The sequence below is a fragment of the Choloepus didactylus genome, chromosome 17 (assembly GCF_015220235.1).
Source record: "Choloepus didactylus isolate mChoDid1 chromosome 17, mChoDid1.pri, whole genome shotgun sequence".
NCBI lineage: Eukaryota > Metazoa > Chordata > Mammalia > Pilosa > Megalonychidae > Choloepus > Choloepus didactylus.
The window spans coordinates 1,100,606-1,244,784 of NC_051323.1; the positions used below are offsets into that span (position 1 = coordinate 1,100,606).

Genomic DNA, 144,179 nt, shown 5'->3' on the forward strand with positions numbered 1-144,179 from the left:
AGCTCTCTCCCAGCAAGCGGATATAGCTCAGCTGAGCTCCAACTGGGGTTTTAAGTAGTGAGTGTGAACTGCTCACTACAGGTACGCAGCCCCAAAAAACAGACAGAGGCTTTGGGTGACAACTGACCTGGGAGAGCCGGAGGGTCGCCTTGGACTGGGTCTGAAGGGGACTATCTGTTTCTTTTTTGGCTCAGTGGAGAAAGCCCCAGTCATTTTCAGTTTCCAGGGCTGTGACTTCCGGAAGGGTGGAGACAGCACAAGCAGAGAGCGAGACCATTGAAATGCTAATGACCTCCACCTGAGGGGTCTGTCTTCTCTAGGAGGAAAGGGGTGGGGCCCTTTCCATTCAGAACCAGACCCCAGAGCCTGGGGGAACAGGGCCATACCTCCTCATATCAGTCAAGAATTATAGGCTAACAGGCGTCACCTGCTGGGCACAAAAGCACAGTGACCCGAGGCATCAAAGGGTAGAGCAATTTTCTAAGACACACCCATAGGGAAACCAGATACTGAATATTTCTTCCCTCTGGGACCTGAGCCTGTTCTGGTCTGGCAAAACCTGATTTGGATAACCAAGGAAACCATGCCTAGACAACAGAAAATTACAACCTACACTAAGAAAAACAAAGTTATGGCCCAGTCAAAGGAACAAACGTACACTTCAACTGAGATACAGGAATTTAAACAACTAATGCTAAATCAATTCAAAAAGTTTAGAGAAGATATTGCAAAAGAGATAGAGGCTGTAAAGGAAGCACTGGACATGTATACAGCAGAAATCAAAAGTTCAAAAAACCTACTAGCAGAATCTATGGAAATGAAAGGCACAACACAAGAGATGAAAGACACAATGGAAACATACAACAGCAGATCTCAAGAGGCAGAAGAAAACACTCAGAAACTGGAGAACAAAACACCTGAAAGCCTACACGCAAAGGAGCAGATGGAGAAAAGAATGAAAAAATATGAGCAACGTCTCCGGGAACTCAAGGATGAAACAAAGTACAATAATGTACGTATCATTGGTGTCCCAGAAGGAGAAGAGAAGGGAAAGGGGGCAGAAGCAATAAAAGAGGAAATAATTAATGAAAATTTCCCATCTCTTATGAAAGACATAAAATTACAGATCCAAGAAGCGCAGTGTACTCCAAACAGAAGAGATATGAATAGGCCTACGCCAAGACACTTAATAATCAGGTTATCAAATGTCAAAGACAAAGAGAGAATCCTGAAAGCAGCGAGAGAAAAGCGATCCATTACATACAAAGGAAGCTTGATAAGACTATGTGCGGATCTCTCAGCAGAAACCATGGAGGCAAGAAGAAACCACCAACCAAGAATCCTGTATCCAGCAAAGCTGTCCTTAAATATGAGGGAGAGCTCAAAATATTTTCTGACAGACAGACAATGAGAGACTTTGTGAACAAGACACCTGCCCTACAGGAAATACTAAAGGGAGCACTACAGGGTGATAGAAGACAGGAGTGTGTGGTTTGGAACACAATTTTGGGAGATGGTAGCACAACAATGTAAGTACACTGAACAAAGGTAACTATGAATATGGTTGAGAGAGGAAGATGGGGAGCATGTGAGACACCACAAGAAAGGAGGAAAGATAACGACTGGGACTGTGTAACTTGGTGAAATCTGGAGTATTCAACAATTGTGATAAAATGTACAAATATGTTCTTTTACGAGGGAGAGCAAGCAAATGTCAACCTTGCAAGGTGTTAAAAATGGGGAGGCATTGGTGGAGGGATGCAATCAGCATAAACTAGAGACTGTAACTAATAGAATCATTGTATTATGCTTCCTTTAATGTAACAAAGGTGATATACCAAGGTGAATGCAGATAAGAGGGGGGGATAGGGGAGGCATGTTAGACACTTGACATTGGTGGTATTGTCTGATTCTTTATTCTACTTTGATTTAAGGTTATTTTTCCTTTTGCTGCTTCCTAGCTGTCATTTTTTTGTTTCCTCTTTCTTTTGCCTCTCTACCTTCTTTGACTCTCCCTCCTGCCTTGTGGAAGAAATGTAGATGCTCTTGCTTAGTATGAGCAGAATGTTCAATTAGGATGAACTTAAATGTTTGGAAATGAACAGGTGTGTTGGTACCAAGATGTGAGAATAACTAACAGCGCCGAATGGTGTGTGAATGAGGTGGAAAAGGGAAGCTCAGAGTCATATATGTCACCAGAAGGAAAGTTGGAGGTCAAAAGATGGAAATGTATAAAACTGAATCCTATGGTGGGCAATGTCCATGATCAACTGTACAAATACTAGAAATCACTTCATGAACCAGAACAAATGTATGACAATACAATTAGAAGTTAATAATAGAGGGGCATATAGGGAAGAACTATATACCTATTACAAACTATATACTACAGTTAGTAGTATTTCAACATTTTTTCATAAACAGTAACAAACATACTATATCAATACTAGGAGTCAACAATTGAGGGGGGTTGGTTAGAGATAGGGGAGGTTTAGAGTTTCCTTTTCTTTTTTTCTTTTTTCATCTTTCACTTTATTTCTTGTCTCGAGTAATGAAAAGTTTCTAAAAATTGAACAAAAATTAAGTGTGATGGATGCACAGCTGTATGAGGGTACCCAGGGGCAAGTGATTGTACACTTTGGAACTTTGGATAATTGTATGGTATCTGAACAATCTCAATAAAAATGAAAAAACAAAAAAAACAAAACAAACAAACAACAAAAAAAAACAGGTTGATGAAGAAACCTTGAGGGCATTATATTGAGTGAAAGAAGTGAAATGTCAGACACAAAAGGGCAAATATTGTATAAAATATAGGTTCCCAGTATATGAAGGAGGCTAAAGAATGGGGAGTGGTTGCTTATTATGAGCAGAATGTTTGACTAGGTTGAACTTCAGTGTTTGGAGATGGAAAGAGGTGACAGTAGCATGTTATTGTAAGAATAACTAACAGTGCTGAATGGTGTGTGAATGTGTTGGAATGGGGAAGCTTACAGTCACATATGTCACCAGAAGGGAAGTTGGAGGTTAAAATATGGAAATGTATAAAACAGTGAATCTTGTAGTGGGCAATGTCCATGATTAACTGTACAAATATTAGAAATCTCTTTCATGAACTAGAACAAATGTATGAAACTATAAAATTAATAATAGAGGGGTATATAGGGAAAAAATATACCTATTGCAAACTACATACTACAGTTAGTAGTATCTTAACATTCTTTCATCAAAAGTAACAAATGTACTTTACCAATATTACCAGTCAATAATGGTGGGGGGGGTAGGGGTATGGGAAAATTTGAGTTTTCTTTTTTATTTTTATTTGTTTTCTAGAGTAATGAAAATGTTCTAAAAATTGAAAAAAATAATTGTGATGAATGCACAACTATGTAATGGTACCATGAACAACTGATTGTACACTTTGGATGATTGTATGGTATTTGAACAATCTCAATAAAATTGAATTTAAAAAAAAAAAAAAAAGAGGAATTACAGTGAAAAAAAAACACTGGGTGCCTTTGTTTGTTTGTTTCCTTCCCCCATTTTTCTACTCATCCATCCATAAACTAGACAAAGAGGAGTGTGGTCCATATGGCTTTCCCAATCACACTGTCACCCTTCATAAGCTACATTTTCATACAATTGTCTTCAAGATTCTTGGGTTTTGGATTGTAGTTTGGTAGTTTCAGGTATTTACTGCTAGCTACTCCAAATCACTAGAACCTAAAAAGTGTTGTCTATATTGTGCATAAGAGTGCTCACCAGAGTGAGCTCTCGGCTCCTTTTGGAATCTCTCTGCCACTGTAGCATATTTCATTTCCCCTCACATCCCACTTTTGGTCAAGAAGTTGTTCTCCATCCCATGATGCCAGGTCTACATTCCTCCCTGGGAGGCATATTCAATGTTGCCAGGGAGATTCTCTCCCCTGGGTGTCTGATCCCATGTAGGGGGAGGGCAGTGATTTTATGTGCCATTTTGGCTTAGCTAGAGAGAGGGACACATCTGAGCAACAAAGAGGTATTCGGGAGGAAGGCTCTTAGGTACAATTATAGGGAGGCCTAGCCTCTCCTTCACAGCAACAGTCTTCCCAAAGGAAGTCCTTTGGTAGAGGGCTCAACACATCAAACCACCAGTCCCCTATGTCTGTGGTCATGTTAGCAACCATCAAGGTGAGGCAGATCAATACCCGTGCATTCTCCACCAGCTCCTCAGTGGGGCTCTGTATATTTTTTCCTAGTTTTTTTATTTAACTCTTTTTTTAATCAACTATATAAAAATAAAATTAATAAAATTAAAAAAAAACATTTCAAACATACCACAACAAGGGAGTAAGAAAAGACAACCAACCTAAGATAACTACTTTACTTCCAACGTGTTCCTACTCTACTCCAAGAAAGTAACCTAATATAGCAACATTTCTGTGAATTTGTTCCTACTATACCTATCAGAAGTTAACAGACCATAGTCATTCCTGGGCATCCCTAGAATGTTAAATTTACCCATGATGGCTTATCTGTTCTTATTGGATTATCATTCCCCCTTCCTTAATTGCTCTTTATCACTAGTTCCCCTACATTATACATTATAAACCATTTGTTTTACATTTTTCAATGTTCACATTAGTGGTAGCATATAATATTTCTCTTTTTGTGCCTGGTTTATTTCACTCAACATTATGTCTTCAAGGTTCATCCATGTTGTCATTGTTCCTTCTTACTGCCATGTAGTATTCCACTGTGTGTATATACCACATTTTATTTATCCACTCATCTGTTGAAGGACATTTGGGTTGTTTCCATCTCTCAGCAATTGTGAGTAATTCTGCTATGAACATTGGCATGTGGATATCTGTTCATGTCACTGCTTTCAGATCTTCTGGGTATATACTGAGAAGTGCAATCGCTGGATTGAAGGATAACTCTATATCTAGTTTTCTAAGGAACTGCCAGACTGATTCCCAGAATGGCTGAATCATTATACAGTCCCACAAACAATGAATAAGAGTTCTAATTTCTCCACATCCTCTCCAGCATTTGTGGTTTCCTGTTTAATGGCAGCCATTCTAATTGGTATGAGATGGTATCTCATTGTAGTCTTAAGTTGCATTGCTCTAATAGCTAGTGAAGCTGAACATTTTTTCATGTGTTTCTTGGCCATTTGTATTGCTTCTTCAGAGACCTGTCTTTTCATATCTTTTGCCCATTTTATAATTGGGCTGTCTGTACTCTTGTCATTGAGTTGTAGGATTTTTTATATATGCAAGACATCAGTCTTTTGTCAGATACATGGTTTCCAAATTTTTTTCACATTGAGTTGGCTGCCTTTTTACCTTTTTGAGAAATTCCTTTGAGGTACAGAAACTTCTAAACTTGAGGAGTTCCCATTTATCTCTTTTTTCTTTTGTTGCTTGTGCATTGGGTGTAAAGTCTAGGAAGTGGCCACCTCATGCAAGGTCTTGAAGATGTTTCCCTACATTATCTTCTAGGAGTTTTATGGTACTGTCTTTTATATTGAGAACTTTGATCCACTTTGAGTTAATTTTTGTGTAGGGTGTGAGGTAGGGTTCCTCTTCCATTCTTTTGGATATGGATGTCAAACTCTCCCAGCCTCATTTGTTGAAAAGACTATGTCCCAGTTCATTGGCTTTGGGGATCTTATCAAAGATCAGTCAGCCATAGATCTGGGGGTCTATCTCCAAATTCTCAATTCCATTCCATTGATCAATATGTCTGTCTTTGTGCCAGTACCATGCTGTTTTGACAACTGTGGCTTTATAATAAGCTTCAAAGTCAAGAAGTGTAAGTCCTCCCACTTTGTTTTCCTTTTTTAGAGTGTCTTTAACAATTCAAGACAACTTCCCTTTCCAAATAAATTTGAATACTAGCTTTTCCAAGTCTACAAAGTAGGTTGTTGGAATTTTGATTGGGATTGCATTGAATCTATAGATGAGTTTGGGTAGAATTGACATCTTACTGACATTTAGCCTTCCTATCCATGAACATGGAATATTTTTCCATCTTTTAAGGTCCCCTTCTATTTCTTTTAGTAAAGTTATGCAGTATTCTTTGTATAGGTCTTTTACATCTTTGGTTAAGTTTATTCCTAGTACTTGTTTTTTAGTTGCTATTGAAAATGGTATCTTTTTCTTGAGGGTCTCTTCAGTTTGTTCATTTCTAGCATATAGAAACATTACTGACTACGTGCATTAATCTTGTATCCTGCTACTTTGCTAAATTTATTAGCTCTAGTAGATATATCATCAATTTCTCAGGGTTTTCCAGATATAAGATCATATCATCTGAAAACAATGACAGTTTTACTTCTCCCTTTCCAATTTGTATGCCTTTTCTTTCTTTGCCTTGGTGGATTGCCCTGGCTAGCACTTCCAGCACAATGTTGAATAACAGTGGTGACAGCGGGCATCCTCATCTTGTTCATGATCTTAGAGGGAAGGATTTCAGTCTCTCGCCATTGAGTACTATACTGGCTGTGGGTTTTTCATATATGCTTTTTATCATATTAAGGAAGTTTACTTCAATTCCTACCTTTTGAAGTGTTTTTATCAAAAAAGGGGTGTTGTATTTTGTCAAATGCTTTTTCAGCATCTATTGAGATGATCATTTGATTTTTCTCTTTTGATCTGTTAATGTGTTGTAATATATTGATTGATTTTCTTATGTTGAACCATCCTTGCATGCCTAGAATGAATCCCACTTGGCCATGGTATATAATATTTTAAGGTGTTTTTGGATTCGAGTTGCAAGTATTTTTGTTGAGAATTTTTGAATCTGTATTCATTAGGGAGATAGGCCTGTAGTTTTCCTTTTTTGTAGCATCTTTGTCTGGTTTTCATGTTAGATTGATGTTAGCTTCATAAAATGAGTTAGGTAATGTTCCATTTTCTTTGATGTTTTGAAAGAATTTAAGATTGGTATCAGTTCTTTTTGGAAAGTTTGATAGAATTCCCTTGTGAAGCCATCTGGCCCTGTGCATTTATTTGTGGGAAGCTTTTTGATGACTGATTGGATATCTTTGCTTGTGATTGGTTGGTTGAGGTCTTCTATTTCTTCTCTGGTCAGTCTAGGTTGTTTATATGTTTCCAGGAAATTTTACATTTCCTCTACATTATCCAGTTTGTTGGCATACAGTTGTTCATAGTATCATCTCATAATATTTTTAATTTCTTCAGGATCCACAGTAATGTCTCCTTTCTGATTCATTATTTTGTTTATATGGGTCTTCTCTCCTTTTAATTTTGTCAGTCTAGCTACAGGCTTGTCAATCTTGTTGATCTTCTCAAAGAATCAACTTTTGGTGTTATTTATTCTCTCTATTGTTTTTTTGTTCTCTATGTCATTTATTTCTGCTTTTATCCTTCTTGTTTCTTTCTTCTACTTGGTTTAGGATTGGTTTGCTGTTCAGTTTCTAGCTTCCTCAGTTGATCCATTACTTCTTTGATTTTACCTCTTTTTTTCCTTTTTAATAGGTGTGTTTAGTGCTATAAATTTCCCCCTCAGTACCACTTTTGCTGCTTCCCATTGGTTTTGGTATATTGTGTTCTCATTTTCATTCATCTCTATATATTTAGCAATTTCACTTGATATTTCTTCTTTAACCCACTGATTGTTTAGGAGCATGTTGTTTAACCTCCAGGTGTTTGTGAATTTCCTAAGTCTCTGATGGTTATTGACTTTTAATTGTATTCCAGTGTGGTCAGAGAATGTGCTTTGAATAATTACAATTTTTTAAAAATTTATTGAGGCTTGTTTTATGTCCCAGCACATGATCTATTCTGGAGAAAGTTCTGTGATCACTAGAGAAGAATGTGTATCCTGTGAATTTGGGATGTAATGTTCTATACATGACTGTTAAATCCAATTAATTTATCAGATTGTTCAGGTTTTCAATTTCCTTTTTGGTCTCCTGTCTGATTGATCTATCTATAGGAGAGAATGATGTGTTGAAGTCTCCAACCATTACTGTGGAAACATCAATTGCTTCCTTTACTTTTGCCAGTGTTTCTCTCATGTATTTTGTGGCACCTTGATTGGGGGTATAAACATTTATGATTGTTAATTCTTCTTGTTGAAATGCCCCTTTTATTAGTATGTAGTGGCCTTCTTTGTCTCTCATAACATCCTTGCATTTAAAGTCTGCTTTATCTGAGATTAATATTGCTAACCCTGCTTTCTTTTGTCTGTACCTTGCATGAAATATTTTTTCCATCTTTCTCCTTCAATTTCTTTGTATTCCTGTGTATAAGATAAGTCTCTTGTATGCAACATATTGATGGTTCATTTTTTTTTTTGTTCCATTCTGTGAATCTACATCTTTTAATGGGGGAGTTTAATCCATTTACATTCAACATTATTACTTGAAGGCATTTCTTGAATCAGCTATCTTATCCTTTGGTTTATGTTTGTCATATATATTTTTTCCCTCTCTCTATTAATGTCTTTTAATGTACCCATACTGACTCTGTTTAGTACTGAACCTTTCTCCATCTCTCTCTCTCCTTTCTTTGTTTCTCTGTCGGTAGGGCTCTCTTTAGTATCTGAAGTAGGGAAGGTCTCTTGTTAGCAAATTCTCTCAGCATTTGTTTGTCTGTGAAAACTTTAAGCTCTCCCTCAAAGTTGAAGGAGAGCTTTGCTGGATAAAGAATTCTTGGTTGGCAATTTTTCTCACTCAGAATGTGAAATACGTCATGCCACTGCCTTCTCTCCTCCATGGTGGCTGCTGATTAGTCACTACTTAATCTTATGCTGTTTCCTTTGTAGGTGATGAATTGCTTTTCTCTTGTTGCTTTCAGAACTTGCTCCTTCTCTTCCATATTTGACAGTGTGATCTGAATATGTCTCAGAGTGGGTTTATTTGAATTTATTCTATTTGGAGTTTGCTGGCCATTTATGATTTGTGTATTTATGTTGTTTAGAAGATTTGGGAAGTTTTCCCCAACAATTTCTTTGAATACTGTTTCTAGACCTTTATGCTTCTCTTCCCCTTCTGGAACACCAATGAGTCTTATATTTTGACATTTTATATTATCTATCATATCCCTGAGGTCCATTTCAATTTTTTTATTTTTCCCCATTCTTTCTTTTGTTGTTTCATTTTCTGTTCTGTCATCTTCCAGATCACTGATTCACTGTTCAATTTCCTCTAGTATTGTACTATGAGTATCCAGAATCTTTTTAATTTAGTCAACAGTTTCTTTAATTTCCATAAGATCATCTGTTTTTATTTACTCTTGCAATTTCTTCTTTATGCTCTTCTAGGGTCTTCTTGACAGCCTTTATATCCTGTGCCATGCTCTTCTTCATGTCCTTTATATCCTGTGCCAAGATCTCATTGTTTGTCTTTAGTTCTTTTATTAATTGCTCCACTTACTGTGTCTCCTCTGATCTTTTGATTTGGGTGCTTGGGCTTGGGTTATCCATATCATCTCGTTTTTCATATGCTTTAAATTTTTCTGTTGTTTTTGGCCTCTTGGCATTTGCTTAACTTGATAGGGTCCTTTTAGGATTTGTAGACCAATTAAAACACTTATCTCTAATTTATCAGATCTACAGCTTTGTGAAGTACACTTTAACTAGCCAGCAGGTGGCATCTGCAAGCCACCTATTCCCCTCCAGCAAGTTGTCTCCCACTTTGTCTTTGTGATGAGTGGGGGTGTGAGTCTTGTGGGGTCCAGTTGGTGTACCAAGCTTGCAAGTGTAGTTGGTATTGTCTGCTGTGTATATGGGGTGTATGTCTGGGTGGTCAGGGAGGGGGCAACTCCAAAAATCAAATCTCCCTAGTGTTCCTGGAGATTTAAAGTTGCTGAAATAGTCTAATCCTTCAGTTCAATCCTGCCACAGTTTGTCTCTGCTGCTGACCCACAAGTTCTTAGTATTGGCATATGGCCCCTGAGACTTGCGAGTGGGTCCCTCTTCCAGGCCGTGCACCCCCTGGTCCTCTGTTGAGGGATGACTGTGCTATGTCACAGGGGAGTGCCATCCCCCAAGGTTGGTTCTGGGCTGCAGGGCTGTGTAGGGATGCTCCCAGTCTGCTGAAAAGATGGCTGAATGGGGCATGTTAATTCACACTGCTCCCCCTTCCCAACTCTGGGACAACCAGCTGAGGGTGTAGGGAAGGCTAATGTCCAAGCTTGATTTTGTGGTGTGTGCATGTTGTTGGAAGCACTTCCCATCACACTGGGTTGTCTGGGGCAGCTCTGGGCTGTGGGGCTGGAGATGGGGAGGAGTGTTCCTTTCCCACCATGAAGATGGCTGTGAGGGAATGCCCCCCTTTTCTTGGGAAGTTGTTATGTTTAGTGAATTTTCTCAGCCACTGGACTTATTACCTTGTGTCTCAGAGCTCTCTTAGTTCTGCTCTTGTCTTGACTTGTCCAAATTGCAAGTCTTTGAGGCTTTCTGTATTGGGCTTCTTAGAGTAATTTTTTTAGGAAAAGAGAAAAATATTTTTAAAAAAGTAGAAGGGAAAGGCCCTTCTTGCAGATCTAAAGGGTTATTGAACTACTAAGAGATAAGACAACTAGGGCCATTAAGGAATGGCCCAGGGAACAGAGAAACCAGTTTTTCTGACAAAGAAACTTGTCTTCTGGATTTGCATATGAGCCTGACTCTGCCTGAGCTCTGCTCTTCCCCATTCTATGTTCACCAGAATTCCAAAAAGCCTCCACTTTTATTTTGGGGTTTTTCTTGCTGTTTTTGCTATCCCTATCTCCCCTCCACTGGGCTGGCTGCTCCCTGATTCTCCGGTGTCTGGTCTCAGTCTATCTATGCTAGGAGTTTTGATCAGTAAATGTGTTTCCAATAAGGGCCACAACTGCAGTTCTCCCTCCTCATTCCCAGCACTGATGGCCCCTCCTCCCACAGAGCTGAGCCTGGCAGGGAGGGGCACAGGGTGCCTGGCCACAAAAAGTTACAGACTTCACTGATCTCAGCTGTTCCACATGTTCATGAGTGTTGTAAGAAGTATGCCCAAAGTCAAATTGCTCTGTGGTGTCCAGTCCATGCAGTGCCTGTAGGAGTAACTAAAATGTACACCTCACCACTCTGCCATCTTGCCCTGCTCCTCCTATGATTGTTTATATTCTCTCCCTCACTCAGTGCCCTGATTCCCACATAATTTTTAGTTCTGGGACCCATCTGTCTTTCATAAGTACATTTTACCCACCCCATCCCCTTTTTTTCCTTTCTGTGAGGCTTTTCTGTCTCTGGTTTCTTCCCCATTAAGGTATCCCATCCAAGGGAACCAGGTGGGACCCATCCAGGAAGGTGGGTCACTCCAGAAAAGTCCATTTCATGTTTGTGTGTTTAGTTGATACAGCCAACTGAAACTGGATTGAGCAAGTGCACCACTTGCCAGCATCATTTCTACTACAGTCTTCCCATTCCCCTCCCCCACTGGAACCTTATGTATGCAGCAGCTTGTGTTCCACCCTGGATCTCTGAGGATTTGAGTCCCTGTGCCTGGATATGTGTGGGGTTCTAACTCGCTGCTGTGAGTGGCTCTACAGTGTGTGTCCCTGGTGGGAGGGAGCCAGGTCAGTGCCTGTTAGCAACTCTCAAGATGCAGGAGACTGAGTGGGGTGGAGAGTAGTGGACTGCTGAGTCCTGGACAGAAATTTCCCATCTGACATTTTTTTCTCTGATTCAGCATTTGTGGGGTCCTTCTCCAGTCTCTACCTTCCTCCAGATTTCTAAGCAAGTGAAATTTGTCCTTTTATTTGCTGAGTCTCTGGGAGGTTTTTCAGGGGTTGTCTTGTATCACCATGTTGATGATGTCATCTGACCCCAGTAAACCTTTCATTTCCATCCCCCCACACAATTCATGTGACTCCTCCAACTTGTCTAGGGATCCAAGGACTCCATACTTTCCCTATCACAACTGTCCAGCTTCTGCTTTTGTTTCTCCACACTGTGTTGCCTCAATGGGCAATGTCCTGATTCCTTTATTCCCAAAAGTGCCACCAACTCAAGGCTATGTGCAGAGAAGCCTTTATCAAAGGTGGTGCAATAGAAAGGGAGACATCAGAGAGAAGTACACTAAACAATTTAAACTTGAATACTACATGCCCCCATTCTTAAAACAAACATTTCAATCACTGAGGAAACTTTTTTGGTTGTCTCTTCATTGGGTGAAATTTCATTGTTTTTTCCCAAGCCCAGTCTTCCACCATACTGATAGCCTAACCCCACAACCTGCCTCCTAAGATCTCCTTCCTTTGTGTCTATTTTTGGGTTTCCTTTGACTCCAAAGAGTAGGAAATTTGGTCTAAGCTCTCTATCTGGGGCCATGTTTAAAGGAACCCATCCAGGTATTCCATGCCATTCTCCACAATAGGAAACTCTATTTATTTCTTTGTTAAGGTTTGCCTCCCAGACAAGGCTATGAACCTTATCAGGACTGGAATTTTTATAATCTTTGCTGCTTTAAAATCAGCATCTTGCTCAATACTCAGCATAGAGAATAGTTCAATAAATATTTATGGTGCCAGTGAACAAATGGCTAGTGACTCTCATTTTCAAAATCAATTACATCCACCCAAAATATATTTCTAAATAAGGCACTCTGTCCCTGGAAAAATGTTGTTTACTATTAAAAGACATTTTTCTTACCATGTTTATATGGTTGAAGCTTACAGCACATGTATATTATCAACTGAGAATTATGGATTTCTGCAATATCAATAAGAAACTTTCTTTAGTTGATTAAACAGCATTGATTCAAAGAAGTAACCACTTCTACTTGATTCATCATGCACCAATGTGGGTTAACAGAAAGAGAACTGATTTACCTTTGGAGATGGACCTGGAATAAAGACTAGAATTCAGATGCTACCTTGGCCATCCTTAACTCAGTGTTTTGCCAATATTTTAGATTAAAGTAAATAGTTTACTCCAGAATCATAATGTCTTTTTTTTGGGGTGGATAGTGTGTGTTTTGTTGTAATTTTAGAACATGTTTATGCTTAAGTAAATTGTTTAGTAATTAGTAAGCAACTCATTCCAAAGCATATGCTTTTTCTTTTTTGTATGAGCTACGTGGTTCTGATCATGAAATTAGAAAATTTTAGAAAAACAGGAAGTAGCAAAGAATAATATAAAAATCTGTATTCATTTTATGCAGGAAAGAGAAAACTGGCAAATATAACTGTGTTTTTTGTTGGTACCTATGCTGGTATGAACCTATTATGTCCTCCACAAAAACCATGTTCTTTAATGCAATCTTGTCAGGGGCAGATTTACTAGTCTTTTGATTAGGGTAGAACCTTTTGATTGAATGTTTCCATGGAGATGTGAATCACCCAACTGTGGGGGAGATCTTTGATTAAATTATGTCCATGGAGATGTGACCCTGCCCATTCTGGGCAGGTCTTAATCAGATCACTGAAATCATTTAAGAGAGCTCACAGACAGAAGGAGTTCAAAGAAGCTGAGAGAGACAATTGGGGAGAAGCTAAGTTATGTAATCCAGAGTTTGCTTCTGGGAGAAGCTAAGAGCCAACACTGACCCTGATGCTTGGGGACACTTGGAGATGCAGACCAAAAAAAAAAAAAAAAAAAAAAAAATTTGGAGATACTAAGCTAAGAGAGGAAGTCCAGAATCTGACCAGGAGAAGCTAAGAGAGGACCCCTGGATGCTTAGAAAGAAATGGCCTGGGAAAACAAGCAAAGATGCACAGGAGCTGAGAAAGAGAAGCTAAGAGAGATGGAAGCCCAAGCAAAGATGCTGAGGCTGAGAGGGAAAAGCTAAGAGAGACAGAAGCCCAGAGACATTTTGAAGAAAGCCATTTTGGAATACATCCCAGGAGATTAGGACCAGGAGACACCAGTCATTTGCCTTCCCAGCCGAGTTCTGGACACCATTGGCTGTACTTCAGTGAAGGCATCCTCTTGTCAATGCCTTAGTTTGGACACTTTTCTTGCCTTAGAACTTATGCTGTTTGTAACTTAATAAATCCCCTGTATAAAAGTCAATCCATTTCTGGTGTTTGGCATACCAACAGCTTTAGAAAACCATAAGAGAACATATTCTGTAGGCTATTTTATACCCTACTGTGTCTAACACTTGATCTTATATTGAGGACATGATGTTTAAGCACTGTTTAATATTCATGCATACAGATATGGCATAATTAACTACTATTTACATTTAAAATGACACACTTTTACTATTACAGATTATATGGTAAAGAATACCCTTACACATAAATCTCTGTTGCAATAATCATCTTCCTTATGACTAATTGAAGTTAAAAGAACTCTTTGGTTATTTGTAATGCAAGGAACTTAGATCTCCTGGATATAATTATTGTCTGCAATTACTTGTTGTTACTCAGCTGAGTGAGATTTCCTGGGCTGTTTCTTAATTAAGGAGTATTCCTGTTTGCCTCCTCAAATGGTACAGACATGGTTTTCATGGACAAGTTCTGACAGAGTTATCTAGTTGATGTCATATGCTGAGGTGTTTTGCTCCTGAACACCACCTGCAATGCACAAAGTATGGGAAAACAAACAAGCAGCAAATTGACTTTCATAAAATACATTTATTAAGGGCTTATTCTAAAGTGTTGATCACCCTGTCACACATGGGTAACAGAGTCAGACAGTTCTATGTTCCTTTACCAGCTCTGCAGCTCACCAACTATTTGACCCATAGAATTAACTGCAGTTTATATTTTGGTACAACTGTTAAACCTCAAATCCTGGAAAGGACAGAGTGAGTTTAAGTCCTGGATCTTCCCATGACTGACTGTGTATTCATGGGGATTTAGTTCCCTCATATTTATATAGGTTATTTAAAGAGTACCTACTTCATAGAGCTTTATATGCCTTAAATGAGATAACCTACACAAAGTAGTTAACTGAGTTCCAGACATGTAGAAGGACTTCATAAATATTTGCAGTCTTTATTATTTTCATCAACCACTAAAACCCTCAGTTTCCCTATCTCTAAATTAAAGATAATAATATGGCAGTTCATCAGAAAACTAGGTATTGAGTCACCCTATGATCCAGCAATTTCACCTCTCTGTATTTATCCATAGGACCTGAAAGCAGTGATGCAAACAGATATTTGCAAAAGATGTTCATAGCAGTATTGTTCACAATTGCCAAGAGATGGAAGCAACCTGTGTCCTACATCAAATGGGTGGATAATAAACTGTACACAGATACGATGGAATACTGTGCAACAGTGAGAAAGAATGAGGTTATGAAGCATATATCAATATAGTTGAACCTTGAGAATATAATGTTGAGTGAAATAAGGAGAGATATTGTATGATAGCACTAATGAGAACTCTGTAAAAAAATGTAAAATGAGTGTCTTATATTATAGAATATAGTGGATCTAGAGATAGACAGCCACTAGTGAGGGGGAACATAATCTAGTAAGAACAGATAAGATATTCAGGGTAATCTTAATGATATGGGAATGCTCAGGAATGACTATGGTTCATTAATTTTCTTAGGGTATGGTAGGAGCATATTGGAAGCAATTTACTTATTTTAGGATTTTTTTTTCATATTCCTTTGTTTTGTTTCATTTGAATTTTTTTTTTTTTAATTTTGATATTTTTTAAAAAAATAAGAGTGCATGGCTGTTTTCGTTTCCTAGACTGCTTAAGCAAAATACCATGAAATGGGTCAGATTAAACAATGGGAATTCATTTGCTCAGGGTCTTGAGGCTGGAAAAATGTCCAAATGAAGGCATCATCAAGGTGTTGCTTTCTTGGTGAAGAACATGGCATTCTGGGCTGGTGATCCTTGGTTTCTCTGTCCCATGACAAGGCACCTGGCTGCATCTCCTGCCTCTTCCCAATTTCATTGATTTCAGCCTCTTGTTTCCTGTGACTTTCTCCTTCTGTGCCTGAATTTCATTCTCTGATAAAGGACTCCAGTAATAGGATTAAGACCCATCCTGGTTGAGGTGAGCCCCACCTTAACTGAAGTAGCCTCACCAAAGGGTTCACACCCACTGGAATGTATTAGGTTTAAGAACTGGTTTTTCTGGGGTATGTACAGCTTCAAACCATCATACTAGCTCACAGCACTGTGAGGTGTTTTGGTTTTCTATTCCTGTGTAACAAGCATACCCCAAAGTTATTGGCATGAAACAGACCCCTTTTATTATGTTCTCAGAATATGTGAGCAAGTGGACAATGATGGTCTCATCTAGGGTGACCCAGATGGGTAGGAGTGACTCAAGGAACTGGGGGCTTCTTTATTCAAATGACTGGCTCCTGCACTTTGATTCACTTAAACAATGGACTTTGTTGCAACTCTCTACCCGAGTGCCTACATGTGGTGTCTATGTGAGACCTGGGATTTCCACTGAATAATGCTGGATTCCAAGAGGGAACATCCCAAGGAGGAGTATCCCAAAAAAAAAACAAGAAAAATTTCAGGACTTCATTGGAAGCAGACTCAGTAGTCTTGCAATGTTGATTCTGTTGCATTCTATTGCTTACAAATGAGTCATTAAGGCCAGTCCTGACTCGAGGAGGGAAAGTAGATTACACTACTTGATGGAGTAGTAGCAAGAGCATATTGCAAAATTCAGTTGGGATTAGAGACAATCTTATGACCCTCTTTGGAAAGCACAACATAGCACACAGGCTCCATGAGAAAATGCTTGTAATGCACTTAACACAGATATGTAGAAAAACCAATAAATATAAGCATCATTATTGTTATTATTATTATAGACAGACTAATAGAACACATATCCATGTTTTTGAGAGGATTTTCTTCCAGTGTAGGGAAAACTATATAAGGAAATGTGTGAAATCACATGTTAGGATGGAATCCAATAATGGTTGTAACATGGTCTCTGAGGAAGGGGATGTTAATCTTCCCCGTGAGTGTAAGCAGAGCCTTTCTAAAGTAGATAAACCTTGAGTTGACTTCATCCATATCAGAGGATATTCCTTACACTGAGCCTTGGTGGGCTAGAGAATCCCAGAGCAGTTCTGTTCCCTGCTGTTGAACCTCAGCTTCTTCACACCATTTGAGAGCCACAAATCTGGTACTTGGCAGTTTGTAACAATGTCACTAAGTTACCCAATATTTCCTTATGCAGTGATATTTATAAATGGAAATTATTGCTTCTTTGGCCAGAGACAGAGGCTCTTCTAAGCCCAAAGAAACAACACAAAACATTGGTCCTTATTTACCCAGAGATGAAGCAAGGGGGTGGAAAGCCACCTTTGGAGGGCCCACCTGGTTACTGGGGGAAGTGTCTAGCATGAGGGTGCTAGGGGCCAGGTGTAGAATGGACAGTGGCAAAAGACTAAACAAAGAATCTGACAAAAAATTTCATGTACTGTAACCTTTAGTTCCACTGAAATGACAAGTTTTTATAGGAAAACATGCCTTTAAATTTAACATTGTCAGATACATACCACAATAAATGTTCAACAAATAAAGGAATATTCTCTATTCTCTTATACAAGGACAAGTCACAGCTTCTCTTCTACATTGTAATGTTTCATCCCAGTTTCAAAATCCCTATATCACATCATTCAGTTTTTGGGAAAACCAACCAATACACTATAATACCATATTTCATGTTTAATCTGGATATAAATATGAATGAACACATATGTGTGCATGTGTTTGTGTGTGTGTGTGAGAGAGAGAGAGGGGGAGAGAGAGAAAGAGAGAGAGAGAGTTAGGGAAGTAGGTTGGTAGCCAAATTTATGGGAGCAGAGCTTCATCTTGATTGTCCTAATAGAACAGAACTCAGGAAATATTTTTCATAAAGCTAAAGTTTTCAGGAGCGAACTGGAGAGAAGGCACTCTGCTTGAAATGCTCCCTTCTTGTCATAGGAGATTGTAATTGTTTTCCTCTTTTTTTCCCCTACAAGAAGCCCCAGTGGGAGTCTTGGGTGAATAAGATGATGTACAAAGATGTATGAACATTTTCCTTTTGACCCAATGGGAGATAACCTGGACCATTTCCATATTTCTTTGATTGAGTTTGGCTGGAGGAGTTCTAACCTAGAGTTGGAGTAGTACATTAAATTGTCTGCAGAATGTGGAGTGGGGAGTGGTAGCGTCAACATTAATGTAGTATTCAAGAAGTACAAGTCAGTTGCCCAGTGGTTTTGGTGTTCCTGAACGTCATTTTTCCAAAACCCTTGCATCTAAGTTTACCAATATACAGAATTATTTATGCTATTGCATAAACAGAAACATAAGGTATAAATTGCTTTCTGGATAATTTCATTTTTATACTATTTACAGGCTTGCCAATGTCTAATTTGAAATCAATCTGTTCTGAAAAAATGTCTCTTGCACCATAAATTTTAATTGCCACTAGTAATCCATGAGGGATGTAGAAAGGGAAAGCCAAGGCTTGTAGTGTGAAGGCCAGAAATAGTACATCAGCATGTACCATTATTGGAGCCAAGGCAGAGATGCCAAGGCAGTTTAACCATATTCCATTTTCTTCTGACTCTCCACATAATGGGTGACTATTTTAACATTTCATGTCCCTCTTTTATGAGGCATTGACAGAATAAAGGATGGACTAGAGAAAGAACAAATTTTCCTTGCAGAGAAAGCTATAAAGCAGCCATGTACAGCTATTGCCTTGTGCATATAACTTCTCAGATGTTCCAAAAGCCTGTTCACCAGGAGGTCTCACTCTACCCAACTAAATATCATTCCAAATCTTGATAACAGTCAGTGGCTAATCAAACTGCAAATTATCCTGAATTTGAATATATTATTTTTGTGAAATTTCTCTCCTGCATTTAATCTATGTTTCTTGGTAAGGTTATTTTCCTTGCCTCTTTCATATCATGATTTCCACATTTAAAAATTCCTGTTTAATTCAGTTTAATTTTTATTACAGCTGTTAATTAACTAATTAAAAATAACCTGAATTCCTATTATAGATCAGCAACATCTCTCTTATAAAAAGCCTGTTGAAGCTTCAGCTTTCTGAATGGTTGAGTAAGGATCTAAGTCTACTTGCTCTCCCTTCAAAGTAAAAAAAATGGGAAAAATAACTAAAATTAACCATTTCATAACACTGGCAGGTAACCAAAGCCATAGAGAAAATTGGAAATCATCTATGTAATAGAAAGAAATGAACACAAGTAAGACAGCAAGATCACAACTGAAACTGGGTAAACAGTGGGGTCTGTGATGCTTTAATGTGGATTATTCAAATTCCCCTCTTTATCCTGATTAATGACCTGGGAGCCAAAAACAATCAATGATGCAGAAAAGAGAGAGAGAGATCTGACAGCATTTGGGTCGTCATTAAAAGAACCTTTCCAGAGAATGGCCAATATTTTGTTGCCTTGGAAATATGTATATTCAGTTTGTGAGACTAATTGACTGGACTAAGAGCTCTGCTCAGAAAGCTGGAGTCAAGCTTTCCTCCAGGGCCCTAATGCAACAATAGAAAATGGCTGGCAACCACTCAGCTACCCAAGGCTTTGCTTTCATTTGGGATAAATTAGATCCTGTATGGAAATTTAAAAGGAAATCCTGCTACCACAAGGTAAAAGGATATTTTCATTGGTATATAGAAGACTGTGCACATACATAACTCTATGTGCATGCCCAGGAAAGATCAATGACATGAAAAGGTAACAGGAACCCACTTTGACTGATATTTAACCCATTGGTAAGCAAGAAGTGAAAGCTAAGTCTGTCTTATAAGTTTCCTGATGTTTAAAGGCATACCTTCTCCCACAGATCCCCTTTGCACAGGGTAGAAGAAACACATCAAGGCTTTTAAAGGAAATCTCTAACCAAACATTGACTGACCATAAAATTACACTGAACCAGGTGCAATCTCTAGGAAGCCAAGTTTAAAAATAAAAACAAGAATTTAAAAAAAATAACAATACTCAATGGCTACAAAATGCAGGGAATAGAGAATGTACAGAATTAGTGCAGTAAAATAAAAAACAAATAAATATACATCAACAAGGGAAGGAACAATAAAAGTAGCTACTGACAACAACAAATGTTAGCCAGCATGAAATATTCTGATATCTGGTTTCTTACAGTATATTACCACTAATGTCTAGATTTTATCAAAAAATTACAAGACATACAAAGAAGGAGGAAAGTATGTCAAAACATAGTTAGAAAGGCAGCCAGCAGGAATTATCCCTAAGAGGATCAAGATTTTGGACTTAGTATTAAAAGACTTGAAATCAACTACAGTAAATATGTTCAAATAATTAAAGGAAAATGTGTTTGAAGAATTAAAGAAAATATGACAATACTGTTTTATAAAATAGAGAATATTAATAAAGATATAGACAGTTTTAAAAAGAGCCAAATAAATACTCTGGAATTATAAAGCTCTATAACAGAAATGAAAAATTCACTAGTAGGGCACAACAGCAAATTTGAGCTGGTAAAAGAAAGACTCTGTGAATTAGAAGAACAATTAATAAGGCTTACACAGTCTGAGGAGTGGAAAGAAAAAAGAATGAAGAAAAATGAACAGCCTCAGAGACTTTGGGAAACCATCAAGAGCAACTATATATGCATAATGGGAGTGTCAGAATAGAAAGAGAAAAGTGCACAAAATTTTGATGAAATAATTTCCCCAAACTCATGAAATTTGATCAATAATATCAATCTCCCCATTAAAGAACCTCAACAACTCTGAGTAGAAAAATTAAGAGACACATGCCTTGACACCCCATAGCCAAGTTAATAAAAGTTAAAAACAAAGAGAAAACCTAAAAAGCACCAGAAAAGTACAAAGGATCCTCTATAAGGATCATGTACAAGGATTCTTCAATAAGATTTACAGCTGATTCTCATCCAAAAACATGGAGGCCAGAAGACAGAGGATGGAATCTTCAAAATATTGAAAGCAAAAGACTTCAGGTGGGAACTCTATATCTTCTAAATACTCCTTCAGCAACAAAGGAGAACTGAAGACATTTCCCAATAAAGAAAAACTGAGAATTTGTTGTATGGGCCTGACTTACAAGAAATACTAAAGGGAGTCTTTCAGGCTGGAATGAATGGAAACTAGATGATAACTTGGGTCCACCTGAGAACTGGAAAAGATAACAACATAGGTATTATAAAAGAAAGAGTAAATGTGTTTCTGTTTGGAACTAGTTTCTTCTATCATTTTTAAAAGACAACTACACTAAAAATAAGTATAAACTGTGTTGATGAGCATATAATGTACATAGATGTAATTTGTATAACAATAATGGCATAAAAGAAGGGAAAGAATTGAAGTTTTGTGGAGCAGTTTCTGCATAAATTTTAAATTAAATATTATTAATCAGAATAAGATTTTTATAAATTAAGATGGTAATCTTAATTGTCAGGGCAACAACTAAGAATAAACTAAAACAATAGTAAAACAAATGATAAGGGAATGCAAACACACACTAGAAAATATCTATTTAACAAAAAATAAGAGTAATGAAGGAATAAAAACAGACATACAGAAAACAAATAACAAAATGGCAGGCACAAGCCTGCTTTATGTAATTTACATTAAATGTATGTAGGGTAAAAACTATGATGACAAGACAGAGTTTAGAGGAATGGATAAAATACCTGATCTAGATATATGCTGTTTTCAAGAGACACACTTCAAAATCAAAGACACGAATAGGTGGGAAAAAAAGGATAGAAAAAGATACACCATACAATGAGTAACCAAAAGAAAAATGGAATGACTATATTAACATCATACAAACTAGATTTTAAGGCAAAATTGATACTAAAGGCACTATCTCTGGCTTATGAATCGATAATCAAAATATGGTATATACATAAATTAAATTTTATTTCACAATAAAAGAATGAAATGCTGATGCATGCTACAACATAGTTGAACCTCAAAAACATTATGCTAAGTGATAGAAGTCAGCTGCAAAAAATGACATATTGTATGGTTCCATTTACATGAAATGTCCATAATCTAAATCCATAGAAACAGAAAGTAGATTATATAGTTCTCTGGGCCTGGGGTTGTAGAGGGAGGAGATGAAGGGGGGAATTTCAAGTATGGGGAAGTGCTGCTGATATGTATGGAGTACTTTTGGAGAATTGAAAAGGTTCTAAAATTAGATGGTGGTGAAGGTTGCACACCTCCATGAATCTGCTAAAAACATTGAATTTTATCCTTTAAATAGGTGCATTTTATGGCATATGAAACAAATTGAAAAAAGTAAAAATTTTTCAAAAAGTAATCCAAATATAAAATCTAAAATAAAGCAGACTGGTCATAGAAGGTACAAGTTATGTCTTTATTGTTGCCAGTTTTCAAAAGTAATTCCTGGAGTTGAAAATTTTTTTGTGTGACTGATTTCTACTAGTTTTCCTGATAATTATTGTCTCCTTTGGATTCTTCAGGCTTTTGGAAATCTGAGACTCACAGAAAGGTACAGCTTAAGTACACAAAAATGATAGAATAATTTATTTCACCTGTGAAATTGATCTTGTTTGTGACCTTTTGGAACAGAGGAGGAGATTATAAATTTGATTAGACAATTTTGGAAAAGCCCCAGTGCTAATCCAGATGACCTGGCAAAACCTCACAGAAGAAGCAGAAGAAATGACTAATTCAGTAATCTGAGTCCTAGCACAACTTTTCTGGAGAAAGATTATATAAGAAGGCCAAGAGCCAATCAGATAAGTAACACAAAAACACTTTGTTCCAGTTCACTATTGCTGCATAACAACCCACCTCAAATTTAGGGGCATGAACAGCAACAAACTTATTAAGGTTCTCAGATTCTGTGGCTCAGGAATTAAGAGAGGGCACAGTGGGAGTGGCTAATTGCTGCTCCACAATGTCTAGGGCTTCAGGTGCTAAATTCAGAATGTAAGGAGTGACTTGAAGAGCTGCAAGCTATAATCATCCAGATGCTTCTTCCATGATACATCTGGTTCTGAGCTGGGATAACATGAAAGCTGGACTCCACTAGGACTCTCCACCAGATACCTCATGTGGTTGGGCTTCCTCACAGAATGGTGGTCCACGGTAGTAGATTCCTTACTGGGACTTTGGGTTACAAGACTGAATATCCATCATACATTTGTTCTAATTCATGAAAGAGATTTCTAATATTTGTGCAGTTAATCATAGGCATTGTCCACCACAAGATTCACTGTTTTATACATTCCCATCTTTTAACCTTTAACTTTCCTTCTGGTGACATACATGACTCTAAGCTTCCCCTTTCCACCACATTCACACACCATCAGGCACTGTTAGTTATTCTCACAATAACATTCTACCACCACCTCTGTCCATTTCCAAATGCTTAAGTTCAACCTAGTTGAACATTCTGCTCATAATAAGCAACTGCTCCCCATTCTTTAGCCTGATTCTATATCCTGGTAACTTATATTTCATGTCTATGAGTATACATATTATAATTAGTTCATATCAGTGAGACCATGCAATATTTGTCCTTATATGTCTGACTTATTTCACTCAATTTAGTGCCCTCATGGTTTCATCAACCCAATTTTTTAAAGATGGTTTTGTTGAACGCCATACACTCCATCATAAGTAAACAATCTACAGTTTCCTGTTTACTCACATATTTATGTATTCACCACCATCACCACTATCTATATAAGTACATCTCCATTTCTTCCACAAAGAAGGAAGAAGAGTCAAAGAAGGTAGAGATTCAAAAGAAAAAGAAAGAAAATAAAAATATGACAGCTAAAAAGCAATGAAAGGAAAGATAGAATTAAACTAAAGTAGAATAGAAGAGTCAGACAACATCATCAATGCCAAGAATCCCATATCTCTCCCTTATGTCCCCTTCTTATAAGTATTTAGCTTTGGTATATTGCCTTTGTTACATTAAAGGAAGCATAATACTATGTTTCTGACAACTATAGTCTCTAGTTTGCATTGATTGTATTTTCCCCCCAATCCCAACCTATTTTTAACATCTTGCAAGATTGACATTCATTGTTCTCCCTCATGTAAAAACAAGTTTGTAAATTTTATCACAATTGTTGAGTACTCTAGGTCTCAGTGAGTTATACAGTCTCAGTCTCTATCTTTCCTCTTTCTTTCTGGTGTCCCACATGCTCCTAACCTTCCTCTTTTAACCATACTGACAGTCATCTTTGTTCAGTGTACTTTCATTGCTGTGCTACTATCACCCAAAATTGTGTTCCAAACTTCTCACTCCTATCTTTTCCTATCTGTCTGTAGAGCTTCCTTTAGTATTTCCTGTGGTGCAGGTATCTTGTTCACAAACTCTCTCATTGTTCATCAGAGAATATTTTAAACTCTCCCTCATATTTGAAGGTCAGTTTTCCCAGATGTAGAATTCTTGGTTAGTGGTTTTTCTCTTTCAGTATCTTAAATATATCACATGACTTCCTTCTTGCCTCCATGGTTTCCACTGAGAAATCTGCACATAGTCTTATCAAGCTTCCTTTGTATGTGATGGTTTGCTTTTCTCTTGCTGCTTTCAGGATTCTCTCTTTGTCTTTGACATTTGATCATCTGATTATTAAGAGTCTTGGAGTAGATCTATTCAGATCTATTCTGTTTGGGGTATGCTATACTTCTTGGATCTGTAATTTTATGTCTTTCATAAGAGGTGGGAAATTTTCATTAATTCCTCTATTGTTGCTTCTGCCCCTTTTTCCTTCTTTTTCCCTTCTGGGACACCCATGACATGTACATTCATGTGCTTCATGCTGTCATTTGATTCTCTGAGACATTGCTCATATTTTTCCATTCCTTTCCCTATCTGTTCTTTTCTGTGTAGGATTTCAGGTGTCTTGTTCTCCAGTTCCTGAGTGTTTTCTTCTGCCTCTTGAGATCTGCTGTTGTATGTCTCCATTGTGCTTTTCATCTCTTGTGTTGTGCCTTTCCTTTCCATAGATTCTGCCAGTTGTTTTTTCAAACTTTCAATTTCTACCTTATTTTCATCCATTGTTTTCTTTATAGCCTTCACCTCTTTTGCCATTTCTTCCCTGAACTCATTGATTTGGTTTTTTATTTTATTTAGCATATTTCTTTGAAAGTCTTTAAAAGATTGCTTCATTAAAGTGAAACTATCTCAATTGTGTCTTGATTGAGGTGTAAATTTGTTGTTTTGACTGGGCTATATCTTCATTTTTCCTAGTGTAGATTATCATTTTCCATTTTCTAGGCATCTGGTTTCCTTGGTTACCCCAGGTCTTCCCAGACCAGAACAGTTTCAGATCTCAGAATGGGTTTATATTCTGTTTCATGTCTTCCTGCAGGTGTGTCTTAGATATTGACAGCCTTTCCTATGAAGTCTCTAGCCACTGTACTTTTCATAACCTGCCCAGCAGGTGGCACCTGTCAGCCTATAGCTCTGACTGGTGTAAGGAGGTGTGCCCCCTTTAGTTTCTGTTTTGGCTGTTTTCCCCCAGGCTCTGGGGTCTGGTTCTGAGGGGAAGGTGGGTAGTAGAACTCTGCCCCACCTCCTTCCTCTTAGGTAAGATACACCCCCTAGGGAGTTATCATCTGCATTTGAATAGCTCCTTTTGCCTCTGTCACTCTGGTATCTCCACCCCTGTCTGGGTCAGAGTGCTGTGAACTGAAAATGGCTGAGGCTTTCTCCGCTGAGCTGCCCAGGTTGAGAGAAAGAAAAAGGGACAGAAAGCCCCCTTTTGGAGCCAGTCTACAGCACCCCCAGTTTCATCCATTGGCCAAAGGTAACACCTGGGCTTCTGGGTGCCCCAATCTGGGATGGAGGAGTCTTCTGGCTCTTTAAGGTCAGTCACCATCAAAAGCTTCTGTCTGCTTGTTGGAGTTTGTAGCTTGTATTCAGCAGTCCACATTTGTTAATTAAAACCCCAGTTGGAGCTGGGCTGATCTATATTCACTTGCTCAGAGAGTGCTGCTTTCTACCACAGGGAGGTTTTGCAGCTCAGCCTACTGTGGGGGGAGGGGGCTCCCAGGAAGTTTCTGCAGGTTTTACTTACAGATTCTATGCTGTGATCTCAGGTTGGTATATGATGTGTGGAGAGTTATGGTTGTACCCCAGCAATTATTCCAGATTATTTACTAGTTGTTCCTGGTTGTTCACTAGTTACTCCAGGGAACTAACTAGATTCCACTCCTCTCTAGGCTGCCATCTTGCCCCCTCCTCTCTCCCTCACTTTTTATTTCACTTTCCAATTCTGGGGCCCATTCTACATGACACCATTTTAGTTTCCTCCACCCCCTTTATTTCATATGAGACCTTTCTGCCTGTGATTACTTCCCCATTATGATATCATACCTCATGGAGCCAGATTGGGCCAATCCAAAAAGGTCCTTTTTTTCATTTCAGTTATCCAGCATAGTCTCAGCTGAGTATGCTCACTTCTTGCTAATAGTTCTACTTAGCTCTCACTTTTCTCTGGGGCACTTTTGTATGCAGCACTCCTCAGTAGCTTGTGTTCTACCCTGGGTCTCTGAGGACCTGAGTCTTTATGCTTGGGTATGTGTGGGGTTCTAAGTCACTGCTGTGAGTGGCTCTATGGTCTTCATCTGCAGCAGGAGGTTCCCAGTCTATGTTGCCTCTATTTGGCTCTTTGTATGGGAGTGAGTGAGAGGGAAGATTCTGAAATGGCAGGTCTGAGACATAGATTTCCTATCTTTTTGGTGTTTTCGTTTTAGTAGATTCAGCATTTGTGGAGTATTTCTCCAGTTTCTATCATCCTCCAGAGTTCTAAGCAAGTGGGATTTGTCCTTTTATTACTTGTTTCTGAGAGGAGACTTTTCCAGGAGATGTCTTACATCATTGTGTTGATGACCCACACAGTTTTGACTAGTGTACCTTTGTACCAAGTTTCTCACATATTTTTATGTTTATGGTAATGATGATGTTTTGTCATTTGCTTGTTTTTCTTCAGTTTTCAGTACTTTTTCTTAGAATAGACAGGTAAATTTTTATAAAAACACAATCTAGCCTTAAATATGCTCATGCAGTCTGAATTTTTAATTTCAAAACATTTCATGAACAGCTCTCTATATGAAGTAGTATACCTCTACATTATCACTCTTAATAGTTACACAGTCTTACATTGTATGGACTGCCTCAAATTACTTTACTTACACAAACTTGAAGGATGTTTTGCTTCCAATATTTTCTTTGATAAACTAAATTATTAGGACCACTGCTCATTATTTATCTATTATCTCTTAGCATCAAATCCAACTTTCTTATTGATATAGTGCAATATTAGTGCCAGGACTATGTAAACTACATTTCATGTCTGTCCCCTAGCTGGCAGTTAGGTTTTGCCTTAAGATGTCCTACAGGAAGTTTGGGGGTGGTGGTGGATGGCAAGATAAGGGGCTTTCTTTCCTTTTTGCAGGATGTTCTTGCCAGCACCACCCCAACAGTGGCCGTTCACCTCAGCCATTAATTCTATTCTCCAGTGCTTTCCTCTTTTAAATAATCTTAATAGCGTTATAATGCACATATCATAACATTCATTCCTTTAATGTGGACAGTTCAGTGGTCTGAAGTATAATCTCACAGTTGGGCAACCATCACCACTATCCAATTCCAGAACATATTCATTGACTTCTAGCTTCATCTAGCTGTCCCAGATCCAGCCACATTGCTCCCTTTTTTAGTACCAGCACAAGCTGAGCAGCAAGCCCATCAGAGATGTGAGTCCAAGAGGTTTTATCCCCAACATGCCCTCTTGAAGGGCCAGCAGCAACTGGGCAGCACCCAGGTCTTTTTCTGAGTACCTGAGGTACTAGCCTGATCCAGACATTGCCTCTTCCTCCTATTTCTAATCATAGCTCTATTAGGCCCTCTTCTGAGCTGCTAGTTTTTGATAATCTTAACCACTTCCTTTTTGTTTCTCAGCCCCAAGCTGGTATCTGCTTTTATCAGTTGTTATCCCTGTCTTAGGTCAGTGTTCACTTTTTGCTTTTTAGTACTTCAACACCTGTTTTAACTAATTCCTCATATTAAATTCTCTCTGTTCTAATACTTGAGTGGTCTTTCTTTTCCCAACTGGACCCTGATTGATGAACATATACTTGTACATACATCAATGAAATTTTATTATTATAAAGTCATATATAGTTATGAAAATGGAACTGCTAGTTTAAAAGTCCTTTTAAAGTTTGATAAAAATCAAGCCTCCAGAGGTTTATGTGAATTACATTCTCAATAAAAGTGAACAGGAATGCCCCTAACATAACTGTATATTACACTTCTTTTTATCTTTTCAACTGTTATATTTCAAAATGGTGTATTATTTCTTCATAAAATTTCCCAAATTTTAAACAACTGTAATGTCCCTAAATGAGGGAATGGATAAGTAAACTGTGGTAGATACATACCACGGAATATGACTCAGTAAAAAAAAATAAAAGGGAATCATGACATTTGTACATGAGACAGGATGAAGACTCTCAGATAAAATGTGCTAAGTAAATGACACCAGATTCAAATGATTACAAACTATATGATTCCCCTTACATGATATTCTGGAAATGGCAAAACTACAGGCATGGAAAACTGATCTGTAGTTGCCAGAGTTTAAGAGCATTGAGTTTGACCTCAAAATGGTGAAGAAATTTCGGGGGCAGTTATGAAACTATTCTCTATCTTCAGTATGGTAGTGGTTACAAAAGTCTATGCATTTGTCAAAACTCATAAAACTGTGTACTGAAAAGAGTGAACTTTACCATATATACATTAAAAATAAATTTTAAATCTCAATAAATAGTATGATACTTGTTTTTCTTAACCTCTGCATTTCCTTAAATTCTCATAATGGACATTTTCCAAACAGTTATTACTCCTTTTTGTTTTCCTTTTTATTAAATTACTGTTTAGTTCTTCAGTTGATTTTAAGAGTTCCTTATATATTAAGTCAAATCTTTTCTTTCAATTAGTAAAAATATAATTTCCTGGTTTCTTTTAATCTTTCTTTTACTGTAACTTTTTCTATAATAAAATGTATCAGATATTAAATTTATGGTTCCTATATTTGGTGTCACAGGTTCTTTACATATTATCTACCTCTCTCTATGTATTACTAACTTAGGGGTTTAGTTTAAAAGTTGCACATCCTGAATCCATGTGAAATTTATACAATGCTAATGTGTAATCTAGAAATATAACTTTATCTTTGAGATTCTTTGGAATGACTTGCTGTTTGGAATGTTCCAGGCTTTCACCCACTGCTTTAAAATGCAACATTTCAAAATACTCTTAATCATGGCTCTATACTTCTGTGACACAGTTGCCAATCTATTTTGAATACCCAAATAATATTATTCATATTGCTATTTCTTAGGCATTACTCTGCTTTAAAAATGTTTCCTGCATGTTAATTTAGGTTTTCATTTATTGCAGATTAAGTTGACAATAATTTTGTAAAGTATATATATAAAAGTCAAAGAGGAAAAAATACATAAAAAAATTTGTTGGGATTCTTATTGGAATTTTGTCAAAGATATCCAATTTCCTATCTATGAAAGTGTCTATCTGTTTAATATTTTTAACATCACAGGGGAGAGAATAGGTGTGATCATTTACTTTCTTCTTTTGGATTGCGTGTACTTTCTCATTTATCTATACTTTCAGTTTATTGCTTTTGTTATTTTGATAAAATAGCTTTCTTGTCCCCCTCGCCCACTCCCCCCGAGAGAATTGTTGATACTCTTAGTATTTAAAAGTGAAATTGACATGCAGCTTTCCTTTCCTTGCAGCTCTGTGTCTAAACCGTACATTGGCCGCACATAGAGCCCAAATGTAATCTATGACTTTTGAGGAACCCCTGATGGAACCAGGGCTCCAGGCTGCTTGGGTGATACCATCCCAGATCCCCAAACCCGCAACGTGCTAAGGAAGCACCCCTCAGGCAATCCCAAAAGGTTGTTCGCGGAGACTTGTGGGAAATGTAGTTTTGACGTTTGGCGATGCCGACTCTGCGTGCGGATCTTCTGCGCATGCCTTGGACATTTTGCCTCAGAACACTTCCGCCTTTTCCTTCTGGGTTTTCCTACGTTCCCGGGTGGGAGGCGGTCCCGGGGTCGCCGAGTCCTGGCGCTCTTCGGGGTTCAGTGCAACACGACGTGGGAGCGGCGGGTGAGTCCTGGAGGGGTGGGCAGGGGCCGAGTGGGGCTCCCCGAGCCTTGACGGGGTGGGCGGGAGGCGACTACAGCCCAGCGGTTCGGAGGGGCCCTGCGCATCCTGCAGGAGACCCTAAGCACTTGCGGCGCCGGCGCGACTCTGGCGGTGTCGGGTGCAGAAACGCTAGGGCGCTGAGTTGTCGCGTGCCCATCCCCTGCGCTGAGAGGGCGGCGCCGTCCGCGACACCCAGTCTGTTGGGCCGCGGGGGATAAGGCTTGTGCGCATGTGTGATGAGTGCGCGTGCGTAACGTGTGCTTGTCCGGCGGGGCCCGTCTGCCACAGCTGATTCGGTTGTCACTTTTCACTGGATCGACTCCATTCTCTTGGTTTTCCGTTCATCCTTTCTAGATTCTGAAGTGCTCTGCAATCACGTCCATTACTGCATCTTGACACATGTTAATGTTCCTTTATCTTGACTTACTCGCATTCAGGAAGGATCAGCTATTTCTGTTTGAAAAGACAAGAAGAAAAAATCTTAATTCTGACGGTTAATGACTTGTTCAGTATTGCAGTTTGTTAGTCGCAAAGACGACAGTAAAAGATAGGTGCCCTCACGCCCCAGCCAGTACTGTCTGCTTTCCCACACATGCGAAAGCAAGAGCCTTTGAGTAATGGCAACAAATTTAGATAAAGAAATTGACACATTGGCCTTTATTTAAAGCACTGCTTTTCATAACTTTTCATATATATATATATATTTATGTTATGTATATATATGTTTTTTATATATATATATGTTATATATATATATATGTTATATATATATATTTTATTTTTTTCTTAAGCCTTTTATTTAGAAATAACTTCACACTTATAGGACAGTTGGAAAAATAATACAAAACCCATACTGGGAATGTCCCCCTCCACCCCCCACTCCCCCACATTTGCCCTTCCTTCCTCCCTTCCTTCCTATGTGTTTCACAATTCTGTAATTTTTTTTTTTTGTCAACACCAAAGGAGATTTAAACTGTTAAAAAGTCCTAAGTAAGCAAATGCTTACATTTGCCCAGTGAAAAATGTTATTCCCAAGAGCTGCATGAGTATATTAGAGTCATATTAGGTGGGTGGTTTTTCACCATTTTCCTGCCCCTTCTCAAGGGTCAAAGGGACATTATCCCACAGGGGGGCAGTTTATCTAGTGGGTGTGTGTAGCTTTTCAGGGCAGGAGAATCCAGGAGCTCAGGGCAGGCCAGGTCTTTCATGACTCCATTCTTCTTCTCCTAACCCAGCCATATCTTCGGAGTTGTCTACATTTTCCAAAGAGCAGCAGAAAATGAACAGATTCCAGGTAAGTTGTTTGTGTATTCATTCCTCACTGTATTTTACAGTGGACTTTGTAAGGTTTTTAAGAGTCCGTTTTTTGAGATGGTAAAAAAAATCAAACTTCATGAAAATATAGAATAACAGATCAGTAGAAGGCCAAGTTGGCATGTAGATATTCACTGATCGTAGAATCTTAGAGTTACTAAGTTGAGCTGCAAATATGTCTCTGATGTTCCAACATCCATGACAGAAAGGCAGACACCCTATTTTGCAAGATTTGCATTTATTTTAAGAATAAATCATAGTGATGGATCAGAGGACAGAAAGATGTCCTGGAAAGTTATCTGTTTTGGTCTTAACATAGAGATTCATGGTGAGTATCCTTCCAGTGAGCCCTGAAATGAATGTAACCTGTTGCCTCAAACTTCCTTAATGGGAATAAAAGGGTTTAAGACCTGGTTCAATTTCCTGACGGTTTTGCTGGATGCTGGGATAAAATCTCAAATGTTTAGAGGGATGAATGATTTGCAGGCCTGTAATAAAACATCTCCATAACAGTTTTATCTCAGGCAGGTCATTTGTACAGGTTGTGCAGTAGGCAATTTAAAGTTCAATTTTGTATGTGTTTCTGAGCATCTTAATCAAGTTCACCTCATAAAAAAGTGTCTTGGTTTTTCCCCTCCGCTTTTCAGAATCTGTCAGGTAAAAGGTCACCAATGGCAACTGTAGTTGCCTTCCTTGAGCAACTGCTGTTACCTTACTGACTGCTCTCTTCTGGAAAGTCTCCTCTGTTAGCTTCTGATACCACTCTTCTGAAGTCTCTTAGAGCCTTCTTTATCATGCCCCATAGTTCAGTTCCAAGTTTTCATCCTTTGTCTGCTAACTAGTCTTCTCATTTTACATGTACATTGAAAAAATACATAGACATTTAAACAGTACTGTGTATTATTTTGGATGCTTTTAAAAAATATATAATACATCCTTATTTATGATACACTTGTACACAATTCACCAATAATTTGAGATCTCTCCATATGTAGTTTATTTGTATTAATGTTATATAGTATTCCATTGTGTGGCTACATTATATTCTATTTACTATATTCTTTTGTTGATAAACATTTCAGTAATTTCTATTTTTCAGTAATATAAATAATGCTGCTATGAACATCCTTGTCATTCTCTTTGTGCAGAGGTACGGATGTATCTGTAGGCTCTAGAGCATTGCTTCCCAAAATGAGGTCCCTTCACCAGCAGCAGAAAGTCATCACCTGGGGATCTGTTTGAAATGCATATTCTCAGGCCCCACCCCAAATCTACTAGAAAAGAATCTCTGCGGGTGGGGTGCAGCAGTCTTTTTAACATGGCTTCCTTGATGCCTGTTAAGTTTAAGAATCATTGCTTTATGGTATGTACCTGTGATTAATAGTTTTGGTTAATGAAATATGAGGTTCTCAGTTATTTTAGCTACATCATTATTCGTTAGAAGATTATATTTCCTCCATCTTTGCCAGATCTAAAAATCATTTCCACACTAATGGATAAAAAACGTTAGTTTTAGTGAGATTAGTGAGGTTGTGCAACTTTCATAAATTTATGGCTTTTCAAGTTGCTTTCTTATACTGACTTTTGTAAGAATTTCTTACGTGTTTTGGATAGTAATTCTTTGTTTTAGCTATTGTTAATTTTCTTCTCCCAGCATGCCCTTTGTCTTTTAACTTAAAATTATTCTTTCTGAAAGTTTTACATTGTGATATAACCCTTTGTATTTTCTGTTTTTTTAGTCTTGTTTTAAAAACTGTTTCTTACCCCAGGAGCCTAATGGAATATTTTGTCTAAAAATGTTTAAATTTCCCTTTATATTTAGCACCTTAGTCTATTTGGAATGTATTTTTTATATAATGTGATGAAGAGATCTAATTTTATTTTTTTCCATCTGTAAAAAATAAGCAGCACAATAAAAGGATAACACTTCCTGACCAAAGTCTGTCAGGATAGACCTGAGTGGGAATGCCTGCCAGTTTTCTTCATTATTCATGCTACTGTCTTTGGACTGAGATAGATTATCAAGTTCACAAAGTATCCGTTGAGGCTTATTTTACTAAAAATGAGAGTTTAATTTTTTCAAATGTCTCCTTAACATTTTATGGGGATGGTGAAGTAATTTTTCTCTCTAGGTTTATTGGATTATATTTGTACATTTCCAAATATCTAACCTTTGTGTTCTGGAAAACAGCCCCACTTGATCAAAAAATGTTATTCTTATGCTCTGCATAATTCTGTTTAATATTTCTTCCATAAAATTATCCATAGTATTCTCTTATCATTTGTAAAATGTTTAATCCATCTGTAGGTGTCGCTTTTTATTCCTAGCAGTTTTTATTCCTAACAGTGCCTTCCTTATTCCCACCTACCCACCCTACCCCCCACACACATATCCATTTTATTAAAGCCTTTTCAATGAACCAATTTTTGGTTTCATTGCTCTTCTCTATAATCAAGTTTTATTAATTTCTACTTTTATCTTTATTCCTTCCTTCAACTCTCTTTAGTTATAGGCTGTTTTTTTCTAACTTTTTTTGTTGTTGAATATAAGTTCATTAATTTTAAAGCTTTTTAGTAGATGCATTTAAATTTATAAATTTCTCTCTAAATACCACCTTAGCTACAAACCCCAAGTATTACTATTTAGTGCTTTTTTCCTAAATAGCTTGTAATTTTCTTGATGATGTTTTCTTCCGTAAATTAAAATGTACTTTAATTTTTAATAAGTCTGATATCTATTGTTATAGCAGACATATAGAAAAGTGCACAAATGTTACATATAGAGCCCAGTGAATTATTACAAAACCAGCACCCATATACCTACTACCCAGGTCAAAATAGAACATTACCATGGTTCCCAAAGCTTCTCTAATGTCTCTTAACAATCCTTTGTATCCCCCTACTCCTGAAAGGCTAAGAACTTATTTTTTAATTAATTTTTATTAGAGAAGTTCTAATTTTACAATAAAATCATGCACAAAGCGTGGAGTTCCCATATACACCCTCTTCCCAAATGCAGTTTTCCCAGTTAATTAACAGTTTGCATTAGTGTGGTACTTTTGTTTATGATTGATAAAACAATATTATTATAATTGCTCTATTAACTGTAGTATATAGTTTACATTAGGGGGTCACTGTTTATGTAGTACAGTTTTCTTTTTTTTTAATTTTGAAGAACCCTTATTTTAAACACTGTAGATTAGTATTTTTTTTTTTTTTGATAAATTTTTCTTTGGAAATAATTTCAAACTTACAAGACAGTTGAAAAAATAATACAAAACCCATGCAGAGAACTCCAACACACCCCTACTCTGGTATTCAGAACCACCAACTTTAAACATTTTACTGCATATACCCCATAATTTGTTCATTTTGTCTTTCTGTCTATCCATCTATCTACCTTTCCATTTCTCCATCCATCCCTCCATTCCTCCCTCCATCTAGCCATCCATCCATTTATCTATTGATCCATTGATCTGTCTAGCTATCTATCTTTTTAAACATTTGAGAGTAGGTTTATGCATCATGCTCCTGGGACACTTAATACTCCCATGAACATTTCCTAAAAACAAGGATATTCACTAGTGTAACCACCTTATATACAGTTATCAAGTTAAATAAATTTAGTAATTGATTGAAAGCTTACAGTCTATATGCCAAGTTTTTTATATGCCCCAATAATGTCCTATTAGGTATTTTCTCCTCAATTATTAGATCCAGTCCAGTATCATGTATTGTATTTAGTTGTTATTTTCTCTTTAGTCTCTGTTTTTTTAATTGTGAAAACATATATACAACATGAACTCTTCCATCTCAAAGACTCCCAAGCATACGAATCAGTGGGATTAATCACATTATCATTGATGTGCTACCGTCATTGTTAACAGAATTTTCTTATCATTTCAAACAGAAACCCTGCACTTATTATGCATTAACTCCTAATTCTCACTACCCCCACCCCACCCCACTCCATCCTTCTACTTTCTGACTATGACTTTGTATAATTAGCTGTTTTGTGTAAATAGAATTAAGTAAATCTGTCACGTTGTGTCTAACTTATTTCACTCAGCATGGTTTCTTTAAGGTTCATCCATGTTTGTAGGATGTAACAGAAATTCATTCCTTTTAAGGCTGAGTAATATTCCATTTTATGTATATGCCACATTCTGTTGATCCATTTGTCTGCTAATGGACATTTGAGTTGCTTCATCTTTGGAAATTGTGAATAATGCTGCCATGAACATTGATGTACAAATACCCTTCTGAGTATCTGCTTTCAGTTCTTCTGGGTGGTATATATATCTAGAAGTGGGATTGCCAGGTCATAGGCTAGTTCTGTGTTTAACATTTTGAAGCAATGCCAAACTTTCATAGGGCACCATTTTACATTCCTGCCAGTGATGCATGATGTTTCCTATTTCCCCATGTTTTTTTCCATTTTTTAAATAATAGCAACTCTAGTGGGTGTGAGGTAATATCATTGCATTTCTCCAGTGACTTATATGTTGAGCATCTTGTGCCTTTTGGCCATTTGTATATTTTTGGAGAAACGTCTGTTGATGTCTTATGCCCATTTTTTAATTGAGTTTGTCATTTTGATACTGAGTTGTAGGAGTTCTTCATATATTCTGGATTTTATCAGATATATGGTTTCAAATATTTTCTCCCATTCTGCAGGTTGTACTTGTTAATGTCTTTTGAGGCACAAAAATTTTTAATTTTGATGAACTACCATTTATCTTTTGCTTTTGATGCTCTTGATTTTGGGCCATATTTAAGAATCCAATGCCTCTTACAATGTCCTGAAGGTATTTCCCTAGGTTTTCTTCTAATAGTTTTGTATCTTTAGCTCTTATATTTATATCATTGATCCATTTTGAGTTAATTTTTATATATATATATTGAGAGGAAGGGGGTCTAGTACATTCCTTTGCATGTGGATATCCAGTTCTCACAGCACCATTTGTTGAAGAGACTATTCTTTCCTCATTGATTGGGCTTGGAATCGTTGCCAAAATCAGTTGGCCATAGATATGCAAGTTTATTTCTGCACTCTCATTTCTATTCCCTTGATCTATATTTATGTCCTTGGGCCAGTAATACACTGTTTTTATTACTGTAGCTTGGTAGTAAATACTGAAAAGTGTGAATTCTCCAGCTTCGTTCTTTTTCAAGATGTTTTTGGCTGAGGTCCCTTGGACTTCCTCATAAGTCTGATGTGGAAGCTTTTCCATATGTGATTGGGATTGCATTAAATCTGTAAATCACTTTGAAAAATGATATTTTTTTTACTTTTTTTGAGAATTAAAATTTTTTTTTCTTTATTAGAGAAGTTGTGGGTTGACACAATAGTTATGCATAAAATACAGGATTCCCATACATCACCCCACCACCGACAATTTGCATCCATGTGGAACATGTGCTACAATTGATGATAGCAATTTTAAAATTGTAGTTAATAAAGTCCATGGTTTAACTTAGGGTTCACACTGTGTAGTATAGTTCCATGGGTTTTTTTGTTAATTTCTATTCTGTTACCATATATACTACCTAATATTTTCCATTTTAATAACTTCAGATATATATTTCAGTGCTGTTAATTACATTCACAGTGTTACCATCAACACCATCCATTACCAAAACATTTCCAGCTTTTCAGATAGGAACCCTGTACATTTTAAGGTTTAACTTCCCATTACCTACCTGCCCCCTCTCCCCACACCCTTCTCCTGGTAACCTATATTCTAGATTCTGACTCTATGAGTTTGCTTATTCTAATTGTTTCAAATCAGTGAGATCATACAATATTTGTCCTTTTGTGTCTGGCTTATTTCACTCAACATGATGTCTTTAAGGTTCATCCATGTTGTCACAAGTATCAGGATATCAGTCCTTTTTATGGCTGAATAATATTCTGTTGTACATATATACCACATTTTGTTTATTCATTCATCTGTTGATGGACACTTGGGTAATACCCATCTTTTAGCAATTGTGAATAATGCTGCTATGAACATTGGTGTGAAAATATCTGTTCAAGTACCTGCTTTTGACTCTTTTGGGTATATACTGAGTAGTGGGATTGCCGAGTATATGGTACTTCTATACTAGCTTTCTGAGGAACCACCAGACTGTCTTCCACAATGGCCGCACTATTTTACAGTGCCACTGGCAATGAATGAATGTTCCTATTTCTCCACATCCTCTTCAACACTTGTTATTTCTTTTATTATTATTATTTTTTAATAGCAGCAATTCTGGGTGTGAAATGATATCTCATGGTTTTGAATTCTATTCCCTCTGGCTGATGATGTTGAGCATCTTTTCATGTGCTTTCTGGACATATGTCTATCTTCTTTGGAGAGATGTCTATTCAAGTCTTTAGCCTATTTTTTAATTGAGTTGTTTGTCTTGTTTGTTAAGTTGAAAGATTTCTTTATATATTCGGTATATAAACTTTTACCAGACATGTGGTCTCCACAAATATTTTCACCCATTGTGTAGGTTGTCATGTTACTTTCATGATAAAGTCCTTTGAGGTGTAAAAGTTTTTAATTTTGATGAGGTTCCATTTATCTATTTTTCTTTTGTTGCTTGTACTCTGGGTATAATCTCTAAGAAACCATTGTCTAACACAAGGTCCTGAAGATGCTTCCCTACATTTTCTTCTAGGAGTTTTATTGTCCTAGTTCTTATATTTAGGTATTTCATCCATTTTTAGTTGGTTTTATATATGGTGTGAGGTAAAAGTCTTCCTTTTCTTTTGCAAATAGAGATCCAGTTTTCCCAGAATCATTTGTTGAAGAGTCTGTTCTTTCCTAATTGAGTACTTTGCCACCTTGTCAAAAATCAGCTGGCCATAAATGTGTGGGTTGATTTCTGAACTCTCGATTCTGTTCCATTGGTATATGTATCCTTGTGCCAGTACATTCTTGTGTGGCTACTGTGGCTTTGTAATATTTTTTAAGATTAGGAAGTATGAGTCCTCCAACATCATTCTTCTTTTTTCAACATGGCCTTAGCTATTCAGGGCCTCTTACTCTTCCATATAAATTTGATGATTGGCTTTTCAATTTCTACTACTATTTTGTTTTTATTAATGAAGAATATTTTTAGTATTCTTTCTTAACAATTTTATTAAAAATTAGATCTGCCATCAGGAAACTTTCAAATTGATTATGTCTTGATTTGTGAGAGTTCTAACTATGATCCTGGTACTGTTAACTACATTTTTGGATTAGCTAATATAGCCCTAAAGCAGCTTTATGTTGTAGTCTGTGATAAGGGTTTATATTTGGAATCTATATGAAATAATTGATTTAAGGAATATGTTGTGTGACACTTGAAAATTTTGAGTCTGAGTCTACTGGAAGTTGCCTATTCTTCTGGATGAGGTAGATAATCTAACAAGTTGTTGCCTAAAATGTGAGAACTACTTGGTAGAAAGGGTGTTTGAAGTTCCTTTAGCTGGTCATTAGGGGCCAATTGCTGAAAACAAGTCACTCTGAAGATCTTGGCATTCTGTTGCTAGTTTTATCAGTTCACTTCACCTTCCCTCTTGAAAAATGTATCTTACTTTATTCTCAATCAGTGTACTCTTTCCACATTAAATATTTAAGGAACCTCAGCCTTGGTACCCATGATATGTAGCTGCATCAAAATATGTAAAAATTTTATTTACATGTTCTTTATTAGCAACTTAAGAAAAGGTCACAATTTCAAACCTCTTTCCTTTCAGAAACTATTCATATGCAGATTCCTACAGCTGCCAGCTATGGATTTACCAGGAACTAGTTATTACTAGTCTCATATTAATTCATTATTTCATTTATGCCATTTTTCTCCTTTTTTGGATTCTGTTTTTTTGTTTTTTTTTTAGGTATAATATATACATGTGTGTGTGTATATGTATCTATCTATCTGTATATATTCATACATACATATGCATATAATAAGGTATGTAAAGTGAATTCACCATAATTATGTAATGCTCATTTTTAAAATCTTGTAACCATGACCCAGAACAAGATATTCAATGTTTCCAGCACCTTTCCAGGTTCAACCTATCCACTCCCCCTCCCCACAAAGGTAGGTACTGTTTTGAACTGTCATCGTTGCCTGTTTTTGAAACTCATACACAGCATTAGCATGTACACTTTCATATCAGGATTCTTTTATTCAGTGTATGTTCAATTTATCCATGTTGATGAGTGTGCTAGTAGTTCATTCTTTTTATTGCTACATAGTGTTCCACTGCATGAAAATACTATAACTTATTTACCCATTCTCCTCTTGACAGTCATTTTATTATTCTATTTTGTCTTTGTTCATTATACTATTCTGTGTTTTTTTAGTGGTTTAGTAAATATCACTACAGTAAATATCTTAACTTATTTTTGTCTACCTGAAATTTTCCATTTCAAAGAGAATGCAAGAACCTTAAAACAGTTTACTTCATTTACCCCCTTCTGGTGCTTTTTGCCACTGTTATATTTTGGGTTTATATGTATGTAATAAATTCCAAAAGACATTACTATTGTTGCTTTAAATTTCCTTTTCAGTTTTTTTATTAGTTCCTGAAGTTTTGTGCTTACCTCAGATATCATTTTCCTTCAGTCTGAAGAGTTGTAGTATTTCTTATTGTGCGTTTGTGCTGTTGATAATTCTTTTTCAACCTTTATTTGTCTGGAAAATATATTCACTTTAGAAAACTTATTTGTGCTAGATATAGAATTCTTTGGGAGCATTTTTCTCAGTTATTTAAAAATGTATTCCATTTAGATTTTTTCATTTACAAACAGCCTTTTCAAATTCTGCTCACTGTCTTCTGACTTCCTTTGTTTCTTTTGAACTTTGCTGCCAGTTTTGTTATTGAGCTATTTTGTTTTTTCCCTCATTAATTTATAGAATTTCTTTCAATATTAAATGTAGAACGCCTTTGTCAGATTATGTATTTGGAAATCTTCTACTCTGAGTTAGATTTTTATTCCCTTGCTGCTCTTTGATACAGATGTATTCTTAATTTTAATATAGTATGATTAATATAATTTGTTCCCTGTTTAAGGTATCTTTCAGAAAATAAAAATTTTCTGAAATTTTTAATGTTTTCTTTTCAAATTTAGATTTATGTATTGTCTCAAATGGATTTCTATGTACATTTTATGGAGCATTAAATATTCATCTTAATTTAACAAGCACTGTTATTGAAATGACTGTCATTTTTTCACCCTTTGTCATGTGTAGGTCAGTTTTTGGACTCTATTCTGTTCACTGATACATTTGAAATCCTTATGCCTGTATCACGCCATTCATAATAATTCTTGATTTATAATGACATTTCATCTGGTTTCATTTTTCTTCAAGATTGTCTTGTCTTGTCTTAACTCTTTGCATTTCCACATATTTTAGCATTAGCTTAATATCCAACAAAGTTTCCCTTAGGATTTTGATTGAGATTGCTGTGACTATACATCAAAGTGGGGAATATTGCCAGTTTTATAATATTGAGCCTTCTGAGTCTGGGAATCTGTTACATATCTCCATTTATTTGGATCTTAGTTTCCTTAATTAAATTTTATAATTATCTCTGTAGAGAGATTTTCATATTTTTTGTGCTATTAATTGCATCTGTTATAAATTTAGTCTTCTAATTTTGCTAATAGAAATACCTAAGATTTTTAGATTAAACTTGCATCTAAATTCTAAAACTATAACTTTATTTGGCTTTTTTGTATATGTGATTCCTTTTGCCTTATTACTCTAAGAACTCTAGAAAAATGTTGAGTACAGTTGAACATAGTAGGCATCCTTTTCTTAGTCCTAGTTTTGTCAAACACTTTCCATATTTCACCAAATGTGATTCTTTTCTGTAGGAGTCTGTAGAAATCCTTTATGACTGAAGAAATTTCTTTCTCTTAGCTTGATAAGAGTTTTTGTCATGTTTTTCTGCATGTAATAAAATAATTATATAACCACTTTGTAGTTTTTAAGACTTATTAACTCTTATTTTTCTTTCAGAAAATTCCTCCTGGTGATCATGGCCTATTCTTTCTCTTAGATTTTCCCCTTACATTCTATTCTTGACTTTTTTTTTTTTCCTCCTCGGACTCTTAAGTTTTCTGAGAGCCTTCTCATTCATTCTTCTTTTTAAAATTCAGTTTTATGGAGATATATTCACATACCATACAGTCATCCTCAGTATAAAATCAGTTGTTCACAGTATCATCACAGTGTGCATTCATCACCACAATGAATTTTTGAACATTTTCATTACCACAAACAAAAAATGAATAAGAATAAAAGTTAAAGTAAAAAAGAACATCTAAAACATCCCATGCTCCCCATCCTTCCCTATTATTCATTTACTTTTTGCCCTTATTTTTCTATTCATCTGTCCATACACTGGATAAAGGGAACGAGGGCAGCAAAGTTTTCACAATCACACAGTCACACAGTATAAGCTATATAGTTATACAGTCATCTTCAAGAATAAAGGCTACTAGGTTATAGTTCAACAGTTTCAGGTTTTTTCTTCTAACTTTTCCAATACACTGAAAACTAGAAAGGGATATCTATGTAATGCATAAGAATAACCTCCAGAATGACCTCTCAACTCTATTTGAGATCTCTCAGCCACTGAAACTTTATTTTGTTTCATTTCTCTTCCCCCTAATAGTCAAAGAAGGCATTCTCAATCCCACAATGCTAGGGCCAAGCTCATCGCTGGGAGCCATATCCTGTGTTGTCAGGGAGATTACACCCTTCGGAGTCATATCCCACTTAGGAGGGCAGGGCAGTGAGTTTGTCTGCAGATTTGGCTTAGAGAGGCCACATCTGAGCAACAAAAGAGGTTCTCTGGGGGTGACTTTTAGGCACAATTACAAGTAGGCTTAGCCTCTCCTTTGCAGTAACCAGCTTTATAAGGGCAAGCCCCAAGATCAAGGGGTTGGCCTATTACAATGGTAGTTCCCAATGCTTGCGAGAATATCAGGAATTCCCCAAGTGGGGAAGTTTAATATTTCCAATTTTTCCCCAATCCCTCAAGGGGACTTTGCAAATACTTTTTTATTCTCTGCCCAAATTACTCAGGGATGTATTGGGGCATCAAACTAACCTATACTAACCAACCAAATCTCACTTCCTATTCAAGTTTCCATGTAATTATGTTGTTTGAATAAACTGACCGTACAAGTTAAATTATATAGTGTGTTACAAAAAATATAGGTTTTGCACCTAATAAACAACTCTTCCTTTGGTCTCACACAGAAGTTGAAGTTTTACAAATACTGTCAATATCATCCTTTACCTTTTAGTCTTATTTACCTTAACCCTAACCAAGTCCATTTTGTTAATAACTCTAATTGAGGTCTGATCTTTTTTTTCAGACTCTTTAACATTTGCTTTATGGGTAAAGCTGGCATTCATAGCTGCTGGACTCTATCTCTTAGTCTCAGGTATCACACAGATACCCAAAGTTCCAGGGACTCACCAGATAATACACAAAGAGCTCAGCATGTCAGAATTTAGAAATAACCATTACAACTCAGGAATAGTTGTAGCTTCTGTAAGAGCTTACAATCTAGGAACCTTTTCCATAAGCCTTCCCCTGATAACCTGTGCTGTCAGATTCAATTATCAGAGTTTGTACATTACAGTTAGTCCATATCAGAGAGGCATTATCATGTTTTTCTTTTCATTTCTGGTTCATTACATGCAACATTATTGTCCTCAGTGTCCATTCACCTCACAACTTCAGTCCTTCCTGTAGCAGCTCAATATTTCATTGTATGTGTACACCACAGTTCACCATTCCATTCATCAGTCGATGTAACCTTAGCCTACCTCCATCCATTGCAAATTGTGATACTGACACCATAAACCCCACTGTGCATATGTCCATTTATGTCCCTCTTTTCAGTTCTTCCAAGTATATACCCAGTAACTGAGTTGCAGGACCATATGGCATCCCCATGCTTCACTTCCTGTGGAACCATCACACTGCCCTCCAGATGGACTGCACCATTCTATTCCCCATCAACAATTAGGTGCATCCCTTTCTCCACATTTTCTCCAGCACTTGTAAGTCTCTGTTTGGTTTTTTAGACAGTTTTATTCACACATCATACATTCCATCCTAAGTAAACAATCAATGATTCCCAGTATAATCACATAGTTTTGTATTCACCACTACTCTCTATATAAGGACATTTCCATTTCCTTCACAAAGAAAGAAGAAGAGGTAAAAAGAGAAAAAAAAAGAGAAAGGAAGGAAAAAAGGACAACCAAAAACCAACAAAAGAAAAAATACGGTACAGTACAATAAAGAAAGTCAGACAACACCACCAAAGCCATGAATCCCATACCCTTCCCTTATATTCCTCTCTTATAGCTTTGTTATATTGCCTATGTTACAATTAATGGAAGCATATTACAATGTTACTGTTACAGTAACTATAGACTCTAGTTTGCATTGATTGTATTTTTCCCCAATACAGGCCCATTTTTAACACCTTGCAAAGATGACATTCATTTGTTCTCCCTCATGTAAAAACTTTCTTATATTTGTACCTTTAATCACAGTCATTGACCACTTCAGGTTTCATTAAATTATGTAGTCCCAGTCTTTATCTCTTTCTTTCTTTCTCATGTCCTACATGCCCCTAACCTTCCTCTTTCAGCCATACTCCCAGTCATCTTTGTTAAGTGTACGTACAATATTGTGCTCCAAATCTCTCTCTCCTGTCTTTTCCTATTTGCCTTTAGTGCTCCCTTCAGTATTTCCTTTAGCACAGGTATCTTTTCACAAACTCTCTGTATCTCTTTGTCTGGGAATATTTTAAACTCTCCCTCTTTATTTTTTTTATTAAGATTTATTCACACACCATACAGTCATCCAAAATATACAATCAATTGATCACCCCGATCTATTTTTTTTAACATTTTCCTTGTACCAGAAAAAGTGATAAGAATAAAAAAAAATAGTGAAAAAAGAACACCCAAATTGCTCCCCCTGCCCTATTTTTCCTTTAGTTTTTTGCCCCCATTTTTCTACTCATCCATCCATACACTGGATAAAAGGAGTGTGATTCACAAGGTTTTTAAAATCACCCTGTCACCCCTTGTAAGCTGCATTGTCATACAGTCGTCTTTAAGAATCAAGGCCACTGGGTTGGGGTTTGATAGTTTCAGGTATTTGCTTCTAGCTATTCCCATACATTCAAACCTAAAAAGTGTCATCTATATAGTGTGTAAGAATGTCCACCAGAGTGACCTCTCAACTCCATTTGAATTCTCTGAGCCACCGAAGCTTTATTTTGTTTCATTTTGCATTCCCCTTTTGGTCAAGAAGATATTCTCAGTCCCATGATGCTGGGACCAGAGTCATCCCTGGGAGTCATATTCTCCATTGCCAAGGAGATTTACACCCCTAGGAGTTAGGTCCCACATAGCGGGGAGGGCAGTGAGATGACTTGCCAAGGTGGCTTAGAGAGAGAGGGACACATCTGAGCAACATAGAGGGACATGGGGAGACTCCTAGGCACAATTATAAGTAGGCCCAGCTTCTCCTTTGCAGTAACAGGCCTCCTAAAGGCAAGTGCCATGATAGAGGGCTCAGCACATCAACCCACCAGTCCTCAATGTTCATGAGAACATCAGCCACCATCCAGGTGAGGAAGCCCATCACCTCTGTGTTTTCCCCCAGCTCCTCAGGGGGGCTTTGCATATTTTTTTCATTGTTTCCTTTTTTAAATTAACTTTTTCAAAAAAAAAACAGACAATAAAAAACCTTTTCAAACAAAACCAAAACAAAGGAATGAAAAAAAAATCATAGAATAACAAATAACCTAGAATTACAAAACCAAAGCAAAGGAATAAGAAAAAACAAATATTCTAGAATAACAGATATCCTAGAATTACTTCCAACATGTTCCTATTCTACCCCAGGAAAATATACCAACTATAACCCAGGAAAGGAATAAGAAAAACAGATAACCTAAGATAACTACATTTCTATGAACTTGTTCCTATCATACCCACCAGAAATTAACAAACCATAGTCATTCCTGAGCATTCCCAAAACATTAAATTTACCCACAATAACTTATCTGTTCTTACTAGATTATCATTTCCCCTTCACGAATTGCTATCTATTGCTAGGTCCCCTACATTCTACATAATAAACCATTTATTTTACATTTTTCAGTGTTCACATTATTGGTAACATATAGTATTTCTCTTTTTGTGCCTGGCTTATTTCACTCAGCATTATGTCTTCAAGGTTCATCCATGTTGTCATGTTTCATGATATCGTGCCTTCTTATAGCCGTGTAGTATTCCATCGTGTGAATATACCACATTTTATTTGTCTACTCATTTGTTGAAGGACATTGGGGTTTTCATCTCTTGGCAATTGTGAATGTTGCTGCTATGAACATTGGTGTGCAGATATCTGTTCATGTCACTGCTTTCACATCTTCTGGATATATACCAAGAAGTGTGATTGATGGATCAAAGAGTAACTCTATATCTAGGGTTCTAAGGAACTGCGAAACTGTCTTCCAGAGTGTCTGTACCATTATACAGTCCCACCAACAATGATTAAGAGTTTCAGATTCTCCACATCCTCTCCAGCATTTGTAGTTTCCTGTTTCTTTAATGGCAGCCATTCTAATTGGTGTGAGATGGTATCTCATTGTGGTCTTAATTTGCATCTCCCTAATAGCTAGTGCAGCTGAACATTTTTTCATGTGTTTTTTGGCTGTTGGTATTTCCTCTTCAGAGAATTTTCTTTTCATATCCTTTGCTCATTTTATAATTGGGTTGTCTGTACTATTGTCGTTGAGTTGTAGGATTTCTTCATATATGCAAGATACCAGTCTTTTGTCAGATACATGTTGTATTAGTTAAGGTTGTCTAGGGAAACAGAATCAATGAGAGGTGTCTATGACTATAAAATTCATAAAAGTGACTCACACAACTGTGGGTATGCACGAGTCCAAATTTGTAGAGAAGTCAGCAAACTGTCAACTCCAAGGAAGATGTCTGATGAACTCCTCAGGAAACAAACCGGCAACTTCAACGGACTCCTCAGGAAATGAACTGGGATCTTCGACGAACGTGTTCGATGAACTCCTTGGGAAATGAACTGGCAACTTTGACGAACTCCTCAGGAAATGCTTTGCTGGGCAGCTGAAGAAGAAATGAAGGTCCTCCATCTGTCTCACTTATAAGTCTTCAACTGACTAATTGGATTAAATCCAGCCAATTGCATTCTCTCATTGTGGAAGACGTCCTTTGGTAAGTCATCAGTCACAGCTGCAGTCAGTTGACTGATGATTTAATAAACCAGCCTGTTGGTTTATTAACCAGCCACAAACATCCTCGCAGCAATTGTTATGCCAGTGTTTGCTTGACCAGACAGCTGGGTACTATCACCTGGCCAAGTGGACACATGAACTTACCCATCGCACATGGTTTCCAAATATTTTTTCCCATTGAGTTGGCTGCCTCTTCACGTTTTTGACAAATTCCTTTGAGGTACAGAAGCTTTTAAGTTTCAGGAGTTTCCATTTATCTATTTTTTCTTTTGTTACTTGTGCTTTGGGCGTAAGGTTTAGGAAGTGACCTTCAAATGCAAGGTCCTGAAGATGTTTCCCTACATTATCTTCTAGGAGTTTTGTGGTATTGTCTCTTATGTTGAGGCCTTTAATCCATTTCGAGTTAATTTTTATGTAGGGTGTGAGGTGTAGGGATTGTCTTTCATTCTTTTGGATATGGATATCCAGCTCTCCAAGCACCATTTGTTGAAAAGACTCATATCCCAGTTCAGTGGTTTTGGGGCCTTATCAAAGATCAGTCAACTGTAGATCTGGGGGTTATCTCCAAATTCTCAATTCAATTCCATTGATCAATATATCTATCTTTGTCCAGTACCATGCTGTTTTGACTACTGTGGCTTTATAATAAGCTTCAAAGTCAGGGAGTGTAAGTTCTCCCATTTCGTTTTTCTTTTTCAGAATGTTTTTAGCAATTCGAGGCATCTCCCCCTCCCCCGATAAATTTGATAACTAACTTTTCCAAGTCTGTGAAGTAGGATGTTAGAATTTTGATTGAGATTGCATTGAATCTGTAGATGAGTTTGGGTAGAATTGACATCTTAATGACATTTAGCCTTCCTATCCATGAACATGGAATGTTTTTCCATCTTTTTAGGTCCCTTTCTATTTCTTTTAGAAGAGTTATGTAGTTTTTTGTATAGGTCTTTTACATCTTTTGTTAAGTTTATTCCCAGCTACTTGATTTTTTTTAGTTGCTATTGAAAATGGTATCTTTTTCTTGAGTGTCTCTTCAGTTCGGTCATATCTGGTGTATAGGAACATTACTGACTTATGTGCATTAATCTTGTATCCCGCTACTTTGTTAAGTTTGTTTATGAGCTGTAGTAGCTGTGTTGTCAATTCTCAGGGTTTTCCAGATATAAAATCATATCATCTGCAAATAATGACAGTTTTAATTCTTCCTTTCTGATTTGGATGCCTTTTATTTCTTTGTCTTTCTGGATTGCCCTGGCTTGCAGTTCTAGCACAATGTTGAATAACAGTGGTGACAGTGGGCATCTTGTCTTGTTCCTGATCCTAGGGGTTAGGCTTTCAGTCTGTCACCATTGAGTACTATGCTGGCTGTGGGTTTTTCATATATGCTCTTTATTATATTGAGGAAGTTTCCTTCAATTCCTACCTTTTTGTTGTTGTTGAATTTTCTTTTGAAATAAATTCAAACTTACGGGAAGAGTTGCAAAAAAAAATACAAACCCCATACACAGAAACTCCAGCATACCCCAATGCACTCTGCTGATACCCCAGATCCACCAACTTTAACATCCTGTTATGCTACCATTTCTTTCTTTCCCTCTCTCCATCCCTCCCTATCATCCATCATCTATTGCTGTGTCTTGTGAACATACGAGATCAAGCTGCACACATCCTTGAACAAACAGTATAATTCACGTGTACATTTCCCATGAACAAGAACATTCATTTATGCAATCACATTAAGCACAGCTAAGAAGTTCAAGAAATTCAACATTGATCGAAAGCTTATATTCTATAATTCATTTTTTTCTTATGTCCCAACTGTGTCCCTTTGAGCCTCCTCTCCTCCATCCTCAGATCCCATCCAGGATCATCCTTGGCATTTAATTGTCATTATCTATTTAGACTGTTTTTTTTTTCACTTGTGGAAACATATATACAGCATAAATCTTCCCATTCCGACCCCTCAGGCATTCCATTAGTGGGATTAATCGCATTCACAATGTTGCAATGCCATCACCTTCCCACCATCCATTACTAGAAATTTCCTCTCCCCCCAAATAGAAACCCTACAGTCATTTCTCATTAACTCCCCAATGCCCCTTCCCCCACTTCTCATAACCCATACTCTACTTTTCATCTCTATGATCATATTCTCTGATACTTTCTTTGTGTTTACTGTGGGGCTTAAATTTAATATCTTAAATCTATAACAATCTTGTTTTCTTTGATACCAATTTAACTTCAATAGGACACATAAACTATGTTCTTATACTCCTCCATTCCCCCACCATTATGTAGTTCTTGTCAAAAATTACATATTTTATATTGAGTCCAAAACCACTGATTTATTATTACACTTTATGTCTTTTAGATCCTGTAGAAGTAGATAGTGGAGTTACAAATCAAAAATACAGTAGTATTGGTATTTATATTTACCATGTGATCTTTACTGGAAATCCTTATTTCTTCATGTGGTTTCAGTCAATTGTTTAGTGGCCCTTCCTTTCAGCCTGCACAATTCCCTTTAGCATTTCTTATAGGGCTGATCTAGTGATGAAGACCCTCAGCTTTTGATTATCTGGTAATGTTTTCATCTCCCCCTCATTTTTAACCTCCAGGTGTTTGTGAATTTTCTAAGTCTCTGATGCTTATTGGCTTCTATTTGTATTCCATTGTGGTCAGAGAAGGTGCTTTGAATAAATTCAATTTTTTAAAAATTTATTGAGGCTTGTTTTATGTCCCAGCATATGGTCTATTTTGGAGAAAGTTCTGTGATCACTAGAGAAGAATGTGTATCCTGGTGATTTGGGACATAATGTTCTATATATGTCTGTTAAATTTCTCTATATCTCTCTCTTTTATTTGTTTCTCCATCGGTAGGGCTCCTTTAGTATCTGAAGTAAGGCAGGTCTTTTATTAGCAAAATCTCGCAGCATTTGTTTGTGAAAAATTGAAGTCTCCCTCAAATTTGAAGGAGAGTTTTGCTGGATAAAGTATTCTTGGTTGGAAATTTTTCTCTGTCAGAATTTTAAATATGTCATGCCACTGCCTTCTCGCCTCCATGGTGGCTGCTGAGTAGTCACTACTTAGTCTTATGTTTCTTTTGTATGTGGTGAATTGCTTTTCTCTTGCTGCTTTCAGAACTTGCTCCTTCTCTTCAGTATTTGCCAGTCTGATCAGAATGTCGTGGAGTGGATTTGTTTGGATTTATTCTATTTGGAGTTCTCTGGGCATTTATGCTTTGTGTATTTATATTGTGTAGAAGGTTTGGGAAGTTTTCTGCAGCAATTTCTTTGAATACGCTTTCTAGACCTTTACCCTTCTCTTCCTCTTCTGGGACACCAATGAGTCTTAAATTTGGATGTTTTATTTTATCTGTCATATCCCTGAGATCCATTTCAATTTTTTCAGTTCTTTTCTCCATTCTTTCTTTTGTTCTTTCATTTTTTGTTCTGTGTTTCTCGAGGTTGCTAAATTGTTGTTCAACTTTCTCTAGTCTTGTACTATGAGTATCCAGACTTTTTAATTTGGCCAACAGTTTCTTTTATTTCCATAAGATCATCTATTTTTTTATTTACTCTTGCAATTTCTTCTTTATGCTCTTCTAGGGTCTTCTTGATGTCCTTTTATATCCTGTGCCATGTTCTTCTTTATGTCCTGTATATCCTGTGCCATGCTCTCGTTGTTTGTCTTTAGTTCTTTGATTAATTGCTCCAAGTACTGTCTCTCCTCTGATTTTTTGATTTGGGTTTTTTGGGTTTGGGTTATCCATATCATCTGGTTTTATCATATGCTTTAAATTTTTCTGTTGTTTTTGGACTCTTGGCATTTGCTTTACTTGATAGGGTTCTTTTAGGATATGAAGGATTATTGAAACACCAATCTCTAATCTTTCATATCTATAGCTTGGTGGTGTACACTTTCTGTAACTAACCAGCAGCTGGCATCCACGAGTCACCTATTCCCCTCAAGTCAGTTCTCCCCAGCTTTGTCTTTGTAGTGTGTGGGGGTCTGATTCTTGTGGGGTTCAATTGGTGCACCAAGTTTGGGAGTGTTGTTGGTGCTGTCCACCCTGAATGTGGTGTGCATGTCTGAGTGGTTAGGGAGGGAGGGCAGCTTTAATAATCAAACCTCCCAGGTGTTCCTGGAGATTTAAGGCTGTTCCAAGAGTCTAAACCTTCATTTCAGTCTTGCCGCAGATTGTCTCTGCCACTGACACACAAGTCCTTGGTATTGGCGTATGATCCCTGGGATTTCTGAGTGGGTCCCTCTTCTCAGCCATACCCTTCTTAGGGCCTCTGCTGAGGGATGGCTGTGCTACGTCACAAGTGCACACCATCCCTCAAGTGAAGTTCTGGGCCACTAGGCTGTGCAGGAGTGTTCCCGGCCTACTGTAAGGATGGCTGAATGGGGAGTGTTAATTTCCCCCTTTTCACACAGCTCCGCCTTCCCAGCTCTGGGACAGTTAGCTGTGGGTGCACTAAAGGCTATTGTCCATGCCTGATACTGTGGCTTGTGCTCATGTTGCTAGAAACACTTTCTGTCACACTGGGTCCCTTGGCATGTCTCTGGGCTACGGCACCTACACCGGGCAGGAGCGTTCCCAGCCCGCTGTGAAGATGGTTGCAAGGGGCGTGGTTTTTTTCCCCTTTTGGCTAACCTCTATCTTCCTCACTCTGAGACAATTAGCAGCGGGTGTACAAAAGGCTATCTTCCATGCCAGATATTTAGGCGTTTATACAACCTGTTCCTGCTGTGCTTCACTGTGTGTTTCTCGCTGCTGTATCTGCAGCCGCTTTTGGGTTTTTTTTCAAAAAGAACTAGTCCACCTCCAAACGCCAACTCACGGTTTCCCCACACCGCGGTGCAGCTGCTGGACATTCAGCTGGCTCACTCACTCATTTCCGAATTCAGACTCCCGGTTTCACCAATTGCATGGGCCCTGTGGATTTAGCAAACCTTGTCCAGCTGGTGCATCGCTGAAACTGTTGTTCTGGGTCACTTTCTGGCTTTTATCTAGTATTTTTCACGGAGGTGTTTTTTGCCCTGTCTCACCTAGCTGCCATCTTAGGTTCTCCCAATTCCTACCTTTTGAAGTGTTTTTATCAAGAAGAGTTGTTGGATTTTGTCGAATGCTTTTTCAGCATCTATTGAGATGATCATTTGATTTTTGTCTTTTGATTTTTTAGTGTGTTGTAATACACTGATCGATTTTGTTATGTTGAACCATCCTTGCATTCCTGGAATGATCCCCACTGGGTCATGGTGTATGATTTTTTTAATGTGTCTTTGGATTCAATTTGCAAGTATTTGTTGAGATTTTTGCATCTATATTCATTAGGGAGATTGGCCTGTAGTTTTCCTTTCTTGTAGCATCTTTACCTGGTTTTGGTATTAGAGTGATGTTAGCTTCATAAAATGTTTTAGGTAGTGTTCCATTTTCCTCAATGTTTTGAAATCGTTTAAATAAGTTTGGTGTCAGTTCTTTTTGGAAAGTTTGGTAGAATTTCCCTGTGAAGCCATCTGGCCCTGGGCATTTATTTGTGGGAAGCTTTTTGGTAACTGATTGAATCTCTTTGCTTGTGGTTCATTGGTTGAGGTCTTCTATTTCTTTGGTCAGTTGGGGTTCATGTGTTTCCAGGAAATTGTCCATTTTGTCTACATTATCTACTTTGTTGGCATACAGTTTTTCATAGTATCCTCTTATAGTTTTTAAAATTTCTTCAGGATCTACAGTAATGTCATCTCTCTCATTCATTATTTTGTTTATTTGGGTCTTCTCTTTTTGATTTTGTCAGTCTAGCTAGGGGCTTTTCAATCTTGTAGATCTTCTTGAAGAACCAACTTTTGTTGTTATCTGTTCTCTATTGTTTTTTTGTTCTCTATGTCATTTATTTCTGATTTAATCCTTTTTATTTCTTTTCTTCTACTTGGTTTAGGAGTAGTTTGCTGTTTGTTTTCTAGCTTCTTCAGTTGCTCCATTAGTTCTTTGATTTTAGCTCTTTCTTCCTTTATAATGTATGCATTTAGAGCTGTAAATTTTCCCCTCAGTCCCGCTTTTGCTGTGTCCCATAGATTTTGATATGTTATGTTCTCATTTTCATTCATCTCTATATATTTACAATTTCTCTTGCTATTTCTTCTTTAACCCACTGATTGTTTAGGAGCGTGTTGTTTAACCTCCAGGTAGTTTTGAAATTTCTAAGTCTCTGATGGTTATTGACTTCTAATTGTATTCCTTTGTGATCAGAGAATGTGCTTTGAATAATTTCAGTGTTTTTAAATTTAATGAGGCTTGTTTTATAGCCCAGCATATGATCTATTCTGGAGAAAGTTCCATGAGCACTAGAGAAGAGTATATTTCCTGGTGATTTGGGATATAATGTTCTATATATGTCTGTTAATTCAAATTCATTTATAGGATTGTTTTGGTTTTCAATTTCCTTATTGGTCTTCTGTCTGGTTGATCTATCTATAGGAGAGAGTGATTTATAAATTCTCCCACAATTATTGTGGAAACATTTATTGCTTTCTTTAGTTTTGCGAATGTTTGTCTTGTGTATTTTGTGGCAAACTGATTGGGTGAGTAAACATTTATGATTATTATTTCTTCTTGTTGAATTGTCCCTTTTATTAGTATGCAGTGGCTGCCTTTGTCTTTCATAACCTCCTTGCATTTAAAGTCTACTTTATCTGAGATTAATATTGCTACTCCTGCTTTCTTTTGGCTGTAGCTTGCATAAATATTTTTTTCCGTCATTTCAGTTTCAATTTCTTTGTGTCCCTGTGTCTAAGATGAGTCTCTTGTATGCAACATATTTATGGTCATATTTTTTTAACCCATTCTGCCAATCTGTATCTTTTATTTGGATAGTTTAATCCATTCACCTTCAGTGTTATTACTGTGAAGGCATTTCTTGAATCAGTCGTCCTATCCTTTGGCTTATGTTTGTCAGATATATTTTCCCCTCTCTTTTAATGTCATTCAGTGTATCCATACTGAGTCTTTTTAGTTCTTAACCTTTCTCCATACCTCTCTCTCCTTTCTTTGTTTCTCTGTTGGTAGGTCTCCCTTTAGTGCCTCAAGTAGGGCAGCTCTTGTTAGCAAATTCTCTCAGCATTTGTTTGTGAAAAATTTAAGCTCTCCCTCAAATTTGAAGGAGAGCTTTGCTGGATAAAAAATTCTTGGTTGGCAATTTTTCTCTTTCAGAATTTTAAATATGTCATGCCACTGCCTTCTCACCTCCATGGTGGCCGCTGAGTAGTCACTTCTTAGTCTTATGGTTTTTTCCCTTGTAAGTGGTGAATTGCTTCTCTCTTGCTGGTTTCAGAACTTGCTCCTTCTCTTCAGCATTTGACAATCTTATCAGAATGTGTCTTGGAGTGGGTTTATTTGGATTTATTCTGTTTGCAGTTTGTTGGGCAACTATGATTTGTATATTTATGCTGTTTAGAAGGTTTGGGAAGTTTTCCCCAACAATTTCTTTGAATACTCTTCCTAGACCTTTACCCTCCTCTTCATCTTCTGGAACACCAGTGATTCTTATATTTGTGTATTTTACATTGTCCATCATATCCCTGAGATCCAGATTTTTTTTTAATTTTTTTCCCCATTCTTTCATTATTTCACTCCCCATTCTGTCCTCTTCAAGTTCACTGATTTGCTGTTCAACTTCCCCCACATCTAGTACTGTGAGTATGCAGGATCTTTTTAATTTATTCAACAGTCTCTTTTATTTCCATAAGATCAGCTGTTTTTTTTTTTCTGTTTGTTTAGTTTTGAAAATTCTTCTTTATGCTCTTCTAGGGTCTTCTTCATGTCCTTTATATCCTGTGCCATGATCTGGTTGTTTGTCATTAGTTCTTTGATTAATTGCTCCTGGTATTGTGTCTCCTCTGATCTTTTGATTTGGGTGTTTTGGTTTGGGTTATCCATATCTTCTGGTTTCTTCATATGCTTCAAAATTTTCTGTTGTCTTTGGCCTCTTGGCATTTGCTTATCTTGATAGGGTTCTTTTAGGATACATAGGCCTCTTTGAAGAAATATCTCTAATTTGTCAGAGCTATACTTAGTCTAGTACACTTTTCCTAACTAACCAGCAGGTGGCATCTTCAAGCCTCCTATTCCCCTCAAGTCAGTTCTACCCAACTTTGTCTTTGTGGTGCGTGGAGGTCAGGTCTGTATCTTGTGGGAGTCCAATTCTTGCACCAAATTTCCATGTGTATTTGGTGCTGCCCACCTTGAGTGTGGGGGTGGGAGCAGGGTGTTTGAGTGGTTAGGAAGGGAGGGCAGCTTTAATAATCAAATCTCTGAGGTGTTCCTGGAGACTTATAGCTGTTGTAGGATTCCAAACTTTTGGTTCAGTCTCCCCACAGTCTGTCTCTGCCACGGACCCACAAGTCCCTGGTATTGATGTATGGTCCCTAGGACTTCTCTGTGGTTCTGCCTCCAAGATCCTCTGTGGGGGGAAGACAGTGAAACATCACAGTTGAGTGCAGTCCACAAGGGAAGTGCTGGGCCACTGCATCACTCAGGGATGTTCACAGCCAGCTGAAAAGATGGCTGTATGGGTGTGGTTATTTTCTCTTTTTCACGCACCTCTGCCTTCCTAGCTCTGGGACAGTTAGCTGTGGTTGTGCAAAAGGCTATCGTCCATGCCAGCTACTGAGGTGTGTGTATGTTTTGTGGGAAGGACTTCCCACCATGCTGGGTTGTGCGGCTCTCGCTGCTGGCTCTGCAGCCTCTTTTGGGTTTTTAAACTAATCTCTCTCCAAATGCCAACATCTGGTTTTTCCAGATCACAGTATGGCTGCCGATTCCACAGCAGGCTCACTCACTTGTTTCAGAATGCAGACCCTTGGTTTCACCAAGTGCATGGTCCCTGTGGATTTAGCAGACCTTGACCAGCTGGTGCATCACTGGAACTGGTATTCTGGAATGCTTTCTGTCTTTTATCTGATATTTTTCATGGAGACTTTTTTTGCCCTGTCTCTCCTAATCTGCCTTCTTTCTCCTCTCCCTCATTTTTGAAAGAGAGTATTGCTGGGTATATAATTTTTGGTTGGCAGTTTTTCTCTTTCAATATCTTAAATATATCATACCACTCTCTTCTTGCCTCCATGGTTTCTATCGAGAAATGCACACAGCATCTTACCAAGCTTCCCTTGTATGTTATGGATTGCTTTTCTCTTGTTGCTTTCTGAATTCTCTCTTTGTCTTTGATGTTTGTTAATCTGAGTATTAAGTCTTGGTGTAGGTCTATTCATATCTTTTCTGTTTGGGATACGCTGCACTTCTTGGATCTGTAAGTTTTTGTTTTTCATAAGATATGGGAAATGTTCAGTGATGATTTCCTCCATTATTTTTTTCTGCCCTTTTCTCCCTTCTCTTTTCCTTCTGGGACATCCATGATACATATATTTATGTGCTTCCTGTCATCATTAAGTTCCATGAGTTGCTGCTCATATTTTTCCATTCTGTTTTTCCCTGTCTGTTCTTCTGTGTGTAGGATTTCACATGGCCTGTCCTCTAGTTCATGAATCCTTACTTCTACCTCTTCAAATTTGCTGTTGTATGTTTCCATTGTGTTTTTCAGCTCTTGTATTTTGCCTTTTATTCCCATGACTTCTGCCAATTGTTTTTTCAAACTTTTCAGTTCTTCCTTATGTTTGAACAATGTCTTTTTTTTTTATCCTTCATCTCTTTTGGTATATCTTCCCTCAACTCAATTTGATTTTTGAATTGATTTGGCTTACTTGTTTTAAGATTAATGAGTTGTTTCAACTCCTTTATCTTCTTTGAAGTGTAAGTTTGTTCCTTTGCCTGGGCCATATCTTTGTTTTTCCTAATGTGACTCATAATTTTTTGTTGTCTAGGCATCGTTTTCCCTTTATTACCACAATCAGATTTTCCTGGGCCAGAAGGGCCCAGGTCTCAGGAGGAAGATGTAATCAGTATCATGTTTCCCTGAGGATCAGACTTTCCTGTGAGGCCTCTAGACTCTGTGCTTTTCCTGTCCTGTCCAGAAGGTGACATTTGCCAGCCTGCAGCTTCCCACTGGTATAAAGAGATGTGGTCCCTTTAATCCTTACTGGACACTATCATGGCCAGGGACTGAGGGTGTCAAAAGCCAAGCTTAAGCTGTTTTTGGTTCTTTACCTCCTCCCCTTCAGAATTTTCTGAGGTAGGGCAGCCACTTCAGCTGAGTCCTGCCACCCTTTTCTTAGGGAGGATACACCCTTTATAGTGTTTCCTCCTATACTTGAATTCCTTCTTTGTCTCTCTGACTCTCTTAACTCCACCTTTGCCTGGGTCAGTGCTGACAATTGAAAATGCCTGAGGCTTTCTCTAATGAGCTACTTGGAATGGGAGAAAAAGAAAAAGAGAGAAAGCCCCTTTCAGTCCCCTAACCCTCAGTTTCACTGTTCAAATGGAGTTGGTACCTGGTTCTCTGTGCCCCTTTTGTCACAGCAGCCATTTTCCAGTATTCTGAGTTCAGCCTTCTCCAGAAGCCTCTGTTATTTAATTTTTTTTCCATCAGCCCCACCTCCTCTCTGCCAGGAGCAATGTCAGGGTTCCTTTCCTACTTGCTCCAGGTTTATCTGTGTTTGTAGCTTGTATTCAGTAGTCTAAATTTGTTAGTTAAAACTGCAGTTGGAGCTTGGTTGAGTTAATTTCCCTCACGCCAGGTAGTCTGCTGCTTTTTTCCACAGGGAATTGTTACAATTCATCCTGACATCCCAGTGGGGGAGGAGCATCAGCTTCACAGTTTGGGGAGCTTTACTTACACTTCTATGCTGTGATCTCAGCCATTTCACCCATTCCAGGCTGATGCACAATGTGTGCAGTCACAAATGTCTCCCAACAGTTGTTTCAGACTATATTCTAGTTGTTTCTGGCTGTTTACTAGCTGCTCTAGAAGATTAAATTCTATACCTCTGTTTGCTGCCATCTTGCCGTGTCTGATTCATTCTTAATGGCTTTGATCACTGCCAAATTTTTGTGTCCCAAATCCTTTCAGTATAATGCATATTTTGCCAAAGCATTGTGCTCAATCTGTTTTGCACTAGTTTCCAATTCTTACTTAGTGATAGTATCTGTGCAAATATTCATGCAGAAATGTCTTTTATGCCCAGTGAATTGGTGACCACATTCTGTTGCTTTGTATCTCATAGTGTCAGTGCCTTAATGGCATGCTGTTTTCTACTATGGTATTTTATATAAGTATTCTTGTTTTTGTCCCTTAATTTCTCCCTCTCTTTTCCAATAGCATTGGTACTTTAAATAAAATTCTGGTCACATAATTTCAGTATGTGCTCAAATCTCTTCTTTGAAAGGCTTCCCCTTTTTTTTCACAGCAATGATCTCTAAAATAAGGGGCATGCACCTTTAAATACATTATTTCCAAAATCTTTCCTTTATTACTCTCTACACATCCTAAGTAAAGCCTCTGAATTGAAGGGTTGGAAAATGTATTGTAATGAAATAAAGTATTAGGCTGCTTTTCTACATTTTTAAATGAGAATAAAATTAAAATTTACAGTAAATGCATTAACAATATAGTTCTCTAATTTATTAGTAAAAGTTTTTTGTGGTGATCAAAAAATTTTTTGAAGGTGGTGAATGATCAAATACTTGGAACATATAGGTCTAAAATTATTCCTTAATCCGTTTTTTTCTGAATATCTTCATGGCCCTTTATCTCATCACAGTCTCACACCATGTTCTCAATTCCTCCTGTACAGTTTGCCCTTCTTCTGACTTCCCAAGTATGTTAGAGGGACTGCACCTTTGCTTATACCATGGCCCTGTGCTCATAAAGAACATAGTGCTACTCTTTAAACTACAGCTGTACTTCCTCAATGAATTCAAAATAGAACTCATTTTTTATTCCTTGTATATACTTTTTTGTATGTACTTTCTTGTATGAACTTTCACCTTAGCATTTGTAACATATTATTGCATATATTAAGTTTTCATACCAGGTTATAAGCTCCTGGAATACAAGAAAATTTTTATTAATCTCATTATTTTCAAAAATGAGAATAGTTCCAGGCTCATTGTGGGAATTTGATTAATTTTTTTGCATGAAGTAATAACAGCAATGATAGAGTATTTCTACTGTGATTTCTCTCTCACAAAATAAAATAAAATAAGCAAACATTCTTTAAATCACTTTTTGGTAAGCTGTGAAAAGTAATCATGGTAAGAATTAGTTTCCATTTGTTTTTTCCCATATTACCTGATGCTGAACATTTCAGCTTGAACAAAAATTCCAGGCATCAGTATCATTTAAAGATGTGACTGTGGGCTTCACCCAGGAGGAGTGGCAGCACCTGGACCCTACTCAGAGGTCCCTGTATAGAGATGTGATGCTGGAGAACTACAGCAACCTTGTCTCAGTGGGTAAGGTCTGTTTCCTATGAAATTACCATTGGCATTCATTACTTTTTTAATTACTGAAGCACATGGACCCTCTGTAGACTTTAATGATATTTGAGATTGGGAGCCAGGGATCAGTATTGATTAATCCCTTTGGAGCATTAGGAAGATATTTGTATTCACTTCTCCAGTGAAATGTTCCAATGGTGCCTTCATTAAGTGGCTCCAGAAGCCGCCTTCTCCTTTAGAGGCCCTTGAAGTCTAGATAGCCTCGTCCAAGTCCTAAATTATTTCTTTTCAACAGGGTATTGTGTTACTAAACCAGATGTGATCTTCAGGTTGGAACAAGGAGAGGAACCATGGATATTAGAAGAATTCCCAAGCCAGAGCATACCAGGTGAGTACTGCACAGATGAACATCAGGCATGTTATCTCTGTCATTAATTCAGGACATGACAACTTTGAAATGTTCTTTATGAATATCACTTTAGAGGCCCTAACCTTTGGGAGTGACTTAGAATACTAATTCCTAAATCACATCTCTACATGACTCTCACAAAAAATTTGCTCTTATTGATTCATTTCTGTATTATTTACATTCTTACATGTACCTGAAGTCCAATCTTTATCTGTCTCTTGTTTACTATATTTTTTTCTTAGCAGTTTCTGTTGCCCTCCTTACCTACATTGTCCTGCATTTTTGCTGTTGTCAGGCATTCATTCATGCATTTATTTTTCATTAAGCATATAATTTTTGAGCACTCACTATATGCCAGTCATTTGTTTAGAGCTGGAGATATAGTAGTGAAGAAAATAGTGTCTCCAAACAAGCATGCACAAGTAGCACTAAACACATAAAATCAGAATATTTACATGTATTAAATGTTCTGTGATGATAAAAACTACTGGGATATTAAAGCATGTTTAGATTGGTTGTATAACTTTGAGGAGAATAGTCAGAAGAAACCTTAATAAGATCAGCAGTAGAGCAGAAATGTGAATGAAATGAGTATATGGACCAGCTGGATTCTGTCTTTTCTCAGCAGGAGTAACAGCAGCTGCTGAGCCCATGAGGCAGGAATGTGCTTGATGATTTAGAGCAATAACAGAAAAGCCACAATGGCTGGAGGGGAGTGATTGACAGGAGGAGGACAGGAAATGTTGGCAGAGAGGTAGCTATTATTCAAAAGATGAGAATATCATAAGTGTTATTAAGGAACTTAATTTTATATTTAATTTTTTGACTTTCAGCAAATGAATAAATCTGATTTATAGTTTTATAAGATTTTTATGACTCTATAGAGAAAAAATAAAATATTGGCAAAGGTCTAGGTATATAAGGAGCTCCTTAGGGAACCATTGTAGCTTTCTTTATGGATAAAGACTTATAAAATTGGAAGGCATGGGAGTGATGAGAATTTTATTTTAAAAGTGGGACAATAACTAAAGAACTAACATTTGTGTCCTCACAGTCCCAGAAAGAGATGAGAGTAGGACTGAAAAAGTATTTGAAGAAATAATGGCTGAAAATTTCCCAAATTTGGTAGAAGACATACATCTACATTCAAGAAACTGAACAAACTTTAAATAGGATAATGCCAAAGAAATGCATGCCCAAAACACCTTATAATTAAACTTCAGAAAACTAAAAACAAAGTAAAAATGATGAAAGCAGCCAGAAACTACACATTATTTGTAGGAGATTACCAATTAGAATGACAGCAAATTTCTCATTTGAAACCATAAAGGCTAATCTTACATTTTTTCAAGTACCAAAGGTAAAAAAATGTCAAATGTAAATTCTGTGTCCTGTGACAATATATTCAGGAATTAATAGGAAATAAGGACATTCTCAGACAAAGGGAAACAAAGAGCATTTGTTCCTAGCAAGCCTACTCTTAAAGAATGGCTAAAGGAAAATTCTCTAAATAGAAAGGAACTGATAATAAAATAAGGCTTGGAACTTCAGAAAGTAAAGAAGAACATCAGAAGCGGTAAAAAAAAAAAAAAAAAAGGTAACTATAATAAAATATCCTCATGAGTATCTGAAATCAGTTTTGATAATTGAAGCAAAATTTATAATGCCATATGATGTGCTTTGTATGTAGAGGAAATACTTAAGACTATTATATTTGATAAATGGGGAGGGTAAAGGCACTGAAATGGAATTAAGGTTTCTACATTTTACTTGAAATGATAAAATGTTGCTATCAGTATACTGTGACATGTTACATAGGTACATGTGTTGTAATACTTAGAACAACCGCTAAGAAAACTATACAAAGTGATATATTCAGAAACCCTGTAAATAAATCAAGATGAATCTTAAAAAGTATTCAAGTAACCAACAGGAAAGTAAGAAAAGAGGAACAAATGAATGAGAACAGGAATCCAACAGGAAACATATAAAATGACAGTCTTAAATCTAACATATCAATAATACTTAAGTGTAAATGATCTAAATCCACAATTAAAATACAGATCAGCAGAGTGGATAATTCAGCATGTTTTCTGTAAGAAACTTCAAATGCAATCACAAAGGAAGGTTGATAATAAAAGAAAGGAAAAGGATGTTTCATACAAACAATCCAAAGTACGAATGGCCCGTATTGGATAAAGTAGACTCCAGAGCAAAGGAAATTACCAGAAACAAAGTGGGAGAATTACATAATGATAATGAGCTCAGTCAAAGAAAAAGACAATGATCCTAAATGTGTCCACATCAAAAACTAGGATCTCAAAATACACAAAGCAAAAACTTATAGAGCTGAAAGAAGAAATAAATAATTCCACAGTTATAGTTGAGGACTTTACATCACTCTCAGCAATTGGCAGAACTACTAGACAGAAAATCATATGGCTATAGAAGAACTGGAAGTAACCATCAACCAACAGGAACAAATCAACATTTATAGAACACTGACCAGCAGCAACAAAATACCCAGGCTCTTTTCAAAAGTTGCTTGTGGAACATGTATAGAGATTGACCATATTCTGGGCCATTAAACAAACCTCAACAAATTTAAAAGCATTGTAATCATATAGTATATGTTCTCCCACTAAAATGGAATCAAACTGTCAATAAATAACAGAAAGACAACAGGAAAATATCCAAACAGTTGGAAATTAAATAACACACTTCTAAATAATGTCAGGGTCAAAAAAATAAGTCTCAGTGGAAATTTTTTAAAAGCATAAAACTGAATGAAATGAAAATATACCATGTCAATATATGTGGGCAGCAACTAAAGCAGTGCTGATAAGGAAATTTATAGCACTAAATCATAACATTAGAAAAGAGGAAGGGTTTCAAATCTATAATTAACTTTCTACCTCAAGGAACTAGAAAAGTACAAGATAAGTTACAGCAAGCAGAAGAAAAATTAATGTAAGAGCAGAAATTTTATAAATAAAATTGATAAACCTCTAGTAAGAATGACTAAAATAAAAAGAGAGAAGACAAATCACCAAGAAACAGGAGCTATCATTGTAGGTTCTGTAGCCATTAACAGGATTCTAAGAGAAACTGTCAACAACTTTCTGCTCATAAATTTGAAAATATAGAAGAAATAGACCAATTCCTTGGAAACCACAAACTACCAAGACTCAGGCAAGATGATGTGGATGATATGAATGATCTTTTAATCATAAGGAAATTAAATTTTAATTAAAAGTTCCACAAAAAGAGATCTCCTAGTCCACTGTAGAATTCTGCCAAACACTGAAAGAAGGATTAACAATTTTTACAATGTCTTCCAGAAGACAGAATAGGAGGGAACACTTCCCAATGCTTTTTATTATTACCCTGTTACCAAAATCATACAAAGTTCAAAATAATGATAATTAATAATAATAAAACTACAGACCTATACATTCAACACAACAAAATATTAGCAAATTGAAACCAGCCATGTGTAAAAAAAATTATATACCATGACCAAGTGAGACTTATTCCTGGTGGGCAAGCATGGTTCAGCATTTGAAAATCAATGTAATCCACTGTATCAATAGGCTAAGAGTAGAGTTTACATGATTGTTCTAGTTTGCTAATGCTGCCTTTTTGCAAAACATCAGAAATGGATTGGCTTTTATAAAAGGGGGTTTATTTGGTTACACGGTTACAGTCCTAAGGCCATAAAGTGTCCAAGGTAACACATCAACGATTGGGTACCTTCACTGGAGGATGGCTAATGGTATCTGGAAAACCTCTGTTAGCTGGAAAGGCACGTGGCTGGCATCTACTCTGGAGTTCTGGTTTCAAAATGGCTTTCTCCTAGGACGTTCCTCTCTAGTCTTCAGCTTCTCCCCAAAATGCCACTCTTCAATTGCTCTTGGGGCATTTGCTCTCTCTTAGCTTCTCTGGAGCAAGAGTCTGCTTTCAACGACCATCTTCAAACTGTCTCTCATCTGCAGCTCCTCTCTCTGCTCCTGTGCATTCTTCAAAGTGTCCCTCTTGGCTGTAGCAAGCTCTCTCCTGTCTGAGCTTATATAGTGCTCCAGTAAAGTAATCAAGGCCCATGCTGAATGGGCAGTGCCACACCCCTATGGAAATTATCCAATGAAAGATCTCACCCACAGTTGAGTGATCACATCTCCATGGAAACATCCAATCAAAAGGATCACATCTCCTTGGAAACATCCAATGAAAAGTCTCCAACCCAATCAGCACCAATATGTTTCCTGCCCACACAAGACTGCATCAAAGATAATGGCATTTTGGGGGACATAATACAGCCAAACAAGCACAATGATCATACCACTTGATGTAAAAAACATTTGACAAAATTAAACACCCATCATGATAAAAGCTCACACCATATTAAGAATAGAGCGGAACTTCCAAAGCATGATAAAAGAACATTTCCAAAAAAAGCTACTGAGAACATCAGATTTAATGATAAAAGACTAAATGCTTTAGCTCTAAGATTTGAACAAAGCAAGAATATCCTATCATACCACTCTTATCAAAATAGTACTGAAAGTTCTAGACAAAACAATAAGGCAAGAAAAAGAAACTCAGGACATATAGATTGGGAAGAAAGGAAGAAAAAAGGAAAAACTATTTGCTGATGACATGATTGTACATGTAGAAAAGTCAAGGAATCTACAAAAAACTCCTGGAACTAATAAGTGATTTCAACAAGGTTTCAGAATACAAGATGAACACACAAATATGAATCATATTCAACATACGGAAACTGAATAGATTTCCCTGTCTTTCAACAAATGGTGATGGGAAAACTGGATGTCTGCATGTAAAAGAATGAATGTAGATCTCTATCACACATCATATACATGGTTTCGTGGCAGGGGCAGGGCAGAGAAAACTCTCAAGCAGGTTTAAAATGGCTTGACAGAGAAGGGAAGAGATTGGCTTGGCTTCTATTGTTAGTGCTGGGCTGAAACTCCACGAGAAGGCCAGGGCTTGTGTGATTTGAACTTCCTGCCAATATCAAGTGAGGGAACACCTGGGATTTCTTACTGGCTTGCCAAAATGTGGGGCAAAAAAGACAGACAGAAGGGTGGAGCTTGAAATTTGTCAGCAGTCAGACATCAAAAATGGAATTAGACTTGTTACAATACTGTATGATTCTGTTTATTGGACATCTTGAAATGACAAAATTGTAGTGCTGGAGAACAGATTAGTGGTTACAGGGATTAGGAAGATGAGGAAGAGGGTGGTGGCTATAAAGCATGAGATCCTTGTGATGCAGTTGCTTATGTCTTGGCTGTTGTGGTCACGTGAGAAAATTACATAGAACTAAAAACTCCAATGCATGTAAAAGTTGTGAAATCTGATGTCAATTGAATAAATCAGTGTCAGGTTTTGGTTGATGTTATGTAAGATATTAGCATGGAGCAAAGTGGGTAAGAAGTATATGGATCGCTGTTACTCACTGCCTGCAAATCTACAGATCATCTCCAAATAAAATTCTTTGTAAGATGCTTAGCAAATTTGGAAAAATTTGAACTTCTTAGTCTTAATATGAGGTAGATAGAAAACCATATCACTTAATATTTGGTGAAAAATTGGATCACACTTTCAAGACCTGAAAAATATAGGTTCTCCAGTATTACCACTTTTACTGAAGGTCATAGTAGATATTCTGCTTGTTACAAAGACAAAAAAAAAATTAAAGCATAGCCATTAAAAAGCCAAGTTACCATTTTGTGGAGATCTGATTATCTATACAGACAAAGGAATCTACACACACAAGTGATATAAATTAATGCCCGTTTAGCAAGTTGGTTGTCTATAAGAACAATGTATAATATTAGTTGTATGTGAGCTATAAAACATCACACAAAAATTTTTCAAACATCTTTATTGAGAAATAAGTCACATATTGTATATTTCACTCATTTAAGTATACACTTTAACCATTGTTAGAGTAATCACAGGATTGCTAACAAACACTGCAGTAATTTTCAGATTTTTATTGCCTCAAAAAGAAACTTGATACCCATTAACAGTTACTTTCCAATCTCCTTTCTGCCCATCCCCTGGGAACCACTGAATCTATTTTCTATCTATATGGATTTCCCTAATCTGGATATTTCACATAAATGGAATTATATATTATGGCCTTTTTTGCTTGGCTTCTTTAACCTAGCATAACATTTTCAAGCTTTATCCATGTAGTAGCATGTATCAGTATTTCACTCGTTTTCATGGATATATGGATATGTCACACTTTCTTCATCGGTTGATGGACATTTAGATTTTTCCCACTTTTTTACTATTACAACATACCATGGAGATGTTTTTGTTTCCTTAGGATATATACCTGGAAGGGGAATCCTTGGGCCATATGGTAATTCTGTGTTTAATCTTTTGGGGGATTAGCTGATTCTTTACCAAAGCAATATTTTATATATTCCCACCAGCAATGTATGAGGGTTCTAATTTTGCCACATCTTTGTTGACACTTTATCTGTTTTATTTTTCTTAATTATTCTAATTCTAGTGGTTGTGAAGTGGTTTTGATTTGCATTTCCCTGATATTGAACATCTTTTTAAGTGCTTAGTGGCCATTTACTTTTGGAGAACATTCTATTCAGATCCTTTCCCATTTAAAAAAATTATGTTGTATTTTTTTAGAGCAGTTTTAAACTTAACAGAAAAATTGAGAAGATGGTACAGAGTTCTCAAGTACTCTGCACCCACTACCCCCATCATTAACATCTTAACAATACTGAGGTACATTTGTTTCAAATACTGAACTATTATTAGTACATTTTTGTTAGATTTCCCTTTTTTGGTTCTAGGATTCTATCCAGTGTACCATACTACATTTAGTTGTCCTGTCTCTTTAAACTGTTCTTAGCTATGGCAATTTCTCAAACTTTTTCCTTATTTTCAATGACTGACAATTTTGAAGAGTACTGTTCAGGTATAACATGAGGTGCCCCTTTATTTGTCTGATATTTTTCTCAAGATAGGACTGGGAGTGTGGGTTTTTGGGGAGGAAGGCCACCGATGTAAAGTATCATTTTCATCACATCAAGCATACATACTATAAACACCTAACTGGTAGGGAGTTAAGTTCCCTCTTCTCGAGAGAAGCGTATACACTTAAATCATTTGGAATTATTCTGCATGGGAGTTTCATCTGTTTTCCCCAATTTATTAATTTTTTCAATCTTTTTTATATCAATATGGACTTAGGGATATTTACTTTATACTTTGAATTATAATCCAGTACTACTTTGTATATTTTGTTGCTTGTATGGTTCCAGCTTTGGTCATTGAGAGCTCTTTCATTCAGCTCCTGTGATCCTTTGACATACCTCATTTTTTTGTTTTTTCAGAGTACTTCCTTCCTTTCTGGCCCTACAAGATGCTCCAGGCCCTATATACTTTCTGCTCCAATTCTAGAATCAGTGATTTCACCATGTAGCAGCCCTGGTTCCTTTTATTGGAGAAAGGTATTAGAAACAAAGATATAGAACCTAGGTGTATTTGTTGTAACTAGGGTGCTGTTGTCTTTAGGCCCATTCAGATGACAGATTAAGGTGTTGTTTTTGCTAACTGTGTATATACACATATCTGTACTATTTCTTTATGTAACCATGTCTCTCTGTATTAAGCTAAACATGAGTTCATACTGGTGTCTCCAACTATAATCCATTACACCATAAATCATTCCAGCTTAACTTCCTTTGCTTATTTATAAACTCCCACTCCAACAGTATGATTGATACTTGGTCCCATGATGTACCATCTATTTACTTAATTGATCCATTCCAGTGTACATGAATCAGAATTTTTAACCTGTACTCTCATTGTAAGTAATGTTAACAGTTAGACTATACTGCTGTACACAAGTGCTTTTTTTTTTTAAGAGTCTTACAGGCTGTATTTTAGGCCAATATCTCTTATGAATATAGATGCAAAAATTCTCTACAAAATACTAGCAAACTGATAGGATCCAAGATGGTGGATTAGGCGAGACAGAGCAAAATACTTCTCTGTGAAAAACACTAGATAAAAGACAGAAAGTGCTCTAGAATATGAGCTGGACAAAGTCTGCTACATCCACAGTGACTCTGCAGTTGTTGAAACTGAGGTTCTGCTTTGGAAATGAGTGAATGAAGCTGCTGGGGAAATGGCAGCCATGCCACAGTGGGGAGAAAACTGGGGTCGGCATTTGGAGGTGAGTTAGCTTAAAACCCCCAAAGCAGCTGTGGATTCAGCAGCAAGAGCCACGCAGTCAAGCATGGTGGGGAGTGCTTTCCACATCCCGGGCACCTGCTTCAGTATCTCACGTGAATGATGGCCATTCGCATGCCTGCAGCTAATTGTCCTGGCACTGGGAAGGCAGAGGTCCATGGAAGTGGGAAGTTACCATGCCCCGAACAGCCATTTTTTCGGCAGGCTGGTAACACCCCTGTGCAGTGCTGCGGCCCAGAGCTACCCTGGGGGATTCCGCTCATGTGTGACATTGCACAGTCTTCCCTCTGTGGAGGCCCATGGAGTGCACAGCTTGGAGATGGGTCCGCACGGAAGTCCCAAGGGCCCTACACCAATCCCAAGAACTTGTGGGCCTGTGGCAGACATTGTGGGGAGTCTGAGCTGAAGGGTTGGACTCCTGCAACAGTTTTAAGTCTCCAGGAATGGCTGGGAGAGTTGAGTCTTAAAGCCACCTTCCCTCCAGAACTGCTCAGGGCATATCCCACACCTTAGGTCTGGCTACACCAGCTGTACTGATTGAACCCCCACAAGATTCGGACCCCTACTTGCCACATAGATGAAGTTGGGGAGAACTGGCTTGAGGGTAGTGGGTGGCTCGGAGATGCCATCTGGTGGTAAGTTAGGGAAAGTGCACTCCACTAAGCTGTAGCTCTGACAAATTAGAGATAATTGTTTAAATAAGTCTGCATACCAAAAGAACCCTATCAAGATAAGCAAATGCCAAGAGGCCAAAATTAACAGAAAATTTTAAAGCATATGCAGAAACCAGAAGATATGGATAACCCAAACCCAAACACCCAAATCAGAAGATCAGAGGAGACACAATACTTGGGGCAATTAATCAAAGAAGTAATCACAAACAATGAGATCATGGCACAGGATATAAAGGACATGAAGAATACCCTAGAAGAGCATAAAGAAGAATTTGCAAGAGCAAATAAGACAACAGATGATCTTATGGAATTAAAAGAAACCATTGATCAAATTAAAAAGTTTCTGGATACACACAGTACTAGATTAGAGGAAGTTGAGAAAAGAATAAGTGAACTGGAAGAATGCAGGCTTGAAAGTGAAAGTACAAAAGAAAGAATGGAGGAAAAATAAAAAAATTCAAAACGGATTTCAGGACTATGATGGACAACATGAAGTGCACAAATATGAGAATAATTGGTGTTCCAGAAGGGGAAGAGAAGGGTAAAGGTCTAGGAGGAGTATTCAAAGAAATTGTTGGGGAAAACTTCCCAGCCCTTCTAAACAACATAAATAACCAAATCATAGATACCCAGTGAACTCCAAACAGAATAAATCCAAATAAACCCACTCCAAGACATATTCTGATCAAATTGTCAAATGCTGAAGAGAAGGAGCAAGTTCTGAGAGCAGCAAGAGAAGCAGTTCACCACATACAAGGGAAACAACATAAGACTAAATAGTGACTACTCAGCAGCCACCTTGGAGGTGAAAAGGCAATATGACACACTTAAAGTTCTGAAAGAGGAAAACTGCCAAGAATTCTTTATCCAGCAAAGCTCTCCTTCACATTTGAGGGAGAAGTTAAAATCTTCACAAACAAATGCTGAGAGAATTTGCCAAGAAGAGACCTGCTCTACAAGAGATACTAAAGGGAGCCCTAGTGGCAGAGAAACAAAGAAAGGAGAGAGGGGTATGGAGAAGAGTTCAGAACTAAAGAGATTTAGTTGGGTGCCTTAAAGTAAATAGAGAGAGGGAAAAATATATCTGATGAACAAAAAGGAAAGGATAGGATGGCTGATTCAAGAAATGACTTTACAATAATAACATTGAATGTGAGTGGGTTAAACTCCCCAATTAAAAGATATAGATTGGCAGAATGGATTAAAAAATATGAACCATCAATATGTTGCTTATAAGAGACTCATCTTAGACCCAGAGACACAAATTTAAAGTGAAAGGATTGAAAAAAATATTCCATGCAAGATACGGCCAGAAGAAAGCAGGAGTAGCAATATTAATCTAAGACAAAATAATAGCAAACCACATCCAACAGCATGTTAAAAGGATTATACTCTATGATAAAGTGGGATTTATTCCCAGTTATACAAGGATGGATCAACATAATAAATCATTTAATATAATATACCACATTAACAGAATGAAGGGATAAAGAAAGACATGTTCATCTGCATTGATGCAGAAGAGTCATTCAACAAAATCTAGCACCCCTTCTTAATAAAAACACTTAGAACATTAGGAATAGAAGTAAACTTCCTCAACATGATAAAGTGCATATGTGAAAAGTTCATAGCTAACATCCTACTTAATGGTGAAAGACTGAAAGCTTTCCCTCTAACTAAGGAACAAAACAAGGATACCCATTCTCAGCACTGTTACTCTACATTGCACTGGAAGTTCTTGAAGAGCAATTGGGTAAGAAAAAGAAAAGTCATCCATACTGGAAAGGAAGAAGTAAAACTTTCTCTCTTTAGTGATGTTACCCTGTATACACAAAATCCTGGAAGATCCACAATAAAGCTCCTGGTGCTAATAAATGAATTTAGCAAAGTGGGCAGGTACATGATCAACACCAAAAATCAGTAGTGTTTCTATATATAAGCAATGAACGGTCAGAAGAAATCAAGAAAAAATTCCACTCATAATAGCAAAAAAGAATCAGATATCTAGGAATAAGTCTAACCTAGGATGTAAAGGACTTGTATGCAGAAAACTACAAAACATTGCTGAGATATCAGTGCTGACCTAAATAAATGAAGGGCCATTCCATGTTCATGTATTGGAAGACTAAATACTGTTAAAATGTCAATCCTAACCAAGGGAATTTATAAATTCAATGCAATCCCAATAAAATTCCATCAACCTTCTTTCCAGAAATGAAAAAGCAAATCATCAAATTTATATGGAAGGGCAGGGTGTCCTGAATAGCTGAAGCCATCTTGAAAAAAGAATAAAGTTGGAGGAATCAAATTTCTGGATCTTAAAGCTTACTACAGAGCCACAGTGATCAAAACAGCATGATATTTGCACAAGGACAGATATCTAGATAAATGGAATAGAATTGAAAGCTCAGAAATCAACCCGCACATTTATGGCCAACTGATTTTTGACAAGGGGGCAAGGACCACTCAGTTGGAAGAGTCTCTTCAACAAATGGTGCTAGGAAAACTGGATCTCCATTTACAGTAAAAAAAAGTAGGATCTGTACTTCACACCATATATAAAACTTAACTCAAAATGGATTAAAGACCTAAATATTGAACTAGTGTGATAAATCTCCTAGAAGAAAATATATGGAATCATCTCCAGGACCTTCTGTTAGACAATGGTTTCTTAGACATTACACCCAAAGCACAAGCAACAAAAGAAAAAATAAATAGGACCTCATCAGAATTACAAACTTTTGTTCCTCAAAGGACTTGATCATGAAAGTAAAATGACAATGGGAGAAAATATTTGGAAACCACATATCTGATAAGGGTTTAGTATCCAGAATAAAGAAAGAAATCTTTTCATTTAACAACCAAAAGATAACCCAATTTAAAAAGAAGCAAAAGACTTGAATAGACAACTCTACGGAAAGATGCCAGAAAGCACACGAAAAGATGTTTGACATCATTAGCCATCAGGGAATTAGAGCAAGCTTCCTGGATACAAGGATATTTACCTTGTCCATTTTTAAATTGGGCTTTTCTTTTTATTGTGAGTTGTAAGAGTTCTTTATATATTCTATATAATCTCTTAGATGTATGATTTGGAATTATTTTATATTTTGTGGGTTAAGTTATATAATTTAAATATGTGCAATTTATTGTTCAATTATACCTCACCAAGGCTGTTTTTAGATTGCTATGAAAGTTGCTAAATGCCCTTACTTTCTGTATTTATATTGCCATGTACTGGCTACATGCCATTTGTTGATTAGTGATCATTTGTAAACCCCATTTTTAGTAGCATTGCTTTAGAGATACTTTTCTAAGTACAGGAATATGTAGAATTATTTTGGAGTGACTGTGCATCAAACAATCAATATGTAAATTATTGTGTATCCTCACAGTGGTCTATTTATATACCTATGTGCAACATTATAGAATCTTGGAAAATTAGAGTATAAAAGCAAGTCACAAAAATACTCACAGTATATTTACAGTATAATAGGTTAATAAATTTCAGGACATGTGGAAAGTTTTTAAAGAAAACAATTTTGATTATACCCAGTTTTATGGTAGCTATATCTCCAAATTTGGAGGTTGCTGCAGCAAAGGGAGGGGATTTGGATAGATGAAAAGCACATACTTATTTTCAAAGGTATTGCTGTTTTTAAATACTCTGTATTATAGATGATATAGTAGCAATGTAAAATTTTCTAGACTAATCATGCATTTATTCTTAGGAGATAATTGCTGACAATTTCAGATAACGAGTCACAGTCTGCAGTTAGCTCAAATAATTACTGGACAATAAGGCTGTATGGAGAGAAAGATAAAATGAGTGTGGCAAAATTTTACAATTTGTAAGTCTATCTGAAGGGAATACCGGTGTTCATTTTATTACTCAGGCAAACTTGGTACGTCCTCTGTCTTATATGGAAATTATAACTTTTAATTTTTAGTCTCTTCTTGGGTAAATTTTGATAAGTTGTATTTTTCTAGGAAATTATCCATTTCATCTACTTTTTCAAATGTATTTGTAGAGTTTTACCAAGTAGTCTGGTTAGAAATCTTTTCCCATAACTTCTATTCCAATTATTACTTCCTTGTTGTTTTTCTTTTTGCATAGTTGTTGTTACTCCCTTTTTTCTTGATTATGTTAGCTATTGATTCACATGTTTTGTGAATTTTTCCAAAGAATAATTTTTATAATAGAAAACAATGTTTTGTTTTTCTGCTATCTTCCTAATTTCTGCTTAATCTTTGTTTCCTGCTTGCTTTTTACAGCTGTTATTGTCTAGTTTTTTTGTGTGCTGAGAATTTAGTCCACTTTTATTCATTTTTTATTGTTATAAATATATTTCATATTATGAATTTTCTTATGATTATCACATGTATCCTGATATGTAGTATTTTCATTTTTTAAGAAGTTCTTTGGTTTTTGTTTGCATTTAATAGAGAATTACTTGTTTTGTAAATCTAGGTTGAAGCTCCCTTCTTCTCCCTTAATTTCTTGTTTTGCTTTATTATCTGAGCATGTTCCTTGTACATCTTTACTTAAATTATTGATGCTTTCTTTACACCTAATACATGGTCAATTTTGGTGAATCTTGGAAGTTAACTTGTGTTGGAGGTTGATCGTATTAGGTTTGACATTATAAAACTAGATATGGATTTGTAAGACAAATATTGATTGATATATTTAGCTCTTCTGTACCCCAACATTTTGGTTTGATCTGCCTTTGAATACTTTTCTTCTTAGCATATTTCTGTTATTTCTCCTCCTGATTTTCATGTATGAAGGTGGTTTGTTTTTTAAGTTGTTTTATTTGTATATACTCATAACTGCTATTTCTCCATTCAGAATTGTGGTTTTTAACATTGTAAAGTGTTTCATTATACTTCCAATGTCAAAATTGCAACACCTGCTTTCCCATTGCTTCCTTTTGCCTTGAATAAGGTTGCCTCTCCTTTTGTTTTTATCCTTGGGTCATGTTTTTAAGGATTTCTCCCCACTGAATCAAAGATTTGCATTTTGTCTGACTCAATTTCAAAATCCATTTCTATTAATTGGCAAGTTGAGCTCATTCGCATTTATTGATATGAGTGATGTTTAATCTCTTTTCTGTCACATTGTTACAATTGATGGGTGTATCATATTACTGTATATATTTTTGGAGGATGCATTGAGATATTCAGATTTAGGCCATTGCTGTTATTCTTCAGCAACCTGGAAACCAGATGTATATGTGTTCTAATAACCATTTTTCTCTCCCTTTTCCCACTAGGCCAGGACTTTTGTTTCTGTGTTTTCCTTTTTTCAAGTAAATAGAAAAACGTGTATTTGGGATTATTTTTAGCTATGGAGACTGATCAAGAAACCAAAGAATCAATTATGACATAGAACATTTGTATATAGGCCCTATTCCATAGGAACTATGTTAATATTATATAGCAAGATTAATTTTTCTTATTTCTAGAAATCTGGAAATATGATCACCTGAAAGAAAAGAGACAGGAAAACCAAGATAAACATTTTTGGCAAGTTGTATTCATCAATAACAAAACTCAGACTAAGGAACGAGGTAATGTAATAGGAAAACCATTTAACTTGGATAGAGATTTGTTTCCTTCAAGAAAAATACTTTGTCATTGTGATGCATGTGGAATGGGTTTGAACTATATTTCAGAATTAGTTATTAGTAAGAAGAACTATTTAGGAACGAAGTCTGATGAATTTAATGTCTGTGGAAAACTTCTCCATATTAAACATGAGAAAATTCATATTGGAAAGAAAAGTGAATTTTTTCAAAATGGGAAAACCCTCAGCCATAATGAGGACCCTAATGAGCATGAGAAGATTCAACCCTTAGAGCAAAATTTTGATTATAATATATATCAGGAAGCTGCCCATGAAAATGCAGGATTCAGTTCACCTAAGAGAGAAAATACAGAGGGGAATGACTTTGGATATAATGAATATGGGAGAACATTCTATGATAACCCCTCTCTGTTCCATTCAATATCTCCCTCAAGGGAGAATCACTATGAATTTAGTGATTGTGAGAAATCCTTATGTGTGAATTCAGGTCTCTTGAAGCATCATGGAGTACATATGAAACACTATGAATGTAATGGAAGTGGGAATGATGTCAGTAAGAAGTTATACCTCTCAGAATTTCAGAAAACTCATAAAAGAGAGAAACACTTTGAATGTAATGAATGTGGGAAAGCCTTCTGGGAGAAGTCACACCTCACTCGACATCAGAGGGTACATACAGGAGAGAAACGCTTTAAATGTAATGAATGTGGAAAAAGGTTCTGGGAGAAATCAAATCTCATTAAACATCACAGAACACACACAGGGGAGAAACCCTATGCATGTCATGCATGTGGGAAAGCCTTCAGCCACAAGTCAGCCCTCACATTACACCACAGAACTCACACAGGGGTGAAGCCCTATCAGTGTAATGTATGTGGAAAGACTTTTTACCAAAAGTCAGACCTCACTAAACATCAGAGAACACACACAGGGTTGAAACCCTATGAATGTTATGAATGTGGGAAATCCTTTTGTATGAATTCACACCTTACAGTACATCAAAGAACTCACACAGGTGAGAAACCCTTTGAATGTCATGAATGTGGGAAATCCTTTTGTCAGAAGTCACATCTTACACAACATCAGAGAACTCACATAGGGGATAAACCCTATGAATGTAATGCATGTGGGAAAACTTTCTACCACAAGTCAGTACTCACCAGGCACCAGATAATTCACACAGGTTTGAAACCTTATGAATGTTTTGAATGTAGGAAAACCTTCTGTTTGAAGTCAGACCTCTCAGTACATCAGAGAACTCACACAGGGGAAAAACCCTTTGCATGTCCTGAGTGTGGGAAGTTCTTCAGCCATAAGTCCACACTCTCTCAGCATTATAGGACACACACTGGGGAGAAACCTTATGAATGTAATGAATGTGGAAAAATCTTCTACAACAAATCATATCTAACTAAACACAATAGAACACATACAGGAGAGAAACCCTATGAATGCAATGAGTGTGGGAAAACTTTCTGTCAGAAGTCACAGCTTACTCAGCATCAGAGAATCCATATAGGGGAGAAACCCTATGAGTGTAGTGAATGTAGAAAGGCTTTCTGCCATAAGTCAGCAGTAATTGTACATCAGAGAACTCACACAGAAGAAAAACCCTATAAATGTAATGAGTGTGGAAAATCTTTCTGTGTTAAGTCAGGACTTGTTTTACATCAGAGAAAACACACAGGGGAGAAACCCTATGAATGTCATGCATGTGGGAAATCCTTCAGTCACAAATCATCCCTCACAGTACATCTCAGAGCTCACACTGGAGAAAAATCTTGTGAATGCAGTGAATGTGGAAAAATCTTCTACCGTAAATCAGACCTTGCTAAACATCAAAGATCACACACAGGGGAGAAACCCTATGAATGTAACACATGTGGAAAAACCTTCTCTCAGAAGTCAAACCTCATTGTACATCAGAGAACCCACATGGGAGAAAAATCTTATGAATGAAATGAGTATTTTTAATGTTCATCCAGATAGATGTCTGTCTCCACTAAACTTCAGAGAATTCACTTTGAGGTAAAGCTCTAGTGAGATCCTGAATGTTCAATAATTTTCATCCATAAACTGGCCTTGTTTTACATCAGAGTAATGGTAGGGGAGAAACTATATATTTCAACAAATACAGGACAGCTTTAGTAAGAAGTGAAATTCTATGAATGTCAAATAATTCATACTGTTTTAACACCTTACAAATTTTTTGAATTTTTTAAAGTTTTCAGCAAAAGTTCAAACTAGATCATCAGGAGTTATACATCATAGGAGAAATCTGTCAGTTTAAGAAGTATAGATTTAAAATTTTTTCAGAAATGTAATATTAGAAGTTGTGTTTCAGATTTGGTGACATAATTGACTTTAGAAAATATAATAGTATTTTCTAAATATTTGTTGTGGAATGTAAGCTTTAAAACATTTTTTAAATAGTTGCAAGAAGTTGTAATAATAGTACAAAAAGTTCCCATGTGCCCTTCACCAAGCTTCCTCCAGTGATACTGTTGTTACATAACTATAGTTTATCTCAAAAGTAAGAAATTGGTGTTGGTACCATACTAAAGCAGATATAGACCTTATTTGGATTTCACTAGTTTTTGTTTCCACTCTGTAGTTTTGTGAAATTTTGTCATGTGTAGATTCAAGTAACCGTCAATACTGCCAGGATACAGAACCAAAAAAGGACTTCTAGGATCTGTATTCTATCAGGTTTCCATCACAAGGAGCTTCCTGGTATTAATCCTTAATAATTACACCCTTTCTCCAACCCTCCCCATTTAATATCAGTCTTCTAAATGCATAGATAAATTGAATCATCATGGCAACAACATTAGTTGTGTATGTGAGGTATGCCTGCAGTTCATAGGACCTTTATTTATGTATATATGGTACATAATATAAACCACATGTTTTTCATGTGCATAATGGAACTTAACGTGGTTGTGACTAGCCAGTAGATATCCCTATTTTAGTAATTGCATAACATCAGGCCTATCCTCAATGTTTGTGGGGCCTGGAGCAACAGTTTTAATGGAGGTCCATAAAGCTAATGACTAAGCATTTAAAGGTTTTAAATCAAAATACCAAACTGTAGATAAAATATTCTGTGCATGGGGAGATCCTAGCCCCTTGCGTCATTGCCCCATTTTTCTTCCCACCCTGTAGTTCATCCAAGCCTTGAGGTGCCTTGAGTGTACATTGTGGATGTTCCAGCTTTCTGCCTAAATTTTGCCAAAACCCTCTGTAAGCAGCTGCCCTCCAAAACAAGATTCGGGGAAGACACCCATCCATACAGACTAGATGAGGGCTGAGGGCTTTTGGTCTGGGAAATTAGGGGTTCCATGTTCCACGAGAGGGACCTGGGCCCCCCAAGACTTCTGGCTACATGAGGAGGTTGGGGGAAGCTAGAGAAGAGCCAGGGTTGAGCACTAATTGACAATGTAAATGTGGTGATATATTACATGATGGTGATATATTACATGATACCAAGGTTATCCAAGCTGAACATCAGCAGTGCCTCACTATATCCTAATAACACAGTATACCTTTTTTGTACAAAAATTTCTGAATGTTTAAAGTACTGTATTTCTTTTATCTTCATGTTTTTTGGCATTTTTAAATTTTTTGGCAATTGTTCTTGAATTTTGCTTCAATAAAAGAAGGGGCATAATGTTTTTATAAAGTTTCAGCTGCCTCATTGTCAAAGGATATTTAAAACACAGTCAGGCATGCAGTTAACAGAAAAAGTTGAGTTAACCTAAGAAAGTAGCTATGAACAGCATCCACTCTACTGAATAAAACATAGTGCTATGTAAAGAAAATACAGCTGTTGATCCTGTTCTTGATATACGGGTCCCTATATCAAGGATGTATTAGGGTGCATATGGTCTGCCCATTTCTTTCCAGTAAAACAACATGGTGCTGTGGTTAACTGTGAACTGGTCAGATTGACTAGAGGCAAGTCCCAGTTCCCCAATTTAGTAGCAGTGTGAACTGTACTAAGTCACTTAAACTCCCTGTGCCTATTCTGTAAAGAAAGTAGTATTTACTGCTGTGATGATTAGATTAGTTGCTAAATGTAAAACATGTAGAATTAAATTAGTTCATAATGGTAAAGATCGCAGTAATAGCTATGAGATAACTGTTACTATAAACATCATCATGTTTTTAGTATTTCCAAAAATTACCCTGCAGCAAATGGGTAGGAGATTACAACTTATGTGCAGAGTTGATTTGTTTTGGTAGGTCTTCCCCCCAGATAATTCAGTACTTAATCCTGATTAGTCTAAGTTGGGAGATGGCATGGACTATGTGTAAAATGTCAGATAGTAAATATTTTAGGCTTTGCAAGCCATACTGTTTTCTGTTGCAGCTATTCAGCTCTGCTGATGTAGCCCAAAAGCTACCATAGACAACACATAAATGAGCGCAGCTGTGTTATAGTAAAACTTTATTTTATAAAAACATGGGGCAGGCTGGATGTGGCCCATGAGCCATAATTTGCTGACCAGTGGGTTTAAGTTATTAGTTCTCACTCTTTTGGTGTCACCAACACTTTATACTCCTAGAAATTATTAAGGGCCTCAAAGAGCTTTTCTTGAAGGGGGTTATATCTACTGAAATGTATCATATTAGAAAATTTTTAAGCATTTTAAATTTTATATGAAAATAACACTATTAAAATATATAGCATTTTTATGAAAAATTACCTTCTAAAACAAGATTTAGTGAAAAGAGTGTTATTACTTTACATTTTTGCAAACTTCTTTAATGGCTGGCTGAGTAGAAGAGAGCTATAAACTGTTGGTTTCTCCATTCTCTCGATAACTCCAGTGTGTACTCTTGAGAAAATGAGAGGGAAAAAGCAAACAATACCTTAGTATAATTATGAAAGTAGTTCTTGCAATACCTGATGGAGTTTGGGGGATCTCTGGGATCCCCAGATCATACTTTGAGACCCATTGGTGTAAGTTAATCTTAGCAATCCCATTCTCATCATTGACTGGTTTTGGATAGGCATCTGGCTCTGCAGTGGCCAATGAGACATTTATTGAGTAATGTTTCAGAAGAAAGATGAGGACCTTATTGAAAAGAGACACAGGACTCTCAGTTTTCTGGATATTACTCCTGTTTATACTTTTCCAACTTTAGGATGGCAGATGAGAAAGATGACAAGAACCTGGGTGAAATATGTCATTGATCTGCTGAAATAGCCAACCCTGGTACTACTCTGTTTTAGGCTTTTTGGTAGTTAATATATTAAGTTTTTCATATTCTTTCAGTTAGTTGAAAGCAACTTAACCAATGCAGAAATACACTTTTATAATTGTATGTGTAGAAATGATAGAGCAAATTAGGGGATTTCTTTCTACATTGAAATAGGGTTTTCTGTCTAGTAAGTTTCCATGTTATAGCTTAAGTGCTGTTATCCATTACTCTTTTATTGGAAAGAAACATGCTTTTACATTATTGACCTGTCACAGTGACAACACATGGCCATGCCATTTGGATCCCTAGTAGGCTAAGTATGCTTTAAATAAATTAAGCTGTTTCTTCAGTACTTCCCAACAGTATTGATTTTGTTTTGTAAAAAACAGTAGTCAGGCTGTCTTGTATTTGATAAATTTGCCTCTTTATCCCTGATCTGAAATGCCATTTGACTGTTGCTTTTGTCTGCTTAGTACTTCTTCCCCGTATTATCTGGTGTCATTCCTTGTGACCATGTAACTTGTGCTTAATCTGGATATAGTGAAGTCGTACTGGCTCCATGTTGATTATTCCAGAAAGAAGAAATGATCTAAGATGGGCCAGTAAGTACTTCAAAGGTTTTGTAATGGGAGGTCATCTCGGACCAGTTGATAAGAGACCCTGGAGCTGCGAATGGAGCATGTGAGAAAATGGATTTGCAGAAGACAAAATACATTGGTCTATAAGAAGCAGGCTGGTTTGACAGACACAATCTCAGTGCACCAGTCCAGGTGGTGCTTTACTCCTGGCTTCCATCCCTGCAGGATCACAGCAACTCTGTTCTAAGTATGGTATTGTCAAAGAACCAAAAAGTCCTTTTTTAGGACTTAAAGAATTTTTCTTTAAGCATGCTTGGGTTGAGCTTTTGTTAATTACAATATAAGCCCTATATACACTTCTATGCACTTTTAGTCCTTTCTGTTTCATTGAAGCATATGCATGCAAAACATCATGTTCTAATCACTGTTATTTTCCAGTATGTTTTTAAAAATACCTATAGAGCAAGTTCCACTTCATTCTTTGTTTTAAAATGGTAATGGGTTTTCTGACACATAAATTCTTAGAGATGATGTATAGAATCCATTGTCTGGTTCCTGCAAAATCATTTGGGAATTTTGATCAGATTTACCATCAATGTAGGATGGTATTCACCTAAGGTGGAATGGTTCTGCCAGTTGGCCTGAGTCATTTCTAAGATACCTGAGCCTCAGCCATGTCCCTGTCTACCTGTCTGGTTGTCCCTCCATGGACCTTTTTGCCACTGACCTAAAGCTTTATCTTCCCATCCAGAACAGAAAATCTGTGAGCCTAATTTCACACTGGCTCATGTGGAATCATGATACTTCACACTGCCTCTTGTGGAAGCACAATACCTAGAAGCCAAGTCATCTCCAGTTTTTACTCACTTTTGCTTGATTTACTGGTCTATTTCAACTACTGACTAACCAATTACATTTCTTCTCAGCTCTCTGATCAACTAACTTTACTAACTAGCTTAGTGACCAGCCTTGACTAACTGTTTGAATACCCAGCGGACAAACTGCAACCAACCATCTGGGTGAGCTGAGGATTAGAATGACTCCCTGGCTATGTATATAACTACAACAGAAAGACAGAGGGAAATTATGCCATGTTAATGGCTAACTGCTTCTTTCATGTTCTCAGCCACTTCATTTATTCTCCCTTCCTTCGCAGGCATATAGCCAGGAAGATGGGGTTTTCTGAGCTATTCTCAACACAGTTTGTGAGGTGGGATGAAAATTGAGGTGCAGAGCATTAGAGCATTCATGAAATTCCTAAAGATCTATGGAAAATTCTAGGAGTCTGTGGCTTCCATCACATTCTCAAATGGTTGCCATACCCTAAATACACAAGGACCAGTGCACGAAGAAGCCCTTTGATGTTCAAAAACCCCATTTTGCTGTCCCTCCAGTCTGCTCTGAAGCTATATCAGGAAAAAGCCCCATTTGGTGTCTTAATGTTTGTGCATGTGGGTTCTGTCCCCCCACCACTACCCATGTTTTTGGGGGCCACAGGGGGCACTATTGGGTAGTTGGCTTCCGAAGTGTGCAAGGCCCAAGGGCACGTGCCTCCCTCCAACTTGGTGACCTACTTAGTACATGGTGACAGCATTCTCCCAGCACATGTCAGAGGCTTCATTCTGAACTGAGTGGTAAAGCATACTCCGGGACTCACTGGGACTCCCTTATGTCTTGAGTATTATGGAGAGAGGTACTCATGTGTCCACAAGTGTATATACCTGCATTCTGCATATGCATGTGTGTAAATGTTTATTATATGTATACACCCATTTCTATTTTCCACTAAAGAGCAACAATTGTATTCATTTTTATTTCCTTTATGTCTAATATATACTTGCATTTTCTTCCCCATGGCCACCATCATCTGTCTCCTGTATTTATTGCAGCAACATCACTTGTGCATCTGCATTCAATTTGATTCTTATTTGATTTCTGCACAGCTACATGGATATCCTTCTGCCCCACTGGTTATAACTAAATTCCTAAACTTGCTTTACAGGTCCCTCCAAAATCACTTCCTTTTGGTTATTCTTCCCCCTGCATTGCGTATGAGTTTCATCCACTTCAGGGTTCACTGATGCTAGTATTCTCCTGTGCTCTCTTGTCTTGGGCCTGTATGACATCTTCTTGTTCTGAAATACGGTTTCTATCCACAATGCTTCTAATCTCCATCTGCTGGGGGAGGCCTTGCTAGTCTTGTTTCACCACATTAGGGGCAGCTGTCATGTCTGGTCCCAACCATTCCATCTCCACAGGACTGCTCAAGATGGGCCAAGGACAGAGACAGACCTTCTGGAGGCACTGGGAGGGACCATAGCTTTGAGGCTGCTATTGCCTCTTTAAAGGAAGAAGTTCTGGGAAGAAAAATTCTGTGTGCACACAAAGCTAGAAAACTGCTATTCCCAGAATGTGCTCTGACTTTTTAGTGCTACTAAGGAAGAGTTCTAAGGAAGCACTTTGGGGTCTGCCGCCCTGTGTCTAAATCTGTTGTCCCAGGATCTGCCCACATTTGGAGGGGATGGAGAACCTGGTGATTTTTTTAAAATAGAGTATTTCATATATACAGAAAAGTATTGAAACTTAATACAACTACACTTCAGTTTAGAAAATAGCACAAATATAATTGAAGCCCTTGTGTGCTCTTCCCCCATCTCAACATCTCTTCCAAATTTAGCATTTATTGGTGCCATGAATGCCCTTATATGTTTGTATGTTTTCATGAGCAATGCATATTTTTGTATTTGTGGTAATGGATATTTCCTTCAATTTTATCCAGATATCTATTTGCCGAAGTTGATTTATTTTACTGCTGTATAATATTCTGTTTTATGAATCAACAGTGATTTTGTTTGTCCTCTAGTTAATGGGCATTTAGGTTTCCATTTTTTTTTTTTTTTTACTCTTTACAAATATTTCTGTGAATATACATTTGCCTTTTGGATATGTATCATTTGGGGGGGTGACTTTTTTTTAACCTCAGTCTATAGTAAGAGGTATGTTTTATTTCACAAACATTAATTTATTCAACAAAAATTTAGTGATAATACACAGTGTGTTCAGCACTTTTCTGTAAATGCATGGATGATCAGCAGGGCACAAAACAAAAATAGCTACTCATATTCTGTTGAGGAGAGATAGATAAAATATAATACCCATTAGATTAGATGTTGATACCATAAAAAATAGAAGATATTAGGGAGTTGGTAGGTGGGCATTAATTCTAAATAAAAAGGATAGGTAATGAAGGTTTCACTGAGAAGATGACATCTGAGCAAAGCTGTGAAGGAGAGGAAGAAGAGGAAAAGTGCATTAGAAAAAAACTGCCTACATACATGTGCATGTGTAACAAGAATGGAATAAATGCACCTCAGAACTGAAACATGTTTCTTAAGACTATACTCTTTTCTATCTATAATGCAGCATTTTTCTACTCCATTCTATACTATTCAGTTTCAACTGATGTAAGCAGTTATACAAATCCTGAGCAGGTTTAATTTAATCTACCTTAGTATTTTCTCAAATATTTTTAATCTCAATTCATAGAAATATATTTTACTTCATAACCCAATATAAAACATTCATTCATTCAACAAACTTTCATCAAGGATTTCCAGCATGCCAGTTCTAGGCAATGGATTTATAGTAGACAAATTCCCAGCCTTGATAGAGTTTATATTCTAGAGAGGAAATAGAAAGCAGTAAGTAAAATATTTGGTATACTAATGTAAGTTCTTTGAGGAAAAAAGAAAAAGATGGTGGGATAAAAAGTTAAAATTTTAATACATGTATAAAAAAATTTTCCATGAGACAAAATTCACCTTTGTATATAATGCATTTTCATACTTTTATTCATATTTAAGAAATTTATATATATATTAATTTATTCATTGAATTGATCTTAATGATACCTTAATAGACTAAGTGGGATTGCTTTGTAATCTTCACCTTGGCTTTTATTTTCCAATGTTCCCTTTCCTGTGTGTTTCTATTTGGTATGAGCCATAAAAGAGTTTCTTGTGTGAGATTTGGAGGGCATAAGTAATTCAGCAGCCATTTTGTAGCTCATACACACTGTCATTTATCTTTCTCACGTTGTCATGAAACAGTGCTAGAACTATGACCTCTTCACCTGGATCCTTCAGCTTCTCCAGTTCCTGCATCAGGTATATGTGTTTACCGCCATGACCAAAAGCCTTGGCTCTTGACATGCCACCACCAGGGAGAGAGACAGAATTGATAGAGTTTTCATTCTGTTCTTTGGGGCTCCTGGTTGTGCTTATAGGTCTTACCTTGTTCTCTCCTATGTCACATCTGTCATCCATTCATGCCTGCCTCCCCTGTAGATAAGAAGTGCCAGCATCAGACATGAAGACAATAACCTTATGGAGACTGCTTAACCAGCTCCCACAATTACGTAAGGTCAAATCCCTTTACACACACACAGTATATTAGTGACTCTGTGTCCCTGAACTCAGACTGATAAAGAATTTGGTACTGAGAGGTTCCCAGGAATTCTGAGTTAGCTCTGGGCTTTCTGGAGCTGGTTCTCTAACTTGATTAGATTTAAAGTTTTAAAGCCAATAATGAACTTGTTTCGGTGATAAATGGGCACTGGCAGTTCATGGCAAGCAGTGACAAAACAGTTTCAACATTATTATCTTTAGATACTTGTGATCAAATGTTTATTGAAGGCAAGGCTCTGATTGACCAAGTATTTTCTGCTTTAGAATATTTTAGTGAAAAGAAGGAATATAACAGAATCTGTTACTTCTAAATATGCTGGAGATCTTGGGGAAAGCAAATAAGCTCAGTGTTCTGAACACCTCCTGTTCACCTTGTTGGTGAAGGAGGGGTCACTTTCCCTAAATAGTATAGCATAGCTCAATGCAGGACATCTGATGCCAGATGGATGGGATTGGTAGCAGTGTATTGGTCACATATGGCCTAGGGGAGGAGGCTACTGTATGCCACGCAGTGCCACATGGGGGTTGCACTTGGGAGCAGAGTGAACCAATGGGCTGTGGGAGTTGTGCTGTGGAATTACAAGAAGGTGGGGTGCCCTCTGGTCCACACAGGAGGAGCTGATTGGTTTGTTTGAATAATTCTGTGGCTGGCAGGGAACTGAAGCCTGTTCAGTTGGGGAGCAGATGGAGTGCAACTGGTTTGGCTGATAAGGGAAACTAGCCAGGTGGAAAGCCTTTCCTGCTGGGTGGGGAGCATATTTGGAAAGAGCAGGGGAACTCACAGACCTTTGGAGTCCTGTGAGGCTCAGATGTCAAGGCAGAATTTAAATATTTTATCTTAATTTAATGCCTTAAATCCTTAGCTCAGGGGTTTAAGTTTCTAGCTCAAGATCCACATAAGGGACCTTAAATCTTCTCTAACTTCTCAGAAACAAAAGCCCTTAATCTCCTAAAGGTGCAGGCCAAAGTTTCTGAGAACTAAATGCAATGTTTAATCCTGTGTGTGGCTCAATTACAATGCCAATTGAATTCCCAATCCTTCATTTCTCATATTTTAATATTAAAGCATTGATGGGAAAGAATGGAATCTTGAAAATTGAGGTGGGGGAATCTGGGCAGATTTCATTGGAAATAGTTTCTTCTGAGTCTTCTTTTCCAGTAGAAGCAGCCCTTCCACTCCTCCCTAGGTTTCTGCCCTTTGGTGTTAAGAACCTATTTTGACCTCCCCTGTCTTACTTGTCTTGTAAGGCACTGATGATACTTTTCAGGACCTATCTCCACTACATCTCCCTCTTTCTAGACATAAAGCCAGACTCAAATCTTTTAGGCTTCAAACAGTACAGATTGCAACCCTAAGAAGGAGTGATTTAGCAAATTTATTTTAACAGAAACCTGGAGAATGTGTGGAATCAAAGTGGGAGGCATATAAAGGTTGACCAGGCTGAATTTATTAATGGCCCTCTAAGCTAGTATTCTGGATTGAACATTTTAGCTCAGTTGGCTAGTAATGGGTCTGGGTTTTCTTGATTTGGTTGACTGAAACATGGACCTACCTACCTTCTTAACTTGAAATGTCAAAACTTCCTTGGTGTACTGTAGAGGAAGAGTTCCAAAGGCTAACAAGATTGGAAAGTTAGAATGGATTTACCATATAAGATCCTCTCACCACTCTCAGAAGGTCCAAAGGACACACATTTTGTCAGATGAGCCCCAGCATCCTTGAGTACCTCTGGTGGTTCTCTTGATCAGAAATTACGAGAACCTCTACCATCAAATTGTGATACATAAATCTAATCCTTAGGGGAGGGAGATCCTGGGGTGGCATTTAGCCATAAAACACGAGGTGGGCATGGACAGTGGAGCCAAAGCACTCAGAATAGTCTGACTTGCAGAGATCTTTGATCTTGGCTAGTTGATCAGCGTGGCACTAAAACTAAGAGATGGGAAGACTATAAAAGTCTTAATCTAGAAAAGTGGTAAACTTCTCATCCAGTGAATAGATGTCTTAATTGAATCACCAAAACAATCATGGCCCATCAATTTCCAGCCTTGAATCACTTTACAGAGCCAGAATCCCTTGAATGAAAGGGTTACAAGGTTTCCTTGAAGAATAAACATACTGCCAAATTTTATATTGTTACTCTTCCAGCATTCTCCACAAGAACCTGCAGCCATTTGCCAGATGCATTGGGTAAGGGGAAATAATCAAACTTACAGGGGATAACTGGTCACTGACTGAACTAATGTGAATTCCTAGAGACCCAAAAAGTCACTGCACAAGATGGCAGAGTGAGATGCCTCAGGATTGTGTACCCTGACATAAGCTTTGATCAACAGCAGAAACTGGCAGAAACATCTTTCTCAGGAGTTCAGGAAGAGTTAACTGCTGTAACAGAATGAGTGCCAAATCAAGTAAAAGGATACTTAAAAGTGTAGGATCTCATGGTACCTAGCTGGCCCCCACTCCTCACTTGCTCAGCATGGAGTTAGCCCATACTTCTATTGTGTATCCCTGGTCCCAATTCCAGAGGGAATAGAGTGACCCTTGTGCACATGCTGGGAGAATGTACATCTGGGCCAGTCTGTCTGCTGTTGGCCTGAGGGACTCATGGTCTCAAAACTTGTCGTATGTGTAGAAAGCAGGTAAGAGAGTGTGGTGGGAGGGAAGTCAATTCATGGTTGCCTGGGGCAATGGATTGCTGGCTGTGGGATATACAGCACAGTGCCTAGGATCATGAGAAATTTTCCTATGGCCATGCATGCCCCAGACAAGAGATATGTGCAGAATGGATCAGGGTTGGTCTGGGTTATTCTCAAACAACCCATTGTATGAATAAGCCATGAGGGAGAGCACTTGTACAGGTCAATCTGAAAAGTATGGGAAAGGTGTTTTCATTCCCCCTTTCTTGGTTAGTTCCTGGCATATAAGGAAAACTCAGTCATAACAGTAGCTGGATACAAGCTTAAGGAACAGATGTCATAGAATCTGTATTTTGACAATAATACATTAAAATATTAAAATATCCAGGTTTCAACAAAAGATTTTAAAATGTACAACAAAATGATAAGTGATGACCCAGGCCAAAAAAAAAAAAAAAACTTTAGAAACCATTAAAGAGGAGGATCACATCTGGGATATTTCACAAAGGTCTTTTTTAAATGGTCCTAAATATGGTCAAAGTGCTAAGTAAAAACGTGGACAAAGATCTGAAGGAAAACAATAGGTTTTGTAACAATAGAGATGGAAATTATGAAAAGTAACCAAACAGCTGAGGACCACAGTAACAGAATTAAAAATTCCCTAGATGGGTTCAACAGCAGATTGGAGCTGGCAGAAGAATCAAGTGAACTTGATGATAAGATGATTGAAATTATTCAGTCTGAGGAGCAGGAAGAACAAAGAATTAGGAAAACTGAACAGAGCCTGAGGAACCCGTGGGATATAATCAAGCATGGCAAAATATGCATTGGGGAGTCCCATGAGAAAAAAACAGAAGGGCATTGAGAATATTTGAGAAAATAATGGCTGAAAACTTCCCAAATATAATGAAAGACATGAATATATACATTCAAAATGCTCAATGAACACTCAACAAGAAGAACCTATGACATAACAATCAAACTGTCAAATGCCACCAAAGGATTTTGAATGCCGAAAGTGAGAAACATCTCTTATACAAGGGAGCCCAATAAGATTGTGTGAATTTATTATAGGAACCATGGAGGCTAGAAGGCAAGGAGATGATATATTTCAGGTGCTAAAAACAAAACAAAATTGCTAATGAGGAATACTATATCCAGGAAAACTCTTTCAGAAATGATGGAGAGGTGATGCCACCTCATGGCCATGTAAGACATCCCCTAGAAATGTCTCCTCCAAATCAACTAATCAAAGGAAAAATCCCACTTGTTTGGATCTCTGGAGTATGATTGAGACTAGGGAAGACCCACAAAAACTGAATCAAAGAAAAAGAAAAATGCAAAAATTCAGGCAGGTGTCCATCTTGTATCTGCCAATCTGGACCCTCCCACTCATTGGTCCCATGCATCTTGGGAGTCATAGAAAGGCAGTATGTCCCAAGTCCCTCCTGTGGATACATATAGAGCCATTCACAGAAGTGATTTAGAACTCCATGCATATCCAGAAACAATGACCCACCTAGGGTGGAACACAGGTGGCTGAAGAGTGCCACATACAAAATTGCCTCCAGAGGAAAAAGAGACCATGGCAGAATTAAGGTTTACACACTCAATCCACACTGTTTGCTGGACCACCTAAATGCAAAATGGACCTTTCTGGATTAACCCCATTTGGCTCTCTGGGGGTGGGATAACTTAATGTAGAAGAAACAAGATACATTAATGGAGAAGGAATGCCTCACAAAAAAAAAAAAAAAAAAAAAAAAAAAGGTGGATGGAGAGGGAACAGGAATGCTGTAAGACAGGATGTGTCCCAGAACTGAAAATTGTAATTGTAATGAAAAGGGGACATGGAGTTTAGGGATCAAATTTAAACAATGCATAGGAGCTGGGAAGAAAATTCTGCATGAAAACATCAGATCAAGATTGCCAGAGGAGGAACAGAGGAAAGGAAACTTTCTCTTTGAGGGAAACAATTGTACATAAAATGGGCAATCTTAAAAATTATACCACATATCCAGGGCAAAAATCACAAGCAGAAGTGCTGAGAAAATCTGAACAGTTAAATACAGGATATTCTAAAGGTGCAGAATAATTTGGGCCAGGCATCAAAGAGGAGCCTTCACAAAAGTCAGACAGTAAAATCCTGGGCAAGAGGGAGAAACTGACCTTCAGAGTCAACACATCAAAATAATTAAATGCCCAGACATTAGCAAAAAATTACATGCCATACTGATAAACAGGAAGATATGGCTCAGTCAAGGGAACAAATTACAACCTCAGAGGAGACAGTTTGGAAAAATTAAACCAAATCAAACACATCTAAATTCAAGAAGATGAAGGAAAATGGATAGAAATAAACTAGTGGTGGATATAGAGCTAATGGATATTGAGAAGGAAATTTGTGAGCATAAAAAACTTGAAAGTTCTGAAAGAAGCAAAACAAATTGGATGAATTGCACAATAATGAAGATTTAAGATTTGCTAGAGGCAAACAACAGATTTGAACAGGCAGAAGAAAGAATCAGTGAACTAGAAGACAGAACAATTGAAATGGAGTCTGAACAGATGAAGAAAAGGAGAAAAAATTGAAGTGTCTCAGGGATTTAACTGTCAGCATTGGAGTGAAGGAATATCAGCAGATGCATATTTAACAGGTAGAAGAATGAACACCTAAAGAATCATTTAAAGACAAAAAGTAAAAAGACCTTGTATCCTTTCTAAGGAAAAGATTAACACATTTTCTGTTGTCCACAGTACAGTTGGTCACTTTAGTTGGAAGCATGAGTTTGTTTTTTTTTTTTATTTTATTTGGACTTTATGGTTTAAAGGGATTCATATGGGTTCCAAGTTGACAAGGGGTAGGGTGAGGTTTCTTTGTAATGTGTCATTGTAGCTAGGCTGAACTATATTTCCCAAAATTCTCATTCCTGCATATTTTCAGTTGAGGTGGGTCAGAAGGGAGATTCTTGTATAAGAATTAGAGGCCATAAGTGAAGCAGCCACCACTTTGTAACTCACACACATTGCCACTGATCTACTGAATCATTTCATTGATGTGAGGCAGTGGCTGGGCTTAAGTGTCTTCCTGCAACTACTACACCTTATAATGGATCCCTCTTGTACATCTCTGACCCCGGGGCAAGGTATGTAGGTTTAGCTCCAAGAAGAAGGGCCCCAGCTTCTGCAGGACATCCATACCATCAAGATAAGAAGCAACAAGACTGACATAAGTTTCAGTCTAACCCTGTGAGTTCCAGTTTATACTTGTATTTTCTTCCTTGTTCTTGCTCTCTTCACCTCACATCCACTTTCTCTTCCCAACTGAATTTCCAAACTCCAACAGCAGACATGAAGACTTACAAAGACTGTTTACTCAGTTTCCACAATTGCACAAGGCCAAGTCTCTGTAGCAAGTACATATGTACATCTGTCTCCTAGTAGTTCTGCTTCTCTGATGAAATTCTGTTGCTTATATTCTTGTCCTGCTGTTTCAAAACCAGTGATTTCATAAATACAAATAGGATTGGAATTTCTCCTTCTTCAGAATGATTGTTCCAGGTTTTCTTCCTAGTGCCTATTTATATTTGTTAAAAGAATGTCCATGTACATTTTTTCCTGGCATTGAAAGTGATCATTTTCAGTCTTGAGCTTGGCCTCCCATCGCTCATGTGTACATGCAACTCATAACCAAGTGTATGCCCCACACATCATGGAAAACAGGAGTCAAAAATCTTAAGAATCCAGGCAGGCTGAGCATTCTAGGGTGCACCACTTCCACTACTAATTCTCAACCCTGCCATCAGAAAGCTACAAGACTGTAGGCCCAACCTACATGAGTAAGTAGTAATTTTTTTTTTTTTTTTTTTTTTTTGCTCATGTCCCTGTGACAGGGTCATGAATACAATTCTGAAAGTCTTTGCAAAATGTTATTTTTATGATGAAAAGATGGGAGAATTTATAGAGTGACATCACCAAAATGCTGGAGGGGAGCTCTAAGATTCTATCCCACTACAGAAAATTAAACAACAAGCAAAAAGCTAGCAGAAAATCTTTTTCCAGAGCTCTGGAAAACAGTTTAAGGGATGCAGTAAGTGGGCAAGCACAAAAATCAAGAAAAGGACAACTTTAAAGTGGTCAGGAAACCAAAGGTGCATTAATGTCAGTGGCAACCTAAAGGCTGGACCAGAACACTCATCACAGACTTGCCATCCCATAACATGCCCTGTGCATAGAGGCAGCTCAGGGGGCAGCTAAAACACTGTAGGAGAACAGTCAAATAGCTATGGGACAGGACCTGAGATTGGGGGAAAACAGTATTTTCTAGAGGAAAGGAGACACTCAGATCTGTGTAAACCAGGGAATTACTAGGTTCAGGCATCCCTGCCTGGAAGAAGATGCATACTCAACGAAGACCAGGAAGGTCCCTAAGCTTTTACCTCATGCTATCCTTTAATTGTTAGACTAGATAATCTCTGAAGGAGAGCACTCTCACAGACCAATGTGCACAGGCTGTGAAAGGTGTTTTCCTTCCTCCTTTTAGAAGAGCAAAACAAGGGAACAGAACACATATGACAAATTGACCAATACCAAGGCACTCTGGAATTATTTAAATTATCTAAATAAAATTATTTCACATAAAAGAAATTTATCTGGGCATCTAAGCAAAAATATATAGTGACTAATAAGAGAAAGAAAATCAGATTGTATCCTGACTTTTCAGTAGCTTTAAATTATGCCACAACACAAAGAAGTTATGTATTAGTTAAGAATTTTTACCCAGGATAACAAATATTCAAAAATTTTAAAAAATTTCAAGCATAAAGGGCACAAATTATTATAAATATGAGTAAATGGAGAGTATATGTTTTTATGAGCTTTCTTGGGGGAATTTACTAAAGAATGAGCTTCAGAAAACCAAAATGACTGTTGCTGAGCAATAAGCATATTACTTGTGGAACTGAGACTAAATGAGTGTTTAAAAAGACAGTATAGTTTGTAATGGCTCTATGCTCAGGCAATGTAACTAGAATTCAATTATAAGTAGAAACAAAGGACAGTTCATAAGCAAAAAAATCTTAATGGTTTTTGGAGACTATATTGAAGTCAATAGTATTGTTACTTTGAGTCCAAGTGAGTAATGTGGGATAAAATAAATGAATAATTAGGAGATATTTTAATTCTGCATCCTTTGTGTCCAGCCTAGTAGCTATGATTGCCTGGCACCCTAATTGTGTTATTAAAATACTGTTTCCAAAAAAAATATTTCCCCTTGTTCTAGTTTGCTAATGCTGCCAGAATGCAAAACACCAGAGATGGATTGGCTTTTATAAAAGGGGGTTTATTTGGTTACACAGTTACAGTCTTAAGGCCATAAAGTGTCCAAAGTAACATATCAGCAATTGGGTACCTTCGCTGGAGGATGGCCAATGGTGTCCAGAAAACCTCTGTTAGCTGGGAAGGCACGTGGCTGGCATCTGCTCCAAAGTTCTGGTTTCAAAATGGCTTTCTCCCAGGACGTTCCTCTCTAGGCTGCAGTTCCTCAAAAATGTCACTCTTAGTTGCACTTGGGGTATTTGTCCTCTCTCAGCTTCTTCAGAGCAAGAGCACTTTCAATGGCCATCTTCAAACTTACTCTCATCTGCAGCTCCTGTGCTTTCTTCAAAATGTCCTTTTTGTCTGTAGCTCCTCTTCAAAACATCACTCACAGCTGCACTGAGTTCCCTCTGCCCATCAGGCCATTTATATGGCTCCACTGATCAAGGCCCATCCTAAATGGGTGGGGCCATGCCTCCATGGAAATATCCAATCAGAGTCATCACTCACAGCTGGGTGGGGTGCATGTCCAAAGAAACTCTCAAGGAAATCTAATCAAAACTGATAACCATCTGCCCACACAAGATTACATCAAAGATAATGGTGTTTGGGGGACACAGTACATTCAAACTGGCATACCCCCCAAGTTAATCAGGCCTTCTTAGGCAAATAGCACATTCCAGGTCTGGGCCAAGACTTTAATAATGTGAGCCTGAACATCTTGTCATATTAAATAGCAAGGAAGCTATTATAGACCACTAGATTTTATCAAAAGTTCTCAGGAAATAATTTGAAAATGATCCTATTGGCCAAAGATGAGGCAATTTAAGCTTGGAAGTTATCACCCCTGTCTTTAGAACAAGAAAAAAAGGTTAACAAATTGAAAGTCAGTGATCTTTTTTGGACCTATCAGAGAATTGAGGTTGTAGGAAAAACCACTATCCCAAATCTGAAGAAAAAAGTAAGAGAGTCACAGACAAAGTCTACATACATAGAGCAGTACCCACTGGAACCATAAAGTGGTAGGTACATTTAAATAGTATTTTGATGAATTGTTGGAGGCTGAGTATAGACTAGTATGAAAGTTAGAAACTTCGGGGGATTGCATTCTTCAGAACCCCACATACTTTTGTCAGTTTTGCTTCCAAGAACCCCACCAGGTTCTCAGAGTGAAAGCCAAGAAAAGAATCTTATAGCTCCAGTAGGAGGATGGAAAAAGTAATCATTTTGAAATAAATCCATAGCATTCTCCATAACAAAGTCCCAGTCTCCAATGTAATAAACAAAGCAAAACACTTTACCAGGGCCTTATCCCATCAAAGGGGAAGGACATCAACCCAACTCCAGTCCCCTCTTGCCTTCCTGTCTCAATGAAATGGGTGGAGCTAAAAAATACTTCTGAAGATCACAGCCCAGTGACACATCTCCACTAAAAGACCAAAAATTTAATAAGATAATAGAATACTTCCCATCCCCCAACCTTACCACATCAATAGTCCTTCTGTATAATTATCAGTGTATTACAAAGGAAAGCTGCAAGGATCAGATTCTATTTAAGGGGAGGGCCTTAGGGAAACATAAAAAAGAGGAGATGAAAACAAAGATACTAGAAGAATGAAGCAAATGATACCCACAGCTACAGCAGTCAAAAAATGTCTAATTCCTACATAGATTAACATAAAACTTCCCACCAAAGGTCTTTCACCTCAGTTCCTATCACCCAATACATGTCTGGTTTTCAACAAATAAATTACAAGACATACTAAAAGGTAAGAAAAACAATGTTAACGCAAAAAGCAAGCATCAGAATCAGATATAACACAAATTTTGGAATTATCAGAATTTTAAATAAGTCAATATGCTAAGGCCTCTAACACGAAAAGTAGACAATGTCCAAGAACACCTGGTCAACATAAGAAGAGGGATGGAAACTCAAGAAAGAGTTAAAAGGAAGTGCAAGAAATCAATAATTCTGTATTAGAAATGAAGAATGGTTTGTATAGGACTATCGATAGATTGGACATGGATGTGGAAGGAATCAGTGAGTTTGAAGATATGTCACTTGAAACTTCCCAAACTGAAATGCAGAGAAAAAGAGGATGAAAACAAGAAAACAGAATATCCAGGAACTGTGGACAATTTAAAAAGATGTAACATGGAATTGGAATACCAGAAGAAACAACAGAGTAAGAGAAATATTTGAAGAATAATGGCTGAGAATTTCCCCACATTAATGACAGATACCAGACCACAGATTCAGAAAACTAAGAGAATATCAAGCAGGACAAATATTAATAAATCTACACTTATGAATATCATATTTGAATTGCATGAAACCAAAGACAAAGAGAATATCTTTACCAGAAGGAAAAACACCTTAACTTTAGATGAACAAGGATAATAATTACATCAGACTTCTCTTTAGAAATCGTGCAAGCAAGAAGAGAGTGGAGTAAAATATTTAAAGTGTTGAAGGAAAAAACCACCAACTGATAATTCTGCAAAATTATCCTTCAAAATTTAAGGAGAAATAAAGAATATCTCAGCTGAACAAAAACTGGTTGAATTTATCACCAGGAGTGCATCACTGCAGGAACTGTAAAAAGTTCTCCAGGCAGGAGGAAAATGATGTGTCAGAAGCACAGGTCTAAAAAAGTAAAGAAAGAGAATTAGAAGAGGAATATATGAAGATAAAATCTTTATTTTTCTTATTTTTAATCTAAAAGGTAACATTGTTTAAAGTAATAATTGTATTGAGAGATTATTGCATATGAATAATTGAAATTAATGACAGCAATGTCACAACGGACAGCAGAGAGGAATTAGGAATACTTTTATAAGGTATCTTCACTACACATGAAATAGTTCAGTGTTCTTTGAAAGTTGATGTAGATTAGGTCTATCTGTATATTGCAAACTATGGCAAGCACTAAACTTTTAAAGAAAAATAATTGATAGGATAAGAGAGAAGTGAAAATGTAATAATATAAAATGCTCAATTAAAACTAAAGAAGGCAGTAAATGGAAAAATAAAAATGAAACAAGTGCAACAAAAGAAAGCAGTTAAAATATGCTAAATATTAAACTGTAGCAAGAATCATTATAAGTACAAGTGGAGCTAAATACACCAATGAACAGAGACTGACAGATTGTATAAAACACAAGACCCAACTATATGCTGTCTACAAGAAACTGACTTTAGGAGGATTTGGGGAAGATGGCAGATTAGGAAGCTCCAGGAAATAGTTCCTCCACCAGAACAACTATTAAGCAGGCAGAACTGCATGAGTCAACTATTTTGAAACTCCAGAGTCCAGTAGAACATTGTGCAACATCCAGTGAAGACCAGGAGGAAGAGGCTGGTAAATTATGGTAAATAACAGTAAATTTTGCTCATCACATCGCAGTAACTTTTTCCCATCACCCACTCTTACAATAGGCTGCAGTAGGCTCTGGCCCCTTTCTGGTGCAGAAAATGGCCCCCCACCATCAAAAAAATACATTTCCCCAAGATCCAGGGTGGGCATGGACTGATCACTGAACATGAGTTTTAATTAGTGATTTTTGGATCACTGGGGGCCGGGTTATAAGCATTAGCCCTGGACAAAGGAGGTGGAGGACACTTAAAGATGCTGTTCCAGTTTGCTCTTATGCAAAATACCAGAAATGGATTGGCTTTTTTAAAGGGGGGTTTCTTTGTTTACAAAGTTACAGTCCTAACACCATAATAGTGTCCAAACTAAGGCATCAACAATAGGATACTTTGTCAGTTTGAATGTATTGTGTCCCCCAAAATGCCATTTTCTTTGATGCAATCTTGTGTGGGCAGACATATTCGTGTTGATTAGACTGCAATTTTTTGAGTGTTTCCATGGAGATGTAACCCACCCAACTGTAGGTGATAACTCTGGTTGGATAATTTCCATGGATGTATGGCCCCACCCATTCAGCCTGGGCCTTGAGTAGTTTACTAGAGCACTATATAAGCTCAGACAGAAGGAGCAGACTTGCTACAGCCAAGAGGTACACTTTGAAGAAGGCACAGGAGCTGAGAGAGGAGCTGCAGTTTACAGAGACATTTTGTTGATGGCCTTTGAAAGCAGACTATTGCTCCTGAAAAATTACGAGAGGACAAATGCCCCAAGAGCAACTGAGAGTGACATTTTGGAGAGAAGCTGCAGCCTAGAGAGGAACATCCTTGGAGAAAGCCATTTTGAAACCAGAACTCCTGAGCAGACGCCAGCCCCTGCCTTCCCAGCTAACAGAGGTTTTCTGGATGCCAATGGCCATCCTCTAGTGATGGTACCCAACTGTTGATCTGTTACCTTGGACACTTTATGGCCATAAGACTGTAACTGTGTAACCAAATAAACCTCCTTTTGTGAAAGCCAGTCCATTTCTGGTGTTTTGCAAAAAGGCAGCATTAGCAAACCAGAACAGATACCTTCACTGCAGAGTGGCTGATGGTATCTGGAAAACCTCTCTTAACTGGGAACATACGTGGCTGGTGTCTGCTTGTCCTGGGTTGTGTTTCATCTCCTCTCTCAGCTCCTGTGCATCCTTAGCTTAGCATCACCAAATGTCCTTCTGTCCACAACTCCAAGCATCTCAGCTCCCAAATGTCCCTCTCAAAAGTCTCAGCTCCTCTTGGGGCATTTTGTCCCCTCAGCCTCTGCAGAGCAAACTCTGGGCTAGCATCTCAAAGTAGCAGCAAGTGTGTTGGTCTGTCCTGGCTGAGCATATCGTGGGGCATTTTTTTCTCTGCTCTCTGTGTGAGCTTCATTTAAAGGACTCCAGTAAGCTAATCAAGACCTACCCTGAATGGGTGGGGTCAAATCTCCATGGAAACATTCAATCAAGAGGTCATACCCTAATCAAAAATATTAATAACTCTGCCCCCACAAGATTGCATTAAAGGATGTAGCTCTCTGGGGGGCATAATATATCCAAACTGGCACAGATGCCATGCTTTAGAATTGCAGAGGACAATTGAAGGTCTGGGTAGGTCAAGAAAGTGCACCTTTAGGCAGCCATGAAAGAAGCTGCTGCTGCCCATTCTAGCCCTTCCCTCATCGCCTCTCCAGGACAGTCTGGAGATACCCTGCCCTCCCTTTGTGGGTTCCTGGCCTTGTTATGGCAGGTAAAGACTGACGGGAAATTCTTCTCCAGCATACACACCCTCCCAGAATTTGCCCTCCAGAAATAAGAAAGTAGCTTCTGACAAGTAAAGCAATGTAAGAAACAGTTGAGTTGGATGGTCTTGGGAAAAGGCTTACCTGCTTTTATATCCAAATGAGAAACACTCAGGAGAATGAGAAGATCTGTATCCTGGGAAATAGAGGAGGCATTCAAACTTCTGTAAACAGAACACCTAGGAAAATAGCAAGCACAAGCCCAGGAAAACCCTTCACTTTGCATTCACCTTGAGTTGACCTTCCTGATACAAGTGCTGAACGCTGGTGGAGAGCACCAGCCAATGCAAAGCCAATATGCAAGGACAGCAAAAGGTATTTTTCTGTTTAGGTTTGTCTTGTTTTGTTAACTCCTGACACTCAAGAAAATCTCTTGAGTATCATCAGCTGGATACTCAAGAAATAGACATCTCAGGGGATAAATCCCAGAGTTAACATTTTAAAATATCAAAATGTATGGTTTGCAGTAAAAGATTACAAGACAAAAATAACAAGGAAATGATTCCCAATCAAAGGAACAGGATAAAATTGAGAAAACACCAGTGAGGAGGACCAGAATGTGGAGAAACTGGAAAAAAGGCATTTTAAAAATGCTCTTCAGCATGCTAAAGGAGATGAAGGAAAATACAGAGAAAGACCTTTAAAGGATATTAGTAAAACAATGCATGCACAATATAAGAATCTCAGTGAAAAAACAAAATTTTACAAAGTGGAGATGAAGACCACAGGAATAGAAATGAAATATTTCCAGGAGGTTTTAACAACATATTAGAGTTGGCAGAAGAATGAATCAGTCAATTTGAAGACAAGATAATTAAAATGAGTCATGCAGAGAAACAGAAAGAAAAGAATATTTTAAAATGCAGCTATATCCTATGACACCTCTGGACCACCATTAGGCACACCAATATATGCATTATGGGAGTCCCAGAAGAAGCAAGAGAGAAAGGAGCAGAAGGCAAATTGAAAGAAATAATCACAGGAAACTTCCCAATCTTAGCAAAAGACATGAACATACACATCCAAGAAGGCCACAGAACATGAAACAGTATAAACTTGAAGAACAATACACCCTGTCACATACTGATCAAACTGTTAAATGCAAAGGCCAATGAGAGAGTTCTAAAAGCTGCAAGAGAAAATCAGTGTTTTAAGAACAAGGGAGTTACAATTAGATTCAGTGTCATTCCTTATCAGAAACCATGGAGGCAAGAAGGGGGTGGGTTTAAATACTTGCAGTGCTTGCTGTTCTAGGTCCAACCAAGAATTTTATACCCACTGAGATTTTCTTTCAAAAATGAGGGACAGATTAAGACATTCCCAGATAAACAAAATCTGAGGGAGTTCATCACAGCTAGAGCTGCCCTACAAAAAATGCTAATGAGTTCTTCAGACTGAAAGGAAAGGACACCAGATAGGTCAAAGCAGAATAAAGAAATAAAGACATGTGGCAAAGGAAGCCATTTTGGTCATTATAAATGCCAGTAATATTGTATCATAGTTTTTGGTATTTAACTCCTCTTCCTACTTTCTACAGGTGCTAATAGGCAAATGCATAAAAAGAAATAATAAAGCTATAGCTTTGGACAATGAGCAAAGATATAATTGGTAACAAGTACAAAAAATGTAGGGGAGGAGGGGTATAGGGTCAGTGTATGTGCATACTACTGAGGTCAATTTGTATCAAACCAAAATGGGTGTTACATATTTAGGATGTTAAATTTTAACATCATAGTAGCCACAAGGAAAATATATGAAAAATATTACTAGGTAGAAATGAGAAGGCACACAATATGATACAACACACAAAAATAAATAAATATAAAAGTGTGCATTAACAGAATTGAGTGTAAAAACTGTGAAAGACAAAATAGCAAAATGGAAGAAGAAAGTCCTGGCTTTAAATGTAAACAGATTAAGGAGATGGAATTGTAGGGAGGTGTGGAATTTAGTTAGTCCTTTAGAGCAGCTAGTTAATAGCCAGGAACATTTTGGAACAACTGTTTGGGTAACATCAGTCTGGAATGGATGAAGCACCCAAGATCTCAGCATAGAACAGTAATACCCCTGTGGACACTGGTGCCTCCCCCACTGGCATGGCAGGCTGAGTTGGAACACTTCACTGTTGGGAAAAAAGCAGTCTCTACCAGGAGCAAGGAAAGGTAGCTCAATGAAGCTCCAATTGTGATTTTAATTAACAAATTTGTACTATGAGCACAGATAAACCTGGAACAAGCAGAGAAGGGGCAGGGCTGGTGGAAAAATAAGTAAATGAAAACAGCTTTTGGAATCAGCTGAGCTCAGAATTCTGGAAAAGGGCTGTGCCCCAAGGTACATAAAGAGAGGTACCAGCTCTGGCTCTTGACTAGTAAAACTCAGGAGCTGGGAACTTGCTCCAAAAAGGGGATTTTTTTTCTTTTGTTTTTCTTTTTTAAAACTATTCTAAGTAGCTCATTAGAGGAAGCTTCAGGCACTTTCAATTGTCAGCTCTGACTCAGGAAAGGGTGGAATTAAGATTGGTTTGAGAGACCAAGAAGGCGAGTGAAGCAGATAATTCTCTAAATGGCACATCTTCCCTAAAAAGGGGGACAGGTCCCAGCTCAAGTGGTGGCCCTCCTTCAGAGAATTCAGACCCCAAAGGGCTGCAGGGCAGAGACAGGTAAGCCCTCCACCTGCCTCATCTTAGGTCTCAACCATGCTTCAGGCAGGGACAGGGTCTGCTGAGAATTAAATGCCTCACACCTCTTCACACTGGCAGGGAGCTGTGGGCTCATGACCTGCAACTCTGTTACTAGTGCCACCTGCCAAGCAGGATAGGAAAATCACAGAGTGTGGAGGACTCCCAGGAAAGTCTGACAACCAGCTGGGTCTCATCCTCAGGGATACTTGATACTTATTACACCCTCTTCCTGAGACCAGGTCCTATCTGGTCTGGGAAAACCTGATGGATCTATCATATCTTGATAGATCATCCTCAAGAAAAAATTCCATATAGGCAGGGCAAGAACCCAGAAAAAAGAGCTGAAAAATTCTCATCAGTTAAACAGAAGCTATGTGAGAGGTCTAGAATGTTGAACTGAACCAAAAACAGAGAACAAAGCCAACCAACAATAGAACCCTAGGTAAATGAGTGAAAGTGACCTCTAGAATAAACTAATGAAGGAAACCAGATGCCTAGACACCAACAAAAAATTACAAATCATACTATGAAAAATGAAGATATGGCCCAGTCAAGGGAAAAAACTTACACTTCAAACAAGATACAGGAGTTGAAACAACTAATTAAAGTTCAAACAGACATGCTGAATCAATCCAAAATCAAATCAAGTTGAGGGAAGATATGGCAAGAGAGATGATGGATATAAAGACATTGGGTGAACATAAGGAAGAACTTGGAAGTTTGACAAAACAAATGGGAGAACCTATGGGAATGAAAAGCACAATAGAAGAGATGAAAAACACAATGGCGACTTGCAGCCACAGATTTGAAGAGGCAGAAGAAATGTTTCATGAACAGGAGGACAGGACAGCTGAAATCCTACACTCAGATAGGGAAAAGAATGGAAAAATAGGAGCAGGGTTTCAGGAAATTGAATAACAGGAAGATTACAAATATACATGTCATTGGTACCCCAAAAGGAAAAGAGAAAGGAAAATATGTAGAAAGAATAATTGAAGAAATAATTACTGAAAATTTCCTGTCTCTTATGAAAGACAGAAAATTACAGATCCAAGAAGCACAGCATACCCCAAAAAGAATAGTTCTGAATTGAGTCACTGCAAAATGCTTATTAATCAGATTTTCAAATGTCAAAGATAAAGAGAATTCTGAAAGCAGCAAGAGAGAAGCTGTCCTTCACATACAAGGGAAGTTCGATAAAACTATGTGCAGACTTCTCAGAAGAAACTGGAGGTGAGAAAGAAGTCGTATGTTATATTTAAGATCCTAAAAGAGAGAAACTGCCAATCAAGAATTCTATACATGCCAAAACTGTCTTTCGAAAATGAGGGAGAGTTTAAAATATTTACAGACAGACATGGAGAGAGCTTGTGAACAAGAGACCTGCTCTACAAGAAATACTAAAGGAAGTACTGTAAGCAGATAGAAAAGGACAGGAGAGATTTGGAGATGAGAATACATATTCATCTTGAGTGGATATGGAGCATTCTCCAGGATAGACCATATATTAGGTTGTAAAACAAACCTCAATAAATTTGAAAATAAAATAATCATACAATGTATCTTCTCTGACCACAATGGAGTGAAGCTGGAAATTAGTAACAGAGAGAGAAATGGAAAATTCACAAATATGTAGAAATTAAACAACATAGTTTTAAACAACCATTTGGTTAAATAGAAAATCATTAGGAAATTTAGGAAATATCTTGAGGTGAATGAAAATCAACAAAACTTATGACAAGCAGCAAAGGCAGTGATGAAAGGCAAATTTATAACTCTAAATGCTTGCATTGAAAAAAAGGGAAAGATCTCAAATCAGAGAACTAACCCCAAATCTTTGAAAAACTAGAAGAGGAAACTATAACCTAAGCAAGCAGAAGAAAGGAGATAACAAAGATAGCATGAAGATAAATGAAATAGACAATAAACAATAGAGAGGATCAACAAATCCAGAAGTTGGTTCTTTAGAAAGATCAATAGAATTGACAAATTTTTCACTAGACTGATGTAGAAAAACAGATAGAGGACACAAATGACTAAAATCATAGATGAAAGGGGGGCTTTACTACTTTCCACACTGAAAAAGGAATATAAGAGAATGCTATGAACAACTGTACAGTAATAAATTAGATAACCCAGATGAAATGGACAAATTCCTAGAAATACACTACCTGCATTGACTTATCCACCATCATGGTATTCCACAAAACATTGCTTCTGATCAAGGACCCACTTCACAGCAAATGAAGTGTGGGAATGGGCACATGCTCATGAAATTCTCTGGTCTTACAATGTTCACCATCGTCCTGAAACAGCTGGATTGATAGAACAGTGGAATGGCCTTCTGAAGGCCCAAATATGGTGCCAACTAGGTGGCAATACCATGCAGGGCTGCAAAAATGTTCTTTAGGAGGTGTATATGCTCTAAATCATCATCCACTTCATGGTGCTGTTTCTCCCATAGCCAGGATTCACATGTCCAAGAATCAAGGGGTGAAAATGTGAATGACACCACTCACTCTTACTCCAGTGATCCACTAGAAAAAATTTTGCTTCCTGTCCCTGAAACGTTTTGCTCTTCTGGTCTACAGGTCTTAGTTCCAAGAGGAGGAGTGCTTTTACCAGGAGACACAACAATGATTCCAGTGAACTGGAAGTTAAGACTGCCACCTGGCCACTTTGGGCTTTTCATACCTCTTAATCAACAGGAAAAGAGGATAATTGTACTGGCTAGAGTGATTTATCCCAACTCTCAAGAGGAAATAGGATGGCAGCTACACAATGGAGATAAAGAATCATTTTCCTGGTATACATGAGATCCCCCTATGGCATCTCTTATTACTGCCATGCCCTGTGATTAAAGTCAATGGAAAAATATAACAACCCAATCCAGGCAGGACTACCAATGGCTCAGAAAGTTCAGGAATCAAGGTTTGGGTCACCTCACCAGGAAAAGAACCATGGCCAGCTGAGGTGCTTACTGAGGGTGAAGGAAATATGGAACAGGTAGTGGAAGAAGGTAGTAATAAATATGAACTGTGACCACATGATGAGTTACAGAAATGAAGACTATAATGGTATGAATATTTCTTCCTTGTTTTTCTGTATGTTTGTATTTGTACACAAGCATATATCTTTGTTTTCTTCTCTATCTTATTCCCGTTGCATATGACATAAGTTGTATTGTTCATGTTATATTTTCTTTAAGTTATAGGATATCAAGTTTAAGTATGAATATTAACCAAGGACTTGCACCCTAATTTGGAAAGATTTAGTGTGTTTCTGGTTATAGGTATGACAGTTATTATTGTTAGGCAAAAATATATGTTACTGTTTTTATATTTAGAGATTAAGTATGGTTTAAGGTGATGTGTATAGCTGCCAAGTTGACAAGGGGTGGACTGTGATGATTAGGTTCCTGTGTCCACTTGACCTGGTAATGGGGCCCAGTTGTCTGGTGAAGCAAGCACGGGCCTATTACCTTGTGGACATTTTGTAGACTTAAATCATCAGTAAGTTGATTATATTTATGGCTTACTACATCTACAATCAACTAAGGAGAGTGTTGTCAGCAATGAGAGACATTTAATCCAAAAAGTTGAAGGCATTAAAAGAAGTGATAATTTCAGCAGGCAGAAGAGAGAACTTTCATCTCTACTTCACCCAGCTAGCTTCTCCTGGGGAATTAATTGAAAACCTTTATCAGAGTTGCCAGCTTGCAGCCTGCCTATGGAATTTGGACTCATACTTCCCCACAGTTGCCTGAGACACTTTTATAAAACCTCAATATTTATGACTATCCCCTGTTGGTTCTGTTTCCCTAGGGTACCCTGATTTATACAAATACCAACTAAAATAATCAAATTTCGAGGAAAAAAGTCTAACCAAGGATGTAAAGGACTTGTATGGAGAAAACTAAAAAGATTGCAAAAGTAATCAAATGACTTAAATTAATTGATGTACATTTCATGTTTATGGGTTGGAATACTAAATATTGTTATGATGTCAATTCTACCTAAAGCAATGTACAGATTCAATACAATCTCAATTCCAACAAACTTCTTTTCATAAATAGAAAACCAATCATCAAAATTATTTGGAAGGGTAAGGGGCCCTGAGTAACAAAAGCGTTCTTAAAAAAATGCAGTTGGAAAACTCACACTTAAAGTGACAATAATCAAAACAGCATGGTGCTTGCACAAGTACATATAGACCAATGGAATCAAATTGAGATCTCAGAAAACAACCCTTTCATTTATGGACAACTGATTTTTGAAAAAGGGTCAAAGACCACTTAATTAGGAAAGAATAGTCTCTTCAACAAATATTACTGGTATAACTGGATCTCCACTTGTAAAAGAATGAAAATGGAGCCCTACCTCACACCATCTACAGAAATCACCTGTTCTGGTTTGCCAGTGCTTTCAGAATGCAAAATACCAGAAATGGATTGGCTTTTATAAAGGGGTTTTTTTGGTTACAAAGCTACAGTCCTAAGGCCATAATAGTGTCCCAGCTAAGGCATCAATAATAAGGTATCTTCACTGAAGGATGGCCAGTGGTGTCCATAAAACCTCTGTTAGCTGGAAAGGCATGTGGCTGGCATCTGCTTGCTCCCCAATTGCATTTCAAAATGGTGTTCTCCAAACTGTCAGCATCAGCTTTCAATGGCTGTCTTCAAAATGTTTCTGTAAGCTGCAGAAGCAAGTGCCTTCTGTCTGAGTTCTTATATATGGCTCTAATAAACTAATCAAGGTCCATGCTGAATAGGCAGGGCCACAGCTCTGTGGAAATTATCTAATCAGAGTTATCACCTACAGTTGGGTGGGTCACATCTCCATGGAAACAACCTAATCCAAAGGTTCCAACCTAATCAACACTAATATGTCTGCTTCACAAGATTCCATCAAAGAACATGGCATTTTGGGGGATACAAATACATCAAAACTGGCACATACCTAAATGGATCAAAGACCTAAATATAAGAGCCAGAACTATCGAACTCCTAGAAGGAAACCAAGGGGAGCATCTTCAGTAACTTGTGTTAAGGCAATTGTTTCTTGAACTTCACACCCAAAGCACAAGGAAAAAAAGAATAAAATAGAGAAATGCAATCTCATCAAAATTAAAAACTATTGTGCCTAAAGGGCTTTATCATGGAAGTAAAATGACAGTATATACAATGGGAGAAAATATTTGGAAAACACATTTTGATAAATGTTATTAATATCCATAATATATAAAGAAATCCTTCAACTTAACAAAAAGATAAGCAACTATATTAAAACATGGGTGTTCTAGTTTGCTGATGCTGCCAGAATGCAAAACACCAGAAATGGATTGGCTTTTATAAAAGGGGGTTTATTTGGTTACAAAGTTACAATCTTAAGGACATAAAGTGTCCATCAACAAAGGGTACCTTCACTGGAGGATGGCCAGTGGTGTCCGGAAAATCTCTGTTAGCTGGAAAGGCACGTGGCTGGTGTCTGCTCCAAAGTTCTGGTTTCAAAATGGCTTTCTCCCAGGACGTTCCTCTCTAGGCTGCAGTTCCTCAAAAATGTCACTCTTAGTTGCTCTTGGGGTGTTTGTCATCTCTTAGCTTCTCCAGAGCAAGAGTCTGCTTTCAACAACCATCTTCAAACTGTCTCTTATCTGCAGCTACTCTCTCAGTTTCTGTGTATTCTTCAAAGTGTCCCTCTTGGCTGTTGCTCCTCTTCAAGATGTCACTCATAGCTGCACTGAGTCCCTTCTGTTTGCCAGCTCATTTATATGGCTCCAGTGATTTAATTTAGACCCACCGTGAATGGGTGGGGCAACACCTCCATGGAAATTATCCAACCAGAGTCATCATGCACAGTTGGGAGGACACATCTCCATGGAAACACTCAAAGAATTACAATCTAATCAGCACTGATATGTCTGCCCACACAGGATTACCTCAAAAAATATGGCCTTTTCTGGGGGACACAATACATTCAAACCAACACAATGTGCAAAAAATTTGAATAGATATTTCTCCAAAAAAGATATACAAATGGCTAAAAAGCACATGAAAAGATTCTCAACATCACTAGCCATTTGGAAATGCAAATCCATGCCACAGTGTGATAACATTCAACACCCACTAGAATGTTTCTATTTTTAAAATGGAAAATTACAAGTTTTGCAGGGGAGTGGAGAAATAGGAACAGTCATTCATTGCTGGTGGGAATGTAAATTGGTGCAACCGCTGTTGAAGACATTTTGGCTGTTCCTCAGAAAGTTAAGTATAGAATTACCATATGACCTGGCAATCACACTTCTAGGTATTTTCCCAAGAGAATTGAAAGCAGGGGCTTGAATAGCTATTTGCACATCCATGTTCATAGCCACATAATTTACAATTTACAAAGGATAGAAGAACCCAGGTGTCCATCAGCTAATGAATGGATAATGAAAATGTGGTAATGGATGTTATTAAGCAGTAAAAAGGAATGAAGTGCTTATGCAAGTGACAACATGGATGAATCTTGAGGACTTCATGTTGAATGAAATAACCCAGACACAAAAAGACAAATATTGTATGATAGAATCAGAATTGTATCATAGAATCAGAATATAGAATATAGTTTGCCATAGTGTGGGGTGGGGGTAGTGAATGGGGAGTTAATACTTAAAATGTAGAGTTTCTATCAGGAAACATTCTGGTAATGGATGATTGTGATATTGGCACAGCATTGTGAAAGTAATTAACAACACTGAAATACATATCTGAATGTGGTTAAAAGGGGAAATGTTACATTGCATATATGGTATTAGAATAAAAATTTAGAAAAAATCCATGGGACTACCTCGACAGGTGAACTTGCTGCCCTTCCCACTATGTGGGACCCAACACCCAGGGGTGTAAATCTCCCTGGCAATGCAGAATATGACTCCTGGGGATGAATCTGGACCCGGCATTGTGGGACTGAGAGTATCTTCTTGATCAAAAGGGGGATGCAAAATGAGACGAAATAGTTCAGTGGCTGAGAGATTTCAAATGGTGGAGTCAAGAGGTCACTCTGGTGGACATTCTTATGCACTATATAGATAACACCTCTTAGGTTTTAATGTATTGGAATAGCTAGAAGTAAATACCTGAAACTACCAAACTCCAACCCAGCAGTCTGGACTCCTGAAGACAATTATATAATAATGTAGATTACAAGGGGTGACAGTGTGATTGTGAAGACCTTGTGGATCACACCCCCTTTATCTAGTGTATGGATGAGTAGAAAAATGGGGGTAAAAACTAAAGGACAAATGGGGTGGGATGGGGGGATGATTTGGGTGTTCTTTTTTCACTTTTATTTTTTATTCTTGTTCTGGTTCTTTCTGATGTAAGGAAAATGTTCAGAGATAGATTGTGGTGATGAACGCATAACTATGTTAGCATACTGTGGACAGTTGATTGTATACCATGGATGATTGTATGGTGCGTGAATGTATTTCAATAAAACTGAATTTAATAAAAAAAAAATCCATGGGACTGCACAACACAAACAGGGAAACTTAAATTAGCATGGACTACAGTTAATAGTACAATTATAAAAATGTTTTTTGTCAATTGTAATAGATGTCCCACACTGTTCCAGTTTGCTACAACTGCCAGAATGCAAAATACCAGAAATGGATTGGCTTTTATAAAGGGGATTTATTAGGTTAAAATTTATAGATCTAAGGCCATAAACGTGTTCAAACTAAGGCATCAACAAGAGGATATTATCACTGAAGAAAGGCCAATGGCATCTGGAACACCTCTTGTCAGCTGGGAAGGCACATGACTGGTGTCTGGTAGTCCTTTGCTTCTGGGCTGCATTGCTTTCAGCTTCTGATTCCAGTGGCTTTCTCTTTAAGCATCTGTGGGTTCTCAGTCAGTTTCTCCAGGGCAAACTCTAGGCTTCATCTGTTCGTTCAGCATCTCAAAACGTCTTTCTGTCTGCATCTCCAAGTGACTGGGTCTTTGTCAGCTCTGGGTGCGCTCACTCTCTCTCTCTCTCTTCTCTCTCTCTCTGTCTCTCTCCCTGAGCTGTCTTAAGGACTCCAGTAAACTAATTAAGACCACCTTGAATGGATGGGGTCACATCTCCATGGAAATGAACTTATCAAAAGGTCCCATCCACAATAGGTCTGCCCCTACAAGATTGGATTAAAAGAACATGGTCTCTTATCTCTTACGGGGTACATAACAGATCCAAACCAGCATACACACCAGTGAAAGGTGTTAATACTAGGGTGGTTTAGGGAAATCCTGTATTTTATACATTCTTGTTATGTAAACTCCAAACTTACTTTAAAAAATATAAAAAGAAGTCTACTTAAGATATAAAGACAAACAGTGATTAGAAGTAAAGGGATGGAGAAAGGTATACCATGCTAACAGCAATCAGAAAAAGCTAAATTTGCTATACTAATTTCAGACAATCAGGCATTAGCACAAGGAATGTTACAGGTACAAAGAAGGGTAGTATATAACAATAAAATTTTCAATTATCCATGTAATCAAAACAGTCTCTAATGACCCTGCTAATAACACAGGACCAAAATATTAAAGGTAAAAACTGACAAAATTTGAAGGAGAAATAGGCAAATTTACTATTATGCTTGGGAAATTCAATACATTTCTGTAAGTAACTGAATGATTCAGAAGGCTAGAAATCAGTAAGAATATAGTTTAATACCACATCATCATCAATCAACTGGCTCTTATTGACATTTATAGAATATATCATCCAACACAATCTTATTAAGGTCATATGGTACATTCACCAAGGTAGACAACATCCTGTACCATAAATCTACATCTTAAGAAATTTAAAAAAGTATAAATCATGCCAAGGATGCTCTCAGACCAAAATGGAATTAAACAAGAAGTCAACAACAGAAAGATATCTGGAAAGTTATGAAATATTTGGAGATTAAATAACATATTTCTAAATAAGGCAGAGGTCAAAAGAGAAGTCATAAAATTGTAAATATTTTGAACTTAATGAAAAAATACAACTTAACATCTGGGGGATTCAGTGAAAGCAGTGCTGAGAGGGAAATTTATAGCATTGAATGCATTTATTAGGAAAGATGAAAGATCTAAACTAATAATTAATCATACACCTCAGGGAGCTGGAATAAGAAGAGTAAACTCAACCCAAAGTAAGCAGAAGAAAAAGAATAATAAAAATTAGAGAAGTCACTGAAATTGAAAATAGGAAATCAATAATGAAAATTAACAAAACAAAAAACTGGTTCTTTGAAAAGATCAGTAGCACTGATAAAATTTAGCCAGGCTTACCTAGAAAAAAAGAAAGAGGACACAAATAACTAGTATCAGAAATTTTAGAGGGAAAATCACTACTGATGCCATGGACATTAAAAGGAAAATAAATGAATATTATGACCAAATCTAAACCCATAAGTTTGATAATGTTTGATAACTTTCTTGAAAGACACAATTCAACCAAAGCTCACACAAGGAGAAATAGATAATCTGAATAGAACTTTATTAAATAAATTGAATCACGATCCAATAACCTTTCAAAAAAAGTGCCAGGCTCAGATGGTTTCACAAGTGAAATGTGCCAAATTTCTAAAGAAGAATTATATGAATTCTCTACAATTACTTCCAAAAAATATGAACAGAGTGGAAAACACTGAATTAGTCAGAGTTCTCCAGAGAGACAGAAACAATATATAGAGAGAATATATAGAGAGATTTATTATAAGGAATTGGCACATGTGACTGTGGTGACTGGCAGGTGAGGCTGAAGCCCTTAGTTCGAATTTCTCAAGGGAAACTGACTGGGTGGAAATCCCAGCAAGAACCAATGCCAAAGTTGAGTCCAAATTCCTCTTCTAACCTCTGAAATTCCCAGTTCTGACTTTTAAGATTTATAACTGATTGGATGAGGAGACTCCTCACATTACTCCATGTAGTCTCCTTTGATTATAGATGCAAAACTCACCTCAGTATACCCTCACATTATCAAGCACATAAGTGCTTGACCAAATGACTAGAAATCATATCCTAGCCAGGCTGACACATGAAATTAACCATCACAACCACCTCAACAAATTTTAAAAAATAGAAATCATACAAAATGTGGTCTCAGAACACAATAGAATTGAAATAGAAATCAATATCAGAGAGGTAAGTGGAAAATCCAAAAATATATGGAGCTCAACACACTACTGAATTACACATTACTTAAAGAAGTAGTCTCAAGAGAAATTTAGAAATAATTTTAACTAATAAAAATAAAGATACAACATAATACCAAAAGGTAGGGTTTAGATGGAAATTCATAGCATGATACACATATATGAGAAAAGGAAAAAGAAGTCAACAACCTAAACTTCCACCTCAGGTAATTTAAGCCTAAATGAAGCAGAAACAAAGACATAATAAATATCAAAGCAGAAATTAATTGACTTGTAGATAGGAAAAATAAAGAGAAAATACACAAACTCAAAATTGGATCTTTTCAAAGAGATAAGTAACATTGAGTAGCCTCTAGACAGGCTACCCAGGAAGAAAAGAGAAGGCACAAATTATCAATATTAGAAGCAAAAGAAGGGTCACCACTACTAACCTCATGGACATCAAATGGTTAACAAAGTGATATTAAGAAAACTCTGTGCCCACAAATTTGCAAATTAAGGTGAAATGGACATATCCTTGAAATACATGAACTACTGATATCCACACAAAAGAAACAAAATCATTTGAATAGGGCTATTTTCATTAAGGCAACTGAATCAATAATTATTAACCTTTCAAAAAAGTATCAGGCCTCAATGGTTTTACTGACTATTTCTATCAACCTAACATTTAATGAAGAAATAATGCCAGCTTTCTACAGTGTCTTTCATAAAGTAAATACAGAGGGAACACCTCTTCATTTATTTTATAAGACCAGTATTACCTTAATACCAAAAGCAGATCATGATATTGCAAGAAATAAAAACTACAGACCAATAACTCTCATGAACATAGATAACAAAAATCCTCACCAAAATATTAGCCTATACAAAGTATTGTAGACCTGAGCAAAATGGTATTTACTCCAGGTATGTAAGGTTGGTTCAACATTTGAAAATTTATCAATGTAATTTCATCTCATCAACAAGATAAAGGAGAAAGTCATATGACCATATCCATTGGTGCAGAAAAAGCATTTGACAAAACTGAAAATCCACTGATTTTTTTAAAAAACCTCAGAAAACTAGGAATAGAGGGGAACCTCCTCAGTCTTATGAAGAATATCTACTAAAATTCCTTCAGCTAACTTCATACTTAGTGATGAGAAAATGGACACTAACCCCTAAGATTGAGAGGAAGACAAAAATGTCCTCTCTCAACACTACTTATTCAACATCATACTGGCAAGTCCTAACTAGTGCAATAAGACAATAAAATTAAAATTTTTATAGATTGTGAAGGGAGAACTAATACCTATTTTGTTCACAGATGACATGATTTTCTATGTAGATTACCACAAAGGCTTGACAAAAATAAAATTCTGGAATTAATAAGCTATTATAGCAAGTTTTCAGGATGCAAGTTCTATTGCTTTCCTATGGACTAGTAATAAACTATTAGAATTTGAAATTTTATAAAACACCATGTTTCATTTTGCTTAAACTGCTAAAATGCAATATACCAGGAATGGACTGGATTTTAACAATGGGGATTTATTGGGTTACAAGTTACAATTCTAAGGTCCTGAAAACTGTCCAAATTAAGGCATCAAAAATAGGATACCTTCTCTGAAGAAAGGCTGCTGGCATCCAGGGTTGCTCTGCCACATGTGAAGGCACATGGCTAGAGTCTGCTGGTCCTTCTCTCTTGGGTTTAGCTTTTAGCTCCTGGTTTCAGTGGCTGTCTCTCACAGCTCCTGTGGGTTCTTCCTTAGCATCTGTGGGGAATTTCTATTTCTAAGCTGTCTGTTTCTGTGAGATCTCTTAAAGGACTCTAGTGATTAAGACCCACCTTGAACTGAGTGGGTTGCATCTCCTTGGAAACAACCTAATCAAATTGTCCCACCTACAACAGGTTTGTACCCACAAGAATGGGTTAAAAGAACATCATGGAGACAGAGCAAGATGGCAGCATAGGGAGGTGTGGAATTTAGTTAATCCTCTACAGTAGCTAATAAACAGCCAGGAACAGCTAGTAAACAGTCTGAAACAACCATTTGGAGTGGAATCCATGACTGGACACATGTCATAGACCAGTCTGGAATGGATGAAAGGGCTGAGATCACAGCATTGAACTGTACGTAAAACCCTCCAAACTGCAGAGCTGGTGCCCCTCCTACACTGGCATGGCAGGCTGAGTTGAAACACTACTTTGTGGGAAAAAGAAGCGATCTCTGCTGGGAGAAAGGGAAGGTAGCTCAACGAAGCTCCAACTGCAGTTTTAATTAACAAATTTGGACTATTAAGTACAAGCTATGAGCACAGATAAACCAGGAGCAAGCAGGAAAGGAACTCTGAAGTCTCTCGGCAGAGAGGAGGCAGGGCTGAAAGGAAAAATAGTAAATAGATAAAAACAGAGGATTTTGGAGTTGGCTGAGCTCAGAATACTGGAAAAGGGCTATGTGTGAAAAAAAGGGACACAGAACCACGTACCAACTCCGGCTCTTCACTGGCGAAACTGCGGGGCTCAGGACAGGCTCTGAAAAGGGGATTTCTTTTTTTCTTTTTTTGTCTCTCATTCTAAGTAGCTCATTAGAGAAATCCTCAGGCATTTTCAATTGTCAGGCAAGGGTTGAGTTCAGAAAGAGAGACAAAGGAAGATGCCAAGTGAATGAGATAATCCCATAAAGGGTAGTATCTTCTCTATGAAAAGGGGTGTAGGGCCCAGCTCAGGTGGCAGCCCTCCCTCAGAGAATTCAGAAACCAGGGCCTGCATTAAAAAAAAAAAAAAAAAAAAAAGCATAAGCTTGGCTTTGGACTCACCCTCTGTCCCTAGCAGGGACAAGGTTTACTGAGAATTAAAGTCACTGCACCTCTTTACACTGTTGGGGAGCTGTGGGCTGACAAGCACTGCCTTCTGGGCGGGATAGGAAAAGCACAGAGTCTACAGGCCTCAGGAAAGTCTCACAATCTTCTGGGTCTCATTCTCAGGTAAACTTGGTACTGATTACACCCTTCTCCTAAGACCTGGGCCTATCTGGTCTGGGAAAATCTGATGGGTCAGTCATATCTGGGGAGACCATCTCACAAAAGTTTACATATAGATAACTGTTATAAAAACTTCAAATGTAATAAACTAGTTTTGTCTATTTTTAAACTTTATAAAAGTGGAATCACTCAGGAATGAATTGTTAGGTGTTTGGCCTTTTTCAGGTTTTGAGATTCATTGACATTGTTTTGTGCAGTTGTAGTTCATTCATTTGCTGTTCTGTATATCATTCCTCCATTAAATATATTACATTTTTAATATAATTTTCATTGTGAAATATAACATATACAGAACAATGATAACTTTTAGAGAATGGTTTAACAATTAGAGAGAAAATTTCAAAGAATGCTATGAGTTACAGTTCCACAACTTATTGTGAAATATAAAATATACATAAAGGTGATATAAATATATTACATTTGATGTGTCAACTTTACTATTGATCTTTTCAGATTTGGGCTATTACAAATAATGTGCTATTAACATTCTTGTACATGTCTTTCAATGCTCATATGTGACATTTCATTGTCCATAAACCTAAATGTAGGATTGCTTTGTCATGGGGTAACTTGTGTTAAACTTTAGTAAGGATGACCAAATAAATTTCCACAGTTTTCCAAATAGCTTACATATACCATCAACAATAGTGGTATGAGAGTTCCAATTGGTTTTTATCTTTGCTAAAACTTGGTATTGCCATTATTTTAATTTATTCAGGCTGGTGGGTGAGAGTAGTTTACTTCCAAAATTTTAATTCTTAAATTCACATGAAGTTTATGAATGTGTGTGATTTGGGGATATAACTTGTTATCATTCTAGTTTGATAGCTACCTAATATATACCTCATTGAATAGTCAGTCTTTCCCTATCATTTTGTAAATTTCTTTCATCATGTTTTACGTTTTTAAATCTTTTTAAATTATTTATATGTAAACTTTTATGTAATCTTTTATCACATAATAAATTCTTAGGTACTATTTTTCTTGAATTTGTACAGAATATGAAGCCTACATCACTTAAACAGTATTGTAACATATTCATGATACCTTATATGTGGTATACAGTACTTATATTCATAAGTGTGTCATAAGTGATACACAGTACTTATATGCATAGTACTTTATAGTAGGCCTTTCTGTGCCTTGTCTGTAGGTTTCTGCTCTTAAAGTAGTTTATTTTACCTTCTATAATAAATTTAGCCATGTCCTTTGTATACAGAAATATATGAAATAGGAAGGCACAGAAACACAAACCTATTTAGAATACTGAGAGATCTTTTCCAAGTATCTCTGTATGTTGGAAGTCCCCATGACCACCCCTAAGTCCAGTGATTTTCTAGGAGGACCCAAAGGACTTAACATCTAACTGTACTTTTAGGTATGATTTATTACAATGAAGAGATAAAAAGCAAAATCAGCAAAGGGAAAAGATGCTTGGGATAAAGTCCAGAGGAAACCAGGTACAAACTTCCAAAAGACCTCTGCTCACTGGAGTCACAAAGGACTTAATTTCTCCAGCAATGAGTAGTGATAGTGTGTGCGAAATGATTTCTATTACATAAGCTCATTAGAGTCTTGGCACCTGGGGTTTTTACTGGGGATAGTCACATAGGTACACTCTGCCTAGCATGTTCCAAAAGTTCAGACACCCAGGAAAGCAGGCATTCAACATAAACTATATTGTTTGCATACCCAGTTTAAACACAGTAAGCCATTTATCACTTAGGGTGGTGGGAACCCTCCTGAAATTCAAGTTCCTAGACACTAGCCAACAGCCAACCTTACAAGCAAGCCTTTTATAAGAAGGCCTGTTATGATAATCTTTTCTGCACATTCTGTTTTTCCAACTTTTTAAAAAATCACTCAATATATTTGTAACAATTCCTTCAAAGAGATTCTACCAATTTTTTAATCTAAATTCTACTTTTTCTGTTGCTATTGCAATGGGAAGTTTTTAATAAAATAATATTGACCAAGAAATGGTCACAATATATTGTTTATGGAAGAGATGATTATAAAATATTATGCCCTTATGATTCTACTTTGAAAAAAAAGTTTGCACAACCAGTGGTTAAACATGTCTGTTTGGGAGTTGAGATTATGTGTGATGTTTTCCTCATTTGGATTATTTTCTTATTTATCTATATACTGAAATATTACTTGTGTGATTGTGAAAGACCAGGTACTTTTCTTTAAAATTCCTTTGAGAAACCCTGCTGATGACTGTTATTAATTCATTTTATGGTTGGACTCAATTTACTAGTGTTTTTAAAAAAGTTATCATTGCAGTTTATATGGAAAACTGCTATACACCTTTTCTTTCCTTGGAAGCTTTGTATCTAAACAGCATATGAATTTTAGCAGAAGCCAATTTTTAGAAATTATTTATATTCTCAAATATGACAAGAGTTGGAAAGAATAAATAGTTTAATGGGCACCCATTTCACATTATCTAGATGTGACATTTCACAACTAAATGCTCCAGTATAAATTTATTAAAAAGATAAAAGTTAATTGCCTACATAACCATAAAACCATCATCACATCTAACAAATTTAACAATATTTCCTTTCTATCATCTAATGCCTCATTTATATTAATATTTCCCTAATTTTCTGAAAATGTCTTTTACAGCTTTTTTGTTCACACCAGGATTCAATAAAGATTTGGTTGTTATATCAATTGTTATATCTATTGTTATATCAATAGAGCCCAGTTCTTTTCAATAACCTTTGGTTACACTGAAAAATATACAGGCTGTATGCAGTGAGAGGAATTGCCCAGCCCAGCTAGACCCAGAACCACCAATGTGGTTGCCAGTATATGTCCTGTATTTAGTAATTATGTCCTGTATTTAGTAATTTTGTCCTGTATCCTGTATTGACTTTGTTGGGATACCCTAAATGTACCATAGTCAGTTTTTTTTCCAAATAAAAGAGAAAAAACTCAGCAATTAAAGCTATTTTTCTGCCACAGTAATTGGCACTCAAATTACGTAAATGCCAACAGTACTTTAATATCTTAGTTTGTAGGTTCACAATTGTTCAACACAATGGTTTGCTTAACCTGTGAGTGACAGACACTGATGTGATTATGATTTTATCAAATTCATCTTTTCCATTTTGCAATGGTTGCTATTATCTATTTTTTATTTGTGTATATTTGAACCCCCAATGCCAAAATTCTAGTGTAAATTTTCTGATGAATTTGCTGAAATGTGGACATTTATTAAATGCAATATGCAATTAACAGTTCATTTGATATGAAGATGGTGGGAAGTCCGATATAAACCAGTTAAGTATAAGAAACCCATGATTTCCTCACCTATTACTAGGGAAAGTGGGTAAAAATAAAATATTATTGTGATATTCAGATTAAGATGTAGTAATTTCATCAGATGCTGTATTGACTTTTCACACTGTATACCATCCTCAGTCGTTTGGTTAAATGCTGCCAGAAGTTATCTTCTGATTTCAAAACTGCAAGCAACCTTCACATGCCAGAATGATATCTACTACAATAACAAACTAAAAAAGATAATAGCCCCACTTATGATTATAGATAATCAATGATCTAAATGATTCACCTTTTTTTTTAGCATTGCCATGGAAGCAAGTAATCACAATGCAGAAATCATTTTCCCTTTGCTTGGGCAATATTTGTGTGCATATGTGTGAAAAAGGTATACAATACTTAAAAAGTATTACAAGTGAAATCCTTTCTAGATAAGACGTCAAACAACAGGAACTTTTTGCAAAACCTCTCTTAGTGAGTTAGGAGTTAATAAGAAAAATTGTACAGCTTTTAGTGGAGATAATACAAATACATATTTTGGCAGATATTTGTGTAAAAGTTCAGGCAAGTTTATTCCAAGTCAAAGAAAAGTGTGAATGGTCCCATGGAAGGTGTTGGCTGTCTTGCATATGTTCTGCATAATGCTGCTCAAGAAACATCTGATGTGCTTTCTATGGACATTGAAGTAATTGTGAAATCATTTTCTCATTTCAGCATTTATGCCATTGAAATGGCAATTAAGGGATTTTAGTGATTTTGCTGGTACTCAGTATTATTTATTTTGCTCACATTCAAAAACACATTGGTGGGGGTGGGGGTGGGGGTGGGGTCGGGGGTCGGGAGCGCGGCGTGTGGGTTCTGAGTGGCTGCAGGTGCGCCCGCTGCAGGAGGCGGCGGCCACCAGGAGCAGACGGCTTCGCGCGGGGTTTGTCTCCTCAGTAGACTGTGAGCTCCCTGGAAGAAGGAATAGTGTCTTACTCATGTTTGTATCTCCAGTGTCTAGCACAGTACCTGGTACACAGTTTAAGCTGAATTTTGGGTTATGGCCGCTGCGTCACCAAGGTCTGAAACTAGTAATTACCACAGTGGAGGGTTACAGTTACAGGTAACTGTTTCTAGCGCCAAACCAAAAGGAAAAAAGAACTGGTTTGGAACAGCAATATATACAGAAATAGTTGTAGATTGAGAAATTATTAAGAAAACAGCAAAATCCAGTAGTTCTTCTAATCCAAAATGGGATGAGCAATTAACTGTAAATGTGACCCCACAGGCTACATTGGAATTTCGAGTTTGGAGTCACCACACTTTGAAAGCAGATGCTTTATTACGAAAAGCAGCAATAGATTTGAAACAAGCTCTGTTAATACACAATAGAAAATTGGAAAGAGTGAAGTAACAATTAGAACTTTCCTTGGAAAATAAAAATGGCATAGTGCAAACTGGCAAATTGACAGTTGTGCTTGATGGATTGGTGGTTGAGCAAGAAAATCTAACAAACTTCAGTTTCCAACCATAGAAATACAGCAAAATGGTGATGCCTTACATGACAATGGAGATCCTTCAGCAAGGACAACTACTAGGTTGGCTGTTGAAGGTACTAATGGGATAGATAATCATGTACCTACAAATACTCTAGTCCAAAACTCATGCTGTTCATATGTAGTTAATGGAAACAACATACCTTCATCTCCATCTCAGGTTGCTGCCAGACCCAAAAATGCACCAGCTTCAAAACCATTCACTTTTGAGCCTGCCAATGACACTGTTAAGGGCATGTCATGCTCATCTGCACCAACTGATAATGCGTCAGCCATGGGGACTGCAGTAGTTTCTGAAGAAACAGCCTTGTTTTCAAATTGCACTATGTACTACTGTTGAAGATCCTCCAGTTCACGAAGTACTTACTTCCTCAGAAAACAATGAATGTATTCCTTCCACCAGTGAAGCAGTGGAATCTGAAACTAGAAGTATGTTAGATCCTGCCGCCTCTCATACTGGAAATAGTTCTGTTTTTGAAGCAACCAAATTAAGACAACTAGATGGGTGTGGGGAATCTGTTCGGCAACAGACTGGAAATGCCAACACAGAAACTTTGCCATCAGGTTGGGAAAGAAGAGCTGATGATCATGGAAGAGCTTATTAGTGGACCATAACACCAGAACAGCAACATGGCAGTGACCCAACATGGAATCTGTCTGAAACTTGGAACAGTGGCCATCTCAGCAGAACCAGTTACAGGGAGCTATGCAATAGTTCAACCAGTGATACCTCTATTTCGCTTCAATGTTAGCTGCAGAAAACAACCCATATGGGCCTTTGCCACCAAGCTGGGAAAAAAGAGTGGATTCCACAAACAGGGTTTAAAATCATAACACAAAAACAACGCAATGGGACGATCCAAGAACTCAAGGCCTACAGAATGAGAACCCCTGCCAGAACCTGGGAAATTAGGTACACTTTAGAAGGTGTTAGGTACTTTGTTGAACATAAAGCAAGAACAACAACATTCAAAGATCCTCGCAATGGGAAGTCATCTGTAACGAAAGTTGGTCCACAAATTGCTTATGAATGCAGCTTTGGGTAGAAACTTGCTCATTTCTGTTATTTGTGCCAGTCTAATGCACTGCCCAGTCATGTGAAGATCAGTGTGTCCTGGCAGACAGTGTTGGAACATTCCTTCCAACAGATTATGGCATTAAAACCATATGACTTGAGGAGGCGATTATATGTAATATTAAGAGGAGAAGGACTTGATTATGGTGGTCTAGCAAGAGAATAATTTTTCTTACTTTCACATGAAGTTTTGAACCCAATGTATTGTTTATTTGAGTATGCTGGCAAGAACAGCTACTCCCTGCAGATAAATCCGGCATCAACCATTAATCCAGATCATCTTTCATACTTTTGCTTCCTTGGTTGCTTTATCACTGTGGCACTTTTTCATAGAAAGTTTATTGATACTGGTTTCTCTTTACCATTCTACAAGTGTTTGCTAAGTAAAAAATTTACTGTTAAGGAATTGGAATCAATTGATACTGAATTTTATAACTCCCTTATCTGGATAAGAGACAATAATATTGAATAATGTGGTTTAGAAATGTACTTTTCTGTTGACATGGAGATTTTGGGAAAGGTTACTTCACGTAACCTGAAATTGGGAGGTTCCAATATCCTGGTGACTGAAGAGAACAAAGATGAATATATTGGTTTAATGACAGAATGACATTTTTCTCAAGGAGTACAAGAACAGACCAAAGCTTTCCTTGATGGTTTTAATGAAGTTGTTCTCTTTCAATGGCTGCAGTACTTTGATGAAAAGGAATTAGAGGTTATGTTGTGTGGCATGCAGGAGACTAACTTGGCAGATTGGCAGAGAAACACTGTTTATTGGCATTATACAAGAAACAGCAAGCAAATAATTTGGTTTTGGCAGTTTGTGAAAGACAATGAAGTAAGAATGTGACTACTGCAGTTTGTCACTGGAACCTGCTGTTTACCTCTAGGAGGGTTTGCTGAGCTCATGGGAAGTAATGGGTCTCAAAAATTTTGCATAGAAAAAGTTGGCAAAGACACCTGGTTACCAAGAAGTCACATGTGTTTCAATTGCTTGGATCTACCACCATATAAGAGTTATGAACAAATAAAGGAAAAGCTTCTTTTTGCAATAGAAAGACAGAGGGATTTGGACAAGAATGAATGTGGCTTCTTATCTTGGAGGAGCTCTTGCATTTAAATACCCTAGGCAAGAAAAATTGCACAGATAATGTATATAAGCTGTTCATTCTGTATAGTGAATTTTGAATCTCTCAAAGTATGTTTTCCATTCTTCCACAGAAATATGCAAAACAGTTCATCCTTTGCTTCTTTATTTATTGTGCCCTTGAAGTGACTGACCAGGAAAAAGTTCATCCTTAAATTTTGGAGCAAGCAAGAGACTTTATTAAAAATAATTATTATATACCTGTATAAGCATTTCTGATAGTGGCTCTAGTTTTATGGAGCTCCAATTGTATTAAACATGACAGCTATTCATTCAAAAACATCTGAATTTGCTTTATCTTGTTTCTATTATCCAGGGAAAAAAGTACAAATTACTCCATGTTCTGCTCCCTTATGAAACATCTGAGGGCACTTAAGTTGCATGGCTGTTCAGAAAGGTATTAAGGGCTTAGGCCAAATCTTACGTTGAGTATGTTAATAAATGCTGCTGGGTTTCTGAGGACAGGTACTTAAACCTGTCAGTTTGTTTTAAATAAACACAATAGTTGAAAATTTTCCTTCTTTGCTACATGAGTAATAAAAAGTAATGAATGAAACCTATCTCACATACGTATACTAGAACTGATACCGTATAGCATATTATAAAAATTGGAAAGAATTGATCAAGCAGCATAGAGATTTGTTTACATGTTACTTTGGAATGCTGGCATTTGTGGAATTAAAAGAATCAGGCAGTGCTGCTCTCTTATTTCTAAATCTGCAGTGTTCTTTAAATGTAATTCATAATAAATTGATGCAATTTGATACTTAGGAACACACACACACACACAAACACATACAAAACACATCAGTGGGACTTCCAGGGAAGACAGCAGAGTGATAGTCACCAAAACAACTATCAAACATGGAAGAACTGTCTGAAACAATTGTTTTGAAACTCCAGAGGCCAAAAGAACACCGAACAACATCCAGAGAAAAGGAGGAGGAGAGGCTGATAAATTACAATAAACAACTGTAAAAGGCTTTCTCCACAGGGCAGCTACTGATGCCCATCACCCACTGTGGCAACAGGTCACCATGGGTCCAATACCTGGCTAGCTGCTGCTGACAGAGAGGGACATAAAATTCCTCTCCCCCAAGGACAGGGCTGAGTATAGTCAATCACTGATCCTGGCTGTTGATAAGCAAATTCAGATCACTGGGTTCCAGCTCTGAGGCAGCTGTTATTTCAAACTGCCCTGAACAAGTTGTCAGGGGTCATTGTTTCAACACTGCCTGTACAGAGCTGGAGGCACTGGAGATTTTAAAATACAGGGCTTCCTCAAGGCTGCAGAGGAAATTGAGCCAAACGGCATTTGCTGAGCAGGCCAGGAAAGCTCAGCTTTGGGGAGCCATTGGAGAACTTTCTGGTGCCCTACTGGACACCTGTCACTGCGCACTGTGGAGCTCATCTGCACCTCCTTCATGGATCCCTAGCCCTGTTTTGGCTGGGAAGGACTAAATTGGGGAAGTCCTCCCCAGAGTGATGCTCCTCTCAGAATTTGCCCTCCAGGAAAGAGCAGCATGAGACAAAGAAAGGAGTGTAGAAAACTATAGAAGTGGACAATCTGAGACCAGGCCTGCAGGCTTCGGACACCTGGGAGAGGGAAGTTTGTTCCCTTGGAGACAGAGGGGACACCAAACTCCTGAAAACAGGGGAATTCCAAAACAATTAACAAGTAAAAGCCCAGGACAAGACAGAGGTCCAGTAAGACAAGGAGAACCCTGCACAGTGCATTCACCTTGGGCAGACATTCCAGATAGGAGGGCTGAAGCTCAATAAATTCTCTGACTTATCACCAGCTGGTTACAAAACCAGGAAACAGATATCTCAGGGAGTAAATACTACAGTTAACATTTTAAATTATTAAAATGTGCAGTATGCAACCAAAAAGTACCAGATAAAGAAACAGGAAATGATGGCCCATCCAAAGGAAGAGAGTAAAAATACAGGAAACACCAACAAAGAAGAAAAGAATGTGGAAATACTGACAAAGCCTTTAAAAATGATCTTAAAAATGCTCAAGGAGATGAAGGAAAGTACAGAGCCAGAATGACAGGATAGCAGGAAAACAAAGAATGAACGATATGAAAATCTAAGTAAAGAGATAGAAAATTTTAAAAGGAGCCAAACAGAACTACTGGAGTAGAAGACCACAATAACTGAAATGAAAAATGCCCAGGAGGGTTTCAGGAGGATAATGGATCTAGTAAAAGAATCAGTGAAAATGAATATACAATATTTGAAATGAGTCAGACTGAGAAGCCCAAAGTAAAAAGAAATATTAAACACGAAAATAGCCTAAGACAGCTATGGCACCCCATCAGGCACACCAATATACATGTTATGTGAGTCCCAGAAGAAGAAGAAACAGATAAAGGGGCAGAAGGAATAGTGAAAGAAATAATGACAGAGAACTTCCCAAACTTAGCATAAGATCTGAATATGCACATTCAAAAAGCCCAGAGAGCACCAGATAAAGATGAAGAAAGGTACACCATGTCATATATTAATTACACTACCAAATGCAAAAGACAAAGAGGGTTCTGAAAGCTACAAGAGAAAAGCAACATGTTACATACAAGTTATCCCAATAAGACTGAGTGCCAATTTCTCATCAGAAACCATGGAAGCAAGAAAGCAGTGGGTTGAAATACTTAAATTACTGAGAGAAATCAACTGCCAGCCAAGAATTTTATATCTGGTGAGAATCTCTTTCAAAAATGAGAGAGAGATTAAGACATTCTAAGATTAAAAAAAAAAAAAAAAAAAGGTGTGGAAGTACATCACCACTAGACCTGCTCTACAAGCAATGCTACAAGAGGTTCTTCCGATTGAAATGAAAGGGCACTATACATTGGTTCAAATAAGCATAAAGAAATAAAGACCTATAACCATTTGAATAATTATAAATGACAGTATTATTGTATTTGTATTATATTATTGTATTGTATTGTTTGGTATATAGCTCCACTTCTTTCTTCCTACAGGTGCTAAAATACAATGCATAAAAAGTAATGATACACCTAGGTTTTTGGATAAGAAGTACAAAAAAATTGTTGGGGGACAGAGGGGTATGGGAAATATATATGTATGTGTGTGTGTGTGTGTGTGTGTGTTATCAAACTTGGTATCAAACCAAATATAACATATATTTAGGATGTTAAATTTTAACCCTATTGTAACAACAAAGAAAACAGATGAAAAATGTATGCAGAGAGTAATGAGATGGCACTCAATATGGTACAATACCAGAAAGCAAATTAATATAAAAGTAGGCTTTAACAGAAAAGAGGGCCAAAAAAAGGTATAAGATGTACAAAGACTAAATAGCAAAATGGCGGAAACAAAACCTGTATTGTCATTAGTGACTTTAAAATAAAAGGAAGAGATTGGCAGAATGGATATAAAAGCATGACCCAAATATATGCTCTCTGCAATAGACTCAAAGATACAAGAAGGTTGAACTGAAAGCATGGAAAAAAACATGATATGCAAGTAGTAACCAAAAGAGAGCTTCTGCGGCTATACTAAGATCGGATAAAAGAGACCTGAAGTCAAAACCAGTTATAAGGGACAAAGATGACCATTATATATACTGATCATTATAATTAAACAGGAAGATATAATAATTATAAAAATATATGCATCTAACAGCAGAGTCCCAAAATATATGAAGCAAACACTGACAGATTTGAAGGGAGGCCCAAAATATAAGAAGCAAACACTGACAGATTTGAAGGCAGAAATTGATGCTTCTACATTAATAGTAGCAGACTTTAACTCGCCACTCTCAGTAATGGCTAGAATAGCTAATCAGAAGATCAATAAAGAAGTACAGGACTTGAATGATACACTAGATCTAATAGGCATATATATGACACTGCATCCAATGAAAATAGAATTCACATTCTTCCTGAGTACACATGAATCATCTCCAGGATAGACCATACTTTGGGTCACAAAACAAGTCTCAGTAAATTCAAAAGTCTTGAAATATACAATGAGTATGGTCTGACCAAAATGGAATGAAGCTGGAAATCAATTACAGAGGGAGAAATGGAAAATTCACAACTATGTGGAAATTAATCTACATATTCCTAAATGTCCAATGGGTTAAAGAGGAAATCAGAAGTGAAGTTAGAAAGTATCTTGATGGAAATGGAAATGAAAATACGAAATACCAAAATTTAAGGGATGCAGCAAAGGCAGGGCTGAGAGCAAAGTTTATATCTCTAGATGCTTAAATAAAAAAGGGAAGAAAAACTTCAAATCAGAGACCTAACCACAAAACTGGAAGAACTGGATAAAAAGAGCAAACTGAACCAAAAGTGAGCAGAAAGAAGGAAATAACAAACATTAGAGCAGAGATAAATGAAATGGGGAGAAAATACACAATAGAATCAACAAAACCAAAAGTTGGTTCTTTGAAGAGATCAACAAAATTGACAGACATTTAGCTAGACTGACCAACAACAAAAAGGGACAGAATACAAATAATGAAAATCAGAAACAAAAAAGGGAACTATACTTCTGATCCCGCTAAAATAAAAAGCACTATAAGTGGATACTATGAACAACTATATGCCAATAAATTAGATCTAGATGAAATGGAAAAATTCTTAGAATCACTCAAACTATCTACATTGACTCAAGAAGAAATAGAAGATCTCAACAAACCAATTACTAGTAAAGAGATTGGATCAGTAATTAACCATCCCTCCTCCCAAAACACACACACACAAAAAAAACCCAGGACCAGATGTTTTCACAGGGAACTTTCATTCCAAGAAGGCTGAACTCCAATTCTGCTCAAACTCACCAAAAAAACTGAAGAGGAGGAAATGCTCCCTAATTCATTGCACTAGGACAATATCACCCTCATACCAAAGCAAGATAAAGATACCACAAAAACTGAAACTACAGGCCAGTATCTCTTATGAATGAAACCATCAAACTACAGCCCAGAACCCATGAATCTTGAAGATGATAGTATAAAAATGTAGCTTATGAGGGGTTACAGTGTGATTGGGAAAGCCATATGGATCACACTCCCCTTTGTCTAGTTTATGGATGGATAAAATGGGGGAAACCAAAAAAAAAAAAAAAAAAAAAAGGGCACCCAGTGTTCTTTTTTACTTTAATTGCTCTTTTTCACTTCAATTTTTATTCTTATTATTTGTGCGTGTGTAGTAATGAAAATGTCAAAAAGTAATTTTGGTGTTGAATGCACAACTATATAATGGTACTGTAAACAACTGAATGTATGCTTTGTTTTGTATGACTGCATGGTATGTGAATATATCGCAATAAAATGAATAAAAAAAATTAACTGTAAAAAAAAAATCTTCAACAAAATACTAGTAAATCAAATCCAAAAGCATATTAAAAGAAGTATACTGATCAAGTGGGATTTATCCCTTGTATGCAAAGTTGTTTCAACATAAGAAAATCAATTATTGTAATATACCATATTAAAAGAATGAAGGGGAAAAAAACCACATGATCATCTCAATTGACCCAGACAAGGCAACTGACAAAATACAGCACACTTTTTAGATTAAACAAAACAAAACAAAACAAAACATTAAGAACACTAGGAATAGGATGAAAGTTCCTAAACACGATAAAAAGGCATATTTGAAAAGCTCACAGCTAACGTCCTCTTTAAATGTGAAAGTGTGCAAACTTTCCCTCTAAGATTAGGATGAAAACAAGGCTGCCCACTGTCACCACTGTTACTCAGCATTGTACTAGAAGTTCTTGCTAGAGTAATTAGGCAATACAAAGAAATAAAAAGCATCCAAATTAGAAAGGAAAAAGTAAAACTTTTCCTCTTTGCAGATGATATGATCCTATATACCAAAAACCTGAAATAACCACAACAGAGCTCCTAGAGGTAATAAATGAATTCAGCAAAGTGGCCGGGTACAAGATCAACCCCCAAAATGAGTAGTGTTTCTATACACAAGCAATGAGCAAATGGAACAAGAATTAAGATAAAAGTTCCATTCACAATAGCAACTAAAAGCATCAAATATTTAGGAATAAATTTAACCAAGGATGTAAAGGACTTGTACACAGAAAACTACAGAACACTGCTAAAAGAAGTTAAAGAAGTGCTAAATAAATGAAAGGATATTCCATTTTTATGGATTGGATGACTAAATATCATTAAGATGCCAATCCTACCCAAAATGTTTTAAAGATTCAACATACTCCCAACCAAAATTCCAACAACTTTCTTTGCAGAAATAGAAAAGCCAATCAACAAATTTATATGGAAGGGTATGGGCCCCAAATAGCTATGCCATTTTGAAAGACAAGAATGAAGTAGGAGGACTCATACTTCCCGATCTTAAAACTTATTACAAAGCTACAGTAATCAAAACAGCATGGTATTGGTACAAGGACAGTCATATGGACCAATGAAATAGAACTGAAAGCTCAGAAATCAACTGTCACATTTATGGCCAATTTATTTTTCACAAGGTGGCAAAGACTACTCAATTAGGAAAAATGGTCTCTTCAACAAATGGTGCTGGAAAAAACCGGATCTCCATTTGCTAAAAAAAAGAAGACCCCCCCCCCACCTCACAACATAATCAAAAATCAACTCAAAATGGATAAAAAACATTAAAATAAGGACCTGGGCTATAAAAATCCTAGAAGATATCAGGGAAACATCTTCAGGACCTGGTTTCTTAGACTTTACACCAAAAACAAAAGCAACAAAAAGGAAAAATAGAAAAATGGGACATCATCAAATTAAAGACTTGTTTCTCAAAGGACTTTATCATGAAAGTAAAATGACAACCTACACAATGGGAGAAAATATTTGGAAACAACATATCCAATAAAGGTTCACTATCCAGAATATATAAAGAAATCCTTCAACTTAAAAATGAAAAGCCAAACAACCCCATTTAAAAATGGGCAAAAAACTTGACTAGACATTTCTCCAAAAAAAAAAAAAAAAGATATACAAATGGCAAAACGCACGTGAAAAGATTCTCAATATCCTTTACCATCAAGGAAATGCAAATCAAAATGAGAATGAGATACCATTTCACACCCATTAGAATGGCTGCTATTTAAAAAAAAAAGTGAAGTAACAGGTGTTGGAAAGGATGCAGAGAATTAGGAACATTCATTCATTGCTGGTGGCAATTTAAAATGGTACAACTTCTGTGGAAGACAGTTTGGCAGTTCCTCAGAAAGCTAAGTATAGAACTACCATATGACTCAGCAATTCCGCTACTAGATATATACCCCAAAATATTGAAAGCAGGGTCTTGAACAGATATTTGCACACCAACGTTCATAGCAGCATTATTCACAAATGCCAAAAGATGGAAGCAACCCACATGTCCATCAACTGATGAATGAATGTGTGGTATCTATACACACAATAGAATATTATTCAGCTATAAAAGGAATTGAAGTCCTGATACATGTGACAACATGAATGAAACTTGAAGACAGTTTGTTGAGTGATATAAGCCAGACTGAAATGATTAGAATAAGCAAATTCATAGAGTCAGAATCTAGAATATAGGTTACCAGGAGACCGTGGTGGGGGTGGGGATGCGTAGTTGAGGGAAGGTAGGACTTGAAACGTACAGGTTCCTATTTGGAATGATGGAAATGTTTTGCTAATGGATGGTGGTGATGGTAACACAACATTGCGAAGGCAGTTATCAGCATTGAAATATATACCTGAATATGATTAAAAGGGGTAATATTATATTGTATATACAGTAACAGAATAAAAATTAGGAAAAAAATGACTTTAATCAATAGTACAATTATTAAAATGTGCTATCATCAATTGTAACAAATTTTCCACACCAATACAGGGTGCTCGTGGTGGGGTGGTACATGGGCATCCTGTATTTTATGAATGATTGTTCTGTAAGCCCAAAACTTCTCTAATAATGGGGGGGAAACTTATGCAGCCAAAAATTTAGAGAAAAGAGCATTAGAGTGGTGATGTAGACATTTAATTATTAAAATTAATGTACTCTTAAAAACGCATTCAAGAAATTTTAATTTATTCAAAGCACTGAAATCACATTTTAATTCTGAATAAAATGCCCTTAAATTCTTGTTTGTGTTTTAAATACTACATTGAGTGTAACCTTATTTCTTGTTTGTTTTCAATCTCTGTAGCTATAGGTTTATGCACATTGAAAGAATAGTAGACAGTGTTATTCACTACTTCATTTCTTAATGGAACTTCTTGAATGCCTTGAAGAATTGACAAAAGTAAGTGTAGGGGTATTCTTAAAAGGGACATTATTTATGAACAGAAAGATAAATTCATACTTGAAATAAGTAATCATTATTGTGTATGCAATGACTGTCTTTTGAAAAGGATTATAGGTCTTTGAGAAACTTGAATCTTTTACATGGATATTACTAAATGCTCTCCTAGCATGGGAACAAGTGGAATTAAAATGTGTAGTGTTAAAGAAGGGAGTAAAAATTGACAATGTTCTTTTTTTGTCAGCGGGCATTTTAAAACAGTCGTTGATAAGGGGACCCAGTTTAATCCTGAAGAATGGAAAAGCCAAATTACACCATGAAGGGTGATATTATGTGGTTCATCAAATCGAATTTGAAGAGTAATTTTATACCATACACTGTCGAGCATGTTTTCTCATTAATGAAAGTCCAACGGACAAAAGAACGAAATCAGTGAGATGTGACCAACGTACAAACTATGTTACAATGTAAATGGAACACAGACCGCATCTGGAAGTAATTTTATAAGCGAATTCTGCAAAACAAGTAACCATAAAGAAAAGAAAAAATCATAAGGGAAATTCGTATGTAATTTAGATACTTACAATTTATTTCAGACAAGAACGAACAAAATTGTAGCACAATTATTCCTCAGATTTATTTGTTGTATCTGGCAACTACCCAACGAATCCGAAATCACAGATATTTTGCCAAGGGAACGAGCTCGAAGGTTTACAGATGTGGACTGCCCCTTCTGGAGACGCGGGAGCCTCGCCAGGTCTTCGGCGCATGCGCGCAACTCCCCTCCTCGCCCTCTGTTTTGTTTTCGTTTCCGGGGGCGGCCCCGCGCGGAGACTGCCGGGAACCTTGTACTGCGCGGAGCCGCTCTCGAGGTCGTGCGGGTGAGCCCGGGGAGGCGGCGGCCGGGGGCAGGGCGGACGGAGGCGGCGGGATGCGGCCGGAGCCGGTGGGAGGAGGGGACGACAGGGCAGCGGGGGCGGGGCCGGCCTAGCCTCCTGACCTTGGGTTTTATACCTTGATGAGAACTGGCACGTCCTGGCGCTTGTGGGAGTGTTACGTTTTACCTGAGCCGGCTGTTCTGGGAAACAGCGAAAGTGAAGAAATCCCCTCACGGTTTGTGTTCTGGAAGATGACTTAGGGCAAAGAAACTCCTCCTCCAAATGACTGATGAGACTCAAGGAATCCTCTTTTTCACCTTTGAGGAGGCCAAACGCAGCCCCTCCACTTTCCCTTTCTTTGCCTCTAAAATGATTAGCGGAACTTTTTGTCCCCACTGATCAGTCGGCACTAAATGCTCCTTAACCAAACTTTGGTGAAGCGTGCCTCCTTCCTCTAGGTCCCTGCACTCTAAGGACACCTCCCAGAAAATAGGCAGCTTCAGCGTGAAACATTCTCTGTTCTGTCTGATCACAACACCCTTTCATCCCGCTTCCCTATACTTGGGTTCTTTCTTCAGTTTATTAAAGAAAAAACCCATTTAGCCTAACCCTTGAGAAGCCTGCAGCGTTCTCCCTACTGCAGTAGTCTCTTCCCTTTATTGAAATAGCCTCTTCCCCTTTTTATATGTAATAATTGTTTTGAATGAAGTCTTCCCTTACCAAGTCCGGATTTGTTTTTATTTGAAACAAGTGAAGTCTAATTCTCTCATCTCTAAGGTTGCGGGTTACCTGAGGTTTAAGTAAGCCCCCCAGGGAAAATGACCTCCCGATGGGCCCTCAGAAGAGACCCTGGTTGTTTAATCCTCCCAACCACCTGTGGTCAGTGTTGCAACCCCGTTTTAATAATGAAACCATTGCTCAGAGAGGTGACAGAAACCTCCAAGGTGGCAAACATAGCAAGTGAAGGATCAAGGTCTGATTCTATACATCATTCTCTGAGCGGTGTAAAGCCTTCACTAAGGGCAAGCGTCTTTTACAGCAGTTAGAAACTTTGTAACCCTAAACGCCTCAAGGAAACAGTTTTGAAGTGAATGTCACTTGGATTTGGGGATTTCTTCTTGTCTCTGAAGAACTGATAGGTCAGGTACATAAATGGAGACTTCTGTCCAGCTTTGTCTGTGTCCTCAGTAGCACTGGTTTGCATTCACAGAAGGTCTGCCTTGTGTTTCACAGTGGCTGGTAGATCCAAGAGTCTGAACTACAAGGCTTAGATCCAGCTTTTTTGGAACAAAACAGTTCTTGTGAGGTAAGAAGGAAGGGCTCCGGGAGCAGGAATCCTCCTAAGAAGGACACAGCTAGCTGGCCTGAGAACTCAGCAGATCCAGAGTCATTGTGGAAGATCCTAAGAAGGAGCAAAGGCTTGATTTACACAGCCAGAAGCAGTTCATTCTTGCCCAGAATCCACATCCAGAATCCCTCACAAACAGTGATGGTGGAAGCACCGGGCCAACTCTGAGGAGAGGGAGGTAAGATGTGGCTGGGAGAGGAGAACAAGGCAGAGGGAACAGAAAATACAGCATCTAGGGAGTTGTGAAGGCATCAGCTGGGTGGAAGAGCTCACCAACCACAGATGAGGAAACTATTTTCTCCATCACTTCTTTCTTTACACACTCTTTCTGAGTTCCAAGCTGCTTATACATGACTGCACAACTAGAGATGATACTGATGCCCCTCTGTCCCCTCTGTCCTGATCTTAGAATTAGGGATGGTACTGCAAAAAAGATCTTGGGCAGGAAATGGGCCTAAAGGTTTAGGTGACTGGTTTTGTTGTGCAGGGTCAAGAGCAGACATTGTTTCTTGATGGCTCAGGCCAGTATTTTCTGTATTGAAAGCAAATAAGTCAAAACCAGTTTCCTTTTTTTTGAAGAACCTGAAACCAAGTGAGAACAAACTTTTTTCCTACCAAAGAAGATAGGTCTTAAAACACTGCATTGCTTTTTCAGAAAAATGTTAGAATAGAGCATACATTGTCAATAAATCAGTAGAAAATAGATGTTTTTATTTACATGATGAAAACTAGCATGTCCAAGTACTACACTACAGGATCATTCTGCAGTCACTTGTGCACATGGGTGCACTTTCTCCTTCACTCTCTTCCTTTCTGCCCCATCTCAAGGAATCTCCCATTCAGAGCATTTTGTTAGGTGCTATATAGAGCTTTATAGGCAGGTGAGTCCAGGAGCTGTAAGGCAGGCCACAGCTCTCATGATCTTTCTTTCTTTTTCAGCTGTACTCTTCCAAGACCAGCAGAAAATGATCGCAGCCCAGGTGAGCTTTTCATTTTTTCACCATTTTGCTTAACAGTGATTAGGTGAGGTTTATGAAATATCTATGCATTCATATAAAATAGTTGAATTAAGTGTAAGTTAACGTCAGAGAAAATACAGAGCAGGGGTCAGCAAACTATAGTTCACATACCAAGTCCAGTCCACTGCCTGTCCTTTTTTTTTTTAATTCAATTTTATTGAGATATATTCACATACCATGCAGTCATACAAAGCCTACATTCAGTTGTTTACGGTACCATTATATAGTTGTGCATTTGTCACCAAAATTAATTTTTGAACATTTTCGTTACCACACACACACAAATAATAAGAATAAAAACTGAAGTGAAAAAGAACAGTTAAAGTGAAGAAGAACACTGGGTGCCTTTTTTTTCTTTTTTTTGTCCCCATTTTTCTATTCATCCATCCATACACTGGACAAAGGGGAGTGTGGTCCATATGGCTTTCCCAATCACATTGTCACCCCTTATAAGCGACATTTTTATACAATCGTCTTCAAAATTCATGGGTTCTGGGTTGTAGTTTGACAGCTTCAGGTATTTACTGTTAGCTGTTCCAATTCATTAGAACCTAAAAAGGGTTGTCCATATTGTGCTTAAGAGTGCCCACCAGAACTGCCTGTCCTTTTATGGTCTGCAAGCTAAGAATAGTTTTTGAATTTTTAAATGGTTAAGAAAAAAACCAAGAGTAATATTTTGTGCCATAAAAATTACATAGAATTCAAATTACAGTGTCAATAAATAAATTTTTATTGGAACACAGCCATGCTCATTTGTTTATGTATTGTCTGTGGCTGCTTTCACACTACAAGGGCAGAGTTGAATAGAAGAGACAGAGACTAGATGGTCCAAAATCCTAAAATACTTACTACGTGGCCCTTCACAGAAAATGTTTGCCAACCTGATACAGAGTAGCAGATCAGGAGTAGGACAAAGATGCCATGTAGGTAAATGCAGATCTTCTGATCCTACTGGGTTGTCAAAGTAGAACAGAAAAAAGTTTCTTGATGGGCTTCATTTAGGTGACATTGTGAACCTTCCAGTGGCCATCCTGTAGAAGTGCAGTGTGTGTCTTGTAATTTTTGTTTTAGGGAAGCAGAGGGAATAAGGCCAAAGCAGAACTCAGCTTAGCTTTTCAAGGAACCAATTTATTATAGATTTCTGGCAGATAGTCATCTGATAATCCTCTTGATCTAAGGATAGGGCCAAGAATATTTGAAGAATAAAAGTATTACATATCCTTAAAACAGCTCTCCATCAGTACCTTTCAGGTGGGCTGTGTGCACACGTGGCACAGCACACAGTTCATATATCTACAGTCCCGCATGTGTTTCTCCACTTCCATTTCCTGACTATTCTCCACCTGTCTGGACCACTGCTGTTTATGATTTCATTACAGTCTGCATCACCTTACATGCTGGGCCTCTGCTGCATTTTGGTACTACTACACACATGTTCCTTCTGGAAAAATTGGCTCAGGCTGTTTCTCTAATCTCATTTTCCCTAGTGCTTATGCTTTATTTTCTATTTCTTAAAATAAGATTGTCTTCTTGCCACTTAATGTAGCTTATCCTCGTGTTTTTGTCCTTGACCAACTGTTTTCTTGTTTTATTAGAGAAGTGGATTTACAGAACAATGCATAAAATGCAGGATTCCCATATACTACCCCACCACCGACACCTTGCATTAGTGTGGAACATTTGTTAAAATTGATAACATGTTTTTATAATTGTACTATTAATTAAGTCCATAGTTTAACTTAGGGTTCACTGTGTAGTTTAGGTCCGTGGATTTTTTTTTTTTTTACATTTTACCATATATATAATCTAACATTTCCCCTTTTATTCATATTCAGATATATATTTCAGTGCTCTTAATTGCACTCACAATGTTGTGCTATTAACACCACCATCCATTACTAAAATATTTCCATCATTTCAAATAAGAACCCTATATATTTTAAGCCTTAACTTTGCATTCCCTATCTCCCCCCACACCTTCCCCTGGCAACCTATATTTTAGATTCTGACTCTATGACTTTGCTTATTCTAATTATGTCAGATCAGTGAGATCATAAAATATTTGGCCTTTTTGGTCTGGTTTAATTCACTCAACATGATGTCTTCGATGTTCATCCATGTTGTTGCTGTGTATCAGGACTTCATTCCTTTTTAAGGATGAATAATATTCCATCATGTATATATACCATGTTTTATTTATCCATTCATTGACTGATGGACACTTGGGTTGCTTCGCTTTTTTGGCAATTGTGAATAATGGTGCTATGAACATTGCTGTGCAAATACTTGTTTGGGTCCCTGCTATCAATTCTTCGGGGTATATATCTAGTAGTGGGATTGTCAGGTCATATGATGGTTCTATACTTTGCTTTCTGAGTAACCGCCAAACTGTCTTCCACAGCAGCTGCACCAATTTATATTGCCACCAGCAATGAATGAGTGTTCCTATTTCTCCATGTCTTCTCTAACACTTGTTATTTTCCTTTTTTTTTTAATAGCAGCCATTCTAATGGGTGTGAAATGATAATTCATTGCAGTTTTGATTTGCATTTCCCTGATGGCTAATGATGTTGAGCATCTTTGTATGTACTTTCTGGCCATTTGTATGTCTTCTCTGGAGAGATGTCTATTTAAATGTTCATTTTTAAATTCTTTAAATTGAAGGATTTCTTTATATATACTGGATAGTAAACCTTTATTGGATTTGTGATTTCCAAATGTTTCCTCCCATTGTGTAGGTTGTTATTTTACTTGCATGAAAAATTCCTTTGTGGAATAAAAGGTTTAATTTTGTTGAGGTCTCATTTTTCTGTTTTTTTCTTTTGTTGCTCATGTTTGTGTGTAAAGTCGAAGAAACCATTGCCTAACACAAGATCCTAAAGATGCATCCCTACTTATCTTCTAGGATTTTTATAGCCCAGTTTCTTATATTAAGGTCTTAGATCCATTTGGAGTTGATTTTTGAATATGCTGAGGTGGGGTCCTCCTTTTTTTTTTTTCTTTCAAATGGAGATCCAATTTTCCCAGCACCATTTGTTGAAGAGGGTCTTTTTTCCTAATTGAGTGGTCTTTGCCACCTTGTCAAATATCAGTTGCCATAAATGTGAGGATTGATTTCTGAGCTCTCAGTTGTATTCCATTGGTCTATATGTCTGTCCTTGTACCAGACCCATGCTGTCTTGATTACTGTGGCTTTGTAATAACTTAAGATTAGAAAGTTTGAGTCCTCCAACTTCATTCTTGTTTTTCAAGATGCTTGACCCACTATTGTCTCTCTACTCTTTGTCACTGACTCATTTCATTCCATGTATATTGCAAAACTTTCTTTTTTCATAGTTGGAGATTTACAGAAAATTTATGGAGATAGTGCAGGGAGTGCCATATACCCTTCAATCAGTTTCATTTCCAGTTTCCCCTAATTTGTCTTGCACTGTGATGGTACATTTGTCAAAACAGAGAAACCAACATTAGTACATTACTGTTAAATAAACTCTGGACTTTATTTAGATTTCACCAGTTTTTCCATTAAGGTCCTTTTTCTGTTCCTGGGTCCAGTCAAGAACACCATAATATATTTAGTTGTTATGTCTCTTTAGACTTCTTTGACAGTTGTGCTGTCTTTCTGTGTTTTTTTATGATCTTGAGAGTTCTGAGACATACTACTCAGGTAATTTGTAAGAAATCCCACAATCTGGGTTTGTCTCATATTTTTCTCATGAATAGACTCTGTTTATGGGTTTTTGGAAGAAACACCACAGAAGTAAAGTGCCCTTCTCATCTCATCACACCAGAGAATATGTGACATCACGGTTGATGTTAACCTTGACCATTTGGTTCTGTGTATATTTTTAACTATGATTTTTTTGCTGTCAAATAGGTCTTTACAACCTGGAGCTCTGTCCCAACTTGTAGAACCTTATGTTTAGAACCTGTTCAGTATGTCTATGAATATCCAAAAGTTATGTTAAGCTTAACAGATTGAAAATGAAAGTTATTTTTGAAACTCTTTCTGTTCCTTATTAGATGACATTACAACCATGTAGCCAGTTATACAAACCATAAACATATTATCATCCTGGACATCGTTTCCCCTTGTCCCTTCTGTAACAAGCCCTACAAATTTTTAGTTGTTAAAATGTCTTCTTTTTATCTTTCTTACTCCTACAATAGCTTTGTTTTTCTCTCCCTGGACTATTGCAATGGCTTCCTTAATGGTTTGTCTTTCACTCTTCTACTCCAGCTCTTTCTTTCATTGGAGTAATCTAAGATCTTAACAGATATTGTCACTTCCATGTGGAAAGCATTACCACTGATGCAAACTCCAGGCTCCTTAGTGTGATATGCAAGTCTTACACCAAATATAACAGGGTTGCAGGATCATATGGCAGCCCTATTCTTAGCCTCCTTTGGAACCACTACACTGCCTTCCAGAGGGGCTGAGGCATTCTACTTCCCTACCAAGAATGAATAGGTATACCTCTCTCTCCACATCTTCTCCAGCACTTACAGCTTTCTGTTTATTTTTTAAACAGTGTTATTCATGTACCATACAATCCATCCTAAGTTAACAATCAATGCTTCCCAGTATAATCACACAGTTAGGCATTCACCACCACACTCTATATGAGAACGTTTCCATTTCCTCCACCAAGAAAGAGGAAGAGGCAAAAAATAAAAAGAATAAAGAATAAAAAAAATAAACAGGATGAACAACAGCGATAATCCCATACCCCTCCCTTATATCCCTGTCTATTGAAATTTAGCTTTGGTATATTGCCTTTGTTACAATTAATGGAAGAATATTACAATGTTACGGTTAAGTACAGAACCTAATTTGCATTGATTGTATTTTTTCCCATATACCATCCCATTTTCAGCACCTTGCATTGTTGACATTCACTTGTTCTCTCTCATGTAAAAACTTTCTTATATTTCTACATTTAATTATGATCATTGTCCATTCTGGTTTTTGCTAAGTTATGCAGTCCCAGTTTTTATCCTCTATCTTTCCTTCTGGTGTCATACGTGACCCTAGCTTTCCTCTTTCAATCATACTCAAACTCAGCTTTGTTCATTATGCTTAAAATATTGTACTATCATCAGACAGTATTGTGCTATACATTTCTGCATCTTTACAATCAATCCTGTTGAACATTTTGTACTCTTTCAGCATCAAATGCCCAGTCTACCCTCTTTCTACCCCCTGATAACCTGTGTTCTTTTTTTAATGCAATTTTATTGAGATACATTCACATACCATGCAATTCTCCAAAGTGTGCATGGAGTTCACAGTTTCATCATACAATTGTGCATTCATCACCACATCTATTTTTTAAATTCAGTTTTATTGAGATTATTCACATACAATACAATCATCCAAACTGTACAATCAGTTTTTCACGGTATCATTACATAGTTGTGCATCCATCACCACAATTAATTTTTTTTCAATTTTAGAACATTTTCGTTACTCCAGAAAAGAAATAAAAATTAAAAAGAAAAGGCAAATCCTCCCATACCCCTAATTCCCCCTCCCTTATTGACTTATAGTATTGGTATAGTACATTTGTTACTGTTGAAGGAAGAATGTTAAGATATTACCAATTGTAGTACATAGTTTGCAATAGGTATACTTTTTCCTTTTATACCCCTCTATTATTAACTTCTAGTTATAGTGTCATATATTTGTGCTAGTTCATGAAAGAAATTTCTAATATTTGTACAGTTAATCATGGGCATTGTCCATCAAAAGATTCACTGTTTATACATTCCCATGTTTTAACCTCCAACTTTCCTTCTGGTAACATACATGACTCTAAACTCCCCCTTCTCACCACACTCACACACCATTCAGCACTGTTAGTTATTCTCACAATAATGTGCTACTGTCACCTCTGTCCATTTCCAAATGCTTAAGTTCAACCTAGTTAAACATTCCGCTCATAATAAGCAACCACTCCCCATTCTTTAGTCTCATTCTATATCCTAGTAACCTATATTTCATGTCTATGAGTTTACATATTATAATTAGTTCATATCAGTGAGATCATACAATATTTGTCCTTCTGTGACTGACACATTGCACTCAACACAATGTGCTCAAGGTTCATCCATCAACCCATTTTTAATACAGTTTTGTTTACATGCCATACATTCCATCCTAAGTAAACAGTCAGTGGTTCCCTGTATAATCATGGTGGCATTCACCACCACCACCACTATCTGTATAAGGAAATATCCATTTCTTCCACAAAAAAGAGGAACAGTCAGAAAAAGGTGGAAAGACAAATGAAAAAGAAAAAAAATGACAGCTAAAAATCAACAAAAGAAGAGATAAAATTAAAATAAATTTCAATAAAAGAGACAATATCACCAATGCCAAGAATCCCGTACCCCTCCTTTATATCCCCCTCTTGTAGGCATTTGGCTTTGGTATATTGCCTCTGTTACTTTAAAGGAAGCATAATACAATGTTTCTGTTAACTATAGACTCTAGTTTTCATTGATTGTATTTTTCCCCAATATCACTCCATTTTTAACACCTTGCAAGGTTGACATTCATTTGTTCTCCATCATATAAAAACATATTTGTATATTTTTTCACAATCATTGAACACTCTAGGTTTCACTAAGTCACACAGTCCCAGTCTTTATCTTCCCTTTTTCTTTCTGGTGCCCCACATGTCCCTAACCTTCCTCTTTTGACCATGCTCACAGTCATCTTTGTTCAGTGTATTCATATTATTGTGCTACCTTCACCCAAAATTGTGCTCCAAACCTCTCACTCCTATCTTTCACTATTTGTAGTGCTCCCTTAAGTATTTCCTGTAGAGCAGGCATCATGTTCACAAACTCATTGTCTGTCAGAGAATATTTGAAACTCTTCCTCATATTTGAAGGACAGCTTTGCCAGATATAAAATTCATGGTTGGCAGTTTTTCTCTTTCAGTATCTTAAATATATCACACCACTGCCTTCTTTCCTACATGCTTTCTACTGAGAAATCCATGCATATTCTTAGCAAGCTTCCCTTGTATGTGATGGATCGCTTTTCTCTTGCTGCTTTCAGGATTCTCTTTTTGTCTTTGGCATCTGATAATCTGATTATTAGGTGTCTTGGCGTAAGTCTGTTCACATCTATTCTTTTTGGGGTATGCTGCACTTCTTGGATCTGTAATTTTTTGTCATTTATAAGAGATGTGAAATTTTCAGTGATTATTTCCTCCATTATTGCTTCTGCCCCCTTTCCCTTCTCCTTCTGGGATACCCAGGACACATACATTCATGCGCTTCATGTTGTCTTTCAATTTGGTGAGCCATTGCTCATATTTTTCCACTCTTTTCCCTATCTGTTCTTTTGTGCATAGGATTTCAGATGTCTTATTCTCCAGTTCCTGAATTTTTTCTTCTGCTTCTTGAAATCTGCTGTTGTATGTCTCCATTGTCTTTTTCATCTCTTGTGTTATGCCTTTCATTTCCATAGGTTCTACCAGTTGTTTTTTCAAACTTTCAGGTTCTTCCTTATGTTTTCCCAGTGTTTTCTTTATATCCTTCACCTCTTTTGCCATACCTTCCCTAAACTCATTGAATTTATTTAGTCTTAGTTGTTTCAATTCCTGTATCTCATTTGAAGTTTAAGTTTGTTCCTTTGACTGGGCCATATCTTCATTTTTCCTAATGTGGTTTGTGGTTTTCTGTTGTCTAGGCATCTGATTTCCTTGATTACCCCAATCAGATTCTCCCAAACCAGACCAGGGTCATATCTTAGGAAGGGGCTGTATTCAGTGTCAGGTTTCCCTGAGGGTGTGTCTTAAAAGATTGACAGACTTTCCTGTGAGGCCTCTAGCTGCTGTGCTTTTCCTAATCTCCCCAGCAGGTGGTGCCTGTCAGCGTTTTGCTCCCCATAGTGTAAAGAGGTGTATTCCCGTTAATCCTCAGCTTAAGTTGTTTTGTTGTTTCTGGTTTGATTGTTTTCCCTCAGGAAAAAAACTATTGTGTGTGTGTATATATATATATATATATATATATATATATATATATATATATACATATAATTTTTTTTTCTTTTCAGCCCCACCTCCTCTCCGCTGGGAGCAACCTCAGGATACTTTACTTCTTGTTAGGAATTTTACTGTGTTTGTAGCTTGTATTCATCAGTCTGCATTTGTTAATTATGACCCCAGTTGGAGCTAAGTTGAGCTATATTTGCTTTCTCCTAGTAGAGACTGCTTCTCTCAGCATTTTGCAGCCTAGGCTGCCATGGGGGGAGAGGGCTTCCGGCGGAGTTCCGCAGTTTTTACTTATGTCTTTTATGCTGCAATCTCAGCCATTCCAGGCTGATGTACAATGTGTGAGCAGTCACGGTTGTCCCCCAACAGTTGGTCCAGGCTATTTACTAGTTGTTCTGACTTGAGTGCTTGGAAGCGCTGCTTTGTTACTGCTTTAACTCCTTTTGCAACATTAGCATTTTTTATCACTTCATTATTCTTAATGATAGTGGATACCATTGTTCTAGACATACTGTTTTCCCTAGCAAGATCAGTAATTCAAATACCACGCTCATATTCGCCTATTATTTGTTTCTTTGTTTTTTTTTTTTAATGGTGATGCGAAGTAATTTTCTTTTCTGCTCAGCACTGTCACTGCTCATTTTCTTAGGACCCCTGATGAGAAAAAATGCAAAAATGCACAAAATGACAACAGAGGCTAAGATAAGACCGCATGGGATTTGCAAAGCACAAGAGGTACCATGTGACTAATGCATGACCCTTTGTTTCAGCTGGAAAGGGTAGTGAGTCAGTAGGCAACCTGCACTGATTAGTTCTAGGTTGTGCATTGAGTAACAAACAACGAATACAGGGACCAAATTTTCACATCAGAATGCACTGACTACCAAATTAGATGAGTTTCAAAGCAGTACAAGGTATGAATGCATTCTCTTTATCATGTTGAGGAAGTTTCCTTCTATTCCTATCCTTTTGAGTATTTTCATCAAGAAAGTGTGTTGAATTTTGTCAAATGCCTTTTCTGCATCAATCGAGATGATGAAGTGTTTTTCCCCCTTTGAATTATTGATGTGGTTTATTCCATTAATTGGTTTTCTTGTGTTGAACCACCCTTGCATACCTGGAATATAACCCACTTGGTCGTGGTGTATAATTCTTTTAATGTGGTGCTGGATTTGATTTGCAAGTATTTTTCTGAGGATTTTTGCATCTATATTTATTAAAGAGATTGGTCTGTTATTTTCTTTTCTTGTATCTTTGTCTGATTTTGGTATTAGGGTGATACCGGCTTCATAAAGTGGGTCAGGTAGCTTTCCCTCCTCTTCAATTTTTTTGAAGAGTTTGAGAAGGATCAGTACGAATTCTTGAATGCTTGGTAGAATTCACATGTGAAGCCATCTGGTCCTGGGCTGTCCTTTTTTGGGAGCTTTTTGATGACTGATTCAATCTCTATTTGTGATTGGTTTGTTGAAGTTATTATTTCTTCTGTAGTCAGTGTTGGTTGTTCATGCTTCTCTAGGAAGTTGTCCATTTTGTCTAAGTTGTCTAGTTTATTAGCATATAATTGCTCATAGTATCTTCTCATTGTCTCCTTTATTTCTGTGGACTCAGTAGTTATGTCCCCTTTCCCATTACTGATTGTACATATTTGCATCTGCTCTTTTTTGCTAGCCTAGCTAAGGGTCCATCAATTTTATTGATTTTCTCAAAGAACCAACTTCTTGTTTTTTGATTCTCTCTATTGTTTTCCTGTCCTCAGAGTCATTCATTTCTGCTCTAATCTTTGTTATTTCTCTCACTCTGTTTGCTTTGGGGTTAGTTTGCTGCTCTTTCTCTAGTTCCTCCAGGTTAGTGGTTAAGTCCTCAATTTTTGCTCTTCTTTGTTAATATAGGTGTTTAGGGCATAAACTTTCCTCTCAGCACTGCTATTGCTTTGTCTCCCATAAGTTTTGATATGTTGTATTCTCATTTTCATTTGCCTCAAAATATTTACTGATTTCTCTTGTAATTTCTTCCTTGACCCACTCGTTATTTAAGAATGTGTTGTTTAGCCTCCATATATTTGTGAATTTTCCCGCCTTCCAATTTTTATTGATTCCATTATGATCCGAGAAAGTGTTTTATATGATTTTGATCTTTTAAGTTTATTGAGACTTGCTTTGTGACCCAACATGTGGTCTGTCCTTGAGAATGATCTGTAAGTACTTGAGAAAAATGTATACCCTGCTGTTATGGGTTACAGTGTTATGTAAACCTCTGTTAAGTCTAGTTCATTTATCATACTATTCAAACTCTTGGTTTCCTTATTCATCCTCTGTCTAGATGACCTATCTACTGATGAGAGTGGTGTATTGAAGCCTCAAACTATTATTGTGGTTGTGTCTACTTCTTTCCATTTTGACAGTGTTTGCCTCATGGATTTTGGGGCACTCTGGCTCATTCCATAAATATATATTATTGTTATGTCTTCTTGATGCATTGTCCCTTTTGTTAATACCTACTGTCCTTCTTTTTCTCTTTTAATTGCTTTACATTTTAAATCCAATTTGTCTGATACTAGTATAGCTACCCCTGCTCTTTTCTGGTTGTTGTTTCCATGAAATATCTTTTTTCAGCCTTTCACTTTCAACCTATATTTGTCTTTGGGTCTAAAATATGTCTCTGGTAGACAGCATGTATATAGTCCTGTTTTATAATCTATTTTCCCAGTCTATGTATTTTGATTGGGGAGTTTAATATGTTAGCATTTAATGTTATTACTGTAAAGGCAGAACTTTCTTCTACCATTTTGTCTTTTGGATTTTATATGTTATATCTTATTTTTTTTCCCCTCTCTTTTTACCCTTATTGATAATCTTCATTTGTACACTCTTTTCCAAACCTCTCTCTCCTGTCTTTTCCTATTTGCCTTTAGTGCTGCCTTTAGAGTTTCTTATAGAGCCAGTCTCTTGTCCATAAAATTTCTCAGTGTGTCTGAAAATATTTCAAACTCTCCCTAATTTTTGAAGGACAGTTTTGTCGGATATAGAATTCTTGGTCGGCAGTTGTGATGGTTAGTTTCATGTGTCACCTTGGCCAGGTGATGGTACCCAGCTGTCTGACCAAGCAAGCACTGGCCTAACCATTGCTGTGAGGACGTTTGTGTCTGGTTAATAAATCAACAGGCTGGTTTATTAAATCTTCAGTCAATTGGCTGCAGCTGTGACTGATGATGTCAACGAAGGGCATGTCTTCCACAATGAGAGAATGCAGTTGGCTGGATTTAATCCAGTCAATCAGTTGAAGACTTTTAAGTGAGATGGATAGAGGACCTTCACTTCTTCTTTGGCTGACCAGCGAAACGTTTCCTGAGGAGTTCGTCGAAGTTGCCAGTTTGCTTCTTGAGGAGTTCATCGAACAACTTCATTGGAGTTTTCAGTTTGCTGCCTGCCCTACGGAATTTGGACTTGTGCATACCCATAGTTGTGTGAGACACCTTTATAAATCTTTTATTCATTGATATCTCTCATTGATTCTGTTTCATTAGAGAACCCTAACTAATACAGCAGTTTTTCTCTTTCAGTATCTTAAATATGGCATACCACTGCCTTCTCACCTCCATGGTTTCTGCTGAGAAATCCACACATGATCTTATCAAGCTTCCCTTTTATGTGATGGTTCACTTTTCTCTTGCTGCTTTCAGTATTCTTTCTGTCTTTGACATTTGACAGTCTGATTGTTAAGTGTCTTAGAGTAGATTTATTCAGATCTATTCTGTTTGCGGTATGCTGTGCTTCTTGGATTTGTAATTTTATGCCTTTCATAAGAGATGGGAAATATTCAGTGATTATATCCTCCAGTATTCTTTCTTTCTGCTCCTTTTCCCTTCTCTTCTCCTTCTGGGACACTCATCACACTTACGTTTGTGCAATTCATGTTGTCATTCAATTCCCTAAGATCCCGTTCATATTTTCCTATTCTTTTCCCTATCTGTTTTCATGTGTAGAATTTTAGATGTGTTCTGTTATTCATGTATCCTTTCTTCTGCCTCTTGAAATCTGCTGTTGTATGTCTCCATTGTGCTTATCTTTTCTATAGTGCCTTTCATTCCTTAGGTTCTGCCATTTGTTTTTTCCAGCTTTCAGGTTCATCTGTATGGTCACTGTGTCTTCTTTATTCCCTCCATCTCTTTTGCCACATTTTCCTTCAACTCTTTGATTTGATTTAGAAGATTTATTTGAACATTTTCAATTAGTTGTTTAACTCCTGTATCTCA

At 37.2% G+C, this 144,179-nt stretch overlaps 2 protein-coding genes and 2 pseudogenes across 10 annotated transcripts in view; all 4 read left to right on the top strand.

Annotated features, from left to right (window-relative positions):
* The first annotated feature begins 29,924 nt into the window (after positions 1–29,924).
* LOC119511993 (zinc finger protein 33B-like) lies at positions 29,925–83,236 on the top strand. Of its 3 annotated transcripts, none has more exons than XM_037806469.1 (7): positions 29,925–30,081; positions 31,356–31,414; positions 39,457–39,522; positions 59,010–59,154; positions 59,435–59,527; positions 73,947–74,051; positions 79,852–83,236. In XM_037806469.1, exons 1-7 carry the CDS (start codon positions 29,943–29,945, stop codon positions 79,959–79,961), a joined length of 717 nt encoding a protein of 238 aa, XP_037662397.1. In that variant the 5' UTR covers positions 29,925–29,942; the 3' UTR covers positions 79,962–83,236. The 3 variants fall into 3 exon arrangements, with proteins under 3 accessions (XP_037662397.1, XP_037662398.1, XP_037662396.1); XM_037806470.1 differs by lacking the exon at positions 79,852–83,236 and adding an exon at positions 77,234–79,845; XM_037806468.1 differs by lacking the exon at positions 79,852–83,236 and having other exon boundaries at positions 73,947–79,845.
* A 34,451-nt stretch (positions 83,237–117,687) lies between these two features.
* Positions 117,688–118,544, top strand: LOC119512981 (annotated as a pseudogene).
* A 385-nt stretch (positions 118,545–118,929) lies between these two features.
* On the top strand, positions 118,930–120,341 carry LOC119512980 (annotated as a pseudogene).
* An 8,301-nt stretch (positions 120,342–128,642) lies between these two features.
* Positions 128,643–144,179, top strand: part of LOC119512978 (zinc finger protein 37A-like) — a 62,041-nt gene continuing 46,504 nt past the window's right edge. For 2 of the 7 annotated variants that reach the window (XM_037807868.1, XM_037807869.1), the window contains exons 1-3: positions 128,960–129,554; positions 130,785–131,077; positions 131,839–131,879. The gene's annotated coding sequence lies outside the window, so the exon portion shown is untranslated. Of the gene's footprint in view, positions 129,555–130,649; positions 130,696–130,784; positions 131,078–131,838; positions 131,880–144,179 lie in introns of those variants that run through there. The other 5 variants (XM_037807867.1, XM_037807865.1, XM_037807862.1 and 2 more) reach the window with 5 other exon arrangements.

Excerpts from the sequence above, each read along its gene's own strand:
- LOC119511993 (XM_037806468.1), top strand. The coding sequence starts at position 29,943 with ATGCCTTGGACATTTTGCCTCAGAACACTTCCGCCTTTTCCTTCTGGG. Across the intron at positions 30,082-31,355 it reads ACACGACGTGGGAGCGGCGG|CCATATCTTCGGAGTTGTCT; the intron begins GTGAGTCCTGGA and ends CTCCTAACCCAG. Across the intron at positions 59,155-59,434 it reads CAGCAACCTTGTCTCAGTGG|GGTATTGTGTTACTAAACCA; the intron begins GTAAGGTCTGTT and ends TCTTTTCAACAG.